Here is a 122,871-nt window from a genome sequence, read left to right as displayed (position 1 = left end):
CACACATAGCCAAATTTTAAATAATTTATTTACACCATCTTCACACAAAAAAAATACTAAAACATTTTAAAAATTTAATCTTTAAATAGTCTATTCTCTCCCATCACAGTTCAGACTGCAGAAGGGTGGAATTAAAAAGTCACATTCTATGTAGGTTACTGATAATTCCTGTAGAGAAAATGGTATGGTCGAGCCGTCGTGGGATTATATATGTTTGCTTTTCAAGTGATCTACTTGTGATTCAATGTGAGGTGTTTTTTTGTATGTATTATTCCTGATCACTTGAAATAAACCATTTCATTTGTCAGAAGGTTGCCCTCTGTCTCCCCCTCTGGCTCCCTCCGCACACAGTCTCCTGAGTATTAGCAACTTCCTGTTCTCTTCTCACTGCATTTCCCATCAGCCCCTGCAGCTCCTCCCAGAAGCTCCTCAGCTGCTTCTCATCTGTAATCAACCTCAACAGCTTAAAACCAGAGCACCAAGCCAAACTTACTGCGAAGTATTATCCTCCCTGCTATCTTGAATCTCTGAATCCTGCCTTTACTGTTGCCGACTTATTCTGAACTCCACTCTCTCCTGTCAGCCGCCTGCCTCGACTCCTGCCTGCCCTTGACCTCCGTCTGCCTCTCCTCTGACAAAGCCAAGCCGTGCCTGACCTTTGCCTGTCTCTGACCTCCGTCTGCCTCACCTCTGAAATCTCCACGCCGTGCCTGACCTCTGCCTGCCTGACCAGCTTCTGCCCCTCAACTCTTTAATAAAATGCTGCATATGGATCCAAATGCCTCTGACTCCTTGTTACATCATTCATTCATTCATTCATTCATTCATTCATGTAGATCTCAATCGGACAGATCGAGAAAAAAATGATTCGTCTCCGAAAGATTTTGAAGGGCCGGTACAAATGTGGAGTAGGGCTGGATACGGCCCACGGGTCGTAGTTTGGGCTGCAAACTGGTAAGGACCACTTGATACTGGGTCATAGACGCTAATCAGGAGTCCAAAACCCTCGGTACCCTAACCCCGTACCGGTTCTGTGTCCGGTAACAACCAGAATGTCAAAAAAACGACGATTTCGGGACACCCAAAACGTCAAAAAGGGGGATGGAGGGGGCCGGAATTGTACATCCATATATGTCAAGTTGGGACGAGTTCAGTGAGAATTAGTATTATAATCACCAATACTTAGCACAGAGTTGATCAGTGGTGCATGGTGGCGGTGCGGTTATGGTATGGGAAGAAGAACACAGGTGCATTTTATAGTGTCGATGTGTAACACCGGGACAAATGGGAGCAAAAACAAAGGCGTTGTGTTTATATTTTTTTGTTTAGTGTACACTGCAAATACTTCCTTTAGGACGCCCTCTTCATTAGCCACGCCCCCCCCATCAAATAACGTGTGACCTTGTCGTGTATTTTGTCAAACCGCATTGACATTTACTTCTCCAGAGTAATCTGAAGAACAAACTGAACTCTGTGTCTCCGGGGGACTTTTTACTCAAACTCCGACTCGAGAAGAACAACCTAGCACTTAAACACCACCTCTTCTGCTCTCTGGACAACAGCCGATCAGCAATCCCTCCGCCCCCCTCTCCTCTCCACACATTAGTATTATCTGAGGTGAGAAGACACCTGAGAACCAGAGGAGCCAGACTTCGGCCAGGGTGTGATTTAACCCGGGTTTTTCACACTAGGATCGCAATTGTTGAGTTGACCCCCCGGTCAAGCATCTGGATAAAACCCTCACCTGACTGAAAGAAGGCGCCGTAATCTGGCTCATAGCTTTTCTTTATGGGTCATTTGTCCCTCCGGAGGACATTCAAACACATGCACGCTCCCCGAGCATCACGACTCGTTGAGGACACATGCGCTGCTTCAGTTCCACACATTTTCAGATTAAATAAGATCATATAGCACACATAATGTGATACCCACAGAGTCAGCTGCTGCAGCCAGTGATACACAGCACATCTGCCAGAGTGTATGAGCAACACGCGTCGACGCCACGTGACGCAGCTGATGGCGATGTACAGTTCATTCGAGAAACACACGGAGCTGCGTGTGTTAAAAAAACACGTTTGGCGCTGTCACAGACACAAACCGTCACAGGCCGTGGGGGCATGATGCAGCGAGCGCAGTTGGTGCCAGCATGCCCACTTGGCTTCAAAACGCAGAAAGGGGCCGGACACGCCAGACGGCATCAGAGTCCACCGCTCAGCGCCACGCCAACACGGAAACCTCTGGAAACAGGAAGCTGACAGACCCCAACGTGGGCACTGTGGGGGGGACGCCAACAGATGTGGGGGTCAGTCACAGCTCACAGTTACCCAGCAGATTTAAAAATACTGAGTTATTTGAACAAAAATACACACATGAAACTTTTAGTGCAATAATCCAGAGCACTGATTTGATTATTTTATGATTAGCTTTGTTTGTTTGGTTTGCAACAGAAGCTTTTAGGCAGAAAGATGATTTTAAATTGACAAATAGTGAAAGACTGATCACAGAAGCAATTTTGATTGCTCCCTAATTATTGTTTTTTTTTAAGAACGACTTAAATACAAACAGCAATCATAAAAAAAACATTTTCATAAAGGCTAAAAAATGAGCTTCTGTGATTTCCATGGGATAAAGCGTCTACACCCGCTTTCACTTTTATTGCTTTTTTGGATTTTCCTGCTCATCATCGTAATCTAAAAACAAAATCTATAAATATAGCCGTACTATCAACACAGCATAATAGCCCACAGTTATGAAGAAAGAGAAGAAAGTTATAGTTCCGCTGGTTGTCACCCGCCGGATGGTGTGAAATTTGCTCTGCGTATCTGACCCGTCCCTGGAGGTGTGAGGTGCTGTCACAGCTGAGCTCCGTAACCTTTTAGTGATTTGACCCCAATCCAACCTTTAAGGTTAGAACGCATATAATTTAACTCTAAAACACTTTTAACTTTTGCCTTAAATATAGAAAACTTTGTCAAGTAATAGTCAGAATCTGTTTTTGGTAAAGTGAGGAAAGCGGTTTCAATCCTTGTTTTAAGAACAGAGACCGTTTAATCTATACTTGGTGAAGTTTTAAGAGCTACATTAAATTTTCTTTAAAATATTTAAAAGGAATTTTAAATGTAAAATGACTTTATTAACTAGTTTAAGCCATAAGAACCCAGATCCAATCTTTCCTTAAAAAAAGACAGAAAGAAAGTAAATTATGTAAATGAGAACACATTTTTTATAGTACACTGATGTCACCACGAGTTCTTCTGGGTAAAACATATTTAGCTATAAGCAACATTAATCACAAAGCTTAAAAAAATCATCCCACAATTAAACTGATTTGTTGCATTTAAAGCAACTTTTGATATTTTTTTTCAGTGTTAATGGTTTGTTTAAGTCCCTCTAAAATCATCTTTTGGTCTAATTTCAAAGTGTTTTTTTTTTTAATTAGGATTATGAGCTTTTAAGCCAAAATAAAAAAACTGTCATTTTCTAGGACATAGCTTCTGTAGAGCGGCACTAGGGCTGGGTATTGCCAATAATTTCCAGAATCGATTTAATTCTATTCACCAGAGCCTGGATCGATTCAATCATTTTTTATTCTTTTAATCGATTTATTTCAATTCTGAGTTTACTCGGTTTGGACATTTAAGCACATTTGTTTATAAATACATTAAAAATCTATACTATATAATTTGACGATTTCCATATTAATCTGATAAAGTTCACAAACTGTAAAATATATTAGTGGAATTATAATGAGATTGTTAAAATTATACAATGTTTCATGGATTCTCAAACGAAGCTCCAACACCGGTCCCACTCTTCTGGAGGGTGTTTCAGTTTGGCCACTAGGTGGCGATCAAGCTCTAGCATCACATCTTTTTCCAAAAGAAGAAGAAAGTATGAGCAAAAAATTGTGTTTTGGACCACAAATGCTTACTTTAAAAACTATCTCCTTGGAAAGAGTTTAGAAAATTCATGTCTGTGAGTTTATAAAGTTGTTTATTCGTTTAGGTCGACCGAGCGTTAGCATTAGCCGTCCTATGGGAAATCACATTATACGTTAGCATCAAGCTAGCGGAATTTAGCCCTAAATCGATCTCTACTTTTATGGATCAATTATTGATCTGCTAAGCTTAGATCAATCTTGATTGATTTTATTAACACAGCCCTAATCAACTGAAAATTATATTTTTATCAATGTTTTATCTCCTAACAAACAGAAATCCGTGAATTAATGATCTGAACTGCCAAAAAAATCCAATGATAACACAAAAAAGACTGAATTTTAGTATTTATATGAAACTTACTAAACAAGGATGTTTTTTAATTCTGAAAATAAGTACAGAAATTATTGATTAATAATGTTAATGTCTCAACTTTAACTTAAACTGATTAATTGCTCTAAAAAAAATGTCACATTTTTGGACAAAAAAAAAACAAATTTGAGGCTAAATTAAGTTAAAAGTTTCCTTTTTAAAAAACAAAAAAATATAAAAACTAGTTCTTTTGAGTAAATTAAATTAAATGAAGTCATATTTGTTCATTAAAACAGAATGAATTCTTTTGTCCTAAAATCCAAAACTTTGAATCCAACCAGGAAGTGCTTCCACTTTGCACGATTTTATGCCAAGCAGAAGCGCACACAGCATAGATAATTTACATGCGTCTTTTTTTACTTTGAACCCGAGACCTCTGGTTGAACTTCGTGCCCTTCTTGTTTCACAGCCTTAAACTGAACTCCACCGCTGCCGATTCTTACAGTGCTTTTGCTCAAAGGGGAATTCCTCCCTAACCTCTAGAACTTATGAACCCTTTACATAATCAACCTGATAATGTCAAAAATGTTCCCTGTCAAGCCAAATCCGAAGCTTTTTCCTTCTAAGATTTTTTTTTACCCCCAAGATGTGATCACCCTAATGCTAACTATATTTTTAGTTCTGTGCCTTTTTTATAAAGAGCAGGATTTTCAACTGCTGTTGTTTACATCAGAAGTTGCATGCTAAAGTCCTGATTCATCACAAGCCTGCATGAGTTTGTAGCCTGTGTGTCATGGTCACTGCGATCTGAAGCTGATCTTTTTTTTTACTCTGATCAAAACTTTCTTTATTGAAACTTATGGAAGGAAAAAACTGTGGTGCTTTTGAGCAAACCATTAATGTAAATGAGTGTAAGTGTGACGAGGCCGCCATTTTGTTTGATCTCTGGAACAATAAAAAGTAAGCAAAGTTAATAATATTTAAAAATACATTCAAAGTAGAATACACCAGTGGACAAATATGATATAAAATAGTCAGCTACATTAAAATAATAGATTTTAACTAAAGCATTTAGCCAAAACAAACTTATAAATAAAATCTTTTATTCAAAATTGCAAATCTAATTTACACTTTACAACTTATAAATATAACCATCTAAATTATAAAAGTGAAATAATATTTGAAAATGCAATAAAATTATGATTTTTATGAAAAACAAATATCTATGTTTTTAAATGAGCATTTAACTTAGTATAAGCTAAACTATAAATTAGGGCTGGAAATTGTTGAAAAAAATTAAAATAGAAAAAATTAGCAAACCTTGAAAAAAATTCATCACAATTAATTACGATAATTACTTTTTTTGCAACAGCATTTGCCGACCAATTATTATCTGCAAATAATCCCAATATGAAAACTGAATATTTATTTTTGATTAGTGCTGTCAATCAATTAAAAAAATCAATCAGATTAATCAGACTTTTATGTTGTGATTAATCACGATTAATCACAATGTTTTATTAGGTAAATATTATATGACAATAAGCAACTTTTGAACAAAAACAGGCCGGAAAGAAACTTTTGTTGAAATTTTTGTTGTCTGAATTTTAAAAATTATCAAGCGTTAACCCAGAAGTGTAAATTGTTTGTATAAAACACATCAACAAAAAGATACGTAGAAATCTAAAGACGTTCATGTTTGCAGTTTTACTCCAAGAAAACAAAGATGCTGACATACAGCCATTAGAAATGAACCTGTAGAACAAAAAAAAGTGTTAGGAGGTGTCATGGTTCTGCTCTGCTCCTTCACCCCTCCCTTCCTTCCTCCACCCTAATCTCACTCACCTGTGCTGATTAAGCTCTCATTGTGCTCCAGCTGGTGTTCACACTATTTAAGGTCCTCAGTTTCACATCCACCTTGCCAGTTCGTTGAATCAGTCACGTTCCAGCTAGTAACAATCCTTGCACTTCTAGTCTTTTCATGTTTTTGACCCTTTTCTGGCCTGGTAACGAGTTTAAGCCTGTCCCCTGTCTGGAGTTTTTCTGCCCTGGTTTTTCCTCCTCCGTTTCCATCCTGAAGAGGCGTGACGTTTCCAGTTCCCTCATCTCAACACGGAGTAAAGCTGCCCCAACACTGGTCTTCACCCTCCGGTGGATTCTCCTCCTGTACACCGCAGCAGTGGAGGAATCTTCCATCATTCCTGACGCCATCCGCCCTGCACTCGGACGCTTCAAAGGCTCCTCTCTCACGTCTACTTCTGGAGTTCTAAGTAAGAGATCACCATCACCCCAAGCGTGGAACCAGGATCTCCAAATAACTCTCTTTATCTGACTTTCAGGCTCACCTGTGCATCTGGCGGCCCACTCAAATATTCTACCTTCCTAATAAACACTTTAATTGTGACCTGTGTTTGCTCTGTTTTGGGTTGTCCTCCTCACTCCCTAACAGGAGGTTAAATTTCTCTCTGAACTGATGTTTTATTTAACTTATTGTGGCAATAACCATAAATATTGCTTTCTTTTGTTGCTGCAGTCGAGGCTCAGCGACGTGTTGTGTTAATGTGACAGTGCGCATGACTACGGATCAAATAGTCAGATTTTTATGAAAAAGTGATATCTAAACTGAAAAAATAACTAGATTAAATTACTAAAAATTGAACATTTATTTTTTTGGTAAGTGACCATGGTGTAAGTGGAATAATGCCGACAGAGTGCGTTAATAAATATTAACGTGTTAATTCTTTTTAATTAATTGCGTGCGTTAACGCATCAACATTCACAGCTCTACTTAAAGTCAAAGTGAATTTTTAAACATCCTCACAGTAACATGAAGTTCTCAGATCTGCAGGGAGGCTGGGATGAGGTCTTCCTGTGTGATTTTCTTCTGCAGACCTGCTCCTTCGGGATCTGTGGCCTTCTGGTGGTTTATATTTTAAAAGCAGTTCAGACACATGAAAAACTTTAATAAACCAGTGAATGAAATTCTACCGTGGATGACTGAAAAAATTGGTAAATGTGCTTTTTTTGGTGCTGGGTGTAAAAAAATAAAAATAAACACCCACATGTAGGATACAAGATAATAGGGCAGCAATGGATTTTAGTTGGCTCCAGAGAGTCCCCCATCTAAACGCCAAGCTCCACGACCATCACCACTGTCAGGTGGTCAGTCCCCCCCTAATCTATTCCACTGCTAAAAGCCTCTTTACTCATGTGCAGGTTGCTGATCTGCCTCCGATCATTCCTCTGCAGCTCAATTTTCTCTGCCTCCAGGCCAGATTTCATCCTCCTCCACGACTCCCACCATCACCCATGTGTCCCCTTAAAGCTCCCAGAATGTCCTCTCTGTCTCCGCTTCAGCTTGGTATCCGGCCATTCCATCAACATCTTCAATAAAATATCTTTCACCGTGCAGCTGGTTTACCAGTTCAGAAGCACCACTTAACAGCTGGGTAAAACGCTGAGCATACCCAGCATCAATAATACAGCAATCAACATGCTGTACTGAACACAGGGAACACGGCCCTCTAGTCTTGTCAGTCTAAATGGATTTCAATGTTTTTGCATGTGGTTGCGGTAACAATTATTTAAGGTGGTAATGAAGTAATCTCAAATCTGTCAATTTTTTAAAAAAGAAATGTCCATCTACATCAATGTTTGGCATTTTTGTCAACTCTGTGGCTTTAATAAAAATAAAGAAATAAAAACAAGCGCTTGTATTGTGCGGATAAAAAATGCACCGCAGGCTGTGAACATCACTTCTCAGCGTTGTGTCAACCTGAATCCACGTGCAGGTCTCACTCTCTGCTGTATCATGTTTGTTTAACTGGCATGTGTAAACAATGTTAAGTGGTTGACTGTCCCAGAGCAGTTGTGGCATTTTCTATCCCAGAAGCATTTGCATTATTTTCTCCATGTTAGCCCTGACAGCACCAGAGTTCATGAGTAGACTCAGCATGTGTGTCAGAGGAACAAAAGCGCTCTGGTGAGAGCTGCCCCGCTGATGAACTGGGATGAGACAATGCTCCGTGACCTGGATATCATATTCAAAGGGGTCACAGTGTCAGTACACATGCGTGTAAGCGGAGGCAATCGCACACACAATCGCAATCGCACACCCACGTGCAGAGTTGGCACATTCAGGTGTGCCACGGTCCTGGCTTGTCTCAAAGCTTTATGGTCATGCGCAGGTGAATAGTGCAGAGCGGCAGTCGCCGCCGCTGTTGGTGAAGTGCTGTCTCCTGACAGAAAACATTTGGATGGCACACATGTAAATTTGACCTTGTTAATGGGGTTGCCGAGTGTCTGATCTTTGCAGCTTCACACACAATCACAGTGCGAGATCACACTGTAGCAAAGCCAGTGAGGCTCCAGAGCTATTTTTAAAGAAGGTGAAAAGCTGTTTATGGTTTTTGCATTTAGATTTGACCTGGTAATTGATGGGCCTACTTGCCATTTACACTAAACTGTGCCAAACACGTGACAGAGGGTTGTTTTTTTCGCTATCCCACACTGTACTCAAACCTTTTCTTTACCATTTGTGCCCATCAACACTTGTTATATACACTGGAGCAGCTGTCAGCCTCACAATGCCAATACATCACAATTCGCCAATGTCACCAACATGCAAGTATCTATAGCAGGGATAGGCAACTCCAGGTCTAGAGGGCTGCAGTGTCTGCATGATATCCAAGCCCAACTCATGACTGGTTACCTGGTTCATCTGTGCTCTACCAATTAGCTCATGCCATAGTAGGGTATGTTGGAAAACATACCTGTGGAGTTGCCTATCCCTAATCTATAGCCTCGTTTCCACTGAGCAGTCCGATACAGTTTGGTCTGGTATTTTGAGTGCCTCCATTGTAAAATGGACCCATGAAACAGTGCCGAACCGCATCTCTTGGGGCCCCCATTGGTTGAAAGTCCATTGAAAAGTACCGTACCACACCCTACCGGACCGCTCAGTAGAAACAATTCTTATGTTTGTTGTCCATTTATAACACACAATACCAAAAAGTCACTATGACTCTCAATACATTGTTGCATAACTGACATTTTTTTGCACCCACAAGGTAATAATTTTGTTTTTGAGTCCAGGGAAGGTGTTTAACAACAGGCCATGATTTCTATGACACAAAATGTTCTATAGATAACTCAGACACTAGGCTCTATCAATACCCATCTCTAGCAATCTTGAAATGTGAGCTGTGTGATAACAAGATAACTGAAAACCTGCACTCACTTGTAGTTAATTGACAAAAATCAACAACTAAACATAAAAAAATCAATTAACAGAAACAAACTTAACATAATATAATTTTTTGTGTAAATGTAACTTTTTAACTTTGGAGTCAATAGCAAATTGCTCCCATTAACAACGTACTGGTCTTTTGAGGAACTGCAACGTTTGATGCTTGATCAAAGTCTGTAATGGAAGGTGGGGTGTTTGGTCAAGTGTGTTCTGACATGGAACAAATGCTTTTATGGAACCAGTTGTGGTAGAGTTTAGATAGATGTTTAGAGTCATCATCTGACTGCAAGGTATCCTCACTCTCAGCTTGCACACTTACCTTTTTGGCTTCCAGTGTCTCCATCACTCCTCTTTACCAATCAAACTCACACTCCTTACCTGCTAAATCCATTATATAGTGTCCTGTAGTTCTCCACTCCACCAATTCATCGTGTATTTCTGGCTCATTTGATCTGACTTGTATTAAGAATCTTGTGTTTGGACTCTCCATATGGAGTCTTTTGCCAGTCTGACAAGTACAGACTGGTTTCTACTGTCTCTGGAATAACTGACCTCTTGGCTTTTTTGGATGTCCTCTATAAATCCCCACATGATGAATATCTGACCATAATACACAACATTAGATGAAGAATCCAGAGAGTCTGTACCTAAAAATGTTTTGGTTCAGGATGTCTCTTCTTACTTTGTCTTGTATCTCTTACTAGGCACAAGTTAGATAAACTCAATAGAATAATACTAATTGATGTTGAACACATTTCTTGTTTCCTAAAAACAGATTTTTATGTGATAATAAAAAGTAAATTATTTCCATTTTTTTGATTCCTTATCATTAGACACTAAACGCCACAGTGTACCTGGTGTCTGGTCAGCATCAGTGTATGGGTGAATGGGGTTTGTGACTGTTTTAGAGAAGTGCTATACAAGTATTGGTCATTTAACATTTACCTTCTTCACCTCTCCTCCTTGTAACCACTCGGTTCCACTTGAGTTCCTCTCGTTTACACACACAGATACTCTCTTTTACTATGGCTGACCTTTATTCCTCTCCAACTCAATGCAAACCTCCACCCCTTAGATGTGCTTACCCCTGCACCCTACTCTTATTGCACATCACAATGTCATCTGCAAACATTATGGTCCACAGAGATTCCTTTCTGACCTCATCTGTCATTCTGTCCATCACCACAGCAAACAGGAAGAAGGTCAGAGCTGATCCTTGGTGCAGATCCACCTCTACCTTGAACTTCTCTATCTCACAGATCTCATACATGTCCTGAACAACTCCAATGTACCTTTCTGCCACATACAAACCACATATCCTCTCTCTGTACTCAGTCACAGATTCTCTCTAGATCTACAAAGAAGCAATGCAGTTCCTTCTGACATTTTTCGTTTTCCTCCAGAAGCATCCTCAAAGCAAATATAACATCTGTGGTTCTCTTCCTTGACATCTTTTACTCCCAAATGCTCCCTTTTGACTGAAGTCTAGCTGCTACTACTCTTTTCCTTAACCTCATTGAAGTACTCAACGGCTTTATTCCTCTGAGGTATCCACAACTCTTATCACCTCCCTTCTTATTTAAAATGGACATCAGAACACTTCTCCATTCCTGAACTTATTAAACAGTTAAGTCAGAATATATGCTGCCGTCTCTCCTAAACACTACCTCCTCAAGGATCTGGACCAGAGATAGGCAACTCCAGGCCTCAAGGGCTGCATGATTTCCAGATCTCCAAGTCCTACTCATTACTGATTACCTAGTTCAGGTGTGTCCAGCCAATTACTCCAGAGCAGGATATGTTGGAAAACATGCAAGACTGCAGTCCTTGGGGTTTGGAGTTGGCTTTCTCTAGTCTGGACCAACTCCCTTTCCACTCTTCATCCTCCTTGATGCCGTCCGGAAAACTTTGGTTTGTTTTTGTGTGGATTGCATGACTGAAGACCAATACATATTGACCATCTACCAATGTGTTACTTACACAACAACAAGCTGGTACCTTGCAGTCAGATACATATGAACTGATCACCTCAGGGAAAACAAAAACTTGAAGCAAAAGTCAACATCTGGAGTGATATGAGAGGTTTGACACAAAAAGTGAAACGGAAAAGTTTTCATTGACACAACTTGTTTATCCAAAATTTCATGTTCATTATAAGCATAGAACTATTTTATTGATTTAAAAAAAAAATCCACAAGATCAAAATCTATTTCCCAAAAATGAGCACTGAACAGTGAGAAAACAACTAACCCTCTGAACTGTATTGATAAGACAGGAGAAGACTTATTCATCTTAAGGCTGTGTCACACTTCTGTACATTTTCTCATTTTCCACCTTTGTAATTTTGGTCTTTTGTGATACATGTGTGATATGTGATATAACATGCGAAATGTGTGACATGTCATTCATCAATGTACACAGATGTCCGTCGAGAGTTTCAGCCAATGGGTCTTTACGTGAATCGGTTTTGAACTGTTCAAAATTTTACTACACAGTTAATGCATATTTTACATAGTATACGCATTTATTAAGTAGATCAAATGAAGTTGTGTGTGATTTTTGTGAGATACGTACTCAAATTTGTGTCTTTCCATGACCGTTCTATGTATGTCTTCTTATGTCCAATGGACTTTTCACGCATGTCCCATCGATGTATATCTTTTATATCGCGTATACGGTGCACACATCACGTTAAAATTACGTAATCACCAAGGAATAGCATAAAACTAACGCAATTATCATGCACAGTTCATTCATTTGGATATTGTGTGACAGGTAAATAAATTGGCCAATCTTTCACCATTCCAGCAGTGGAGGTCTCCCGCTCCCCCCTTCCGGCATGTCCAGCAGGTCATGGAAGGGGGATCTGGATCATGGATAGTCATAAACATACCTGTACAACCACATCTTAATAGGAGCGCGAGTGTTTTTGCAGTTCCCTTGAGGCTCATGCAGCCACCTCAAAGGAATTCATGAATAGGAAACATGCCATTTTTGTGCATGTTATAAGTCTATTGGGAGGTATTTGTAAAAATTGTGTAAATGATATAGACTTAAGATGTAAGGTCGATGCTGTTGCACAGTGTCCTTACGCCACACTCTAGTCATTAGTGAGATGCACATACTGGCTCCTTACTGGGCGTATGCAGATGCTGCACACACAGGTGAGTGTACAGAAACTATACTCTGTCCAATTTTTACATTTCTAACAGTCAGGGTGCACTCACGCAGGGCACCCTTACATGTTACGTGTTTGCTATGATCTGTCGCCTGCAGCATACCCATAGAAAAAAGTTTGCATTAACATTTTTTGTTAACAAATTCACCAAGTGGTCAACCATCTTTAAAATTTGGTGCAGGCTACCCTCAGACAGCCACATCCACTTTTAAGGGCAATTGTGAAGACATTTAAAACTTTTTGTGATTTTTTACATGCTTTCATATTACATGAATCATAATGTTTTTTTCTGCTAAATAGATTTATACTAAGCTGCTCCAGGGCTTCCTTGCAAGCAAACAAATATCCCCTGTTTTCAGGCAAACCAGAGTTGATTCACACCAGGGTGTAAATTAGCTCTCACACCTCCCAAAGTGAACAACCTGAGGAAAAAAACTCTACTGTGGACCAACAAGCTCAGTGTGAAAGCCTCCTAAGGCAGCACAGTTTGTAGTATGATTACCCATTAAGAATAACAAACTCACAATAAAAAACGCCACTGTTCATTCCTCCAGCTCTCCCTGTACTGCTTGCTTGTCCAACCAAACTTACAGTGACCTTTGACGCCTCTTTCACCCTTCTCAAAGTCTTTTTGATCTCTCTCTTCCTCCCTCTAGTTGTTTCTTCTAAGCTGTGAGGACTGAGGACAAGGTGTCCCCAGGATGTGGGAAAAAAGCTCCCGATCAAGGAAAGGTGTGATTGCAGGTTGTCTGTTGGAACCTCAGGGACAAAAGAGCAGGGCCTCCACCAAAGAGGGGTGAAGAGGTCAAATAAAACTCTTTTATCAGCCAAATCTTCTCTTTGCTGAAAAAAAACGTCTTCAAAAGTGAAGGAAAATCTTCATTCAGATGTTCGGAGGCTCTTTGAAAACAGGTTTTATTTTGGGTAACACATGACTAGGATCAAGCATGATCTTCCAAGGAAGTGCTGAAAGTGCAGCTGGACTCCAACAGGCCACAAAAATAAATTAGCCTTAAGCACACGGAGACGGGAGATCTCAGTGTGCTCTGTTGCTAATTATTTATTTTCCTGTCCTTTGATCTGATACCTGTGAGTGTGGCAGATCCCAGAATCCTCTCCTCTCCTCTCCGCCGCTTTCCATCCTTCTCCTAAACAGGCCGCAGTATACAGCAGAGCGCCAGTGTGCAGCGATGCTGAGGGAGGTCGCCGTTCGGTCACTGCGTAAAGCCTAGTCGCATTGTGACTCGAAGCTGCAGAATGTGCCATGGTGCATTAGCGCGCTGCCGCCTGGCCGAGCATGAGACGCAGAACGAGGAGGAGGAGGAGGTAGAGAGGGAAGGCGAGAGAAGGAGGAGTTAGAGGAAGAGGGAAGGATCGGGACAGGAAGAGGGAAGAGAGGGCTAAGAAGTGAGGACATCAGCGCACTTACAGAAGCTCGGTCCACAGGATTCATGGACACGAGGTTCTTGTAATGTGGCTCATGAAATATGAAGACACATCCAGGGCAGAGTTTTGATCTTTAGTGTTCAGTGTTGCCAATCTTCTCAATTTCTTTACATATCTCTCCAAATTTTAACTCATTCTGTTTCGATTGGTTTCATTAATGCAAGAACAAACAGAAGTATATGCCTTTAATTATCTTGAGAGCGATGCATGACGACAACTACACTTATGCTCGGTTGACGTTCCACCTCCATTGCACGACTCCTACATGCTTCCACTTTTTTGCCCGTTTCAAAGCACATCCCACCTCTCTCTGGGCCGTGGCTTCACATCCAATTGGTCAGGTGCCACTTGCAGAGCAGTAGATTATGTTTCAAAGCCAATAAAAGCAGATGGTGCGTGAGTGGATGATTTAATGGACCAATGAGAGAGCCTGCCGCGAGGCTGCTGGGATATGATCTTATTTTCATCCTCGCCCTAAGCAGGTTTAGACTCTGATTAGCCTGTTGTTAATCGGCATTGCTCCAACTGGGAGGCTGGTGGCTAACATTCCCGACACAAACATCCGCATTATGAATTAGCGTGGTAGAAATTTTTGCAGGAGACTGAATGTAGAGGCTTTTGAGACTCCAACATGCTCGTGTAGACTGTGTTCGGCAGTACACGGACTATAAACTGTGTTTGCCGTCTTCAGAAAGAGGTCAAGCAGAGGGTCTTAGTCCAGGGGGTTGTGCTGAAAGTCAAACACGAAAGAGCTCTACAGTACAGGGTCCCCACAGCCCTCAGGAGATGTGACCGAGGTCAGAAGAGGCTGCGCAGGTCAGGACGAGGCTGTGCTGCTCCATCACTGTATTATTAAGCAAGACGCACTCGTGTGCACGCCCGCAAACTCAACACACGCCCGCCCGCGCACAAGCACGCCGCTCACTTGTTCTCACCCTCTCTGCACGCTGGCGTCATCAGCAGCGGGGCTGTGTAGTTACAAAAGCAAAGGCCCTGCAGGGACCGCAGCTCATGGCAGGAAGCCATGGGTTTGTGACCCATCCTTGACCCCGCACTGGACTCAGAGAGTGAAAGCTGAGGTCACAAACCAAAGATCTAAATCAAATATGAGTTTCATGCCAATTAAGGGGAGCAAAGACATTGATTAAAGGCCTTAAGAGCAAAAAGTGAAAAAACTGAAGTGATGCATGACGACTGTGTCATGAAACATTAAGTTTACTAACACTTCAAATGTGCCTGAAAGCTTTGGAAAAGAAGAATTAGTTAGCAAGAGATGAGTTTGAAGTTCTGCATCAAACTTGGAAGAATCATCTGTGAAATTGTGACGACTTGGGACATGTTCTTTGAGGATAAATAAATGTTTTACTGCAGTTTTTTCAAGGTTTACAAAGGTTTTTAGCCTCAAATGAGAAGTTAGTTGCTTTAACAACAAACTTTAATGCAAAATGTCCCCCTAAAATTGATGATTTTGTTAAAAAATGTACTGATTTTAATCCTCAATCTCTTAGCTTTTTAGTTTTAGGAGAAAAATATTATTAATTGAAGGATTTGGTTCTGTAATCCAGAAGCCTTGCTGGAAAAAGTATCCATAAGTAGCGCGATAGTTTGGAAATTCAAGTTTTTAGTCGATTCACCTCATGTGACTCCTTGTGAACTTCTCATCGTATCTACTTCCTTAGGAAACTATTTCAGCATGAATGAAAAATGAGGGTACTGAAAAAATCATTAGGTAAAAACTTACTGTAATGTTTCCTTGCCTTAGGCTGTTTAAGAAACCATTAAAAAGTCAAATGTATTTGTTATTTGTTTCTACTTTAACATCATAACTGCAGGGCTGCACGTTAGAGAATGAGTATTTCTGTCCGGGTGCTCGTCAGAGAGAGCAGTCCATCACATCCAGTTCAGTCAGGGGTCAGATTGTCAGTACAGCTGTGATCAGGGAGTCCTGCCGCCTGGCGAGAACATCGACCTCTCAGAAGAACTGTTCCAACGCGCATCGGCTTCACGTGTGGCTACGGGTTTGGCGGGACAGACGGCCGATTGGAGGCCTCCGCTATATTGGCAACATCGATCTGCTTTGCAAAGTCCAAGTGCGGGCGGGCAGTCCTAATGTGCTGTCAATATGAGCACACCAGGAATCCGGCATGCAAAGAGACAGCCGTGGGAGGGGGAAGTATCCATTTCTGCCGCGCCTGCAGCAGCTCATCTGCATTTATCCGTTGCAAGCCAATACAAAGGCTAATGCATTCATTCATTCAAAGGGGCTGATGTATATATTTGAATAGATCATTTTCAAATGGATGAATAAGTATCACAGGCCTAAATTTAACCCCTGCAACCTGCAAGGGGGCTGCAACCTGAGGCTCCAGAGCCATATATCACTTTTCTACCTCTCCACTGTGGCTCCCTGGCAAAAGCGAAATAAAACGGTAGTCATTTTTAAAAAGTGTTACTTATTTTCCATTAATTTATAGTTAGAAAAATTAAAAAAAGATATATTATCTGACACAGCTAAATAATGTGAAGTTTCCAGAAGGGAATTGAAATATATTTTAAGCATAATTTATATACTTCTTCTATTGGAACATTAAAAATTTTAATTCAGTGTGGGTCCATACGCAAGGACCTCCATGCTACTGCTTAGCTATGTTATGTTGGCTGGTCTAAACATGGAGCCAAAATAAAATATCCAAAATCAAATGTCATTTTTATTAACTTCTACAAACAAACTGTCAACCAAAATACAAAAAAAAAATCTGAATGTCAATTCAAGTCCACCAAAACTGTCACAAGCAGAATTAATCCCGGACGAGCCCCCAACTCATGCTACACCCTTGTCTAGGGGTTTGTAAAGGGATTTAACATAAAGGCAGAAAAAATAATAATGTACCAACGACTGGAAAAACTCTCTCAAGCAAACCCAGAATGAAAATAAGATGGGAATTTATTTACAGAAAAACTTAAACCACACAGAAACAAACCAAAAATACAAGGACCAAAGTGTCTAACAATTGCAAACAAGGTAAAAGCTCTTAATCGCTCTTATAGTGTTGAAAGTTCCAGATTCCTGCCCTACATTGACCTTTCGGTTTACTTACAATTTATTTTTGTTTATCAGAGTAATAGATGAAGCATTCAAAGGTTTTCTCTTTGAAAACAAAAGAAAGTTCAAGTGCTAATTTGCTTTTGATTAAAAATAGTAATAAGCATCCAATACTAACAGAAAACAAAAGAGCTGAATTTGATATTAATACTTTACTTATATTTGCATTTTAAAAAAATTTAAAATGCCCAAAGCCCATGTCTTATTTGATTTTTTTAGAACACATTTTTGAAATAGAAAATAATAAATACAAGGATCAAAGAATATGTTAATAGATTTTTCCATTATCATTCCACTATTTGCTGTACATATACATTATATAGATTAAAAGTCTTAAAAGAGCCAAACTTGGATTTAAATTGCTAAAAATGTAAATTATTACCAACAAATTGATAGAGATAGAGTAAAAATCTGGTAAAAAAAAAAAAGTGTCACGTTTCTATTTTGATTTATTTAGATGATGCTAAAGTTTGTTTACTTTTTTTTTTTTTTTTACGACACTACGGAAACACGGCTCGTTTCTGTTACGTCGTTTCCATAGTAACAATGGAATCTGCCATCACAACTGGTTCAAGAAGACGTGGAGGATGTAAAAACAGGTAACATGTTTGATTAATTTGGGAAAATTTAGACTTTTACTGTAAGTATTAGTTGAATAGCATTTTCTGAACTCTGCTGTTGAATTTCCAGGCGTGTTTAGTTTGTAAATGGAAGGGCTCACTCCGTACTTCCGGGTTTGTCTGGCAGGAGACTGTCCCGCAGAGTTCAGGGGACGAAGAAGCGCGCTGTCGCTGCTGGGAGCTCAGAGGAGCCGGAGAAGAGTCAGGTGTGGTTACAGGCTTTTTATTACCGATTTTTAAAAATGTATTTAATTAAAAAAAACATATACGAAAAGTATTTAGTTAGTAAATAATAAACCCCAGTTTGGCGAAGTTTGTGGTGCTTTCTTTTGACTACCGACCATAACTTTCAGGGGCGGACAAAGCAATTTGGGGGGCCAGGGCTAATATTATTACCTAAACTTTCCCAAAAAAGCTGAAACTCGACTTTATCATACAAATGTAGTACATTTTTTAATGGAGAATTGAAAAGTTAATAATTTTCTTCTTGATTATTATGAGGGCAATTATAGTTGGGGGCCTTTTTCAAACCCACTCTGATGAAAAGTGTGTTTCTAACTTGTTCTTGTAGCATTTTTCTGGTGATTGAGGACATATGTGGAGAAAATTAGGCTTAAAATTGCATTTTTGAGTTTTTTTTTCCTTTCAAAATGTTGTAAATCACGAGCAGACGAAAAAATGTACAGTTTGAAAGAGGTCATATTTGTGATGGTAGATGGCGTATACTTGTTTAGCACTTTTCTACCTTCCTTGAAGGCCCAAAGTGCTTGACAGTCACAGACCTATTCACCCATTGGTGGTGGCTCCGCTGCCGAACACTGGCGCCAACCTTCCACCAGAGGCAATGTGAGGTTCAGTGTCTTCACCAAGGACACTTTGACACATGAGCGAACAAGGCGGGAATCGAACCCGTGATCTTCCGATCGGGAGTCGACCGCCCTACTGCCCTTCTCTGGGCACGTCTTAAGCTCCATGCTCCGCTCCATTCTAAAGAAACTCAGAGGCAAATTTCTAATGAACTCCTGCCGCTCTGCAGAAACTATGTCCAACAAAACAACACAGATTTTTTTTTTTTAAATGGCATAACTATAATCAAAAGACCACTGGAAATGCTTTAAAAATAGATCAAAACATGATTAAAGTGGGACTTTAAAAAAAAAATCCTTTCTATGAGCTAGTTTTTGACTGTTTGTTATAAGTAAAAAACAAAATAACTTCTACATGATCGCAGGTTTTGCCAGCTCTTCATGCAGCCTGCTTTCACGGAGACCTGGCTTCTGTTCGACTCTTAGTGGACTCCAAGGAATGGTGCATCAACAGCACTGATCTACAGGGTCACCAGCCGGTTCACATGGCTCTGTTCCTGCAGGGATTCCCCAACAACTCCGCCTGCCTCAGATACCTGCTGGAGCACGGTGCTAATGTCAATGCGTAAGGGGTTTTCTACATTTTCTTCCAATTTCTTTTGACTTTACCTAAACTTATTTTATTTTTTTTCTATTTTAGGTAATCAAGTTTTTCTCTCCTTTTGTTGTCTTTTTTAAACTAGCATCACTGACTCAGGGCAGACCCCGCTCCACCTGGCTGCGTCTAAAGGCCTCCTGGACTGCGTGGAGATCCTCGTGAACGCCGGAGCAGATGTTTCCGCAAAGGACAACAGAGGATGTACACCTCTGGATTTGGCCCGCGTCTGGAGTCATAGAAAAGTTGCCAGGTATTTCTCTGACGGGAACAACCCCCCAGAATACCGGCTCAGTCAAACAGCCTTGATAGATATTTTAACGTCTCTCGTGTGTGCAGGTATCTGAAAAATTGTTTGTGGGAGGCAAACAAGAGGACAGAAATGGAGGAGAGAAAGCTGGCTCAAGCTTTATATAGAGATCTTGTAACAAAGGCGAAAGGGGCTACATCCGATAAAAAGGTGAACTTTATTTATGTAGGGCAATATTATTGTGGAATTGCTCATTTCTAAGACTTGATTGACTTTTGCGCATCTAGGGGCTTGTCCGGGATAGGACGGCAGAAGGGGCAAACGAGAAAGGCCGGAAAAATGTCACTTCAAGGATGGATCCAAGCAAGTACCACACCAAGTGCCTCTTCTCAGAGCAGATTTGTCCTGAACCAAAATCTTTTAGGAGACTCCAGCAGCAAGGACACCCTCAGGAAGACGACAGTGCCCCCTCTAAGGCTCCGACAGCTCCCAGCCCTTGGAGCATTTACATGGGCCTGCAGCCAGAGAAACCACCCACAGAGCCAGATCTCAGACACAGTGTCACCTTGTTTCTTGACAGCAGCACCAGGCGGCTTTTCTATACTACTAAGTGGGACAGCGAGCCCCACCCCGTCCCTAAACTTCCTCTGGATGTTGTTGAGAGGGTGTTGTTCCCCAGGGCCTTCCGCTCAAGGATTTCTGGACCAGAATGCTTTGTGCCGCAGAAAATCGATGAGCTCCAGCATCGGCGGCGGCCGCAGCGGAGGAGCACCAGTCCGTGGACTGAAGTGATCATGCATCTGGTTGAAGTTCTGCTGCCGGGACACTTCTGAACTCACCTGTCAGGACGTAAGGCTTTCAAGAAGACGTGATGCCGGATTTTGGTTGGAAATAAAAGTAAACTAACTCATACATTTTTGGAAAAATTTTTTTAGAAAAGACAAGATTTTATAGAGAAACTTTTCTTTGTAGATTATAAAGACTGATTCATTTAATAAAACTGTACACATTTATTATTACATCATAATTTTTGTAAAATCGTATTCATTCATAACCATAAAAAAAATTAACATTTTCACCAAAACGCCATAGCTTATGAAGCTTACCTTAATTATATTTCTGTCTACCTTTGAGTAATTGAGACAAACTTTAACAGAGACCACTGTTATTGTTATTTTTAATTAAAAAATTTTTAATTTTCACCATTGTGTGTATCAATAACCACATTTTTAAACAAGTTTTAAATAAAGTATGAAATAGAGTTATATTTGTTGAATGCTTTACATATTTATTAGAAAAACATGTTTTACAAGATACATTTTTTTAAATGACTTATTAAAACATATCTACCTCCCAAAGATCATAGTGAGATCATTTAAAGGGTAACCAAACCATGAAGTTGGAGGCTGACTCCACCCACTGCCGAAATTTGAAAATCCAGTCAGAGGGGCGGAGCTTGAGGGCAGGACTGCTATTATTACTGGGACTTCTGAAACTTACATAGTTTGACCAATCACAAAATTCAGCTGTAACACCTCATTTCAACCTGTAGGGGGCAGCACACAGATAGTTTTTGATTATATTTTAAAGAATTAAACAGTTTTATTCCAAATTGTCAAACATTTGGCTATGACCAACAGACAGCATTTTTAAAGCCCAATTTGTAGAGATCAACAGCCAAAAAAAGTTAATTTAAGGGTTAGTTACCCTTTAAGTCATGATGGCCCATAAATGTAAAACAAAAAAAATTAACTCAAATATGAAATGTGGTGTCAAAGTGTTTTGTAGTAACAGAGTTTGCAAGTTTTTACTCCAAGGAAGTCAAATTTTTGTGTATTGGTGCAGAAAATATGTATTTGGTCAATAGTTAAAGTTCACAACATTAATTTGTAATGTAACCCTGGTTGTCAATGACAGGTTGAAGATACTGCTATTTTGGTCCATTCATCCATTCAGATCTTCTCGTGATGTTTTGGGGCTCTTGCTGGTCAACAGACTTTTAATTCCCTTCACAGATTCTCTATTGGACTGAGGTCCAAAGATTGACTAGAACACTCCAGAACCTTGAAATTCTCTTTTCGTAGTCACTTCTTTGTTGCCCAGATGATGTATTTTTATGATCATTGTCATATTGGAAGATCCAGACATGTTCCGTCCTTAAAGGTCTCACTTATGGAAGGAGGTTTTTGCCCAAAATCTTACCATATATGGCCCCGTTCATCTTTTTTCTTAATACGGATCCTGTCTCCTTTGGAGACATTTAGCACATGGTGTTCACACTGGACAAAATGTCAAAGCGGTGCAAATCTCGTGAATTGGACACAAAGTAGAAATAGAACGTGTCCTCGCACTGGCAAATCTGGATTACAATCACAACGTCCTCCATCTTCATAAAAATGAAACACGATATGTTGAAAACATAAAAAACTCAATTTTCATCAGAGTGGGTCTTTAAATAATTCGTGCCATTCCCCAGTCCAAGTGACAAGTAAAGAATCTCTGCACTCCAGATGCTGTGCCAACAAAACCGGGGCGAACACAGAGGTGAGTGAAAGGTGAGAAAACCTCGGTGAACTGGGTCACCTGTCACGGATGCGTCTCTGCACTTTCACTGATCTACCCCAGGGAAGGGAATCGGGATCCAGGTGAGGGCTTGTCAACAGCATGCAACTGCAAACTGCGAGCTGTGGGCTGTCAGCAGGAGGTGCGCATGTGTACGTGAGTGTGTGTGTGTGTGAGGCTTGGTTCTCCTTTACTTGGCAAAGCACTTCACACCTCAGTGGGGGTCAAAGTGCACACCAGTGCCGACCTGGTGCTTCCCATCTACGACCAAACCACATGGGACTAGAATAACAGAATAACTTCCAACACTGATGGTCTCACAGACAAAAACAGTCTTGACAGAGTAAAGGTCACCAAGTGAGTAACTTGGTAAATTACAACCAGAAAAAAGCTAAATATGAGTTATTTCTTAAATATGAATAAAAATATAAGCAATTTATTGAACAAAATCTTTTATTTCACAGTTGTGTGCATGCCAGCCTATGATAAATCGCATTTTTATGATTGGTAAAAGAATTTCTTTTTAGATCTTTAACGATGAACCCACGTCGAACAGCTTTAGTTTAGGAAGATTGAAAAGGGAAATTGGACGATTTGATCTACAGAAATGTCTGGCGTTTAGCTTACCGACTGATCCAAGATTTGTTTTAATAACAACAAATTCTAATAAATAGACTAAACACAAGACTCTGCATTGCTGGTGATTAATGTTGCATTTTAAAGCTGATCCAAACAAATCCCATGTAGTGAATTGGGAAATTAAAATGATCCTTGCACTTCACTTTAGGAGTTACAAAGATAAAAAAAATAATAAACAGAAATGTGATATGCAGGATTCATATTCTATAAAAAAAAAAAAAACATTAAAGATTCCTAACAATCCAACATGCTGCTCCTTCTTATTTGAGGCTAAAAATGTACAGGTGTCGATACACAAAGCTTTAATTTGAGTCAAAATCTGCCGTTTTTAAAAATATTTCGCATCCTATTTTTAACTCGGCAGAGTTTAGTTAAGATTTAACGGCTGAATATGTTTCCTCATCTGGCTTTGAGTGCGTATTCAAATAAAACTTAAGACATAAACATATAAACGACACATTTGCTGAACATTTGAGTCTGTTGGTAAATTTCAAATCCTGCTCAGACATAATTGAATACTAAAGCTTACAAAAAAATTTCAATGTGACGATACAAAAGCTTTGAGCTACTGACAGGATCCCCTCAAAGATGTCTGCAGTAGGTGTGGTTGGCAGTCAGTACATGGCCCGTGTAAACTCGACGGCTCGTGCAGCAGCTCCGCTCGTTGGTCCGTTCTTAGTTCTGCTTCTCCTTTTCTTTGTTTTAGTCCTGAACACATTTTCCACGGTCCTTTATGCTTCTCCCTTGATCTCTACCCCATACGAACTCGCTAAGACACCCCGTATGAACCCCGAGTCCACGCTCTTCAGAACATCTTCTGTCGGCTGGGTAGCACTGCCTCCTTGAGGAAGGAGAACACGAGAAGGATTCCAGACCTCTTGCCCCGTTTGCCCTTGGTAAAATAATTGGACACCACATCATCTAAAAGAAAAAAGAGACAAGAAAGGAACTATTATTGACCGTTAGGAACACTGAACAGAGTTTATTTCCATTCTGCTGCTATAACAACTTTCACTGATACTTAAAAAAGTATTAAAATGTGTTTAATCATTTATTTTGTGCATTTTATCTGAATGGGATAAACAACAGAATATACATAATATACACTTTATACGAATGAAAACGTGTACATTACGTTTGGATTTTATGCATAATCCTATATAGTAGTTGATAATAAATTAAATAAAGCAAAAAACAACCTAAAAGTATTTTGGTAGCTGAAAGAGCCTCTGCTTTCAGTGAGCCAATGCACAAGAACTGAATCTCTGAGAAGAGCCAGAATTCCCATTGAACACACTAAAACTACATGTTTAAAAATGCAAGTTTTTAACATTACTATGAATTAAAACAGGCAGGAATATTATTCCAGAATAAATCAACTTAAACCTAAAATAACTTTCAATACTCTCCATAAAAATATATTTAGTCAAAATTATGCAAGTTAGAAATAAGTGAAAGATAACATCGGACCATTAATAACGGTAAAATAAAAATGATCTGGAGGGACGGATAGAATTATCCCGAGACCGGGCCTTGACTCTACACCAACGGTCCCGCCCACAATTACGAGGTGAATTTCAAACAAACTTCTGCCGCTCTGTGAAAACTATGTAAATAAAATGACACAAGCTTTTAAAATTTAGCTAAAAACGGCATAACCATAATCAAAAGACCACGGGGAGCACTTTAAAATAGATCAAAAGATGATCGGAGTGAATCTCTAAAAGGTTTTTGTCATAACTTGTGCAAAATATTGGACAGATGTCTGATGAAAAAAAAAGGTACTTAATTTCTGTTTCTGAAATAGTTTATATTAAAAATTAAAATTAAGATATTTTGTTAGGGGGTAGGATTAAAAAAAAGTTTTTTAAACTTCTTTCTACTCCATTTCGAACTACATAATTGAGGTGTAATATCTTTTATTTATAATTTATATAAAACAAAATTTCTGTTGTTGTTTGTTGTTTTTTACCATGTATTTTGTATGTATTGTTCGAAATAAAGGACTGACTAATATTCACCCCAACTGATTGTGATAAGACCCAACAAGTAAAAAAAAAACCCTGACCTTTAGACTGTCCAAGTTATTCTTTTTGAAAGGAAAATAATTCTTATGGAACAAAAAAAAAAAAAAACAGGCGTCTTTGAATATTGAATTTAGCTAAACGAAAAGAATGGAGGTCCAGACTCAATTCAGTCCCACAATTATTTGTGGTCACAGCACTGAGTGCAAAGTCTAACTATCAACTTAGCTGGGTGGGTTGGATCAGACAGATATGGAAGTCTTTTGTGTTTTTTTTTTTTTAATTGCACCACTTTGTTATTTATGGAGACACAAAAACTGTATGTTTCTCACCTCCTTGCTGTACAGTGGATGGAAGTACATTTTCTCCTGCTGACAGTGACACAAAGAAGGCGAAGGGGATCACCCACAGGCAAATGGTGAAGTATGCCAGCACCTGGGGTCAATCAGGGACAAAGGGAAAAAAGATGACGCAAGAATCATGAGGAGTAATTTCCCTCAACTTTACTAAAAGGGGTACAAAAAAAAAAAAAACGATGATAAATTTACCTCAGAAAATGGATAATACTCCTGTGCAAAGTACTGGAAGGCCATATAATGATTCACCACCACCAACACTGCAGAGTAAAAACAGATGCAAAAAGAAGAGATAAACTAGCTTATCTAGAAATACGAGGAATATTTTTAAAGAAAATTTGCGTCATACCACATGAAAGGATAAAATTTGGGGAGCTCAGCATTATGTAGGGGAAGGTCTGCAGGAGCCCAAAATACACCAGATTTGTGAAGAGGCCAACTCCCACCATTATTATGGGGAAGCCTTCAAAAACATAGAGGCCTGCCAGCACTCCTGTGGAAAACTGGACACAATCACACAAAGTGAGACACAGTTTAGACATATTTTCAAATAGTTTGTGTGCTTAAAAGTTCCACTCACCAGAATCATGTACTTTATTATTCGGCTTGTGGCTACAGTATATTCTTCTATGAGTTCGGCCAAGTAGTACAGGCCAGCAGCTGTGGAAGAATAGAAGGTGTTGAGCCAGAATGCTGAGAAAACAATGAGGTAAACAAAACTGTGACCTACAAAACAGGCTCAATTTCCCTTAGCAAAAGGTAATCTGTTCAAGTGTACTTCAAGTATACTTAATCTATATATGAAGGGAGGCAGTATACTTGAAGTTTACTTTTTATATACTATTTATATATTGTAAAATGAAAATGTTTCAATTTAGTCTGAATAAGTATTCAGTTAGTATAGACCCTACACCACATGTGCATGATCTATAGTAGACTTACTTTACTTATACTTCAAGAGAACAACTTTTGGCTAAAGGTTAGCAGATTCTTTTAGATAACATATCACAAATAAACAGATAAAACTGTTAAAAAGAAAAAAAAGAATCTAATTTGTGCTTCTTTGTAAAGTAAATCTCGACACTTAAAAATTCAGACAATTAAAAAAAAAGTTTAATTTGTATTTTTAAGTATATTTATGACTACTATTAAAAGTAGATGTCTTCTTAGAAAGACGAGGATTGAGTCCTTTGTTTTGATAGTCCAAAGTGAAGACACAAAGGGGCGTGGCCTCTGACAGAGGCTGTGATGTGGCCAGGAACTAACGTGACGTGGACTAACGTGAGTTTGACTTAATGGGATTTGAACTTCATCAGAAGCACATTAAACATAAAGATTGTACTCTTAACAATCCTTTTTGACAAACATTGCATGTTTTCATGGGTACATTTATTTTAAATTATGTTTAGTTTAAACCATCACTTCATTTCGACCACAGTTTGCTGAATGTTAGCTTTGCTAATCACGGATAAAGGGCGTTTGCACGCTTGCTTGCTAGCTTACATTAAATAAAAATAAAACCGGTTACATTTATCCAATGAAATTATTTTTTCATATATTTTTTATCCTTAACTTTCAACGTGATATGCTTTACGTTAACAAGATAAGTGCTGGCCTTCACATTAAAATGCCGTCTTAATTCACAACAAATAGCTTACACATTAAACTATATTTTTTTAGTACTGTCATTTTTCATGAATAAAATATATTTCTTATCCTTCAATATAGAAGCAAATTTACTGAAAGGCAGATTTAATAAACAGAGCCTCTTAAGTTTTTCGTTGCTAACTTTGTTAGCATAAGCTAGCATATAGCAGTGATTCTGAAAACACCCACCCGGCTCCAATCCGGTACCTACCTATTGCAAGAGTGACGAAGGATATTTGAATCACCAACGAAAGCCAACTGAGTAAATAAATAAACCACATCTTTCTTCATATGCCCCAGCACCGAAAAACAAGAAAACAATTCACGGAAAACTGCTAGCCGGCTGCTAACAAGCGGTGGTCAAAGTTCCTTCTCTTCCGCTTCAAAAAAGGATGGTGTTGGTTTTAGACAGCGCCACCTCTGGTCGGAGGGGAAAGTATCCGGTTAGTTTTTTTCTCCTCCTTGACTCATGAATAATCTATGAGCAATGCATCTGAATGGATGTAGTGTACAAGAAAAATAATACAATAATTACGTTTTTTTTTCTAACGCATTTTAATATGTATATAATTTCCCCAAAGTGATAACAATTGCACAAAATACAGCATACATTTTGATAGAAACAATTTTTTTTTTGGACAAAACAATGACATAAAATGTTGCCCTTTTCCAAGAAATGTAGGTCTACTTTATCTCAATTAATAAAAAAAAAGTTTTTTTATTCACTCTTAGTAGTGGTTTTATTATTAGTTTTTGGGTATAACATAACAGATGATTTTTCACATTCAAATCTAGGCAACACACCAAAATATACTCAACCAAGTCCACAAATTCCCTTCCTTAAGCCCATGTCACACTGCCACTACATATATTTTGCTCATTATGCACATATAAAATTGCATTCTTTTGGTATACCTGGTGGATATGAGTAATTCACAAGTGTTTCTTTCAATCACAAGTGTTGTTTACATTTGTCGGGGGAGGTGTCCGTCGAGGGTTTCGGACAACAGGTCTTTATTTGAATTCAGTTTTGAGCCGCTCAGAATTTAGGGATGATTGAGAATTACGCAGTTTATGCATATTTTATGTAGTATACACTAAATTATTACGTAAATTGTATGCAATTGTGTGTGATGCATATCCAAATTTGTGGCTTTCCATGACTGTTTAATGGATGTCCACGTACCAGTGTGTCTAACGGACTTTTTGCATATATGCTACTGTAGTATAACTTTTATATCACATTAAAATTACATTATTGATGCATGAATCAGTAATTAATTGCATATAAACAGCACAATTATCAAGCATAGTTCATTCTAACAAACATTTTTCAGGGTTTTGATTGTAGGGGCTGATGTGTTGACTGTATATGAGAGCTGGAATGAATGACCCCTCCCTCCTCGCATCCCAAACAGGAAGTACCCGCTGGTTCCAAGGCAAAAGCAGCTACTAGTCACTGTATTTGTCATAATAACCATTCATGCCCCTTCTATTTCTAACTTTTACCCAGGATATTTTTTTTGTTTATTGCAAGCTATCCAAGGTATAAATTGACCAATCAGATGCCTCAGTAAAAACATATGTTGCCTTCTTGCCCTACGCCGAACGTTTGAAACGTTTGATTAACAGATAACAGACCATTTAATGATAATCAACGATGTTTGGATCCAACATGGCGCCTTCCATACTGACTGACTGTTGGAGTTTGAAGTACACTATTCTCTATGGGTGATGTAACACTTAGTCCAGTTCTCATATACAATAAATTGGTCTGGTGTCAGGAAGACATCATCTCCTAACTAACTTGTATCAACTTAAACTGTTTTGGACACTTACATTATGAAAAAGATAAGACAAAAATAAAATAAACTCATGTTCAAATAGTAAATGACCCTCAAGCTTCTGATTCAACATGACTAAACTGAACCCAGTCTGTTGATGTAGCATCTGTTCTTGTTTTTTCAGCAGATTACATACAAAACAAGAATTGCAAAGGTAAAACTGACTTTATTTGGTTTAGCAAGGAATACTCCTGCTGAACCATATTGTTGTGTGGTTTTCTTTAGGATAAACTTCCTAAAATGAGTTTGTTGGCTTTTACACATTGAGACATCTTTGACAGCACAGCAATGAACCGTCTCAGTGAGTCAGGTGAGTTCAGTGTTCGGTATTGATATCTGTCAGCTGCTGAAAGGTCAGCTTACAGTCAACCAAAACAGATTGGTAAGAGCTGAGTTTGACAGCCTCTAATAACCATCTTTAGTAACTTCAACTCACCTTAATCCCCCCCCAAAAAGCACAGGTTCACTTTGAACTTGATGTCAAACTCTTCTTTGTCTTTACCTTGTAGTTCATGCCAGCATGGCCTGGGAGAAATCTCAAATCAAGAAGCCGTTCACGGTCTAACAGTTCCCACAGCTCCTCTTGCTCCTCTTTCTCCTTGCGTGCCTCCACAGAGGAGCAACACTTGGACAGGAGCTCAATAAATCGCTGCCAAACTTTACTGCTGCTCAGACAGCAGGAGGAAGTCACCGTAAGGAGCATCAGTGGCCCCGTGAAGATTTGATCCAGGGCTATTTTTCAGGTGGAGAATAGATTCATGACCGAAAAGGTTCTGTTTTAAAAAATCTGGAATTACTGTTTCAGTGTAGTCTTATTTTAAAAAAGCATGAATGGTATAAAAATATGGAGATGTCAAAAAAATCTTTTCATGAGGTACACCTTACTAGTACCGCGTCAGACCTTCTTTTGTTTTCAGAACTTCCTTAATCCTTGGTGTCAACAAGGTGCTGGAAACATTTCTCAGAGAGTTTGGTCCATATTGACATGACGGCATCACACTGTTGCTGCAGATTTGTCGGCTAAACATCGTTGATGCCAATTTCCAGTTCCACCACATCCCAAAAGTGATCTACTGTTGATATCTGGTGACCTTGGATGCTGTTTAAGTTCAAGAAACCTAGAGATGGTTGTGGTTGAAAATCCCAATGCATCAGCAGTTTCTGAAATACTCCGAGCAGCCCATCTGGAACCAACATCCAAAGTCCCCTAAAACCATCTTTCTTCCCCATTCTGATGCTCAGTTTGAATGGTAACAGATTGTCTCGACCATGGTTGGGTTTTATTGGCAATTTGGACCTGAATATATGACGTCACCGATTTCACAAAGTTCAAATTAAATAAATACGAACATTTCACGATGATTATTTATGAATACACTGTATTCTGATAGTGAAAATGTGGACGGTTTATGTAAAAATTAAATTTAAACACGTTTTTCAAAATTGTTTGACTGCAATGCATTGTGGTCTATATTTGCTAATCTAGTGAGTATTGATGCACGCTAGTTTTTCACGAAGACTTCTGGGAAATTTCTAGTGCACTCAATTTTGGAATTCGTAGATTCAACAGTGCTAGAAAACGGCGAATGCAGTATATAGTGCACTATATACTAGTGATTAGTATACTAGTGCTTCATGCCTAAATTTGCTGCCATGTGATTGGCTGATTAGAAATTTGCACTAACGAGCAGTTGGACAGGTGTGCCCAATAAAGTGACCCTTGAGTATATTTCTGCTTTTTTTCAGTCTTAATCTTACATTTATATTTTTAATACTATTTTAATATTGCGTAAAATCAGTTTTAGGTTTTTGAAAATTAAGTTCTTCTTTGGTTTATATTTGCTTTGGAAATACACAATCAAACTTCTTGAATGTTTAGGTCTTTGTCTCTCTCTGATCCACAAATATTTCTCACAAAAACACACATATGTTGCAGTACTTTATATGAAAAGCTGGCACCTCTGAGAATGAGGAGCAAAACAATAAAAAATGTATGCTGGAAAGAGAGAAAAAAAGGGACGTCGCTTCAGGTAAAGCGCTAAATGAAGTAAATATATAATGTGAAACAGTGTGAAGACACTAAAATGGTGTCAGAGTGAAAGTTGAGAGTATATTCATCCACTTTTCAAATGCTTTTAACAAAGGTTGATAGGCAGATAGATGGACGGCGTGCTGTAAAGGTGTGCGCGCTCATTCATGCGCACACTCCAGTGTGTGGAGGTGAGAAAACAAAAGGCGACCTGCTGCATTTAAAAACTTTCAGGAGGGAGCTATCAGATCACCTCGAGCTCTTATCTCAGCAACACCTCTGGGCTCCGGGCGCGGCAGCTTTAATGTGCCCGAACACGAGGCGGCCTCCATTCTGCTGCAGAACTCGGCTATAACAGTAAAGCGCAAGGGGAAGAAGTGGGCGAAAGTATTCACAAATGTGGGGCATTTTTGTTTTTTTTGGTTATATTTCATCTATTTTCTATGGAATAAAAAAAGTGTAACAAGCACTTATCTCTCCTGAAAGCTAGAATCCCAGAAATGAGGCTGGACATTAAATACGGCTGAAAGAGCTCCATTTTCCCCCTTGCAAACTTGGTTCAAGCTAAAATTCTTTTTATTTGATTTTTAGATTTGTTTGGTTTAAATGATTGGATAAAGAACACACATGCAAAACAGCTTTTCATCAGAGGTCTGTTTGGGATTTTCCACATATTAGAGATTTCTTCCTTTGACTGCTTTCAGGTCTTTTGGCTGATGATCAGCGCTGATTCCCGGATGCGAGAGTCTCTCTTCTCCCTGTTCTGCTTCAGCCTCCGAAGCACCGGGGCATTGCTGAACTCGTATGCCCAGGGACCATCGCCCGCTGCTGGGATGCTCGTCTGTCCTGGACGGGGGTCTGGTTGGGAGATCGACACGTTTTCAGGCACAAATCCAATGATAAAACATATTAAAGAACTTCTACTATTACAAAGTATATTAAGCTGATAGTCAAAAGCTGTCATACTGGAATAACCATGTATATAAATGATCATATATTAACTTTAGAACACTAAAATACAAGTTATTTGTCAAATATGATTTATTTTTGTTAACTACTTTTATACCCAGAAGTAAAACGACTTGATCTCAGAGGGTTCCACCCACTTCATGATGTCCTCCAACAGCTGGCGTGTCACCCACAAAAAAATAAGGGGACATTTGCTATTATTATTATTTTCAATACTGATTTAGGCCTACATCTGGTGCAGCTCGGGCATTTATCCCCAAAATTGGCACAGACAGATTGGTGATGGCTAATGGGTTAATTTTGCAGTAAAATTGTATTCCTGTTTTTCTTTTTAACTGTATATTTATAGAATTTTTGATTAAAGATATGTGTGTGTAATCACTTAAAAAAATTATCTAATTAACCGCAAACTGGGAAAAAATTAATTGCGATTAATCGCAATTAACTCAATTTTTGTTGTAGTATTTGCTGACCACTTATTATCTGCAAATAATCACAAAATAAAAATTAGACAAAAAAACTGTACATTTAGAACATTTATTTTTATTTAAGCCTGTCAATAAATAAAAAAACATCTAATTTATCACACTTTTTGTTGCGAATGATCGCTATTAATCACAATGATTTACTAGGTAAATTTTATGACAATATGCAACTTTTGAACAAAAAGACGCAGAGAAAGCCTAAATCAGTGAGGCAAAAGAATGCTGCTTCTCGAGGTGCAATTAATTTGCGTTAATGAATATAGTATGAATACAGTTTTACAGTTTGATATGCCTTATATATTGATATAACAACAATACTTTAAGGTTTGGGCAATAAGCAGTGTTATGGAATGTCTTTTTGATGTAAAGTGTTGATTTATTTACGTTTGTAGCTAAAGCTAGTTAGCTGGTTAGCCACAAGTTTGGGACAATCTCATCAACCTTGCTTAAATTTGTACATTTAAATGCATACTTCTTCATCTTAGAGCACATTTTCAAAGTTTTGTAGGCAATCACAATGAACTGGATCACTGAAAGTTAGCCAAAAAAAATCCCTTCTGACAGCTAGCTGTAATCTCAGTATCTTTAACTAGGGCATGAAAAGTGCTTTAAAAATACATTTTGATTTGATAGTTGTAATCCCAAAATATTGCTGGAAATAATGATTGGATTGTTTGCTGTTTTCCTAATAGTCCTGTAATCTTCTTTGATTTGATCTGGTTACCTCACAAATTTATTTCAGGTTTAATTTTCACAATTAAAACAGAAAATGAACTCTAAGGGTTACACACACAAATGCAAGAGGTGCCTATAATTTCTAGCCGTCTGCAAGATGAGTTTTTTTCCTATCACCTGACTACTATGGAAATTCAAATAATACATTTGCAAGGGAAATGAAAACCTAGTTACGGCATTTTTTTAATTATTATTATCATTACATATTAAGTACCGAGTTTTAAAACGAAAAATTCAACTAAAGAAACTATTTCCAAACTAAAGTCACTATTTGCCTCTAATATGATGACTATCAATTTTAGTTTAACCAATTTGAATCAAATAGACAAGACAGAACAAAAGTCAGTGTACCCTGAGATGCAGATAATTGCTCGGGATTCCCCGCCATCACTCTTCTCCTCCTCTGGAGGACCAGCAGGAGTTCCGAGTCTTCTACTTTCCGGGTGGTTCCTCTTTTGGAAGAATCTCGACGCTTCATGTTGTCCTGGTCAGTAAGTCAAAAAATATGAAGTTACGGCTGTTAAAAATCTCCATTTCCATTTACAATTGAAAACAGGAGTATTACCAACATTCCTTTTAACTCCAGGATGGCAGATTTTCGGTTTTGAGCTTTCTGGTCCTAAGAGATAGAAAGAGATTGCTGTTTATTTTTGATTAAAAAAAGAAACACTTGAAGAATCAAAGAGTTAACAGACCTTCCAGCAGCTGTCTTCCTCCTGTAAATTGTTAAATATAATTAACAGGCTGTTTTCTATGCACTTGCATTCAAAGCGATAATAAAGGGTTCTGTCGTTCACCTGTATTTTCTTAATGGGCCTGAGGACGATGCCTTTCTTTATTCTCTCCATCATTTCATCCACGGCCTTCGCCTTCATGTTCAACAAGGGATTTGGATCTCGGGAAAAGAAACATAAAGACACTCAGCATCTCAAGCAGTACCAACAACTTACATTTTTTCCTCAGTAGAAAATTCAAGATTGAAGAGTTCAAAATCCATGAAATGTTAAAAGAAAGATACAACTCTAATGCAACTTTAAATTGGTATGAAATCATATGTGTCTTTCATCTATGCGCTTCTGGTTAAGTTAGGGTCAATTAAAAAAGCTGAAATAAAACTTACCGTTTTGTGCAGTTTTGCTAACTCCATCTTTCCTTCTGCTCCTCAGAAAATCATGGAAACTGCACAGAAAAGTATTATCACATCTTACTCATGAATGATTCTTCTCCAAACCCCCCAAATTGCACATTGATATGTTTGATTAGATGAAAAACTGGTGTTTCTTTGGACCTACCTAATGGCTGGGGTGGATGGAGGTGGAGGAGGAGGAGGAGGAGGAGGAGGAGGAGGAGGAGGTGGTGCTGCGAGTTCCTTCATTGTAGCCTCAATGTCTTGAGTCTCTTGAATCTGCCTCACTGTAAAACATGCAGCAACGAGAGACAAATGTGTTTCAGTTCAATGCATGTCATTAGTGAATAAACCATCTCCTCCCTCAGACTGAAGCACAACTTTGCTCAGTGGGATGATTAAAACGCAAAATACGATTCTAATTGAATTCAAATTCAAAGTCCAATTTAAACAAATTCAAAGTTAAATCCAAAATCAATTCCAAATTCAAAATATATATATCACTATCCCCTTCCTTAAACCAAAGCAGATCTTTGTAAAATTGAACCGTTCAAACTGAAAATCCAATTCAAATTAAATTAAAATTTCAAATTCAATTAAAATTCAAAGTATAGACAAATGTATAGACATGTAAATTCAACATTCAGTTCAAATGTACTATCCCCTTTCTTAAAGTAAAGCAGAACTTTGTAAAATGTGACAGTTCAAATTCATAATTAAATTCAAATTGAATTCAAATTCAAAGTATAACTTCAAATTCGAATCTATTTTCAAATGCATTATTCCCTTTCTCAAACTAAATCAGAACCTTGTAAAATGTTATTTATCAAGTCCAAAAACAAATTAAAATTGAATTCAAATTCTAAATGAAATTCAAATTAAAAGTATAAACTTAAATTAAATTCAAAATTAAAAAGTAAATTCAAATTCCCTATCCCCTATCTCAAGCTAAAGAAGAACTTTGTGAAATGTGACGCTTCAAATTTAAAATCAAATTTAAAATTGAATTCAAATTCCAAATTAGATTTAAATTCAAAGTACAAATTTGAATTCAAATTCAAAACTGAATACAAATTCACTATCACATTTCCTGAACTAAAGAACAACTTTGTATAATGGGGCCGTTCTAATTCAAAAATTAAATTTAAACTTAATTCAAGTTTTAAAATCAAAGTTGAATTCAGATTCAATTGGAATTTAAATTCAAAAGCTTCCAATGAGGTCCTTCACAGTCTTCCTGGTCCTGGTCTGGGATTGCTTCTAGACATCCTGCAGGTCAGGGAGCTTAGCGTGGATCTTTTGTCCAATGATTTAACCACTCTGAAGGTCAGGTCTGTCCTGCATGGTTCTGTTATCGAACTAGGAAGTAATGTTGTCCACGAGGAAGATCTCTGTAAAAGGAAAGTCTCTGAAGCCTGTCAAAGTACTGTGAGCACATGAAGGGATCCTACCTTTAGTTTTCAGCTGTGCTACACATCTATTGGCTTCAAACAGTTGAGCTTGCAGAGCTTTCTTCTCCCTCTCGCTCATCTCCAGCTGATTCCTCAGCTCAGAGAGGAACGTGCTCTCCTCCACTGGATCCATGTTCTCTTTACCCTGACAATTAAAGAAGATAGTGAGGCAGGACGGAGAGCAATGATAAATCAGAAATGATGCTTCTGTGTCTCACACACCTGGCTTTGATAGTAGCACTGTATATCGGACAGAGCTGTGTTGATGTGGGAAATCTGCTGCAGTGCTTCCTGCAGCTGAAGCTGCATGCCACCATCTTTACCATCCGTCTCCACCATGTCTTGCCCTTGACACACTGTCTTCTCCACCAGCATCTAAGGAGATGACACAAACAAGCACCTCTAGCATTTATCAACACATCTTTTCTCTAAAATGTAGTGCAAATTGTTCCCAGTGGTCTTTTAATTGTAATTATGCTGTTTTTAGCCAGATTTTTAAAACTTTTGTTGACATAGTTTCCACAGAGCGGCAGTAGTTCATAAGAAATTCACCTCTGAGTTGTGGTCATGTAGTCAGCCTGCTTTAATATCCCATAAATAGATCTGAGTGGGACTGTTTATGTCTGATTTTCAAAATTCCATATTAGGGCACATTTTAGAAAAAAAAATACTGATGAAGAGGTCAAGATTGGTATTCAAATCTACCTTTCTGGCTGTTCTTTTCTTAAAATGTGTTATGTTATCATTGTTTGCCTTTTTGTGTTGCTTTTGGTTTGCTTTTGGTTTGCAAAAACATTAAATTCACAGTCCTCAATGTCTCTCAAATGATAGTATTATTTAAAATATGAAAGGGATATTAAATGCAAAATTGATTAATTGTATACAAAAAAATTAACATTTTTATTTAATTTATGTCATAAACAAGATAGAAAATGGTTGTAATTGTCATAAAGCACATTTTACTGCCTATCTTATAAAAACAGGATGTATCTGTGTGTGATTTGTTGACTTCCCATACACCCTGCAGGAAACGTGACCTATTTGTCCAAAGTGGACGACTATGCAGTCTTATGGTCAGTTGTGTGAAAATCCTGTAGCAGCAAATCCGTGATGTGAAAACAGGAAGTGCGACAGAAAATGGTTTTCACTTCTGTGATTTTCACTAGCAAAGCTGCAGGTTTTCCTGGTCTGTGGATCAGCACCGTGCATCACCAGGGTTCATGCTGCAAATTACACCTCCGTGGTCTTTGCCCCCCCCCCTTCGCCGAAGAGTAATTTCACAAAGCAATTAGCACAGTTGATTCACACACAGCTACAAAAAACGGGACAAAAACACACAGAAAAGGCTCCAAATTGTTTCCTGTTGGAGGATCTGCATCATTATACCACGAGGCATCACAGAAAAGAGGTGTGAATGGTTGTTGTTTTCAAAACACACCAAAACAGACAAATAGCGGCGCACACAAGAGGCATTCAGCCCAGGGGGGTCTTTTACCATGAATTGAGAGTAAAGGGGGCTGAATTGTGTGCAGAGTTGGGGGTCCTTTTCACAGGTAAGGACCCCTGCGAGGCGGCTCATTGTGCGCCTGTCCGGTAAATGGAGAACACTGCACACAAAGGCGACAATTGCTATATGCTGAACAAAACATAAAGGTGTCAGGCGAAGACAGGTTGTGCTTAAAGACCACTATTCTCCCGCAGCAGAAATGATGAGCACTAATTATGGCGAGGGGAGGGGCTAAACGGGAGGGGAAGGGAACGGAGACGTTTTGAAAAGAAAAGCCCTTCATTAAAGGAGCAGCTGGGACGGCAGCGACTGTGCTGCTTCTGTGTGTGAGTGTGTTTGGGTAGGAGGACTCGGGAGTGAATTGGTGCTTTTCCTGTTTGTACACAAGTGTGTGTTTGTGCTTTTGTCCAAAAGTGTGAATGCTTGGCCTCATTGAGGGAGGCAAAGTCTGACCGCCGGTGTGAAAATAAGAAAGAGAATGGAAACCTGGACTGCTGTGCTCCTGCCTCTGCTGCTGGTGTGAGTCTTTGTGTGTTTACGTTGTGTTTTCGTTTTTTTCTCAACGAGACCTCCTGAAGGTCAGTACCAACACTCCTCAGTTGGTGCCTTCCCATTGCACAAAACTGTCACTCTCAGCTTCTATAGGTGTGAATATGTGACAAAATTACTTCTATGGTGCTGCTAAAAAAAAAAAAAGTCACACACACACCTGATGGGCAACGACTTCAGCCTGTTGCCGGAGGTCCTGCTCCAGCTCCAGTTTCTGAGACATTTCAGTGAACTCCTCGCTGACCAGCTGGGAAACTAGAAAAACATATTAAGAAAGAAAAACATTTATTTTTACCACAACAAATTAGGGAAAACTAACGTTTTTCTGCGATTTAGGGGAAAGGTGTAGTTCAAGTCCCACTCCCATCAACATTTCGTCTATTGTAAAAGCGTTCAAGTGGTCTTTTAACTTGTGATTATGACGTTTTTAGCCACAAATAAAAACCTGTGTCGATTTCTAGGACATAGTTTCTGCAGAGCAGCAGGACTTCATTTAAAATTCACCTCTGAACTGTTGCCACGGAGTAAGCCTCCCCTTACTTCCCATCAGCCATTTGTCAACACAGTCTCTTACTAGCTTACAAACCCTCACGAAGTAACAAATTACTGTAATTTAATTACTTTTATTGGTATTAAATTAAATTTCAATAAATAAATTACATATACTAGACCACAGAAACCCTCATTACTTCACTACTCACCTTGTAGGGCAGTTAAACCATCAGTGCCTATAGGGATAATGCCTGACAAAATGCGCATTATCAGAAATTACACTCCCCGAAGAAGCCTGAACCGTATGATGTCAAGTGTGTTTATTTTCTGATAATGCACACTTTGAAGTGCATTATCCCGCTCATACCATGGTCACTTACAGAAGAAATAAATATTCCATTGATTATTAGAACTTTATTCTTGTTCATTTTTAGGTTTAGATTTTTGTGTTTTTTAAACTGAATATTTGATACATGGTGCAACGTGTTGACATGGTAAAATAAACACGTCGCTGAGCCGACGTCGAACTTGACTGCAGCGGCAAAGGAAATATACCTTTAAATAAAGCATCAGAGAGAAAGTTCACCTCTTACTGCTTTTTTAGCTGTGCATTATCACTGTGAATTATCACTATTTAGTCCACACCCAGCAGCCAATCAGAATTGAGTATTTTCAAGGACTATGGTATAAAACAAATTGATTTGTGTAAGCAGTTGGCTTTGACATTGTCTTTTGGATTAAACCTCTGAAGGCCAAATTAAGTTTTGGTTACAGAAAAAATGTGAAAATCTTCAACACCAGCCTTGAGAGGGTTAAGGAATCAAAATGGGTACTAATAAAAAAAAGAAAAAAAGTTACAGAGGCATGTGTGCTAATGGAGAGTTGGAGATTGGTCAAAATAAAATGAAGAGAGCGTAAATATGGACTTGGAACAAACAACGGAAAAATATGTCATCAATTAAGTGCAAGTGATAACCTGGAGATGAACTGCTTTCCTCTGGTGTCAATGAACGACCTGTCTATATACTATATACTATACAATGCACATTTTCTCACGTTCATGTGGTCAAATGAATGAGTTAGAGTTAAAATACCCAATTACCCAAGAGTAGTCTCTACGTTTTTATCTTATGGATTTTACAACAGTATCTTGTTTCTTGAGAATTTGTATGTGAGAGGAAAAAAAAAGCAAAGTAACAAATAATTAATCACTTTTTAAATTAGGGAACGAGTAAAATAATTTACTTACAATTTCATAAAGTAATCAATTACTCTTTGAAAGTAATTCATTTAACACTGGAGGTGCAACGAAAACTGCCGAGCAATATTGGGGAAAACAAAGACGTTCACGGATCTATTTGTCTACAGGTGGATGCATCAGAATGGAGCGGAGTAGTGAGCTTGTGGTTTCTACATCACAACTAGAAGCTTTTTCAAAATACATTTTTTGTCTGCTCCTGATTCACAACGATTAGATTAAAAACTCCTTAAGCTTGTGTCCTCATCATAAAAAGAAATGCCACAAAAACATGTTTAAAAATGCAAGGTACATAAAAAGATACAATTTATTATTTTTTTTGTCATTTCCAGGGCTCCATATTTGTGACTTAATAAAACAAATGAAGACTCTGATGATTAGTTTCAAGAAAGTCCAATCTACAAAACAACATAACCTAACAGTCTATTCCTTAATAACCTAAATCTATTAATATCTGATATTAAGTCCTGAACCGGATACTGATAATTCATGTAGAGAAAATGGTATGGTCGAGTCGGGGTGGGATTATATAAGTTCGCTTCCTTAAACTCCCTTTCAAGCGATCTACTTGTGATTCATTAAGTGATATGTTATGTATTATGACCTGATTTATTGAAATAAACCATTTCATTCATTCATTCACATCACCTGAGAACCTTCATCAACACATCTCAAAAAAAGTCTCATTATAATGTTAAAACAAACCTTTTTACCTCGTTTGATTTTATTGATGTTCTTGTTTTGTTTGTTAATTTTCCTCAGAAGAGCCTCTTTCTCCTCAATCTCCAGAGCAAGCTGAAGGCAAAAGCAAACGTTAGTGATCTACGGTACAAGAACACATTTAGGACCACATCTTTTGGACCCTTTCACACATAAACACCTGACATGGTTAGATCACTTTACAATCCTACTTCAGTGTATTACTAAAGCAGCAATAGTTTTGTCATTTTGATTGAATTGATTGTATGCAATATGCAGCAGAACAATAGAGTAATGGTCATTTATCCAAACAGATTCAGCACACGTTTGGGGACCCTACCTGCTCTTTGAGGTGGTTCTGCTCGGTGGTCAGGTCCTCCACCTGCTGCTCCAGTTGCAGTTTCTCCGCCAGCAGACCGTCCACTGATGCCTGTAACGCTAACACACAGATCCAGAGGTTCACCATGTGTCACTAAAGTTTTCTGACCATTTTTTTTTTTTGTTTTCTAAACTCATCTATTATTATATTAAATTAGATTTTTTGCCTCCTTTTTAGCTTTACAAACCAGGACATTTCATTTTTTTCAAAGAGGGATTTTAAGCTGGGCGTCTGGATGTGAGTTTAGGTGAAGTCTAATTTTTTTTAAACCAAATTTTTACTTCCTTAGCAGGTTAAAGACTTTCACACAAGCAGAACCTCCCACTGCATTTAATTAATAAGTTTGTGACACGAGTACATCTTTGTTTTTCTCTTCTGGTGGAAAAATGTATGGCTGGATAGTTCTAATATTTCTCGCCATTTTAGCTGCATTGCTAATGTTAGCTTGGGATTGTGAGAGGCTGTAAGCTAGTGGGGAACAAAGGGATGATGGGAAATTAACACAGGCTTACTTCCATCCTTAAGTCAGAGGTGAATTTATTCAGTTCAATTTAAATCCCTTTTGATTTTTGCACAAAGCTTCACAAATTTAGATGTCATATTTATGGAAAAAATACTAAGGTATACTTTAAATTACATAGATACATTTTTAGTTGTAAAGCTTGCATACAACTTTCGTTTTGTCTAGTTTGTCAGTTTTTTTTATTCATTTTTGATTGGTTAAAATTCGAAATGTTGCCAAAAACTCCCACTTTCAACCTGTCATGTTTGTTTCCGACTCAACACTTCAAATCCTGGAGATTCTCGCAAGAGATTTTTTTTTCTGGATTGATTATTAGTATTAATTGATGAATCAATTATTTAAATCCAGCCCTAATTTTTTGTGAACTCCTACTGCTCTGCAGAAACTATGTCCTGGAATATGACAGTTTAAGAAAAAATTGGCTAAAAACTGCAAGATTATGATTAAAATCCACCAGAAACACTTTTAAAATAGATTAAAAGTTCAATGGAGTGGGTTATTAAAACAACTGAATTACTTTTTGACAAATCAGGACCTTAAAGACGATAAAAATGTTTCAATTTTAAGGGAAACTCTCGTCATTAGAGGCTAACCTGAGATTTTGGCTTGACTCTCCAGCAGCAGATTCTCTTCATTGTTGTCCTCGTGTCCAAAATCAACCACATCATCGCAAATAACGTGATTCTCTGCATCAGACAGGATTTCTGGCAGCTCACCGATCAAGGGCATCATGCTCCGCCTTTTCAAGACTTTGTTCTCCTTGCTTATCTGTAGGCATATAGAAGACGAAGCTTAAAATGGACAGAGGAGGAAAAAGAAAGAAAGAAAGAAAGAGACGTACTTTGACAGCGAGAGCCTCGGCATTCTCCCTGCAGCAGCGCTCCGTCTGGAACTGGATCTCCAGGACATTGATCTCCTTCAGTAGTTGGTTGGAAACTGATCATTCAAAAAATATTTATATAGTGTTGCATTATTTGAACATCAATGTGGGGCAATGTTTTCTTTAAGCAAAAATATTTTACTAGTTGTGGTAAAGAGACAAACAATTAAAAATGTTTTCTAACATATATGACTTGATAATTTATCATTTTATTTTGAAGTTTCACAAAGGTTGCTAATATTCTGGGTGATATTTAGTCCCAAACTATGACTTGAGTTTGTGTTTAAATATATGTACACAGAAATGTAAACATTATTATTACGTTCACACCGAGCATTAGACACAAGTTCAAGAACGCGCTATGCGCGTTCTTGAACTTGTGTCTAATGCTCGGTGTTCACACTGGATCAGCAGGGAGGGGCTTCTTCTTCTCCTTGTTTTTTTTTTACTGTTTACTAGCAAATGTCTGCCACCTACGGTTGTAGGAGGCTTAGTGCACTATGTTTCACAAATCTTACACAATTCCATTCCGTTTCGCAACTATTAATTTCTCCTCTGTGGTCGGTGAATTACACTTAAAAAGGTGAAACATTGGATCAATTAACAAAAACAGATGAATAGTTTTCATTAAATTAAAAAATGAGTTGATGGTTAACTTAAAAATGCAATCTGATAAAAAAAAAATTAAATGTAACAAATTACAGGGCTTTTTTTCAATTCAATATTTCACTTTTTACAGTGTAAACTGGGACGCTATTAATATGTACTACCAAATCTGAGTCCTGATTGGTCAAAGTTTGACATGGTTTAACTTACAATACACGTTTAATGACAACATCTTTTGTTGGCAACATTGTTTGCACCTGGTACTGTGTCTGGTACCGCCTCTGGGTCTGGTACCACGCCCGGGCCTGGGTTAAGGTACCAGTACTAGATTGGATACCAGTACTGGACGTGTCCCAAGGACCAGTTTGCATCCGTTAACCCATCTAGTACAACATTCTAAAGGGTTACAGACCCTTGATTTTACAAACAATGAGTTGGGGACACCCAAAACGTCATAAAGTGAGGTGGAGGGGTCCTAAACCAAAAGTCAATACGTGACGACTTGGGAATAAGAATGTGCTGGAGCATAAAATTACAGGTTTGACCATTTTTCCCCTGCAGACCGCTCTAGTTTGTGAAGGTTTGACGTTCAATGTCGTAGAAACTTACACTGTAAAAAGTGAAACGTTGAATTAGTTTGCAAAAGTATTCGTTTTTATCAAATTAAATGTTTCATTTGTGTAGACCATCAACTTATAAATTGAATTTGATGACATCTTATAATAAAAACGTAACAACTGACAGAACTTTTTTTAATTGACCCAATGGTACAGATTTTACAGTGTACGTACCTACACATAAATACGCATTTATGCACATTTACATGGACTTTTCATTGAAAATGCTTTGAAAATCTCTGTCTGTGACTGTGAATACTAAAAGTACAACTCTCACAGAATCCAAAACAGCCTGGATGTATAAATCACAACTTTTGTTTACAGATTATTTTTAAAAATTTGAACTATTCAGAAAGAATTATGACATTGAGGATATTCAACGAATTTGGAATTCAATATTGCTTCTTTTTTTTCTTCCTAATGTCTAAAATCTGTCAAAATATTCAAGCAATGCACTTTTTTGCTTGCTCTGGCTTTTATTGTTTGACCTTTTTGCCTCTGAAAGTGATGTTTCCTCATTTTTAACACAATGATATAAAGCTTTTCTCTTGTCTGCTGGCTTTTCTGTTAGTTTTTACTATGTTTTATACCAGAAGCACAATCCATCAGTACAAACAAAAGGGTAAAATCATGGTTAAGTTAAATTAATTCTCACCTTCTTCTAGCTCAGAGAGCTTCTGATAGGCTTCATTCCTCTGCTTTTCCAAGATCTCACACTAACAATCAAAGCAGCGAAAGAAAAAGAAATAAATGTGTGATAATAAACAGATATATGGTGTATTTCTAAGGGCATTCCGATTCAGCAGTTCAGAAACTGTTTTTTGGGGGTAAAACAAAGAGTTTGATCACAGATGTTTGCTGCTAACCTCAATATCTCCTCCATCATCAGAGGACAAGTCGGCCTCTCCATCCGAACTTGTGGGGGAAAGCAAATCATTTCCATCTGCAAGGCAAACAATTCGGACAGCCGCATGAGAAGAGGAAGTCCATGCTGGGATTTGCAGCAAAAGAAATGAAGGAAGTGAGATTCTGTTTTCGGTTTCTTTAGCAACTGACTCACAGGAGTGTCTGACCACAGAATAAAGATCTGTGAAAACTCCTGCTAATCCTGAAACTACCATTATCTGTCCAATGTCTTCTGACAGAAATAGCGAAAGAAAATTAAACCAGGATGATTAAATGAACATGATTTTTGGGAAAGTCCCTTTAGGATTCCTTAAAATGACTCTTCTGGCTAGAAGATTTGCAGTAGAGGACATTTTAATGAAAGGGTTTATACTTTCATGGCAGTCTCTTTCAAAACTTAAGATGAAACTTAAGCAGAAACGGCTAAAAATAGAGCAAATCATACTAAAAAAGGTATTTTTATTTGACTTTTATTTAACTAGGAAGTCCCAATGACATAAGATCTCTTTTTTAAGGCGACTTACATCATCATAAGAAAATAAACAATAAAGTAGAACTAAAATACAATTAAAGTGAACAGTGTAACTCTAATAATATATTAAAAAATGGGACAAAAAAAGTTATTTGAGGCTAAAAAAAAAAACCTAGTCTTAAATAGTCTCAATAGTCTTAAAAAGTAGTTTATTGACTATTTTAGTACCTAAATTGTGCAAAAAATGCTTTTTTGTTTCGTTCACAAACTACGCAAAACTATAAATAATTTTTGGATGAACCTAAAATTAATATTTTTATAAAAAAGAGTAAAAAACAGAAAGAAACATGCAAAAAAATAATTTTCTTTTACCGAATCTTTCACCTAAAGTGATAACCAAAGCCTTACCAGCATCAGTGTTATCCTCATCCTGCACCCACATCATCCTGCTCGGAAAATCTTCAAATATTTATCAAAAATGTTCACATTCCAGCTCAAATAACTCTTTCTCTCTAAGCAGCTGACGGCTTCTAATGAAAAGGGAAAGTGGGAGTTTCAGCTTGAACCTTCCACGTTCTATTAAAGAAACAAAATCAGGAACTTGCTCCCTGCATTAAGCAAAAACAGATGACTCATTCATCACAAGAAGGTTTGAAAACTTTCCTTGGAAAATCTCTTTAAAGACATGTTTAAGGACATGTTTAAAGAAAATTAAGCTTAAATTTCTTTATTCAAATCAATCTGAATCAGACGATAAAATGCAGTTGGAAAAAGTTTGAGGTAGAAACTAAAACTGGAGCTCCGTGATCAGCTCCATTCCGATGAGACGACTAGATCCATGATTTTCCTCGTTTTTTTGATTGTGTCTGAAATCAACATAATCATAATTAAAAGGGAATTCTTTTAAAGTCAAAAGATGATCAGAGTAGGACATTTTTCCTTTTTTCTCCCTCTGTTTTTTACCACCCTCCATGATGCGGTCTCTCAGGGAAGGCGCTGTCTCTCTGCTGTAAGGTCAGCGTCACTCAAGCAGCCGCGGAGCAGCAAAAGACTGCTTACGCTCCTCTATTAGCATCTGCACTAAAGTTCACGACCTATCAAACATCCGCCACTTGCCACGGGAACCGTATTTTTCAGGGTGGCAATTCAGCAGATGACGAAGACGGGCGGCGGCGATGATGTTGATGACACACACACTTCTCTGGTGTAAATATTTCAGGAGCTTCAAATTCCTGATCCTTCATGGCTGCTTCATTTATTTATCTGCCTTCCAGAGGCAGATTTCGAGTAGTGGAGGGTTAAGTAGGACCCACATGTTATTCGTTTTCTTTGATTTCCCTTTAGCAGCGTTCCAGATGGATGGGTTGAATGATTTATTGACAAAAATGCCTAAAAATTCCTAAAAACCCTTAAATTATAGCAGCATCATTAAATCTTAAAAAATTTGATGCATTTTGTCTAAATGGAAATGAAAGCATGTTAATAATTTGGGTAAAAAGAATACTAAACCTTTGCAAAAGCGTATTGAGAATTTGACTGGCATACTTTTAGATTGTTTAGTTATAAAATATTTAAAAAACACTTATTGTTAACAAGGAAACTTTTTAAAGAGACTTTTCCTCCATAAAGAATTCTGCACCTTTTGTAGGTTTTATTGGAAAAAATTGACCAAATTAATATTTTGACTCCTACAATGGCAAGCACAGAGGCAGTAGAGTCATGGTTTGTGATTATCTGTGTTTCCTCAGTGAAATAGAGCATTTAAGGCTCAAAATATTAAAACAGATACTTTGAGACGTACCGTGAATGTAGGGACTTTAGGAACTGATTTGCAGGAGACCAGGCGTGATTTTTAGAAACTAAAATGTATCATAAATAAACTTTGACATGACCAAACCTTGGTGGCAACAAATGGGCGACAAACATGACGACTGAAAACCAGATAATAAAATCCACTAAATGAAGACAGATGAGGAAGATGAACCAGAACTAGTGAGACTGACAGGAAAAACAGAAAAATCACAAAAATCAGAATCCTTGCGGTGAATTCCTTATTTTGGTGGCAGTATTGCCTTAAATTAAAGCAGTGACAGTAAAACCACAAAAAATAAAATAAATAAAGAAGAAAATTAGGCTATTTGTAGCTGTGTTTCCATTACATATGTATAAAAACATCATGAAATCTGAGATATGTCTAAAAAACACAATCTCACCGTTACACAAACCAACCCATGTGATGAGTCATTCAAAAACATGAACAGTACTTTGATTTACAGCAGATACATTCACATTTCTGTCACGGCACTAGCACTCACCATCTATCAAAGGAGACGTTTGCGTCTACTTCACTCCGTGGAGCGAAGAGCTATGTAGGAGCGGTTAAAGAGATTTTGGGAAATTGTTACAGAGGAACTGGGGATCCCACAACTCTGCATTTTATGCCCGCTTTAGTTCAATATAAGTTTTTCCATTCCATTTTTCAAGTTTTTTCAAAATTGCTCCGTTTCTTTACTATCCCAAATCCAATTTGCGCAATTATATGATCAATGGAAATGCAGCTTGTGAGGACTGGTTTGGTTTGTCAGTTTTATTTCAAATCAAAAATCCGATGTAACTTTGACTGTATATTAGAACTGGACTGAGTGAGTGTAGCAGCACCCGTTCCAAAGTTGATTCATTTTTTTCACAATATGATCGCCGACATGTTGAAACTAGTCGACTTCAGTACCCAGCAATTGGTCCGAGTCGATTAAGTCAACGTTTCTATGGCAACCACTCTCGCCAATCAGGAGACGGCTAATCGGAAGGCCACACCCCTACCGCTTAAAAGAGGGCTCGGGAGAATCTGTCAATCAGATGTTTCAAATGTTCAATGCATGGCCATCTACTTTCATTGAGGCGTCTGATTGGTCGGTTTATAACTTGAATAACTTGCAGAAAAAAAATATCATAAAGAAAAAATTGGATTAGCAAGAATATGATAAAAAAAAGGGTTAGCAGAGCAAGAATGGTTATTCTGACAAAAAAATAACAGCTATTTATTTCTCAATAGGTGTCTATGGCTTCTTGGAGCCAGCAGGTACTTCCTGTTTGCAACACCAGGGGGAGGAGTCACTTAGTGCAGTTCTCATATACTGTCAATGGGTGAGACTGATAGACAATAAAACTATGAAATCAAACAAAAGTGTACAATCCTATACAAGTAAATTACATTTGGTGAAGACCAAACAAGAAAAAGCAAACCTATGATTGAATATTTATAAATGAAGAGAGTTGAGATTTTTAAAATCCCTCTTTTGAATAGAAGAACTGGGGAACTAACCATGGTGAACCCCACTTTTGGATGGAATAGTCTCCAGCAATCCCAAGAGGTTGAAGCGGGTTTAGAAAATGGATGAAATGATGTGGAGGGATCCAAAATCTCTGTAACTATTGTTTAATAAGCAACATTAAAAATGATTCACTGAATCACTTTTTGTTTGTTTTTTCAAAACAAGATAGAAGCCAAAAATAAGGATTTTTTAAGTCAGTAAAAGAAGCTCCACCACAACAAATCATGTGAGCAGTCTTCACATTTTACTTCATTAGTTTAACATTTGTGTCACAGATAATGCAATTATCGTTGAGGGAACAAGGTCAAATGATTGCCTCGGGAGAGCAGTATTATCCACAGATAAAGGCGATCTAAAATAATCACCAGGCCACATTCAGATTTCAATCATCTCCATTGTACATGTGGACTTCCTGCACAGCTTAAGAATAATAAAGAGCAGCTGAGATTCAGGACAGCTGGGAGTTACAAAGTCTGTCCTCCTCATGAGAGCTGCTCTCTTTGCTGAATTGGCCTGAGTGCCACAGCCTCCCACCGCCCACCGATTTGTCTCCTCCTAATTATTCTTCATCATCATCAAGACTGAGAAAATGTAAATGCAGACTTAGACAGGTTTTTTTAAATATAATTTTTATTTAATAGTCAGAAACACTAAATAATATATCATCAATCGTCAGTAAATCAGTTGGACTGTTTGATTTAATGAATCAAATTTCATTTTTTTCTATATTTTATTAAATATATATATAAGTCCTGGACAACTTTTTCCTCTGGTTATGGTATTGATTACACTGAGAGTTAAAATTTAAGTAAAAAGGCTAAATTGTGATCAAATAATTGTAAAAACAGATGAATACCAATCAGACAATATTTGTATTTTAAAATGATACATTAAATCAAGGATTTAAACATGTATTTTGTTCAATTTCCTTTTGATATCTTCTTGATCAAAAACTTGTGTTAAAATGCAATAAAGTTCCAGACATGTCCAAAAAACCTATAAAAGTTTGCATTGAGATTTTTATTGAAATTTTAATCAGAAGTAGTTTTTATTTAGAACTGGGTTGAATGTCGTGAGAAAAAAACAAAAGTGCACAGAATAAAGGGAAAGAAATTATGATTACATGAAGTAAAATAAAGATTTAGGTAGAAGATTTATATGTCATGTTGTGATGTAGTACTTAATACCCAAAGGCCCCAAAACTTGCTTTTCTGTTTAATAAAAAATAAGTATTTTGAAGTAGCTACAGCTCCAACATTAGGTCACTAAAGTTATTCTCTAAATTACTACCACCAAAGTTTTTTTTACTAACATATGACTAACAGTAAATGGAGGGATTGGTGAGGGTTGGCTTTCAATGATGCAAATATAAATGAAAAAAATACAAAACAAAGCCTGCAAACTTGAAAGATGAAATGAAAGATGAAAATGGAATGCTAATGTTTTTACCAACGTGTTATTTGGGGATACATTTTGTTTTCTCAAGATAATATAACAAAAAGTGTAGCCTGTAAACAACATTTTTTTAAGTTGAATCAAAAAAAAAAGAAAGAAAAAAAAGGGGAAAAAAATCCGTTACATATTGTTTTTTTTTGTTTTTTGTTTTTTTGCCATTTTGGATCACTTTTCTAATAAAAAATAATGTTTTTCCACTGATCTACAAATTCTGTTTTCTCAAAAAACAAAATTCATTATCTCGAGAAAGCAAGCAGTAAAAATATTTAGAGTCATGGCTGTTCTTACCTTCTATTGGAAACATTCAGCACAACTTATATTAATGTTTTAACCATATAAAGAAGTCATTGTTAAATTCATAGTATACTGTATGTGCTGCTATGCCGCTATCAGCTTAGAGGCTTTTGAACCAAACATGAAGTCAATTTATTTGGAAGTGTTGTTGTATAACTCGACGCACAAAATATTCAAAGTACAAATTTACATGTATTTAATGACTAGAATATATTATACAATTTGTTGTCGCAAAAATATTTTGTCAGAAGTGGGATTCGAACCCACGCCTCCAGGGGAGACTGCGACCTGAACGCAGCGCCTTAGACCGCTCGGCCATCCTGACTGTGTGTGACACCGGGGCAAATGCTTTAATTTTACCGTAAGCCTGACTCGTTGTGGCACGTTCTCTATGTTCGTTTATGTTTGTACAATTTGGCTTAATTTGTCAAATTCTTACATTCTCATATTTCGATTAAATTCAAATAACGAATAAGGGTCGGGAGGAAAGCTAGAATGAACAACATCAAATGAATGGTTGGGTTTTGTTCCACGTGAACTGACGCACGTGGAAGAAAATCACCCCGCCCACCTTTCATACTGAATTTAACAAGAGAAGAAGAAAAAAATGTTACAGTTCCTAAAGACTACTGAAGACCTGTTTCATTTTTTTTCTAAAAAAGTGGGTTAAAACTGTTTCAAGGGTTATTGTTTTATTTTCTATTTGGGACAAATGTGTGTGCTTTCTTTCTTTCTTTTTTTATGGGGGAGGGGGAGGCACCTTGATTTTGTTGAAGCACAATTTTTTTATTTTGTCATGTGACCATCCCACTTTCAGTGATCATAAGAGTTAGTTATAAATCATCCGGACAGAGTATGTTTATTGAAACTATTCTTTAATGGGAACCAGTAAGACTACAGTCACACATACCAAAATATCACCACACAGCAACATAAATACACGTTTTTCAGCAAATTTGGCCAGTGTCCGCAAGGCGGCTTCATTGTAATCGGGAGGCAGCTGCACACAACTTACAGTGGCCACAGAGGTTTTTAGAAAAAGTTACACACATTTCAAAGTCGCGTGTTGGCAGTGCAGTGACAGGTGGGGATAACGCCATTACAAAATCGGGCAACAGTTCGGCGGATGACCGTCTGGCAGTAGCTCTGATTGGACGATATATAAATGTGTGCAGATGGCGGTCGTCCATATTTTGGCCGGATCTGAATTCTTCCTTTACTCCTTCTTTACACCTTCTTCCTACCCCTCCGATCTTAGGGGCATTTGAAGCTGTAGTAGTAGGGTAGTCCTATGACTGTGTATCCCTCCGCCGGGAGAGCTAAGGAAAGAAATGCGTTTCTGCATGTGGGTGTGCTTTAAAGCCATAATTTAAAGACTTTTTATCATTATAGACCTGATACTGTTTTGCATTTTCTCAGTTCTAGTAGCTACACGCTAACAACTATTGATGACATCATTGATGGTTAGTAATGTCCAAATTTGAAGAAGCTATTTTCCACTTCGATGGCTAACGTAGGGGTAGGGGAAGAATTCGGATTCGGCCCAAGAGTCACAGTCACCGAGTAGCCTGGGGTTATATGGGGTCTTGCATGCCTTGCTGCCAGCATCTACAATCATAACCAATTTTCAAAAAAATCATTCGGTGGCCGGAGTTATGTCCGAATTCCCCCCCCCTAATCACTATATAGTGCATTCGCCATTTTTAGTGCAGTCCGAATCTACCAATTCCAAAACTGAGTGCTCTAGAAATTTCCCAGAAGTCTTTGCGAAAAACTAGCTTACATCGATGGTCACTAGATTAGCAGATATAGACCACAATGCATTGCGGTCGAACAAATAAACGTGTTTAAATGTAATATTTGAATAAACCATCCATATTTTTGCCATCAGAACACAGTAGAGTCATAAATTAATGTCGTGAAATTTTCGTTTTTTTTCCTTTGTGAAATCAATGACGTCATATCCGGTCTTTAGAAAAACTAAATAAAAGTAGTGAGTATCATGTCCGAATTACCTTTAAAATCCAGTGCACTATAAAGTCCCACACTATGTCGTTTTTTAGTAGTTAGGGGTTAGGGATGGAATTCGGTTAAAGCCAGGAAGTCTTGCGATTCTGCCGATGCTACCCCATTGCGTGGTGGCAGTTGTATTTGTGACTGTCATAATAACACAAGCGCACAGAAAAAAACATAAGAGAGTAAAATATAAATTACTAGCACATCTAAAAAAAAGTACAAGCTGGAAATCAATATGTTTTAATAAATGAGACGTTTTAGTGCCGTTTATAAAGCCGTCATTTAAGAAATAAAGGCTGATTTGGAAGGAGGAAGTCCTAACACCCAATGTAGTTTATTTATTTGACTTTTTTAAACATAGATTTTATGATATCTATGTTCCAGTAAAGCCATTTTACTGAGAAAGGTTGTTCTCACACTTGAATACAGTAAAGCATTTGACACACATTTAAAAGTTAAACACTAAAAAATAACTCTTTCAAGTTTCATTAGGTAGACTAATTCCACTCAGATAGAAAGGAAGGACCTACGACAACACAGCCTATTAAAAGAGACTACCAGAGCATCTTTATTGCATGTTTAATTAAAACTGCTTTTCGTGACAGATCCTCTCCCTTCTTATTAATTCACTGGGATTGGTTTTGCATCAAACATGCCCGTCCCCCTGAAATCTCCGTCCTAGCAACCTCATCTGCATCCTTCAAGGTGTGAAAATGATACGAGGATGGACTCCCCTGCACCTTCGCTTAATGCTTGGATTTGGATTTTATCACCACTGATCTAATGTTATTGTATGCAAAGGGGGAGATCTGTTTATGTGCATTTACAGTGGGGGGAAATTAGCAAAATCCGGGCAAGAGAGAATGATTACTAGACAGGGAGCGCACATAAACACTCACAAAAGCGCACTCACCTGTTCCAGCTCTGGCCTACTCAGCACTAATGACTGTGTGATTGGATTATCCTGGCTTTTAGCAGCACCACAGTTGCAGCAGACAGAGAAGCTACCCTGCTTAGGTCAAGCTGGGGTCAACAAGAGGCCAGCGAGGCCGTGACCTTTCCAAAAGACAAGCCCTTCGGCAGAACAGCACAGGAAAAATGGAAGAGATTTTAAAGAAACAACTCAGGAGGGGAGGGAGCGTTGTGTGTGTGTGTTTTCTTTTTTTTTTTAGCTCAATGGTGACAGGTTCGGTTTCTGGAAATACAGTGAGGACGATGCTTGAATTAAGGGGAAGCAGGAAAGATGGAGTGTGTTTGGGGAGCGAGATGGAATGTGTTGTGACAGAAGAGCCTTGCAGACACTGCTGGCCTCCTGTTGACTCCACTGTACGCTGGAAACAAACAAAGCTGCTGCTGCTGCTGCTTCATACACTTTAATGTGAAACTCTCCACCTTTTTTATTTTCACTTGCTTACAAATCCACATTTTTCTCCTCTGGAGCAACTTTTTTCACAAGAATCCCAGCTTTTTTGTCATTTTTTGTCATTAATTAAATCTGATTACTAGTTTGTAATAAATCCTATAGATACAGCTTTAAATCCCACTTTTATAAAATATTTAAGAGGTTCAAGTGAATGAAAAAAATCCAGCAATTTGATCATTTATTCGGCTGCAGGGTGATTTGTCTCTGTGCTGGTTTAGATCAGAAGATGATGACCAAGTCTGATGGAATATGTGAGCGACATTTACGCCTGTGATTGGTCGGACACCAGCAGATCTACACTCACACGAATGGAAACTCGGAGATAAAAGGAGGATCTAACAGATTTCGATCACGCACGTGGAAGTCTGTTCTCTCTTAGCGTCAAATCTCAAGTTGGAGAATGTAAATTAAAGGAGAGAAATAAAAAAAAAAGAATTATCTTGTGCTTTTTGTCATTTTTCTGTCACCACTGAGTATGCAGAAAATAGTTCAAAGTGGGGCTGTGTTTGCAAAGTATTAGCAAAATTACATGTTTTTGTACAAGTTTATTGCAGACAATGTACATGATATAATACAGCATAAGATTAAAAAAAAATATTCTTGAATCTTTTCTTTCTTTCATTAGCCGAACATTTTTCTAATTATAATTAATCCCTGAAAATAAAATAGATTTTATTTTAATACATAATCATTTTTCTATTATATCTAAATATACACATTTTTAACTTTTACATGCTAGCATACTTTATATTTTTAAAATTTGCACGTGTAATTTTATGTTATTTTCCACTGTATCATCTTTGTGTTCACATAAAATTACTGTGTAAATTTGAAAAAAGAAATACTTGTAAATTTTTTGATGCATTAAAATGTTTAAATTAAAAATAATACTCATTGGTAAAATAAATAGATTTATTAATATTTTAGTTTTATTGTTACGTTTTATTTATTTGCTTAAATACAAGAATTTTTATTTAAAGGGCAGCACTTTTGTTTAGATTTACTTGTTTAATCTCAAAAGTTACATTTTTATCAAAATGTTAGAACACAATAATTAACATTAAACCATAATGTTGCTCTTTTTGAAAACAGTTTTTTTCGTCATGCTTTTCCACCTTTAGAATTGTGCCTTTATTTGTCAACTTGTGCACATTTTTTTTTATTTTCTCACAAAGCCCAGCACATAAACCCACTTAAAGTGATCCATCCCCCTTGCTTTGACACTCTCAGCTCTGTAGGTGTCGCTCTAACTCTGTCATCAGCCACTTGTTGCTCTGCTTCCCTTCTTCAACAGGTTCTTCATGTCCAAACCCACAAATAAAAGCCAGCTTTGTGTCGCCTGCTGAGCATCTCTACGTCTTCACTGGAAGCTGTGAAGGAGCTCCAGTGGAAAAACACTGAGGCTGCTGTGTGTTTCAGACGTGGCGTCACCCCGTCATTTGTCTTTGACCCCTTCGTCTCTCAGCTGCATCACCGTCTCGTAGTGATGATGTCAGGAGGAAAGCTGTCTGGTGGACCTGGCACAAAATGGCACAGACGGCCGGTCAGCGCCTCTGGATCATGACCGAGGAGGAAGCTGGACGTCTGCTCACAAAGGGCCGCAGTGACTGTCTGCTGCTGAACACTGGACACAGCCAGCAGCTGCATGTCTGAAGGGGAGTTATGTGCAAGCAGCAGTCATTTGCATGTTTGAATTCAACTTTATTATTCAACCATAACACACAACTTCCTGTATGTGAGCTAGCCCTTTAACACTGGAGCTCCACTTTTTATTTTCTTTGATTTATTGTCATTTTTTAATTGTAAACACGATTAACGTCATTCCAGTAGATTCTGAAGGAGAAAAGCGGCTTTTCTCCTTCAGAATCTACTGCAATGACGTTGATCGTGCTAACGGTTGAAAAGTTACAGATTTTGGATCATTTGAATCAGGAAAAAAAAGAAATTGGCACAAATAGAAGAAATATTCTCAGATTTTTCAACACATATGCCCATTTTTTATTTAAAAAAAAAAAATAAGCCAAAATTAGCTTTTTATCCTGCCCAAAAAATAGTTTGATTCCACAGCTAAGTAAATTATAGCTTTCAGTTTACTAAACTCATTTAGATGGAAGCTACAGAGAGCATGACACCAACATAGGGAGCAAAAATGGCAGAAATTAGCTAACGTAATTTCGCTTTAGGTTTGATACTTTTGACTTTATATGCAAAAAGATTGAATGATTTGAATAAGGAGTTCAGAGGGCAAAGAAAAAAAAATAAAAACACTTTAAGACGGAGCTTTTAACAACAAAACAACCCTGAAAAGCAATTGCTTTTTGAGCGAAGAGGCCGAAAATATTAGGAGCCTGTGCCTTTTTTCTGGTTTGTTTGTAACAATGTGAGAGTTTTAGTACCGTTTTATTTATCTATTTTCTTTTTAAATTACACAGAGAGAAAGAAAAATATTTAAAAAATTTATTAAAAATAATGGAACAGTAAATACTTTACTTTCATTCTCCTCTATACATTCTTCTACACTGTAAAAAGTGAAACAGTAAATCAATTAATAAAATATCTGTAATTTGTTACATTTGAAATTATTAGTTTTATCAAATTAAATGTTTATTGTTTAAATATTTAAATTTTAATGAGATTTGTATTAATTGACTAAATGTTTCACTTTTTACAGTGTAATTCTGGATTTTTGGACCAATTTGTTTTTATTTATGTCTTTTTTAGGAAAGTATTGAAAACAAATTTAAATTATTAAGGCAACCTTCATTTTCTTTTGACAATGTTAATTTTTTACGTTAAAATTTACATTTTTTTAATTCAAATATTGATTTAATAGCTGATTAATGTGGATTCTAACAGTATATACTTAGAAGTAGACCATAACTATAAATATGTTTTATTTTCCAGACAATTTTTATTACAAAACCAATACATAAGCTCATGATTTCAGTTGCCCATTAAAGCCCACTAAAGACTTTGTAAATTCACTTAAAATAAAATAAAAAACACAACTTTATTATTTGATTTACTGCTTAAAAATCAGATTCTACACATTTCTAGGATCACACCTACTTCCCGCCCTCTTTTTCTCTCCATCCCTTCCTCCTTCCATCACTCCTCCCTCCTCTTAGTTTTCCCAAACATCTCTCTGTTTAATACTTATTCTTACCGTATAATTTCCTCTTGTTTTGTTTTCAAAAGCTCCATTTTTTGGTGTCGTTTTCCTTTTTTTTTTGGCTAACTTTGTTTCTACTTTCCTCCTAAAATATTCCCGTGCGTTTCCAGCTCCTTTAAGTTCTCAATGTTCATCCTTTCTCCTCCCACCATCTCTCCCAAAACTTCCCGTTCAAATTTTTTATTGGGTTTTCGTGGGTTTACTTACCTTTCCCACTCCTTCCCCCTCCTCTCTGTGCAGCTGGTGGGGCCCTTCCATTAGTCCTGACATGCAGAGGCACTGATTCTGTAAAGGTCCTGACCCTTCGCAGTGGGCTTTGCCAGGATTTAGCTCAGCACACTCACATATCTGCGTACCCCGGGATGCCCTCTGCATGCACAGCTCACCCTCCTACAAAACAGAGCTGCAAACAGCCACACCGACGTGGAAGTACACACTTTGACACATGCTCGGATCCACACACACACAAACTCTGGCCCGCTTTCATCATGCGGACAAGACTTAACCCCTCCCTTGGTAGCACCAACCGCCTGCACAGCTGCCGAGGCTGTTTGTGTGAGCGAGCGTGGATGTGCAGTAGGAGAAATCCTGCTTAATTGGACTGCTGCAGGCTTGGGAAAGACCCACAGCCACTTTCTATTTCACACTCTCCCACGCCTTCTGTTTCTGCGCTCGGATTTATTTCCCTTTTTTTGTTCTTTAATCAAAAACAGATTTAAAGGAACATCATGACTTTTTAGTTGTGCCCTCCAGTAGGGTAAAAATACCTTTTTATAGCTCATTTGTAATTAAAAAAGCAACAGTCTCATATAAAAAATGAATTGTTTCTGTAATTAAGTTTCAGTGTTCAACATAAACTAAATTAGGAATATCTTGCTATAAAATACGGTAAAACTAAATTTTTTTCTGTTTTAATTAGTAAAATCTTACATGTATTTGAAACTTCTTATATAACAACCAGGTTTTGGCTAATTCGGCCTTTTTTAAAACTATGTTTAATCATCTTTTCTTTTAATTTGCACTTTCCTCTTTCAAATAAACAATGAAACTACTAACAAATTTGAATTAGTTCAGAAGTCTGTAAACAAAAATGTAAACATCAAAATCAGAGTTTACATTTATTCTTAAGTTTTACCAAATAATTAATCCTGAATAAATTAATAAATCATATGTCAAACCCCGTAACTCAAAAAAGCAAAAAATAATAATGTATAATTTTTAAAATGTTTAATTTTTACGATTTTTTCTTAAATTTAAACATTAAAATGAGTGAAAAAGTGCTGCACCACATTTCTTCACTACTCTTAAATTTTGTATTTGATGTCCTCTATGTTTTCTTTGTCTGTAAATGTGTCAGTTTTTTCAAGTAAAGCTTCCATTTCTTTCCCCTTTAGGCTAAGATATATTAAAAATAGATCAGCAGAACAACTCAAACCATATACAGTAGTTGCAGCTTCTATAGAAATGTGTGAGAAAAAAGTTTCATTGGCATAAAAGATCATGACTAGATCAGATGACAGAAGAATTTAGGACAATGAATGATGGATTCATTCCTGATCCAGCTCTGCCTCTTGTCTCTTTCTCCGAGTCTCTAAAACCAACACCATGGCTGCTCTAGTGATAATTATAATAACATAGTAAAACTGTTGCTGTTAGTGCAAGAACAACAAGTTTGTTGTTAAAAGTATTCTTAGTGGACAAAAAAAACCCAAAATGATTGTTTGAAACTGACAAATTAATTAAAAAAAATCACAATGAAGCCATGAAAACCAGACACAGCTTTTAAATTTTGCTTGAACAATAATTTAAAAAGTATGGAATAAAAAACATGATTAAAAAGTCTGTTAATCTGAGGCATGTCCTCTTATCAGCATCACAGATGTCTTTTAAACTTGTGATCAGTTAATATAAAGGTAACAATGTGTAGAACATTAAATAATTATTTTGAAAAGAAAATCATAACCAAGCGAGTTAAAAGTAAAGGTTGTATGAGATAATATCATGTACTAAATTGAACCAGATTTTTGTATAATCTCAGGGCTGTAGCCACCCCTCTGAACATGCCTGCAGGAGGGCAAAATGGTTTGTACCCAAAAAGTTTAGCAGAACCACAAAACTCCAAGTTCAGTCAGTCAGTGTCAGGTTACAACATAAATTGCATTTTGACCCAAATCTTCGAGGGAATCAACCAAGAAAGATCTACTCTTCCTTCAAAATAAAAGCTTTTCGTAAAGCTACATCAGCTCTATATTCAAGAAGACTGTTATATGGAGGAAACTTCATTATATCTGGGACTGATTTGCTGCTCTAGACAAAAGATGTTCTGAATCTGTTCAGCTACATCCAAACTCAAGACTATCCAGGTATTCTGGACTGGAAAATGTTTGGCAGTAGATAATTGGATAGTGTGAGAAACATGTCACCTCAGTTCAAGGTCCTTCAACGGGGTAATGACACAAAACATAAACAGCTGAAAACACCCAAGAAAGCATGAATCAAATGTAAGGTGCCATTAAAGTTGAGACCATTGCAGTTTGCTCGGCAGAAAATGACCAAACAGACAGATGCAGGAGACTCATGCACAAAAATCACTTGATTGCAATAATTTCCTTGAAAAATTGTACAATAAACCAGAAAGAAAAGGCGGTTACTGTTTTAGCCCCGGCCTGTTACAGTGTTTTGGTTCTGGTAGCGTTTCCTCTGATGTTGGAGGACACATAAAAAATATATATATATAGCTAAAAATGGGAATTTCTGAGTATTTATTCATTCAAATAGTTGTAAATCAGGAGCAGATGAAAAAAATGCAGTTTGAAAAAGATATAAAAATATATTAGGAGGCCATGAACTCCTTACTTTGAGCTCTCAGTAAGGGGGGGGGGATTAATGTGTACCAGTGGTCCCGCTCACAACTCGGAGGTGAATTTCAAACAAACTACTGTCGCTCTGCAGAAATTGTGTTCTGGAAAACTGCACAACCTTAAAAGATGATCGGAGTGGGATTTTAAAGGGTAATCAAACAGGGAAGTTGGAGGCTACCCAAATTCTACCCACAGGTAGAATTTGAAAATCCAGTCAGAGGGGTGGGGCTTGGAGGCAGGGCTGTTATTACTGGAGCTGCAGATCATGACGTGGGACTTCTGAAATGATGTGGCACTTTTAAAGTCCCTCTACAACAATTTTTTTTTATTTTCTTTAAATGTTCCCAGTAGGGTTTTAATTATGACTGTGAAGTTTTTAACAAAAATCCCACATCCTAAATGTCTTAAAAATCAATTTTTCCTGTTGATCTGAAGCCTTCTTTTAAAAAAAAAAATCCCTCTGTGTGGGCGTGGCTTATGGTGCTGAGCAGTGTAATCCCACTCCTCAAAATAATTAAAACTGACATCAGTATGGCCTTTCACTGAATTACAATCCTTTACAGCACAGAAGTGGGACGTTATGTTATCTTCTCCAGCCTCTACAGCTATATCCGCGCTAGCTAGCTACTGTGATGTAAGCAAGTTTCAGGAATTCAAACAGAGTTTTTCACGGGCACTTTGATTGACAGCAATTTAAAAGGAGAAATACTCGGAAATGTAAAAACAAAATGATTTATTTTGATATTTTTTCTCTTTCCGAAGAAAAATGCCACATATACATTTAAAAATCTCAAAAAACACGATTTTCATTGGAGGGGGACTTTAAGACTTTTACGAACTGCTGTTCGTAAACTGTTTGTTTGGTGCAGTGCAATTCATGTGTTGTTCCTTTTTCGAGAGAGTTCAGATTCCTGCTGGATCACCTGTGCTCCTATTCTTGGCTGTGGACCTCGCCTCTGGCTCGTCATCTTACATCTCAGAGTGGGAGAGATTTCAGGTGGATCGTCTGTGCGCCTGTTCTTGGCCGTGGACCGCTCCTCTGGCTCGTCTTGGCTGTGGATCTCGCCCCTAATTCTATCTGAAAGAACACTTTTCAAACCTGTAGTTGTAGAGTTAGGTAAGCCAATTCTTCTTTAACAGTCCTGGTAAATCACCTGTTCTTCCTGTGAGAGGATCCTCCTTCATGAGGGCATCCTTAAGGTTTCTTCTTTTTTTCCAGTTTTTTTTAAGGAGTTTTTCCTACAGAGAAAGGGGGTCTAAGAGCAGGGATAACCAGTTTTATTTATTCTGTTTAGTTTAGTTTAGCAATCAGCTATTGTTTATTTTTATGACCAACTTTCTGCTTCTGCTACTGGTATTAGGCCCAGTGAGACAATAGTTTTGTGATATTGGGGTATATAAACAAAATTGAATTGAATTGAATCTAAATTATCCTAACCGAAATTAAGTTAAATCCCCCCTTCCTCTAACCCATTCCATATTTGCTATGAATGTCTTATTATTTGTAATGATCTGAAAGAGTTTCAGCTTCATTTGCTTTACTGCAGCTCCCACATTTTTTTACTCTTTACTTCCTTCTTCTCTCCCTCCTTTCTCCTTCTTCGCCTCCCCTCCCTACCTCCCTCCTGCTGTTCTGAGCCTGTTGCTGTTCACTGTACCAGGCAACTTTGCTTCTCTCTTCTTTTGTTGGGGTGACAAAGGGGGCCGGTGCCCTCTCGCAGGCTATGTTACAGGCTGTCACATGAGGCGGACACTCTGGGACGGCCCTGCGTTATCTGCTGTGACAACTCTGATTACCTCCGCAGCCCCCAATCTGATCGGCACATCCAGTTCAATTAGTAGCAATTAGTCTTGCCCCCACCCCTCCTGCAACTCAAACCCAACCCTTTCCTTTACCTCCTCCTTTCCCCTCCCTCAGCTTGCACCCCCCGCCTCCTGCTGCGATTCTCCAAAAAAGCTGCCAAGCTTTCAGCAACTCACTCAATCTGGCAAACTAGCTGGTGAGCAACTTTGGGTCGACTTGTAGCCTCTGTTCCCCCCTCCCCACCCGTCACCACACCACCCCCAGCTCACCCTCCAATTATCTTCTCACACACATTCACACAATGACTGATTCACACATTCATACTCAAATGCACCAGGAGGGCACATATTCAAAGTGACACTTCGCACAGAACCTGCCTGTGTCCGCACAGACTTCAGCGCAGAAACTCCCACAGCTTCAGCAACACATGCTCACATGCACGGGAATCCAGCGCGCACACACTGAAACAGGAAGGAAAACCCAGATTATAAGAAATTAGGTTTGAAATATTAGCAATAACCCACTCCAATGAAAATTGTGTTTTTGGTGTTTTTAATATAGTCTTGTAGCATTTCTCTGATAAAAGACGATGTATATAAAGAAAATTAAGCTTGAAATTGCTTTTCTGAGTATTTCTTTATTGAAATTGTCGTGAAACAGGTACTGACAAAAAAATGTCAATGGAAAAAGCTTGTAGCTGTGACGTAGAACTTACAATAATAAGCCACAAGCTCCCTTTTTCGCTCCATTCTGTTGCATCCAGTTGTAGACTGAGCTGGCCCCTAGTTCAACAATGTACAGCTGGATAACTCCAGTATGGTTTAGCACTCTTGTTTCACAAGTAATATTAGGTTTGGTTGTGAGGGGCTGTAAGCTAGCAGGATAAAGTGTAAGCAAATTGATGGGAAGTGGAGGCGGGCTTACTCAGATTATTGTTTTAGCAGTTTGTATGTTATTTGGTTTCAGTCATTCATACAGCATTTGTGTCCAATGTTTTGACTAAATCTGATCTAATTTCAAGCCCAATGGTTCACATTATTATTTTTCTCTGCTCAGCTGAACTTTAACTTTTTCTACAAAAAAATACTAGTTGCCCATGCACAATAGAGAGTTTCTAAAATATCTGTTCTGTGCTGTAAAAAAACTGTGTGTCTGTTTACATGCTACAAGCTAGCTTGATTTTAAATGAAACAAGGGTGGATTCACTACACCCCAAAACTGGCTTTCATAAAGAGTTTCATTTTCAAGAGCCAGTGCTGTAGTTCAAAAATAAACAATGGAATAAATACTTTTAAACATTAACAAACTTTAAGAAGATGAAGGTATCTGAGGGTAATTTACAAACTTAAATCTGGTGTGACTGAGACAGACAATAAAACTTTCCAACATATTATGAACCAAGAAAATATATCCAACCGGTAAAGGATTTAAAGAACAACATAATCCTCACAGTACTCGTTTATAAAAACAGCAAATTCCAGATAATGGGACACCACAACACAGGGGCCTGAAGGAGGGCCAAACCCAAAAGAAGACCTGAAAAGAGGCCAGGTTAAGCACCCAAACAGGAGTGATGGATACAATGGTGAACCTCTCCTAAGGAATGGATGAAGAAGAATAGGAGCAGTCCCAAAGACCCTTCACAGTGACAGGAAACATGAAGGGTGCAGTCTCATCAACCTTCAAACGGATTGGAAACATGAAGGAGAGAAATCCCAGCGACTCTCCCAAAGGATAGTATGTTTGAAGACCTAGTGATCCTTCCCAAGGATGAGAATCATAAAGGGAGCAATCCCAATAAACCTCTTAAAGGAAAGGAAACATGAAAAGGAGCATTTCTAGTAACAGGAAACATGAAGGAGAGCAATCTGAGCCATCGTTCCAACATGAGGGGAGACATCCCAGCGACCCTCCCAAAAACTACGAAATATGAAGCGCAGAAAATCCAGCAATCCTCCATAAGGATAGGAATAGAGGGAAGCAATCCTGGCAACCCTCACAAAAGATAGGAGACATGAAGGGGAGCATTCCTGGTGAATCTACGGGGAAAAGATACATGAAGTGGAGAAATCCCCGTGACACTCCCAAAGAAAAAAAAACTTGAAAGGGAGCAATCCTGGTAACCCTACACAAGGGTAAGGTCGCCCTTCATGTTTCCTGTCCTTTGAGATGGTCGACCGGATTTCTCAGCTTCATGTCTCCAATCATGTCGCCAGGATTGCTTCCCTTCATGTTTCCTATCTTTGGTAGGGTTGCCAGGATTGCTCCGCTTCATGTTTCCTATCTTGGGAGAGTTGCCAGGATTGCTCTGCTTCATGTTTCCTATCTTGGGAGAGTTGGCAGAATTGCTCCGCTTCATGTTTCCTATCTTGGGAGAGTTGTCAGGATTGCTCCGCTTCATGTATCATATCTTGGGAGAGTTGTCGGGATTGCTCAGCTTCATGTTTCCTATCTTGGGAGAGTTGTCGGGATTGCTCCCCTTCATGTTTCATATCAAAGGATAGGAAACGTGAAGAGGAGCAATCCCGGTGACCCTCAAAGGAAAGGGAACATGACGGGAACAGTCGTGGCAACCCTCACCACAGACTGGAAACATGAATAGAAAGCAGGATCAGTGATCTTTGTTAGAGACGGAGAACATGACGAGGTTTGGCCCTGGTAATACCCCTAAGCAGGAGCATGGCTTGACATGACATGACTTAAACAGGGCTGCAGGACAACCTTCTTCTGGCAATGACATTGACTGCAGTGACTAGAGACCTGCTGTTGTAGGTTGGTCAGGTCATTCTGTAAAACCATTGTGAGGTCATTCTGAAAGACCCAAAAATGTAAGAGACTCGTGGTGTCAAATTAAAAACTTTGATAAATAACCTTAAATATGAAGAAGTGTGAACATGGAAGAAACAAAAAGAGTGAAAAGGAAAGTGAGGATGATTAATTTAACTGCAGACAGCTTAGGATAATGAACCCTTGAATATGGGGTGATTTGGACAGGAGGAACAAAGGCTAAAAGTGGAACAGGTTATTACTGTTGACTCTTGAAACAAAAAAGCAAAAGTTGCTTTTTTCACATTTTCTTCTTTCTGGATTGAAATTAGTTGCGCTCATTTCCATCTTTCACAACAGTTAAGCAGTGTAACAATTTTGTTTTTGTGGGTGAAGACACGCTGACAAGGCCGGCAATAGGATTACGCTCCTTGTGGAGCGAAAGACGCTGCCTCAGACATCGAGGCGTCTCGAGGCTTGAGGAGCTCAAACAAATAACTTGTATTTTATGAAAAAAATTGTGTGACAAACACCATCCTGTAGCCGCTTGGAGACACGGAGCAGCCGATCATTCCAACATATTATCACTCCCAACTTGTCACATATTGACGTTCGGTTAAGGACCTCTCTGCGTAAAAAAAATATATTTTGGGTGTCTCCTCGCTTTTTGACGTGCTGTCTGCTTCCATTAAATCTCAACCTCCGGAACCGTTCCAGTACCAGGATACAGAGCACACCAGTACCCTTACCCAGTACCAATCTGCGTACAGTATGGCGCCTGGTACCGCGTCCTGTATCGCATCCAGTGCCAAGTTGGGGTAAGGGGTTAGGGTACCAGTACCCGCCTCGTCCTAAAGACCAGGACGCTTCCTGAGGACCAGTCCGCATGTGGTACCACATCCGGTACTGTGTCCTGAGGGTTGCGGACCCTTGAGTCTACGAACAGCTAGCATGTGAAAAAATGTAGAGTTGGGGACACCCGAAACGTCAAAAAGTGACGCAAAAGGGTCCAAATCAAACATCAATATGTGACGACTTGGGGATGATAAAGAAATGATCATGCTCCATGATCGTACCAACACTTTTCATAACCCAACCATCTCAATCAAAGGGAAATTATGACCCGAATGGTCCGATTATGTTTACGTGATGCCTTTATCCTGATTACTTGTGTCCATGTCAATTCACACACACACTTAATCATTACAATATTGTGTTCATGAGCAGCGTTAACTTCTAACCTTAAAACCACAAAAAAAGCACACATGGTGTGTTACTCTGAGTTTTGGAATCACTCCTTTAGTGCAGGAATTCATTACAATCACACTAAATTGCGTATCTGTTTGCACGAATGCCCCTTTATTTGCAGATCCCCTTTGTGTGACACCCACACAGCTCCCCCCTGCTCTCTCACCCCCATGCGCACACCTGGTCTTCACAAATTAGGGCCCTGGAAAACCAGTGAGGGGAGAGAAGAGTGGGATGCACGGACAGGGGGGAGTTGAGGGAGAGGGGTGTATGCTTGCTCTTTCAGCATTCCAGTGGAGCAAAAAGTTAATGACGGTCTTTTGTGCTGTGTGAAACCTGGCCAAGGGAGAAGTGTTCCATAAAATCCCAGTTTTTATTATTTATATTTTGAATTTGTTATTTTTAGCTAAAAAAAGGCTTTTTCGTTAGCTTGTAGCTACAATAAAAACACAATTGGCTAAATATGACAGTTTGATAGTGTGTAGTTAAAACTCACGTGCAGGATTTCAACGTATTCTGACTTATTTTGATCGATTTTGCTTTGGAATCTGATTTTAATTAGATTCAGTGAACTTGGCTTTCCCCTTTCTTGCCTCTTTCCTCGAAAAAAAAAGCCGCCCAACACGCCCGCCTTCCCTGCAGGCCTTAATGCATGCTGACAGTTTTGCTCCGTAATTGGTGATCACACCCAGATGGATGGTTCCCTAATATGCTGTTCCCAATAAAGCCAAGCGGGCAGCTCAAGAGAAGAAAAAAAAAGGGGCAGCGGGGGGAGCGGAGCTGTGGTTGGTGGCAGTGGTGGAGAGGGGGCCATCCTTGATTTGTTGGTGATAGATACAAGAGCGGTAAACACCCTGGGCTGTGAGCCCGACAGTTTGGCCGAGCTTTTGTTCGCACGTCCGTTGAAAAAGCAGAGACCCCCCCGTCACCCACCGCCGCCCTCCACCCTTACCCCCACTTCCTCCTCCTCCTCCTCCTTCCATGCAGTCTGTTTCCTCTCCCTCTGTTTGCAGTCGGCGTGGAAAAGAGCACCGGATGAGAACGTCGGCGGGTTTCCGTGTGTTTTTGCGTGTGGGTGTTCTGAGTTTGCGCTGAGGGCTGGACTAGGAAGCGATCTCTTGTGTCTGTATGTGTCTCCTCCCTTTTGACCGGCTAACTGGATTTCTGCGGCTCAGGTCAATGAGGTGTGAATAGAGTCAAAGAACGAAGTGAAGTTCCTGAAGGTTATAGGTTACAATCTGCGTAGCAAATTGGTCCATGTGTGGTCGCGTTGGCTTTAATGGGTAAACCGCGAATGGTGATGGACTGGGTCGAGACCCCCTGTTACTAATGAGGGCGACCCACTGTGACCCCAAGAATGCACAGGGTCAAGCCATGCATGTGTGAATGATCCAAGCGAAGTTTTAACATTAATGTAAGATCAACTGAGGATAATTAATAAGGGTGTAACGATTCATTTTAACAACTTCAAATCTCTATTTGTAGTTGTTGATCCGATTAATAGCCGATATTGGTTCATTTTGAATGATTGATTGACCCAAAATCGATCCAGGACATCTTTAACTGAAAATTCAACCAGTGTGACTCAGAAACGTACGATATCTCAATCAAAATGGTGTTTTCCAAGATCAATATAAGTGATTTATTTCATTTTGAAACAATTTTATAGGGATATAGGTTGAATTGATTACCTCAAATTGATTGATTTGGTTGGATCGCAGGAATATAAACGGATTCATCCGTTAATTTACCAAAAAAATAAAAATATGTAATACTTATTAACTGTTGATTGTAGGTATCAATAATAATTTTCAGAATTGATTCGATTCGGTTCACCACAGCCTGGATCGATTCGATTCTGATTTTTTTCTATTCTTTTGATCCACTCACTTTAATCCAAATCAATTTTGAGTTTGCACGGTTTACACATTCAGACACATGTGAAAGAGAGCTACCCCCCTTTTCTTTTTTTTGAGCCAGTGTTAGTATTTTTATTCACAAAGATTAAGAAACTATGAATTCAAGTTTATTTAAGCATTGAAAAAACAACAATAATATAGTTAAATGAAATTTTGAGCCCCTAAATTATGTATTTTACATATTTAAATATATATATATATAATGTATTTCTTTAACATTTGAATGTGATATCACTTTTTAAATTCACATAAAAAAATTGAATTCTTGACATTGACAAATGTCTAAAAGTTGACCAGTGAAGAAGTTATATACGATGGGCTTTTTAAGAAATAATCCATACAACCACTGCAGAAGGACTCATGTTTTTGTTCACCTGGCACAATCGGTTTGACCACTTCATCCTCTCTCCTTCTCTTCCTCTGACGTATTTCGTCATGTGATCAACTCTAGATCTAGTCAGACATTGCTTAGTTCAAATCTGCTGTTACCAAAATAAAAGTCTGCTCAGGAAACCCCTTATACATCAAATGCAATAGATTACAAGGAGCGTAAACTTTGTTGAGACGCTAGGTTTTAAATAATAATAAATAATAAATAATAAATAATATTACTTAAGAGTTTAAGGTGGACTTATCAAGATGCTGGAGTGGGATTTTGCCTGTCAGAGATTTAAAAACTTTTAGTCAGCAGTGGATGCAGTTTATTCTCAAAGAGAGATAAAAGTGTTAATATTTTGCCTGTTGTTGTACATCTCTATGATACAAATGTCCAGTGTGAATCTAAATGCTTTTCACAGAGCGCACCTGGCCAGTAGTCTGCTGAAAAACTATTAATTTTGAATATGTTGCACATGTTTGTAACACACAAAGTAAGCATGGGTCTGCTTTTAATGACAGAACAGGGTGGTGGATGAGCGTCCTTTGTTTTGAAATGTTAAATTCTAACTTTAATGTATTGAAGGTGAGTCCACCACTCAAGACAAAATATAACATCAGCAGTAATTCACTGATTTGAACGTTCTCGCTTAATAATGCTAATGTTGGATTTCTAAACAATCATTTTTTATTTGAATATGCTTTGTAGTTCATACCTTCAGTAATTGTGTCACATCTTATAACAATTTTGTTTTTGGTGATTTTAACATGTTCTTATGAGACTTTTCTGATGATGGAGGACCAGAAATGAAGCTTAAAATTGATTTTCTGTGTATTTATTTATCTTAATTGTTGTAAATCAGGAAAAAAAGAATCCCATAGCTTGTAGCTGTGACGTAGGTGCCACAATCACTCCGATGCATGCTTGCAGATCTACTGTATATACATCTCCGTTTTCTCCATTTTAGCTGACATCTGACATAAAACTATATGGCAGGATATCTGGAATATTGTCCAACATTTTGGTTGCACCGGTAATGTTAGATTGGGGGTGTGAGGGTCTGTAAGCTAGTGGGAGAGCGTGTAAAAAGAAGGATGATGGGAAGTGGGGGAGGAATTACTTCACGCCAACACTCCTACCCAAAAATAAGAGGCAGATTCCTGATGAACTACTGCCACCCTGGAGGAGCTATGTCCTAGAAAACAACATAGCTTTTGATTTTGGATAAAAACAGCATAATCTGGGAACGCTTTTAAATTAGATCAAAAAATTATCAGTGGAACTCTAAAGAGCTAAATACCAGTCTTCACCATCACCTGAGGAGGAAAACAGATAAGAATTTCCCTCCTTTAAGTGCTCCCAACATTATAGTTTATGATCAGCTGTTAAAGGATTAAAGCTACGACAGGTGAAGTAGGTAAACGAAGTTGGAAACTGCTGAAGCAAAAACTTCACCTTCTGCTTTTCAATTTGTCTTGCTGGAAATGATAAATGAGAATAACTAGTGTCGGTTATTTATTGTGCTCCAGCGATGAACTGTAGGAATAACCTTTACAGTAATAGCAACAGCACTTGGCAAAGGTTATCTTTCTGGAAAGCATCTGGGAAACCCAATTACACACATTTATGTAGCTTGGATACTGAACTTTTTTTTTCAATATTTTTTCTCTTATTCAACACAGCACTACAAAAAAAATAATACATTTTCCATCACACTAAGAATACTGTTGAAGCCCTAAAAAGATAAGAAAATATATTTTCATAAATCATCATTTGATATAATAGGAAAAAAGGTTTAAAAATCCCCCAGTTTTTCTTTACTTTCTTTTTTTTCTATGACAACACTGCCTGGGGACAGTCTGGTGGTCTGTTCAGGCCAGAGGAGTGTCAGTCCTCGAGGTCCTCGAGGTCCAGCTTCCAGAAATCCTTCCTCATCTGCCGCTGATTACCTGGACCAGGTGTGTTTAGCCAATCAGGAGCTTTGATAGCAGGTTGGTTGGAAAGCATGTTTGACATTGATCTTTGAGGCCTGGTTTCTGAAATCCACCTTCACCCAATAAGTAACTCCGTAGCTGGGATAGGCTCCAGCAACCCCAAAAAGGATGTACTGGGTTAAGAATATGGATAGATGGATGGACTTTATCACATTGCATCACTATTGAAATATCTTTAAAAAAAATCTGCACAAGTTTTCAACCTAATCTACACATTCTCACTCCCAACTTGTCACATATTGACGTATAGTTCAGGCCCCCTATGTGACATTTTTTGATGTTTTGGGTGTCCCCAACTCGTCGTTTTTCATTTTGGACGTCCCGGTTGTTTGTTTTTTGACGTGCTGGCTGTTGCATTAAATCACGGGTACCCAACCCTCAGGATATGGATCTGGTACAGGGTTAGGATAGTGGTTATAGTTGGGGTTCCAGTCCGGTTCATATCCCAGTAGCTGGTTAGGGCTCGGGTAGTGGTACGAGTTAGGGTTGGGGTTCCAGTCCGGTCCGAATCCAGGTACCAGGTTAGGGTTAGGGTAGCAGTACCAGGTTAAAGTTGGGGATCTGATCCACATCCCAGTACCAGGTTAGGGTTAGGGTTAGGGTAGCGGTATCAGGTTAGAGCTGGGGTTCCGATCTGCATCCCGGAACTGGGTTAGGGTTGGGGTGGCGGTACCGGGTTAAAGTTGGGTTTCAGGTTCAGTCCATATCCCAGTAACAGGTTAGGGTTAGGGTAGCGGTATCAGGCTAAAGTTGGGGTTCCGATGTGCATCCCAGTACCGGGTTAGGGTTTTGGTGTAGCAGTACTGGGTTAGGGTTGGGGTTCCAGTCTTGTCTGGATCCCGGTACCGAGTTAGAGTTGGGGTTCTGATCCGGTTTGCATCCCGGTATCTGTCCCGCACCATGTCCCGTGCCGGGTCCCGAGGGTTGGGGGCCCCTAATTAGCATATGTATTTTTTCCCCTGTTTGTGGCCCGGTACCAAGCGGCCCTCGGATCAGTACCGGTTCGCAGCCCGGAGGTTGGGGGACATCTGTTTTAATGGGAACAGACAACACGTCAAAAAAACGACGATCTGGGTTCACCCAAATTGTCAAAAGTGACTCTGAGGGTGCGTGAACCATACGTCCGTATATGACGATCTGAGAGTGAGATTAGGTTGAGCTAATCTACTGTGGATCTCACAATTTCACTTGTTTTAAACAGCTCTTTCGCCGCACATGAAACTCCATAAAGGCGTAGAAATTGGTTCTTTTGTGACTTACAGTCTGTTGTTGCAGCATATTTCAGATATAACAGCAGAAGGACAAACCCATAATCTTCTTTTTTAAGTAAAACACAGTTTTTCCCCTCAGTATGAAACTCTGCATATCACCACCTGTTATTTTCAAAGAAGCTCTCCCACCTTTGAATTCTAAATGACGCCTTCACTTCCTGTGTTGCTGGCTCTCTATCAGCACAATTGTCAGTTCCCCTTCAATTTACTGAGGATTGAAGTTCAAAGATGACAATAAAAGTCCACAAGCTTTCTGCATAAAACCTTGAATTTATTAGACAAGAAAGCACTTCTGCCGTGCATTAGCCTCCGTACATTATTCTTGTTAGACTCCACGATTGTAAAAATGAAAGAGGAGGACGTGATTGTTGGTTTTTTAGAGCAGAATCTTTCAGGGTTGGAGCGAGGTTTGTTAACAGACAGGATGCTACTTCACCGGCCGACTGTGTTAAACTCTAACAAACAAATGGAGGTGCTGTATTGTGTCCTTGAACTCTAATCTATTTGTGAAAATAAACTAATCAAACAAGAAAAGCAAATGAATTGCTACTTTTAGAAAAAGGTTTCTTCTTTATTTTTTACTCCAATTACTTGTGGCTTGATGGAACACCTTCGGTTTCTTCCGCATGCTGTGATAGTCACCAAACACTTGAAAAAAAGTTACATTTCAAAGCAAAAGGAAGGAGGGTGGATGCTCAACGTGTGGCTTATTCACACCAGTGGATGCACAGACGACAGAAGAATTCAGGAACCTTGACTTTTACATGAGTAGCAATAAATGGAGGGATTTGGATCTTTGAAACAAGATTTAAGAGAGGTTTTTGTGACAAAAAAAAGCATCAACCCCTTTTTAATTAACTGATGCAAAGAGGAAAAATGTGCGGAGTAAATGCCAGTCTTCTCTCTATGATTGGATTTAATGTGGAGAAAGGAAAAACACAAAGCTGAATGTCTGAACGTTTTGGTCTGTGGCACACCTCTGTTGCAGAGGTGACATTCATTTAGTTCTGTGAAAGGTTTGCAAATTGAAAAGAGGAAAGACAAACTGTGAATGTGCGTCTGCAAACATGAACATGAGATACTTTGCTGGAAATTTGCACATTTTTAGGTCTCAAAATGGAAATTGGGTTTATTTGCTTTTGCACAAAAGTTTATCGAGGATTGAGCTCAGAGAAAAATGTTGTAACAGGAAGTGAAAAATTGTCTTTATCTTTTATTTTAGCCATTTTTAAAAATATTTGATTTTTTTTTTATGTGATTCAATTTGCATATTCATTGAGTTATTTCTTGTCTGTTTTTGGTCATGTTGCATGCTAGTATTTTATTGCAGATTTGAACAGTTTTTGATCTTTTTTGTTTTAATATAATATAAAAATTGCTTTTGGTGAAATAGGACCTTATTCCAATTGTTGTGGTTAAAGTAACGTTTTCATAGTTTCATTCAAACAAATTTGAGATTCAAAATTCCATGACTGAAAGGCCAGACATCATAAATCATAGTGTTAAACTTGATTTTACATATCAAATTAGGGCTAAAATCGATCTGAGTCAAAAAAATCTTAATAGATCAATAATCGATCCATAAAAGTGTAAATCAATCTAATACATAAAGCTAAAGTCCGCTAGCTTGATGCTAACGTTTAATGGAATTTCCCACAGGACGGCTAATGCTAACGTTCAGTCGACATAAACATACATGCAGACTAAATGAATATTTTTATAAACTCGCAGGCATTTTTCCAAACAGTTTTAAGAAAATATATGTTTTAAAGTAACAATTTGTGGTCTGAAATACAGTTTTTTCCTCATACTTTCTTCTTCTTCTGGAATAAGGTGTAATGCTATGGCACAATCGCCACCTAGTGGCCAAACTGAAACACCCTCCCGGAGAAGCAGAACAATCGTTGGAGCTTCTCTGTTTGAGAATCCATGTCATTATTTCATTAATACATTTTAGAGTACTTGAACTGTATCAGATTAATGTGAAAATCTTAGATACACATATAGATTATTGATGTATTTCTAAGCAAATGTGTCTAAATCTGTAAACCGCGTAAATTGAAAATAGAAGTGAATCCTTAAAATTGAGTAGATCGAAAGAATTGAAAAAAAAAAATCTGAATTTTCTCTGGTGAATTGAATTGATTCTTGATATTATTAGCAATACGCAGCCCTTAATGAAATATTAGCTACACTACAAATACTAAATACGTAGTTATGTGTCCATAAAGTTGAAAAGAGCTAAACATGTTTTTTCCTCCTTATTTGGCATGAAGTTTGTTATTGTTTCTTTATTTTTACATTAAGTTTTTAACCCATAAAAGTTTTTTGATATTTATGTTCACTTATATTGCATTTTTACACTTTAAAAAAATAGTTTTAACAATTTTATTTTCAGTCAATACATTAATAATTTATTTTTTAAATGAGTTTGATTTATCTTTGTACATTTTTCGTTGTTGTTGTTGTTTTGTAACATAAACCAATAAATGAAATGTTGTATTTTTGCTGTTAATTTAATATTGTTTGTAGGGAGGCAGATTTGCCACACATTGAAAAATACTATTTTGTCCAACTGTGAGCATTTGCAGAGATGCTCTTTCATGTGTAATGAGCCAATCAAATAAACTAATAAATAAATAAGGGTTATAAGACGAATATTTGTATCTCTTTATCGACTTTTGACAAGAATATCAGTCAAAACTTACACAACTAACTGCATCCTGATCTTCCCTGATCAAGAGAGAACATTATTTTTGATTTGTTTAGTTATATTGAGCTCATTTTCACATCTTGTTTGAAGCTTTTAGCAATCAAAGATTCATATTAAGTGAGCGGTGAGGACAAAGAACAGAAGAAATAATCCTATTGTTTTAAGAAACATAAAAGTTAAACCGTTTTCTCTGACTTGATGTTGTCATGATGGCGTTGTTGACTGCCTCGGCCTTCAAACCTGCGCCCACAAACATTGCATCACATTTGGTATTGTTACACATTTGGCATTTTCGACATAAAAACATTGATCTTTTCTTTGTGTACAATGGGAGTCAAACAAACAACTGAAACAGTCACTTTGCCTGTTAATTCATAGAGTTGTTGGTTATAATTTCCCCTTTAGAGCTATAAAATATTTACACTCTTCAGCTTTACCTAACCTCTTTTTTTAGCCGTCATTAGAATAGTTTTTGGCAGAATCCAGTTTATGTGGAATTTCAAAAAGGTCAAACTTTGAAATTGGATACCAAAAAAATAGTTTGAAAAATGACCAAAGAAATAACTCAATGAGTGAATAACTTAATTTAAATAGAAGAAATAATAAAATTCTTTTTTAAATAATCAAAAATGTCAGTAAATAACTCTATAAGTGTGTACATTAAACTCATAATTAAAATATTTTGACCAAAAACTTTGTTTGAAATTTTACGATTAATAGATTTTGATAAAACATATGAACCATCTATTTAATCTTTTACGACGCAACAGCTCATCAAATTGCTTATACAGCAATTAAGTAAAAAAAAATGATTATTTAAGGTGAAAATTTTTATCACATTCTATATGGAATTCAAAACCAAATCTACTTTTCTGTCACTATTTTTTAAATTTTCTTTTAGTTTGGCTTTGGCGGGGTTTTTTTGGGGAGAGTTGTACTGGTTTATCCTCTAGATGACTTTAATTGCATTTTATTTTTTTTTAACTGCATAAATAAAAAAAAAGACTAGACCCCCAATGGTGCAAAATATTGACATCAACAAATCCTTCAAAGAGCAAATAAAATATTTGAGAAAATATATTTTTGAAAGCAAAGCAGAAACTAAAACATAAAAAAATGTCAGAAAACAAAAGTTATTGTTCACCTTTCAGAGCATCACTTTAGGAGTCGCTATACAGTGAATTTACACAGATCTTTTATGTCGGACGTCCAAAAGTAATTTCCAAAAATCAAGATAAAATGTTAAACACTGAAACAGATGAAGAAACCAGAAAAAGAACACAACCACTGATGGGAAGGTGACGTTTGAGTTTTGAAGAAGACTGAAAGCAGGAGGAGGTTTGAACTGTAGTAAAGAGTTGATTGATCGATTACCAAACTTAAAGCTTAAAGAAATATCTATTGTCATGACTAATAACTTAGAGTTGAAAAGGTGAATAAAGTCATCAACCAACTAGCAGTGATCTATGATGGCTACCTTTTCTGGTTTCTTGTTAAGCTTTAATTTTTTGAAATTTCCTTCTGGAAATTACTTTATTTGTAATTTTATTTTTTAAATGACATTTTAGTTTGATTTTTAAAATGTAATGTTGTTTTTTTATTTTTTGAATTCCCATTGTGATCTTTAACATGTTTTTACATTAAAGTGATTTGTACTTCAGGGCCACCGTAGATCCTGTCTTTCCATCTGTTGTTTCCTTTTGTTCATTTTATCCACCTAAATTCTGAGGGCAGAAAGTCCTCCAGGTGAATATGTGCAGATTGGGCAGAGATGCTGGAATTTTCATGTGTCCTCTAGAAAAGGTAGAAAACCCCACAAAATTAGTCACAATCAATAGTTAGATTATTGGTCATTTCATGTTTGGAAAGCAAAATGACACACAAAACCACACATAGATAACAAACTAGCTCAAAAGACAACATAGAAATGTAAAGTGGCTCAAGCTACTAACAGGTGGCTGGAATTCATCAAAATCAGGACTGAAACTGTCCTTTTCTCCAACACACCTCTCACTTTCTCGTTCATCCATCCATCGAGTCAGGGCAGAAAGCGCTCGTCTCGCTTCCCCGTCAGGCTTTGGGGTTGGTTGGGTTCTCAGGAATGCAGCTGTGAACTTCTTGTGTGAATCGTGTCACAACAAGGAGACATCACTTAGTGCACAAGAGCTGAGAACGGCCGGCAGGTTCGGGGCCTCCTCTGAGCCCTCTGCTCTCGAGGTCACCTGGCAATTAACCTCCGAGCCGGCCCTGTGTTTTTTGTTTCTGAGGAGGCAAATAGTGGTAAAAAATAATCTCTTATTCATACATTTAAAGCTTTTATTTGGGTTTTAAAGAAGCAGGAACTGGTGGAACATCATCACCCAACACCATGACGTTTACTGATGGAGAACGCAGTGGATCCTTCTTCCAGATAAACTACAACGATGTTAAAAGTCGGTGAAGTTAACCCTTAAAACACACATAAATGGTTTTTAAATGACATCAACCTCTCCATTAGTGAAGTTTTCACTCAAAATTTAGCATAAATGGGTTAAAAAAAAACGTTTTTGCCTCTGAAATGTTTTCATTAAAGCAAAAATGACAAGAGTTATGACGTAAATCTTGAAATATTGAGACATTGTTTATAGTTTTATCATTTTTTACCTTGTCTATGTGTGTTTTGGATATTTTTTCACTTTGTCTCCATATGTTTCATCTTGCTTCGTAACATAAAACAATTTGATTTATATTTTTGTAATTTTTTGCTAAATGAAATTACAAAGTTTACCACCTTAAATTGAGTTTCAGATGCAAAGTGGATTTGCACTAAAAATATTGATAGTATGTCCACAAAAAATGTAATAAAGATATATTAACCTTTTAGAACCGACCGTTTCTAATTTTTCATTTCAAAATTTTAAGAAATTAAAGCACAAAAAAGATAATTTGTTTGTTCCATTGCCACTAGTTTGCTTTTCTTGAATTATTTTTATATATTTATACATTTTTTATTGGTTGGAAGGATGACGCCTGACGTCGTTGACCAGAAGCAGAAATTGTACAACTTACCTTAACCCAAAAAGTGTTTAAAAATGAAAAAAAAACTTCCAATGAAGCTTAAAATAGTAAAAAAACTGTTGGATGGGCTGTTAAATTAAGTTTTAAAAGTGAGATTCTGATTAAGCACTTCCTGTTTTGGTTCTCTTGCCTAATTATGAATCTCTGTAAATTGAAAAATGTGCAATAAAGTTTTTTGTAATTTTTTATATTTCTGAATTCCTTGCCTACTCACTATATAGTGTGTTCACCATTTTATAGTGATGTATGAATCACAATTCCACAATCCAAACCCTACAAATTTCCCAGAAGTCTTTGCCGAAAACTAGCATTCATCAATGCTCACTACATCAGCAAATATGGACCACAATGCATTGTAGTGGAACAATTTTGGCAAAAAAAATGTGTTTAAATGTAACTTTTTAATAAACTATCCACATTTTTGTGATCAGAACACTGTGGATTGGAAATGTTAATATTTTCATTTTGTAAAATTGGTGACGATTAGCAAAAATGAAAGAAAAATAGTGATCATGGTGTCCAAATTACACCAGAAAGTCCCAGACTGTATAGACTTTTTATTTAGTAGTTAGGGATTTGGGTGGGAATTCAGACATTTCAGCTTCACCTGATAATGTCACACCTGGTTTAAATTGCCAATCAGCACACCTGCTATTGTTTATTAATTGGTTAATTTTTTGCATTTTGTTGTATTTTTGATTCACAGTTTTCAGCTGTCACTTTGCACATTTATTCTCCTGATTAAGGATTAAGTCTATGTTGTATTCAGGTAAAACATTTATAACCTGTTTTTTAGTTTATTACATTTTTTGTGGATGTCCTCCTTGGCTCCGCCTCTAAAACAACAGTGCTGTAAATGCATGTCTGTCCTGCATCTCCTCTGTGATTGGTTCAAACCATGTCCTAAAACTTAAACTAGAAATTCTTTTTTTGACTCATTCATTTTTAACTGCATCTGTTTTTTTAGTGAGTGAGACGTTTTTGCTTCTTTCCAAACCTCTGCAGTTCTAATTCATGCTTTTTTTTTAATTTGATGTTTTTGTTGCTTCTTTTTTGGCTGTTCAGACAAACAATCCCAAATAACACGCTCACTGCGCCCCCTCCCTTCGACCTTTAACCCCGCGCACCTCTTTAAAAGTCACATGACCTTGCAGGTGTGGAGGGGTCTTCGCCCCGGCTGACCTCCAATTAGTGACCCTAATTAGTGGAAAGGCCCCCCTGATGGGCCGTTGAGCTGCTTTACAGAGGGAGGAGGGGGGTGTCAGGATGGGGGGGGGGCAGGACAGTGCGACATTCCTGAAAGTCTGTGGACCCTCCAGAAACGCAGATGCACCAACAGGAACAGCCCATAGTTCATTTGCGGAGGGACAACAAACAGGTTTGGAGAGGCGCGCTGGAACTGATCTGATGCTGAAACGCCGCAGTCGGGCAAACACGCCTCTTTTCTTCCTCTCACTTCCTCCACAAAGACAAAAACTTCACAACATTTAGTCCCAAAACGCATGCTTTTAACCAAAGAGCTCATTTCCTAAACTTAAAAACACTCATTTACTCTAAAATTGGATCCTTCACAAAAATCATTTAAAAAGACGCTGTAAAAGGGAATTGCTCACTTTACTTCAGGTTTGTCACATTCCTGATAGTCAAAATGATCAAATAAATGCAGAAAAATTAAATAACTAATAATAAATATAGACAATTTTAAATATGTAGAAATAAATATCAAGTGGCAGGCCCATTTCTTTCCATGTCAAAATCATTTTACTCATTTTTATGACTTGAAATGAAAAAAAAAAATCATTTTTTAAAAATGTTACATTTTGTTTCGTTCATGCAATTTTATAGGATTAGTATAAATTATTTAAGACAAATTATTTTGTTCCTTTGCTATTCCTTTGCACTTTATTTTTTTTTCATTTTTTAAGCATTTTATTTTCTACGGAGCCCCTAAAAGGACAAAAAAATACAGGTTTTGATGTCCCTTTAGGGGCTCCGTAGGTCTTCAATATGGACAACAATGTATTTATTTATTTCAAAATACATAGAAAAAAATCTATTTAATTTTGAATTATAAATTTCCTTTTTCATTTCTGATGTCAATATGTATTTGTAATATATATAAATATTTGTGACACAGTTTTTAAAGCAACTTTGACAACAATTTCATGTTTAACATGTTTTTTTTCTTTTATTCTAATCCATGTAATGTTTAATCACTATTAAATGAGCTTTTAAATTTATTATAAGATGTTTAAATAAGGAAAAACTAAAAAGTTAAGTGAAATAAATTGAATTGGGCCGATGGAAGAGAACAATTTGTTAAGTCTGACAGATTAATAAATTGGATTTTACTAATTTAATTTAAAAACACATCCAATTAATATATGTTAAATAAATATGAACACTAAATAAATATTAGCAGCCATAAACCAAGACTTTACCGGGACTAGTTTGTTAAGGTTTAAGAAAAAGTTTCAAAAGTTACTAATTTAATAAATATAAATACTTAATTGTCATTTTGTTGTATTTTGTACCTCAAATGTTTATTATTATTATCATTGTTGTTTTATTATTTTTATATACTGGATTTCTTCTTCTTCTTTCTTTTTAGTTTTTAACTATGAGAAAAATGAAATGTATTTTTTTTAGATTGATTTAATTTGAAGGAATAAAAACCATTTGTATAACTTTATTCCTTTCATTCTTTGTTTTTAAGAAAAATAACCCCTTTTTATTATACAAAAAACTAAATTTTACAAAAGAATTAGTCTTGTACAACCATTAAATCACATTCTTTTTTTCTTTTTTTTAATTAATTCCTGTTCTTTTCAGGGTCACTGGGTTGCTGGAGCCTATCCAGCTGCAGCACACTGACAGTCTGCTAGTCCATCACGAGCTAAAAAAACATATTTCCTTATAGAGCTGTCCATACAATTTGTTTTTAGTGATTAAAATTACTTTAAAGATATGTTTCCTCCTTAAACTGAAAAAGTAAACGGATATAAAAAAAATATTTTGCTTTCTAAGGTAATTTTATTTTAAAAAGTTTTGATCAACTGAGATCTGAACAAACAGTGAGGAAACTATTAAATTAAAATATATTTGTTATTTCAAAAAAATCCCATAATTATGAAAATACACCACACACGTTATTTTCCTTTGATCATTAAAGCCTTATTTATTATTAGATTTTGGTCATATTTGTGTCTTTTACCCTCAGATTCAAAGAGCTCCTCTCTGCTGCAGCTTCCTGCTTGGCTGCTGGGCGGTTGATCCGTCCGGCCGGCCGGCCCCGCCCAGTTCTGCCTCTCCGCCTCTAAAGCGGGCCACCCATCTGGTCGTCTTTCTTCTGGCCCTCTCGCCTCTTCCTCACTCATATAAAGGTGCCAATCACTATAATTGGCACCCCACGGATCAATTGTCCCGTCCTAAAGAGGTGCCCCTCACAGAAGTCTGGGCCAGAAAAGTGCGGCGTTACCTTCACCGCTTCCACAACTACACCTTCTTCTTTATTTTCATACAGTTTTCACATCTGTTTATGGCAGCAATGAGATTTAAATAAAGATGTGATTAAAAGCTAAATTAAATTGTATTATTTTCCATTTTTATGCATAACTCCAATTAAAAATCTATAAATAATTTTGTAGTTTTGCTTCACTTTTATGCCAGCAGAACCTTTAACGGGTCGACCTCTACCCCACAGGCCCAGTTGGTTCCAGGTGATCTGATCTGATTACAACCAGATTTGCTGAAATCTTGAGTATGGCTTGAGAAAGGATTCTTAAAGCAGATTATTTTGGTTTAGATGGGGGATCAAACTGTCTGTGTGTGTTTTTCAAAACTTTGCAGCAGGATTGGGACTCCTGGGGTCTAAAGAAAGACAATAAATCTGGATTATCCTGAACCCGGTCAGAGATACAGGGGATGTTACGGTACTCCAGGTTAATGTACTTGAACCGTTAACCAGCTCAGGATCCTGGAACGTCCAAACGACCATGATGGAGAGGATGTCCTGGGTTTGTCTGAAGGAAAATCTGACATTTTTTTAATTGAGTGCTTTGATTAATCTCAAAATATTGTATTTTAATGCTTATTTTGTGTATTTTTTTGTTAGAATTTTTTTTTAATTGATTAGACTTAACTTTTTCTTAGTTTATTGCTTTAAACTTTTGCATGTTTTTGATTTACTAGAAACATTTTTCCAAGATGCGACCCATTAATGCCTGTTTAGCAAAAATGCGACAAACCACTTCAGCTCCAAAATTACATAAATCTACTTAAAAAGCAAAAAAAAATAAGAGATTTTATTGTTTTGTTTTTTTTTAATAGCTGGAAATAAATTCAGGCGTTAAATTTTGTCCTAATTTTCCAAATAAAAGCAAGTTTTCTGTGTGTTTTTGAAGTAAAAAACACAAGTTATGCTGGTTTTCAGTGCAAAAATACATAATAATGTGGATTAGTTGAACATTTTTTAAGGTTTAAAAGCCTAAAAGTGGCTCCTTATTGTTTATTTTAGCACTTTAGTGTAATTCTACCTTAAATTTAAAAGCCTTTTGGTTTAAGAAGACGTAAGACCTCAGAGTTCACATCAAACTACAAAACGTTTCTATCTTTTCAGACTATAATAAAACCCAAATTGTCACCAGCAGCTTTATGAAACTCAATTAAAAGCTAAAAATCATGTTCATTCAGTGTCCCGCCGGCATGAGAAGGAAGACTTTTATGTCACCCGACCCAACAAAAACGTCATTAATATTTTAGGAATACAAATTCCGAGCTTTTCAGCAGAAAGACCTGAAAGGTGAAAAGGTTTTTACCTTGGTTGGTGACATGAATAAAAGCAGAGCGAAGGTATTTCGTAGATATGCAGATGAGGTTTGAAGGCTGATTCTAAAAAAAAAAAGCTTTTCATTCCAAAACGATTTGTCCTTGAAGGTGATAAAATAAACAACACAAGAGGCAAATTACATAGACATATATTTATATGCATATGATTAAAAATACATATACATATTGTACATTATCATAGCAGAGCGTGAAACAGCTCTGACAGCCCAGAAACCAAAGTAAGCCTCTTTTAAATAAGTGCAAAATGTTAATGAGACAAAGAATTGTAAAGCATATATAAAGTTGTTTTTTTTTTCTTTTTTTCTGAACTTTCTTTCACATTTTTGTTTTTTTTCCTGTTAAAATCACACGGAGCAGACACGGAGATAACTTGTGCAAAGACCCATTCATATATATTTATATATAAAGTCATATCTACTGTATGTACAGCTTGTTTATTATAAGTAGTAGCTGGTGCTGTTTCCGTTTTACTGCTTAAAAGAAGCAAAGTTGCAGGACCTCGACTGTGCACGAACCAATAAATAATGAAACCTTAAGAAAAAGTCGGTGGCCGAAGGAGGCGGTGGTGATTGCATCCGGCGAGGGTTAAGCCGCCACAACGGAAACTGCAGATTGTTTGTGATTCTGTGACGGAATCTCCAAATTTATCAAGCAGTTACTGCAGATTCATTCTGGAAAAACAAAAAAAAAACTACTCTATTTTTGAGATAAAATGCAATCAGTGATGAAACCTTTAAAAAAAATCCCATGCTAACTGAAAAGTGAGCAGTTTTCACTCTTTGTCTTTAGAAAGGAAACAAAAAATAATAAAAACCAAGAAGCGGGCCTCCTGACCTCTCAGCTCCATTTCTCTCCTCAATATTTGATGGTGGAGCGTCTAAATTATGGATGTCCTTATAGAAAATAATAGTGTTGAACAGGAGCGCAGGTGTGTCGCTGCAAAGAGCAGCGAGGATGTTCTCTGCAGCACGGCTGAAGAAAACAACAAGAAATTATTCGATGCAACATGGGTGCAAAAAGGCCCGGCCTGCAAGCAAATCTAAGGTCAGATCCCCTCCACCCCAGCGTCTCTGCAGCTGCAAGCATGCAGGGCGCTTTCAAAAACCAGACCACTATTTACTGTAAATGCATTCCTAAATTGATGTCATGGCAGTGCACTTTTTTCTTTTTTCTTTTTTTTTTATGCTATGCATCAAGCCACCTTTAGACAGCCCGAGAGAGAAAAAAACTCACATTCAGGAGGAATGAAAAGAAAAAAAACACACACAAGAGACGGGAGCGAAGAGGTGAAAACTCAGCTGACACGCACAAATTGAGGCCAAACTCTGGCAAATGACAGGTTTGCACAGGTGATTTTTGGTTTTTTTCTCTCTGGACAATAAAGGAGCGCGAACAAATGTCATCATGTGGAAGAGAAACAAATGGAAACACCTGATGCTTGTCATGAATTGGACTTTTTGTTCAAGTGCAGAGAGGTCGACTCAGCTTCAAATCTGCAAATGAGACAAACCTAAAGAAAAAAAATGTAGAAATTAACTGCATGGATTCTCTAGAATTTAAGGAGTGAAAAGGAAAAAGTGCTTTCAAAGATGAAATCAGAGGAAACCCTTTCAATAATGTAGTGTTGATAATCATAATTAACGGAAAGCAGGAACTCAAAAAATGCTAACCTCTGGAAATTCCACATTTACAAACTAATATCAAAGATTTGGGGAGAAAAAAGCAAATGCTATGAAATAGTTATGCAAAACTTGAACAGCAAAGTCTCTATTTTTGTGATTTCCTGACAAGAAATCATCAAAAACACCCACTGTAAGTCAAAGTTGGAGTGAAAAATTAAGGTAAAAACTTACAGATTGATTCTCAGTTTTTATCAACAAGCGCTGCAGCTCCGACACATTAAACTCCAGACTGAGATGTGGATTTCATCACCGAACTCTCTCTAGCTGTGTCCGAATTCCCTCCCTACTCCTTATGAACTACTAAAAAACTTTTATCATAGATTTTACGAAATTAAAAAAAATGAATAAATATGATAATTTTATATGAATCCGTTGTGTTCTGCTGATGAAAACATGGATGGTTTATATGAAAAAATAATAAATGAAAGTACTTCTTCTTCACTGGTTTTTATTATGCGCCAATCTAGTAAGCATTGATACACACTGGTATTTCGCAAAGGCTTCTGGGAAATTTTGTAATTGTAGATTTGGACAACTTTATAAAATGGTGAACGCAGCATATAGTGCATTTAGGATACAGTCACATTTCCAAAAATGACATCCGAATTGCAAGTTTTTAGCCAAATTCAGCAGGTGTCGTTTGCATTCGAAAAGCTACAATTTAGTGGCGATTGGACAATTTTTCTCCAAAAGTTAACACCGGTCAGAGGCCACATGTGGCCACATTTTGACGTAGAGCAGTGACAGGTGGGGATCAGGGACGGACTTACAATGTAGGCAAAGGTAGGCGATTGCCTAGGGCCCCAAATACTCTGGGACCCCCAACACTCTGTAGCCCGTAACACTATTGAGCCCTGAGTTGAGCACTTAATAAAAGTGTCTAAAATGAAGAATTATTTAACTCTGTCATGAAAAAGATGCTTTTAGGCTGATCATGTGAAAGTGAGCCCCGACCCTTTGCAGTAATGAAAAGCTAGAAAGCATTTTCTAGCCCAATTTTAATTCTAGTGCATCCAATAAAAATGTATGGTTTTTTTTCAAGTAAAAGAAATGATATAAAATAAATTTATTTAACATTTAAATGTGATTTCAGCTTTAAAGGATATCAAAACATTTGGATTTTTAAATTGAATTTCTCTAAAAGTGGACTTATAAGGACGTTACTCAACATTTTACTCGGTAAGGATTTATATAAAATAATAATTCATAAAACCGCTCTGATTGGACGATGAGTATATCTCTTGACGCCTAACTACATCCATCTACAACCTGGCGACAGAACACTGGTATTGAGTGAATTCGGACACAACCTCTGAGTCTGATTTTGCCTTTTTTTCCATGAACCAAAAAATCGGTGCCAAGAGTTTAGCTACCTTAACTGACCGGAGAAACACCTCCAAAGCTCCATCTGCAAACCGCGTTGGCAAACTTTCCAGTTTCCTTTTTTTTTTTTTTCGACACTGAACCATCAACGGTAGATATGTGAATTTGCCCTGCTTGCCCAGATCCTATCACATCATACACAAACACAACCAAAGAAAGAGATTACAAAGACTACAGCTGGACACCAAACAGACTGATATCAAAATGCTACGTTTTTGTTTTTTTTTTCTCTTAAGTATTTGTTTCTATTGTGATAGCACACCAACTAAAACCCAACATGGCCACTTGAACAGGTATAGAAATGTGGACGTACTGCTGTGGTTGAAGGACCTCCCCCCCTCATTCAGACACCTTTTTTTCTGAAATATTCTCGTCAAGTATTTTTTTTTTCTTCCTGAACAGTAAATGAAGGCCTGTAGAGAGAAATCAGACAAACAAACTCACTGGACACAAAGTGAAGAGTCACTTAAAGCCACTGTGCTGACAGTGGTGATAAAAACATTTGTCTGCAACAAACACACACAGCAAATCTTCAAAAAAATGTTTTTTTAGTAGTGTGGAAGAGTGGAACTGTCCCTTTCCATCAAGTCTTTTTCACCATTTTGTGACAGTGTACTAAACAGTGCTGTGGCACAAAATGGTGCTGTGAGAAAGCAACCGTCAGGCTCCGAGGTGCCATCTTGACAGGGTGACAAGGAGGAAGTTGAGACTACGACTTCCTGTTTAGGAGACTGTCTTCTTCCCGCCTAAATCTGCTTCCTTCCTGTCCAGCCGCATGTACGGCTCAAAGGCAGAGGAACCGCAGCCGTACGAGGAGGTCAGTTCGTGATGGGCCCCCCCCAGGAGTGGCATGGAAAAGCAGAGGGAGTGCGGGGGTGGGACCCCCAGCCTGGGTGAGGGCGGGGTGCCGCCCAGAGAGGGCAAGGAGAGCCCAAATGTCCCGCCCGGCAGGGAGCTGGGAGGGGTGCTGCTGCTGATGCCAGGGGAGGTGGAGGAGCCCCCGCCCGGGCTGCTGAGCAGGGAGCCGTTGGCCGGGTGGGCGGGAGGCCCCAGCAGAGAGTTCGGAGGCGGGGCGGGCCCCGACAGGAGGCGGCCCTGCTCCAGGAGGCGGAGAATGTTGCACGTGGCCAACGACTCGGACGTGGAGGAGGAGCGCTTGTCTGAATCCTTGGTGGTGTCCTTTTTCTGTTTGGTCCGGCGGTTTTGAAACCAGACCTTAACCTGCAGCAACAGAAACAGCACTTTGTTCAAGAATCCGGAAACTTCAAAATAAAAGACCTAGAGAGGTTTTCTAACAGCCAAAAATTATAAAACAAACAAGCTGATTTAATTTTTTAAGGTTATTTTCATACATGTTTGTAATTGTTATATTTGTCTTGTGATTTTATTTATTTATTTGATTATTTATTTACTTATTTGTTTGTTTTTTCTGTTTAAAATAAAGGGGAGCAATGATGGAAGGCTATTAAAATGATGGACTGCAGCCCTTTGATTGACATTTTTGGAGATTGATGGACCTACAAATTCAATTAGCTAAAGATTATGAAATATTTTTTAATAGAAGTGATTACTGTTTAAGTTTTTTTTCATTTGTGTAGTATCTTTGTTTGTTTTTAAGAAATTCGGAATGCTAAAAAAAAACAACAAATTTTAAGGTGGAGATCAGAGGAATAATAAATAAATAAGAAATAGTATGTTTTTGTAAATCTAGCCTTTTTGGCTTTTTTTTATTTAAATAAGAAATCTCAATAATTGAAAGACTTGATCATTCTTTTACGGTAAAGACATAAAAGTTCATAATTATTGTGAACATTTCCTAAAAGCAACATTACTTTTGCGTAAATTTGCAAAAATTTTTTTACGTCTTTTATCCTGCATCCCATAAAATATACAAAAATTATCAAGTTGGTGCAAAAAATAATCGACTTATTATTGACATTATAAAAAATATATAAATAAAAAAGGAACATGTAAAGTTTTTATGCTGGTTTTTCAGAATAAGAGCCTAAAAATACAGAATTGATTGGTTTTATGTAACAATAACAAACAAAAACAATTAGTTTCTCTTGAGGTCAATGTGGCTAATCATTAAAAATATCCTTCTTTTACTTTGAGACGTATATAAAGAATAGTAAAAAAAATCTTGAAAAATGTGCATTATCTTGATTTTTTTCAATCACTAAAGAAAATTATCATTAATATTTTTTTTTATTTTAAATGTTTTGTAATTTTTGCAAGAAAAAAAAAATTTTACTGGCAGTTTGGATTTCAAAAATTATTATTTTAAAAGATTTTTAGCTATAAAAGTTTCCGAAACATCTATTTTTAAATTACAGTTTCTCTATTTTTCTGCATTTTGCAAAAAAAGTTGTCTCAAATATGAGCAGCAAAAAAACTATTTTACTTACATTTTTCAGGAATCCACTTTCTTTTCCCTTTTATTTATTTTTGTGGGCAGTGGAGTTTGAGATGTTTACTAAAATGTAAATATTTATTTTGTCAAAGTTTTACAAAGGTAAAAAAGTTAACCAGAACAGTTGATGTGACGACTCTTTACCAGTTTTCGTTCATGTTGGTCATGAAAGGGCACCAGGGTTAAAAGGTCATGAACCGTCGTTCCAGCAGGAGCACAGTGACAGCGGCTCGCTGAACTCCACCTGCCCTTGTCCTCCATGTTTAATTGATAGTATGCAACGTGGCTTCATAGCAGCTGGACAACTCTCAGGGTGTTGTGTGTTGATTTCAGGGAACAGAGGAGTCATGGGAGATTACTGTATGGCGGGCCACCGCGGAGAGAAATCCCAAGAATGAAATATGCAAACGGTGCTGACCGAGACACAGCAAGGTCTGTGTCAGCACACATTCAGAGGATTTCAGAGGCTTGCAGTTTGACAGGTGCACATTATCAGCAAGCTGTCGGATTTGCCCTCAGTGCAGGCCAAATTTGGTGCTTAGAAAACCCCACATGTGACTTGTTTGCTGTGAACCTCCTTTATTGTGCAAGTTTAGTGGATAAAAAGATATTTTTTTGTGATTTTTTTTCAAAGAAATATCCTAAATAAATCATAAAATCCTATTAAAAGGGTTTATTTTTAAAAGGTTTCAAGTGGTCTTTTAATTGTCATTAGGCCGTCGTTAGCCAAAATCAATGTAATTTTGACTATAAGTGGCAGAAATTCATCTGAGGTTTTGGGCGGACATGTTGTACTGAAATAAGTCCGCCCCCACTTCCCGACACCCATGTGTTCAAACACTCTTCTGCCTAGTGTGAATTTGTACATTTATTCATTAAATGTCCTTCCTGGTTGTATTCATTTTCAAATCAAAGTACAAATGTAATTTGTAATACTCCACAGCTGCTTGTCCAAAACAATATCGATGATATTAAACAGGATTATTTCTCTCTTACAACCAGGTTAAAGTAGGGCTGCACGGTGGCGCAAGTGGTTAGCGCTCTCGCCTCACAGCGAGAAGGCCCCGGTTCGAATCCTGGCTGGGACCTTTCTGTGTGGAGTTTGCATGTTCTCCCCGTGCATGCGTGGGTTTTCACCGGGGACTCCGGCTTCCTCCCACCGTCCAAAAACATGCTTCATAGGTTAATTGGTGACTCTAAATTGCCCCTAGGTGTGGATGTGAGAGTGAATGTGTGTGTGATTGAGGCCCTGAGACAGACTGGAGACCTGTCCAGGGTGTACCCCGCCTTCGCCCATCAGTGGCCGGGATAGGCTCCGGCACCCCCGCGACCCCGAAAGGGAAGAAGCGGTCAAGAAAATGGATGGATGGAACCAGGTTAAAGTTAGACAAAGGTTACAAGTTCTTTATTGAATGCTGCTTGTTTGATTATGACGGTAATTAAGATTTTTTTTTTTTTTTCTAATTGATGCTAATGCTAACGCTAGCATGACGGAGATGAGATGTAGAGCTGAGGAAGATCTTTTCTGCCCTGTAAGTTGCTTACATTTCCATGCTCACAAAATCACTAAAACAGAACTTAAGTAAGACATTTTAAACGTGTCTTACAATAAAGAAAAACTAATAACTGTTGCATTATTTTCTGATGTAGCTCCCCTTTATTGTTGCTCATAACCGTGTCTGATCCATGCGGGATAATATAGGTAAACAAGGATAAAAATTATTTGTAACCAGCAAAAAAATATTCCTGTTAAAAGCATTCCTATTTTTACAATTTTTTACAAAAAGACGCGCAGCTAACATGCAGCAGTGCGCTTTTTACATGTTGCCAACATAAATTTCCATCAGTTTTTTGTGCTCAATCTTACTCAAAACTTGTGCGAATAACATCAAGAAGCACAAATAACCCATTAAAATATTATGTGCTCAAATAATTATTTACAGACTTTGAAAAAAACATAAATAAACATTTTTTTAGTTAGCCAAGTTTTAGGCTAATTCATTTCTAGACTTTATTTTATTTAACTTTTGCAGATTTATTATTTTTCATTTAAGTACACGTAACTTTTTATTCCAGTTTGCACTCTTCACCTGAGGCGGAGCTTGTAATCAGGTGTTTGTGATGGTATCACTTTCCGGCAGCAGCAGGCTCAAGAAGCAGTCAGCACAGGTGAGATCATAGTTTCAGCTTCTGACCGTGACGCAAATAATGGGATCAGGGAAGATCCCACAGCTCAGTGAGGAGGACAGCAGCTGTAACTGCTCCAAAAAGAACAGAGGTGCTCATGGGAAGAGGACAGAAGATGCTGAGATCAGCATCAGGACCGATGGCTGCAGCTTCCTCCTCCTCCTCCTCCTCATCTGAGTGTGGGTTTCCTGCCCGTTAGCTCACATGCCGCCTTCCTGAGATCGCCATGTGCATTTCACTTATGCGCCAACGCCTGCCAGCAACAACCACATCCCATAAAAGGCTTTCACAGCAGATGAAACTCAGAGCCAATCCCTTTTCTTTATCCCTGCTGTGGGCGTGTCTTTGTCTGCTCACATCGCAGTCCTTCTATCCACTCCTCGGGGGGAAAAAGGGGCAAAAAGCTTTCTGGCGTTAAACAGGGATTTTTTTTTTTTTAGACGGGTGGAAATGATGAGTAGAGAAGAAAGCAATACTGCATTTGGTACATCTACACTATTGGATGTAAATCCTTTTTAATGGGATCCAGGGTTCAGAGCTGGGGCAGAGATTACCAAGGGAGATCTGGATGTTGCGTGACCTGCATTTGCCCCAGGCTTCACCCTCTGGTCTGCAAGGGAATAGTCAGCAGCCAGGTGAAAATGTTTGGACCAAAGATGTTGACGCTGCTGCCAGATCAGGAAATGCGATTTAACTGTTTTGTACCCCCTCGGTTCACTCTATTTGTTTCAGGTTTTAGGTCAGATCTCTTTTAGTATTTTTTTTTAAATTACCTCTTCAAATACCTTAATAACAGAGTAGCAGCTGCAGTTTGAGGATATTGTTGTTTTAAATATATTCTGTTTTGCTGTTCTTAAAGAGGTTAACTGCAGGTTAAACTAGAGTGAATAAGTCTGCTCATTTGTGTGGGTATTGCAAGAATATTTCTTTACTGTATGTATCAGTCCGACCCAAAAACGCACAAAGTAAGTGCTGAAAAAGGGAAAACGATGGAGGTAAATATGGTTGGTGGGAGAGTTTTTGAGGTCATGCCGCACAGCCAATCACTGTGAATGCAGAGCAGGCAGGCGGGGGGGAACTGGGGAAGAGGTAAAAAGGTTAAGCCAGATCGAGGCCCAGTGTACCGATCAAGTAAGTATGCATGTGTGGGTTCAAGAACTCACGTATAAGCCTCGCTCTGTGCCAGGCCACAAACCGGGCTGCAGCGGCAGCATTAAGGGAAGCAAACCCTCCGCTCCATAATACAAAGTGATCTGCAGGATTGCATCGCTAAAATCTCTCGTACGGACACTTTGCGGCTCTTTGGCACATTACGTGACCTCGCTGCTTTCACGGCGACCCCGTTCAGAACCCCTGATCCCAGGCATGTGACGGACGCACAATGAAAACACGTTGTACCAGGCGCTCCTGTGGGCTTTTGAACGTAAGCGACCAGCGGACACGTGAAGGAGAAGATGATGCTTTTAGAGGGAACATAAACCAAAAGATTTACAAGAAAACTGATACAAGACAAACATGATACAAACAGCGTGAAGTAGGGGTGTGTTTTGATAAGAGTATGGCGATACGAAACATATCGTGATACCGCCTCACAATGAGATATGTATCATATGTCCCAAGACTGTACCTAAAAGAGTGGGATTTGTAAAAAAAGAAAAAAAACTCTATCCAATGTAAAAATAATAATTTTATTAATGATCAAAACTGTATGTCATATACAAGTTGCTTTTACCCACAAGTTAAAAATGCTTTTATTTTGGCAAATTAGGAAAAAAATGTTCTTAAAGGGAACAGTCAACACTATCTGATTTCCATGATGAAATATTTTTGAGTATAAGAAAAAAAATGGTGGAAAACAAAAGATGTTCATAAATAATTAATTAAATATTGCCATGTCAGTATTTTAATACATGCACGTTTCCCCAAATAACAAAATATTTTGCCAAATCGATTTTTGTCCCTACACCCTTTGCATAAAGGATTGAAAACTTCATTTTTCCTTCATCTCCGACTTATTTCTCTACAATTTTTTCCTACAATCGAGTTAATATTTTATAGTCAGTACGGATTCTGCACAAGAATTATAAACATAATACATGCAGACATTGTGTCAGATCAACACAGTGAAGCTCCCGTCTCCTGACAAACCCATGAAAACTTTCTCTTTTCCTTCCCTGACCTCACATTACCCTCCGGCCCGATGCCATCTTCCTCTAAAGCGGTGCAGCATCATCATTATCATCACATTTCAGCTGACCTCTAAACCTGGAACCATGTCCGGTCATGGTTCAGCTGGGGGTTAACCCCGTCTTACAGAATGGCTGGTAGATATGGCTGACTAATCCTCCTTAGTGCAAAAGCACTTGGGACTGTTATGAAGCCCATCTCTTTCTCTCCCCTTCATCCCTCCTTCTTTCCTTTCGTCCCTTTGTCGTCTGTCCATCAGCTGTCCTCCTCTCCCCGGAGTGAACCCTGCAGGACGCCGCGCACGTTTTGGCAAAGAAAATTGAGACTTTTCCCGCATGTCACCCTGCAGTCACTTTTATTACACTAAAGGCCCCAGATATATATATATATGTACATATATATACATATATATATATATGTACATACATGTATATATATATATATATATATCTTGCTCCTGCGTTAGGGCTGGTGTCCCGCCCTGGTGCGTTGAGCTGATAAGAGCTGATATATATATATATATGTATGTATATACATGTATATATATGTGTATATATATGTACATATATATGTGCATATATACACATATATATATATATATATATATATATATATATGTATATGTATATATATAAGAAATTTGACATAAATATCAAGCTGAATCAATTTAATCACATTCTGACAATTTAAAAAAAATTATACATTTGTTGTATTTTATTTCATTATAACCCTAAAGTGCTAAAATTTTAAACAACCTCTAAAAAAGTCTTGTGGTAATGTATTTTTCATGGCTTCTTACATATCTGCAGTTTTCGCCACGTAAAAGCTGCTGCATTTATGATGTGTACTTTCTTTGACTTTAATTTCTACTATGGAGATCCTGCATTCTAGTTTTAAGACAAATCTTTTTTTAAATGCTAATAAAGCGAGAAATCATCTTGTGAGTTTTGTGTAAGTGACGTTTGAGGGATTCTGAGTACAAATTTTCACCAAATTTAGCAAAAAGATTCTAATCGCTGAAGCTTTTTTGGAACTGCAAACATGTTTGAAATTTCAGAAATGTCCATATTTAAAGTATTTTATGCATTTTTAATTTTGACTGTATGTTCACAAATGTACCCCAAGAATTGCACGAATAACCTCAAACATTTACCCTTCAGGCAAAGAGTGCAAGTCAATGTAAAACGAAAACTTTCTGATTCCAGTTTATCTACTTTCCCATTTCCTGATCAGCTGTAAGATTATATGCTGGTTTCATGTAAGGAAAATGAGAGCTTCCTTCAATAGTAATCATTAAAGATGAACCTGAATAATTACTGTTATGTTCTGATTCCATTTTTGAGTCATTTTTTCCAAGAGCACAGATGCAGCGTCTGAAAGTCTTCCTTCCTCCTATTCTTAAGGTTTGCACAAGTCGTGCTCTGTACGCCTCTCTGCTGCATCTGCAAACCCTATCGGGTCCTCTATGTTCCAGACAAGTGTCCAGACATGGTGCGTCTGGACCACCCTGGGCACAACGAGGACATTCAATGAGGACGCATGGAAATGCAACATAATAATTTACCAGAGGAGGACACAGGAACTGTAAATGTTATTACTCTACGTTGATCGTAAGCTCTTACGTTTATGAACTGTATCAAAAACAATATTTGGGCTCCAAGAACAGGGATAGCATTAGGGTTCACTCCTGCCAGGGTGTGTTTCCATGGGAACCGATGCCTCACAGATGACCCAGAGCGGGTTATTTTGAACATAAGAGGTCTTCATATGTAAGAGCATCACCTACTGACTAATCAGTTCTCCTGGAAATGGCGTCAGCGTTCTTAGAGGATCTGGAGCAGCTGATGTGCAGATCCTGACGAGCTCTGAGAGGACGCAAAATGAGCCACAAACGCTAAAGGCTTTCCCTCTCAGGAACCACAAAGGGTTGCTCCTGTACCAAACTTTATTAGAGTTTCAAAAAGCCAATATTGATACCAAAACAAGGACAAAAATACTTTTTTTGATAGTTTTTAGCTTTGCTAAGAGTTCAAAAATGGCGAGCAATATCGGAGCTGTCCAGCCAGATTCCAGGAAAACCAAGACGTTCATGGATCTATTTCTCTGCAAGTGGATGCATCAGAATAGTAGGGAGCTTGTGGCCCGTCCAGCCTATTTTCCACATCACAACTACACTATTTTTTAGATGACATTTTTTTATCTGCTCCTGATTCACAACGGTTTGATTAAATAATACTCCAAATTACAATTTTAGCTATAATTTTCTTTATAAATGTCCTGTATATTTAGCAAAATGCCACAAGAACACCTTTTTGAGTTAATTTCTTATGTAGGTGCAATACATTTGAACTTTGTTTTAGCAACAGAAAATCCCTTAAACATCTGACCTGCTTCACGAGAAAAAAATAAATTCAAAGAGGCGGAATTTTAAAGCAATCTATGATATTTTAGTTTAAAAAAAGACAGTTTATTTTTATTTTTTGCTCTGAAATGAAGAAAAACAGAGCAATAAAATGATTTGCTGTTTCATCACGAAGGGAAGAAGCTGTTATTCCTTCAGCTTCACTTTGCTTGACTGGTTATAGATCAAACCAGGTTAACTTACTGGGGCAAAAAGGGTTAATGCAGGTGGAAAATGTGTGTAAAAGTAGCGTCAAATGTGACATCAGTGGCAAAGAAAAAGAAAAAAAAAACATTGCTAATAGGTTTTTTTTTACCAGGCTTCATTGAACTCAGATATGTTGAGAAAAGTGACCCAGCCACCAAAAGAAAGGTTATTTTCCAGCAACATATAGTTATGTCAAGGTCAGTTTTGAGCATTTTGACATTTTTTAACTTTGGTTAAAATCACCAGAAGACATAAAAACATAAATGCCATTCTATGTTCTTTATTTGCTTGGAAATTCAGGAAAACATCCATCTAAGAAAATGGTTTATGTCACATTGTTTTGGACAAACTAAATTCAGCTCATTTTCAAATCCATCATAAACCAGGTTGGATGAAGTCACTGGAATTTAGACTTTGGCCGCTTTAGTTTGACGCTCAGCCTGTTCTCTGCATGGTTCACTCCTGAACTTAGTCAAAGAAAAGCTTTTGGTTCATCCTGACATGAAGCTCTTCCTCAAACCGTCAACGGGAGATGAGCGAAATCTTCCTGAAGTGAAAACCCTGAACCCGTCTGAATGTATAGTTTCCAGAAAGGTAAAATGGCAACATTTCATAAGCATGACTGCACTGGAGAAATGTCTGCAGGCGGCCAAACACATGTGAAACCGATCTGAGATGCATCATCCACTTGACCTAAACAAGCTGCCTCCCTGCAGGAAAAGGTGCTTATGCTGACTCTGCAGTTTTGATTCATGTTTTTGTTTCACTTGATATTCAAGCATTTTTTTTCTTTTTTTTTTCTTTTTTTGTGATGTTTTCTTTTTAAAAAGTGAAAAGAAAAACACTTTCAAAGTCAATCAAACACCCCAGATCCACATCCAATTAAAATATTGAAAATAAATGTAAGAAATGCTACTCTTTATGTCATAATTTGGATGTTTTTCAAGAAATAACTTTCTCATTAGCACCTTTTTAATATTTAACTGTGGAAAATCCTTGAGTAACACATCTATTAGGATTTGTGTCAGAATTTAAACATCTTTGACAGCAATTTTAGAGTGCAGTGATTTTCATAAGCAGAAATGCATCAGATCAACTTTCCTCTTCACACAAGAAAACAGTCAGTATAACTAAAGTCATCTGCAATTAGTTCTCCACATCTGTGTTCAGACAGATTTACACTGCAGATTAAGTACAATTCCATGAGCAAGCTCGCTTCATTTTAAGATGCCAGATTAAACTGGTTCACCACAGCAACCATTAAATCCATAGCTTCTTCATGGACTGGGTGCAAACAACAGAAAGCTGACCCAGTGACATCCTATCAACTCAGCTGGAAAAACTCTGAGGGATTTGAAGTAACTTGAGATGTCTTCACGTCTGTTCAAGCACCCTGTGTGTTTGACGCCAAATCAGAGCATGCAGAAGTGTATTTATAGCAGCAAATGATGCTAAAGCTTTACAGTAAAGCTGATAAAAGGTGGAGCTTCATGACAGAAAAAGTACAAATACTCTAAAAATGCAGCATCAAACGTCCAGAGACATGAGCATACCTTCACAATAAGAGCAGGTGGCTGCTGCTCTGCAATCATCTCTGAAGGAACTGCCCATCAGGGCTGCAGGAATGAGTCTGCATGCACACAGCCCCCTCCCTTCCCCTGTAGCGGGGAGCCACCTGCCGGGACGGAGGCTGAGGTCCGAAATGGCATGAGATTACTCAAGTAACTTGTAACTACAGGGACCTGTTTCTGCATAGAGTGTTTTCTACCTGAATAAACGGGGTAGCTTCTGGAGGTGACTATATATATATATATATATATAAACCTACATACATGAACGCTCATGTCTGAGAAGGAGTGCATCATCCACAAAAAAGCAGATTTGTGTGAGTCTACAACAGCAGAATTAAGGTTTCTCTATCAAAACAAATACTAACAAAGATAGTATCACTTTATTTGTTGTTTGTTTATGAGTTGTGCAGATCAGACTGACATTAAACTAGCATTAAATATATAATAATCAACTGCTAAAACAGTGAAAGAGCCCCTTGATTAATATTTTTTACAAAATGTTAACAACTTTGAATTTTACAAAAAACCTTCTCTGCTGAAAACTACTAAATTATCTGACAAAAATAAATAAGTAAATAAAAGCAAACACAAAAAATAAACTGCCACAGATGCTAGGCAGGCTAAATAAACATTTTTCTGTGACGTCATGTAGGCCACGCATGCCCCGGAGACAGTGGGAAAAAGTCGCTTTTTTTGGACTTTATAAAATAAAAATAACTTTTGAATGCTGAAAATTGTATTTAAGCTAATATGTTTGAATATATTTCAGTAACACGAACAATAGCCTAAGAATTTGATGTAAATGTTATAATATTCTTCGCCGGTTTTTTTGTTTTCTAGAACAGGTCTACGCATGCGCCACTTTTTACAGGTTTTGAATGTAATAACTTTATTGTTTTTACAGTTTCGTACAGCGTCTCAAAAACAATAGAAGGCGGTTTGTTTCAAATCAGTGTATAAACGCTAAACGGCGAACTTCTTGGCTTAAAATTGAAATAAACTCTTCCTTCAAAATGAGACCAAAATTATTTGACACTAATAAAAATATAATAATGCGACGGTGTTGAAAACAGGCCTATAGCTAAAGTCTCCAAACATTACCTTGAATATCCACTTGTTTAAGCTGCGGTGAAGCTAAAACTCGGACTGATTTTATATTTCAATGATCGACTTATTTTAGCCTAGTTTTATTATTACAAACAAACAAAAATACCGTTTTATATAATTTAGATCAAAGAATCTGTGAGTTTTACCCAAAAACGAAATGAATAACTCCGAAAATATTTTAACACACTTAAAATAAACCAACATTTTTCATTTATAATTATGTAAAATTTATCATAAACTAAATTGTACTAAACAATAGGTTTCTTAATGCAGCATTTCGTTTTACTGTTTATTTTGGCCCAGGAAGAAAAATAATAAAAATAAATCCTAATAATACATACAAATAAAAAAACTAAGTTAGAGATTGTGTTTGTGGTTTAGTAAATAAAAATAAAAGTTTAAAGTTGAAGGGATGTGAAGGAGCTTTAACTATGTACCTTTAAATTTGACAAATGTTGTGTGCGCATACTGCGGCTGCGCGGGATCAGGTTAAACACGCATTTGCTTGAAATCCCGCATCAAAACGACTGAAACCGCCGTCCCTGAAGTCCACTAAAAGCCCCGCAGTTCTTCATGAAGCTGCTAACAGAAATGGTGATTTTGTTTGCACTTGAAGGCCGTTCGAGGCACTTTTCCAGCAACAGGAAGCTGAGGCCCTCTCATGGTCACTGACTCACAAATCCAGCCGTGCACGCGCTACAAGGCACGCGCTCACCCAAGCATCCACCTGTAGTTACAATTCTATGATGTATGAGTCACAGCTAGATTTCTGTGTGCAACAAGTTTTGAGCAAACTTTTTTTCACACAAATTCCTGCAAATAATATATTTTTTGAGTGTCACTGTACACATTTTTTTTTAATTTTGCGCAAATTATAAGAGATTTTAATGCAGTAAGCTTTCCAAATAAAGAAAAAAAGACACCTTTAAGGGTAAAGGTGACACTTAAAGTGGCATTTTGTGGACCATAGTTCCATTTATTTATATATTTTAAGCATTTATTTAAAAAAATGAACATGCTTTTGACAGAAAAACACATTCATAGTTGTTTTTCTCTCTTTTCTGTTGGAAATGAAAAACAGATATTCAGCCACAAATATTGTGAGACCCGCTCTCGAGCACAGAGAGTGTTGCGAATTCCCCGCTGAGGTTCTTTTATTGCTGTGGGGAAACAAATCAAGCTTTAGAGCCACTCTGCATGTTAATGCCGCTTTTATTTTGAAATCCGTGTTGGGTGAAGCAGACTGAACTGTATTCATGTGCGTTTTGGGCCTTAATGGAGGGGAAATCATTTAAATACAACTGGGACGCAACATTTGAGCTCAAACTTATTTTTTTATTTTATTCACATATATGTCAAGAAAACATTTAAAAACAACTTTCTGCTTCTCGATTTTTGATTGGCTGATGAGTCCCCCCCATACACATGCCTGTTACACTTTTGTTCATGTTGGATCAATTTATGTTAAGATATCCAACTATTTGTGACAAAGTGAGACAAATTTCCACAAAAAATAAGATATTTCCATGTTTTTAGAGCAAATTTGATAAATTTGCATCATAATAAATGTAAAGTTTGTTTTTAGCACCAAAAAAAAGATTTTTAAAACATTATTTTTTGAAAAATTTCAAACACAAAATACGTTACTATTAAATTTAACGAACTTGCATTTGATTTTTCTGATTTAAATATCTTATATGTGTTTTCTATTTTTAAATTTGTAAATGTTACATGGATTTAAATGGCGTGGCGTGAACCTGTTGCGCGCTTTTGTCTCACCTGTGTTTCTGACAGGTTCAGCTGCCGGGCCAGCTCCGTTCGCTCGCGTCCTACCACATACTGGCACCGCTGGAACTCCAGCTCCAGCCGGTACAGCTGCTCGGCCGTGAAGGAAGTGCGCGTCCGCTTGGGCCGGTCCAGGTCCAGGCCTTTGGGTAGGACGATCTCCCGGATGGTGCCTTTGGCGTCTATTTAAAAAAAAAAAAAGGAAAAGAAACGCGCATTGCGCACGAATCTTTAGTCACATTTTCACCAAATTTCACACAGAAGTGATACCAGATCTATAAGAGGAGAAACTAATATTCAGCTGAGAAATGTGATTATGGCTTCAGGCGTAAAGCAAAAAAATAAAAAATAAAATAAAAAAATATATATTTTTAGACTAAAACTTTAAGAAGAAATCACAAAAATGAACATTTACATTTATTAATAACCTTGGCTATTCCAATATCTAGCTCAACGAATGCGTCATGATGTCACTCCATGTGCGCAACAAGCCAGATCACGTTTGAATGCCTGCGAGCAAACACAGCAAAAACACAATCTCTCTCATCGCATTCCATATTTCTAATCCCGGTTGACTGCGAGTGACCGAAACTCCCCACTGACTGTGAGAGTGGCGCGTTGCGTGCGCCACAGAGCGCAGGAGGACGTGCGCAAAAACCAGGAGAACTGCGCTTCACCCCCGCGAGCATCGTCTCCATTCCAAGAACTGGAGCTGCACGTATGGAGCTTCCTGGAACAAGAACGTTCTTTATTTCTGTCGTTCAGGGATTCTAAAAGTTTATTTTAGTGAACATTAAATCACATTTTTTTAAATAATAAAATTCAATAAAAATATGATTTACTTGAATATTCGTCATTTTTGGAGAGAAAAAATATTAGTAAACCTGATGCTTATGTTTACCAGTGTAACAGAAAAAATAACGTAAAAAAATATTTGTATTAATTTCACTGAAAAAAGGGACGAACAGACTGAAGAGGAGCTCCTCCTTTATTTAAGCTTTTTAATTCATGAAATATGCAGTCCAAAATAAAATATGAAAGATCCTGAATTAAAGATGAAACAAAACTGATTGAACAGAGTTTTTTTTAACAGTGTACGAATTTATTTATTTATTTATTTATTTATTTATTTATTTATTTATTTATTTATTTCGTTGGTTTTGCCGCGTATTTGCGCCTTAAAGTGATCCAATTTGGCGCATTGCGCACACACAAAAAAGGCAATAAACGGAATATTTTTCAACATGGAAATTTACAACACATATTAAAATGATGCACGCGCTAAATTACAGTTGCTTCAACACACACACACACGCACCCTCCCCCCCCAGGCAGAATGCAGCCCTTCATCCATCTTTACGCACGTCTACCTGGAAAACTCCTCTACAAAATCCTTCCAAATAATATAAATTGTGTATTTCTTCTATGTTTTAGCGCCAGTTTTATTTTGTTTCTTAATCACAAAAGTTGCAGTTCCTGTCAGCACAAAACACGGCAAACCTGCGGCTGCAGACAGTCCCGCTGACCTCCGGGTGACCCCGGTCTCCCTGCAAAAACCCGATCACCGAGACCCGGATTCAAGCTCAAATCCTCACAATGCCGATTTGCTCTACAAGCGGGATTATATCGGGAGCAAAGCCTCTCCCGTTGCTTTTATACCGACATCTTCCTGCACTCCTGCAGCACTCTGCACAGCCTGCAGCGGCGGTGGTTGAACGCGAGGCAGGAGGCGATTCTCACACATTGCATGCATCTATTTTCCCTTTTTCTTCACGCGTGCATTGTAAAACAGTAAACAGCAACAAACATGCAATAAAAGCTTACAAAAAAGTAAATAAATAAGATAAATTGACCAAATTTTCTCACAATTTCTGCATGTCAGATGGAGATGGCCCAATCTCACGGTTTGAAATGTCTCTTTTGCAGCAAAATTTTTAAAAATTTCCTGAGCTCGCGCCTCCCCTCTGTGCGTCATTTTGATGCTATTAAAAAATCCCAAATATTCACAGTATTTTATGTGCAATAAAAACACTATTATTTACTACAAATGCACAAAACAGCAGTCACTCATCAATAAAATATTACAAATACATAAATAATGGTGCAAACAAATCACTTCTGAGATGGTATATTTTTAAAATAAATAGTTAAACTTTGGAAGAATGTTTCATTTTTCCTTTTATCTTTTATTTTATACACATTAAAGTTGCAATAATTCTGTGTTTTTTAATCCAGACATTTTTTTACTTATCTGAATTAAACTCCAACTTTAATGTTCTTAAAAATACATAAAACATTTCTGAAATGTATTAATTTTACATTAAGTTTTGTGATACTTTGCAATGAATTGATTTTTGAGTCAAACAAATGTGAAAATATTTCACATTTAGGACAAAAATGTTATTGTTTTGCTTTATGTTGAATTTTAAAGCATTAATTAAAAAATGTAAAAAGGGTTTTTGCATGTAAGGAAAGATAAATAAGTGTTTATATTTGTTTGGTTTTTAGTGCAAATTTTTAAACACTTAAAATTTATTTTAAAACCTTTTTTTAATGTTACATACATTTAAAATCAAGCACATTATTTAACTTTAATATGCTGAAAAATAGTTACTTATTTGTTTATATTTTAAAAATCAGCAGATAGTTGAAAAAAGGCAGAGGAGGGCCTTTAAAATTTACAAATTAAAGGAAATTTAAACTATTTTATTTTATAAATGTTTGTTATTAATAGAGATATAATGTTTGTTTATTTATTGTTTTTGAAACTGAATGCCCAAACTGTCTTTTGTTTTTTTTTGTTTTGTTTTTTTATTTCTTCCTATTTTTTAATATTCTTTTTTCAAAATAAAGGCCTCAAGATTTGTTTCACTTTTTTCCTGATTTAATTTAACATTTTTTCCTCTTTTTTTAAACACTTCTTTTAAAACTATGAAACACTTAAACATATATTTTTGTATATTTATTCCCATATGGGGGTGTTAAGGCCGCCTATTGTTCCTTCTCCCTGCAGATTTGCTCTTTTGTCGCCTCTTTGGATATGAAATACTTAAATAAATATATTTTATACCATTTATTTTCCATCCTGACATTTTTAAAGTAAAGTCTTCGAGGTGAATGATGCTGAAAGGAAGAAATAGAAACAAATGATGAAGGGAAAACTCGCTCTTTGTTTCTGCACCCACCTCTCACTAAAATCCTCCGACAGTAGTCAGGGTCCACTCCTAAAAGTTTGTCGTGCCCATCCTCGCTGGAGGACGTCGGCGTGGACGCGGACGTCCCAGGCGTGTCCGTGGAGCTCTGCACCGGGGACCTGCCCCCGATCTCCGCGCGGCACTTGCTCTCTATCCTGTCCGGGCACAGGGGGTTGGGTCCACAGCGGTGGCTCCCATCGCCCATAGTCGTGGCCTGATCGAACATCCAAGTGAACCAGTCTCTGAGGTAACCGCTGTCTCCTTCTTGTTTTCCCTCCTTCACTCTTCTTTCTCTACTTTCTTCTCTTTACAAATGTTCTCCAGAAGCGAGGAGAGCATGCCCCCACCTCTCCTTAAAAAACAAGGAAAAATAATAGATCCACTCACAATGAGGCGACACGGTCCTGCAGTGGAACCGCTTTCAGGTGTCGCGCCATGACGCGCGGTCCGGAGTCCCAACCGAAGGAAGGAGGAGTGTTGTGCTGCCGGAGAAAGCTGCGGGTCCTTCTTTAACTACAGCATGAAAACCAAATGCATGGCGACGCCTGTAAGGAGCGCTGAGAAGGAGCAGGGAGGTGCCAACAACTCGCGCGTAAAAACAGAGTCAGAGGAGTAAAAATGAAAAAAATAAAAATATGAAAAAATAAGAACGGAAAAATCTCAGCAGCGTGATCGCAGGGAGAAAAGAAAGTTTCTCCTGGTGTGTTTGGTTCGCCTCAGCTCCTGGTCAGGCGGGATGCATCCGCAGATCCTTGATTTGCATTTTTTTGGTGCTGGTGAGGTGCGTAAAGGGGGTCTCCTGCTTTTGGGGAGCTCACAAGAAACGATTTGAGAGCTTTCACAGAGAGAGGGGGACGGCGGGGGAAGTGGTCACAAGTCAAGACTCGAACACATTTGCTTCACAGCTGAGAGAAGCCGGCTTCAAAATGAAAAAAATAAATAAATAAAAAACACAACACCCCCGCCTTCATAGTCTGAGGATGCTGATGGGAGATGTGTGGATAGTGTTTGTTGGGGAGACGGTATTTCTTACAGAGGCAGGGACTTCCCACGTCATTTCCTGCCAGCGCGAGGCGGCAGCTGATTGGTCCGCCGGCAGGGCACGTTTTGACAAGAGGATGAGCAGCGTTGCAGCGAGGGGCTTAGTCACGGAGACATGAGACAATGATGGTGAGCTCAGGAGCGCGCCAGCAGGACGCAGCGATGTGCGGGTTTCCCCCACCCGGAAAGTTTCTCCCTTCAAATAGTGGAACTTTGAATAAAATTAATCCAAACATGAAAATAAAATAATTTCCAAGCCAAAAAATATTTTTGTCTAATTGTTTGATTCATAAAAGGGCAAAAATACATCTTATTTTCAAAGAATGCGCCTAAAAAGTTGTGAAAATAAATAATTTAAATCAAATGTATTTATTTATAGATTTTTAATCCTCTCAATATTCAAATTGCTTTGTAAGAAATGTGAATATACTCACGAGAGAGCGCAGAGACATGAGAAGAAAAAATCGAGTTTGTTTTACAACAGCGTGATCTTAATTGCGCAGCCCGCAGTTTGTTGTGATTGTGAGATAATTTCAGTCGGAGGGATGGAATTCTGCTCTTTACAGGTAAAGACGTCGGAAAACACAAGGCGAAGGAGGCTTTTTGGAGATGTGTGGGGAGGAGGTGGATTATATAATTATAGTTTTGCTCTCTGTGGATGTGTGTGTGTGTATTTTCTTATTTTTCCTTATCCAAGGCCGTAATTACTGCACACAGCCACGGCTCGTTACTCCTTTCAGCTGGCCTAATCTCACAGAGGATGAATAGAAACTGTCAATCAGACGCTGCACTCAGCAGCGAGACAAGAGGGGACTGATTGCTGCTGCTGCTGCTCGAGCGCACACACATGCGCGCGCACGCTGCTCTCCATTTCTTATCTTGATTGCCTGCTAAAACCATATTCTACCCCAATTCCATGTTTCATATGTTTTTTTTTATTGTGAAAAAATAATTTCCATTAAACGCGTCAGTTTTACGCGCGTTTTGGCACACTTTACGCACGGACGGCGTCTTCCCTTATGCTGCGAAAAAAGGGTCAAACAGAAATGGTTGTCAGTCTGCATGCTGCTGGTGACAGATTGACACTTTGTGTTCCGCTCTGAACATCACGGATGAACTTTTTCTGCTCTTTTGCCACTGCGCACCCCCAACCAATGACAAGCATCCACGGAGTTTATTCAGATCAGCCTGATCTGAGCTGACCTCAACTAAATCAGAGCTAAGCTGGACTCCCAAGATATATATTTTTCTTGTTATGATTATTAAGAGTTTTTTTTTCTCCCAAATCTGATTTCATAGAAGAAGAAAACACTTTGTTCCACTCGATTCCACTGATGGGGGCCCACATGGTGTCACATGACACGGCCGCCTACAGCCGTTCGCTGCCTGTAGGTGTTCACGGGCCGCAAAAGGAAAACTGCTTAATCTTCAACCGGCTGTCCCACCCCTCCCCCACCCAGACTGTCCCTGGTGCATCGGCTGGATTGCAGCCTAGTGGAGATGAATCTGATCAATTAGATCAATCAGCAGAGATAACTGTAATCCCGGAGGTCAGAGGGAGGGCAGCGGGCCACGCGGAGTTCACGCATCCCACACAAGCTCCAGACAAATCTGTACAGGAATGGCAAACATTCGGCCTCGTGCGCAGGAGCTGCAGAGTTCATCTTTTTTTTTTTTGAGTTTATCATGCGGTAAACGCAGGTTACGCACAGGTCTGTCTGTGCGTTCCTAACAGTTCTAAACAATAAGACTGCAGGTTCATCAAATTTACAGCATGTGATCACACCCAGAAGGATTTCAGGGATTAATGATGCTTATAACCTAGTTAGTTGCCCCAATTATGGACAAGGATGTGTTTATATAGACTCATGGAGGAAAGATGGTAGGAAAAGTGCGCAATTTGATCCACTTTCCTCTTGTTTTTCCACACAGATTACAGCAAAAATCCCTTTTTATATATTTTTCCACAGTGAAAACGATTCGTTTCTTCCACTCAATCCCAAGAGACGTGTAGACCGTTCTGGTCTGTCAGAGGTAAGAAGTAAGATTTGAATATTTCACAGTCAACGCATATGGCTCGTGAAAAATGCAAAGCAAAGGCTGAAAGCGAAAAGGAGACAAGTACTAAAGGATAAAAAAAACATAGTGAGATCACCAACAATTGGGAATACATGTTGGACCTTGATTTTTTTAAAACGTAAAATTCCTCAAATGTTTGTTTTAAAAAAAAGAATAAAGCAAAAACCGACAAAATAACAAGAACACATTGTTGGAGGTTTAAATAATTCTGATTTGCGCGTGCCTCATGTTTGTATTGATCTCGAATCCCATTAAAGTCGACTAAAAATATCACAAATAAATAAAATCTGACATAAAAATGCACAATTTAGGCTAAATTTTCACTTGGATATGATAAAAAAAGATGTTCATTTCTGAGATATATGACCATCTCGGAGTTCTTCTGTACTTTAGTCGCATTGTTTCCAGCGGTGTTGCGGGTTTCTCTTTGCGCAAACAACCACTACGCAAACAGAACTACTGCTACTCCTTTTGTTTTTGTTTTACAAATACACCCTGATCCATACGGCTTATAATTATAATGATAATTCCCGTTAATACTGGTGGAGAAAGTTCGTTTCTGGTGCGTCCGGCCTGTTTCTCAGTTTGACGTGGAAAAAGCACAACAACTTTTGCCAAACTCACGGAATCCCAAACAACAGAATTTCATTTTGACAATAAAAGCGTAAAAAAACAACTATTGAATATTTTTCTTTTAAGAATCTACGTGCGTAATTTTCTTTAGTTTTGCGTAAAATAATTCCAGACTGTAAATTTACTTTTACGCGCGAGTTGGAGCGGGTTTTGACGCGCGGGGGGGTTCCGTTCAGAGCCCGGACCGTCCCCGCAGAGCACCGATGACCGCTCCGCTCTGCTCACCGGACTTTATTCCGGTTCTGCGGGACGCACGGAGGACAAATGGAGTCATGAGAGGCAGTTTCTGCCTCAGATGTTGCGGTGGAGTTTGTTTCAAATGGTTGGCTGGCTGCAAAAGATTAAAAAAACAAAAAAGAGGAACAGTTCATTATAAACTTAGCTGTCCAACACCTGCAGGTGGGCCCCTTTTCTTAAGTTCTTGCTGCCTGAAAACAAAATGAAGAAGATCCAGTCTCATAAAAACGGCAGAAATAAATCATTTAAAGTTATTCCTACATTTTTTATTTGCAAATATTAGTACAATCAACAAATTTAAAGGAAAAACTGATGAAAAACTGAAAAACTTGTTTTTTGACTTCTACTAAAAATAAAGACAATAACAGCTTCATTTGGGCGGAGCATGCGCTGTGCAGACATAAAAAACGTCAAAGTAAACTGTTATAAGGTTAAAAACTCAACATAAAACGCACACAAAAGACAAACTAAACTGTATTATTGAGATCTTTTTTTATTTAACAGTTTTTGTTACACTTTTAAGCTAATCATAAACCTACTTATATTTTTTACACAATAAGCAAACAAATTCAGGCATTTAATACACAGAGCAAAAGTAATTTGATGTGATTAATACACAATCTGGGTAAATTTGCCAACTAATAAAAAACAACTACATTTTAAAGTACATTAAGTTGATATTTATGTAAAATATTTTTGGTTTAATGATATTTTTCTCTTTTAAATAAATACTTGACATATGTGTTTGAACATATTGGAGGATGAAATGGTTTAAATGACTTCATGGACTAAAGTTTCTGTAAAAACTTACATTGTTTTTAATATTTTGTGCAAAAAAAGAAAGTAAATAATTTATAGAAACTACAAAATAAGACATAAATAATTCTAAGTTTTATTTTTCCTATTTTCCCAAACTGGAATCCATAATTTAACCCAAATTCTCTTTTGTAGAGTAGACTGCCCCCTGCTGTTTCCACAATGAAATGACAAGACATTCAGATTCATGTGTTTTATTTCGTTGACATTTAAAAAATGAAGATCACACACAAACACACACAGGGAGCAGGTATCACACAGTAAACTCCTTCATCCATGAAACACCGACCTACCAGATTCTACAGCAGTTTAACTCTAAGACATTAGCTTGACCTATTTTGCAGAAAGCATCTGTGTTTCACCAACAGCTTTTGGTCTCACACGAAGAAGCAAAAAATAAAAATACAGGTTGATTTAAGGCTTAATCTTTTATCAGTGACAAATAATAAAACAATCAAGCATTTAAGCTGAAACACAACGGAAATCAATGATGTGAGGCGGATCACGAGGTAAACACGAGGCTACAAACAGGCAGGTAGGTGTGGATCTAATGGTGAAATATAAGTTTGTAAGTTTGGGAAGAGCGTGAGAGGCACTTGTTCAACATGAAAGGCTTTAAAAAAAAAAAAAAACAATTTCACAAAAAAAGCTGACGGTGTCTGAAAGAAAATTACATCATAATCAAAATATGAAACACTTTTTATTGATAAATGGGAGAACATGTTAGTCTTTACAAGGTTGAAAAGTGCACCTCGTTTGCTTAACAGAAGAATACAACTTTAAAACAAATGTCTGTTAAAATTAAAACCACAAAACCCGCAACATTGCTTCTTTTCTGATAAATTTCTAGAGTAATTTTCCATTTGCTGGTGGAAGAAATGTCTGTCAGAAACATAAAACAACATAAAACTAAAGCAGAGTTTATGTCTAAGTTGAGAAAATGTCACTAAAGATAATTGAATTATTGTTTCATTTTCTTCCATCCTTCAAAAAAAAAAATCAGACTTTTCTTGACTAATAAACTTTTCTTTAACAGAGATAACCAGCTTTTGAAAGATAAGAGGTTGTTCTGATTAATAGAGTGCTTCTGCCCTCTAGTGGCGGAACACGGAAAATGCAGATAAACAGGACTAATGGAGAGGAGCGCTTCGTACATGACTGCCATTGGTTGATTATTGATCAGATCCGATGCTTTCATTAATTTTTCTACATGAAAGCATGACCGGTACATGGATCCATGATAGAAAAGTGTGTGGTAATGAAGGAGAGAAGCTCGAGGCTCAGTCAAAGCCCTGCCAGTCGCTGTGCTCGGAGTCGTACTCCAGCTCCACACCGATGCAGCGCACTCCTTCCAGCAGCATCGGTGTGCCGTGCTGACGATCTGGAGGTGAAGACAGAAAAAAATGATTCAAAAAAGTGATTCACTACTTTACAGGAAGAGTCACAAAATACACAGATTCCTTCATTTAGCACCAGACACTTGTGATCAGATTCCCTTCAAACTACAACTGTCAGGACACTGTTTCCCACAATGCATCGTTTTGTAGTCATTAAGCCAGCTTGTAGTCAGCATAGTGCCAGATTTCCAGTTGCACTCGCCTCTTTCTTGCTATATTTTCATGATGATTCATATGTGATGTCTGGGTCATCTCAAATAAATATGTCAAATTGTTTTTTTCTGAGACTTTTGATAACACTGATTGATAAGATAGCATTTCAAGCCATATTAGCATAACTAGCATTGTTAACATAGCATCTTTAGTAATATGTTTTTCTGAGAGAGTGGATCATGCTGATTGTAATGGAAGCACTTGTAATAACATTAGCATAACTAGCATTGTTAACATAGGATCTTTAGTAAAATGTTTTTCTGAGACAGTGGGTCATGCTGATTGTAATGGAAGCACTTGTAATAACATTAGCATAACTAGCATAGTTAGCATTATTAGCATCCTGAGCAATAGGTGTGTTTGAGATGGCTTCCACCTGGGTGATCTCAAACACACCTTTTATGTTTTTCTAAGACAGTTCATGATGCAGACTAGCATGCTAGCAGATTTAGCCACATTGGCCTTACTAACATTGTTAGCATAGTTAGCATCTTTAGTAATGTGTTTATTGGACAGTAGATCATGCTAATCACAATGCTAGCACTTGTAGCACCATTACCATTACTAACACATTTATAATGTTAAGCAATGAGGTTTTTCTTAGACAGATGATGTTGCTGATTGGTATGGTAGCAGATTTAGCCACATTAGCATAGTTAGCATTGTTAGCATCTTTAGTAAAATATTGTTCTGAGAGAGTGGGTCATGCTAATTGTAATGGAAGCACTTGTAATAACATTAGCATAACTAGCATAGTTAGCATTATTAGCATCTTGAGCAATAGGTGTGTTTGAGATGGCTTCCACCTTGGTGATCTCAAACACACCTTTTATGTTTTTCTAAGACAGTTCATGATGCAGATTAGCATGCTAGCAGATTTAGCCACATTAGCATAGTTAGCATTGCTAGGATCTTCAGTAAAATGTTGTTCTGAGAGAGTGGGTCATGCTAATTGTAATGGAAACACTTGTAATAACATTAGCATAACTAGCATAGTTAGCATTATTAGCATCTTGAGCAATACGTGTGTTTGAGATGACTGGGTGATCTCAAACACACCTTTTATGTTTTTCTAAGACAGTTCATGATGCAGATTAGCATGCTAGCAGATTTAGCCACATTAGCATAACTAGCACTGTTAGTATAGTTAGCTTCTTTAGTTGAGTGGATCATGCTGAACGCAATACTAGCATTTGTACCAACATTAGCATTACTAACATAGTATCTTTCGCAATGAGTTTTTCTGAGACAGTTGATGAGGCCGATTGCAATGCTAGCACAATGTCGTTTTTGGCTTCAGCTTTGAATTAGAATTAATATTTCTTAACTTTATCCATCTGACTAAATTATTCTTATGTTTGTTTATTTTACTTTGGTAAAATTACTCTACAGCAGTTTCGTTCTCCCCAATTTACAATTTAAGATAATTTTCATTTTTTTGTGTATTTTTATACTGTGCAACAACACTTTATATTAATATTATACTATATTAAATTAAACAAAGTTAGTGTTTAACATTTTTAGACATTTTCCAATAGAACTTATGTGATTTAGACTTTACTACTATTTCGCCACTATTCTATACTTTTGAGCTAAACTTAATTTTGCAACTTTATTCAAGTTATTTGTCGTGGAGCTTCTCTTTTCATTGCAGGTTTTTGGATGAGAGGAGTAATGTGTTGTCTGCTGCTGTGAGCGAGTGAACAAAACTACAAAGATCACATGAAGAGGGTTTAAAACGCTGTCTAGACGGTTTATGCGCGGCGCTCTTGATATATTCCTACACAGGTCAAAGACAGAGAACAGCATCTGTGTTGCTGAAATGCATATTGAGCTGAACAGAGCTGGGGGGAAGGAGAGGAATTCCTCCCCTCCCCCACACATGTGACGCTGAGTGACTGCAGGGAGATTATGGACATGGAAACACCCCAAGAGTGTCTGCATTGGTGGTTCAGTGGTAGAATTCTCGCCTGCCACGCGGGAGGCCCGGGTTCGATTCCCGGCCAATGCAACTTGCCCTTTTTTTTTTTTTTTCACACCTACAAAACACTATTTTACTACCTCACCCACAATCATATCGCTAGTTAGATAAGTCTCTTTAAATACAGACACTTTATTGCCACTGATTACTGTGCCAAAAAACATCCATCTGGGTGGCTGTGGTGTAGGGGTTGACCAGTTACTGGCTAGACAATTATCAGGTACAATATTTGTTATTTTGAAGTATTTGGATTTGGCCTATTCTCAGTTTATTTTGAAATGTCCTGTTTTTTTCAAAATTTTCCATGTTACAAAATTGACCAGAATCCTTAAAAAATAAAAGGATAAAAAAATTAAACATTTTGCAATTCATGTGTATGCAATATAATAGACAAAGCAGATTTTTTCATAGTGGTATAAATTTACTCTGCAGTAAAATTGTTGTTTTTCCTCATTCAGGCTCTTATCTAACAGCAGATGTACAACTAGGTGTAGGAACAGCTTAATCCACTGATTTGTTTTTTTTCATCCGTCTCAATTACAAATATGCACAGATGTTCAGGTCATGAGACTAAAAATACTGACAGATTCCCCCTCAAACACACAAATGCATGAACACACAAAATAAACAGGCACACAAACACACAACCTTTACCTAATTCTCCATCTGCTCACACAAATACCAGAAATCTAACCTAAACATGATGTGAAAAACCAGAAAAATAAAAGACACAACAAGCTAGATTTGGATAATAAACTAACAATACTAGCATGAAACTATATTCTTTTGACTTTTTGTTAAAAGTTATTTTATAGAAAAAAATAAAGCAAAAAAAAAATATTTGTTTGGAATTTAAAAATGCAGTGACAGGTCATTGACCAGTAGGAGGCAGTAGTACAACAGTTCTGTGGAATTCAGCTTTGATTTCTCAGTAAGATCACATAAAGAGGGTCTATAGTACCAGGTGAAAATGTGTAATTGCTCATATCTGTTGTGTAACAACAACTAAATGGACACATTAAGTTGTAAAATTATTTAAAATATTTTAGCTAAGATTTTATGGTTAGTGCTCATCATCAAAGTCTAACTTTCTTTTTGAAAATTCCATTAAAAAGTCTTTTTGAATGAACTAACTAAAAACTTTTAAAGCTGCATCAAAATAAAGATTTATAACGTTTCTTTGTGTTGAGAACCTGGCAGGCCGAAACCTCTCCCTATCAGCACAGGACGACGAGATCTTTATCAGCGCATCCTGATAAAACAGCCTCACCCATGACTCTGGCGTGAACTTTGACCCTGACACAGACGTCATCATTGGTCTCGCTCAGCAGCAGCACCTCCTCACACAGGACTCCCTCCTGCAGGGCCATGTACTCGCACGCTACCCTCAGGCCTCCTAGAAACAACAGAAAACCCAAAGCAGAAGGACTGTTTGTTCCATTCATTCAAAAGCTGCAGGTCTGCACCTCTTCATCGGCTGTCATTCTATCAGAGTGACAACAATGTAAAATGTCAACGCAGGTGACTCATAAATAAACCGTTGATTAAAGCGGTGGGAAGGCCCGGTAGAAAGGCTGTGGGAAAGAGCTGAACATAAAGGTCAATAACCTCCTTCAGTTACAGGCATGTAGTGGGCATCCTCCCCTTACAGATCACAGGATCACCTTTAGCCCATTTCAGCACTTTTATTGGCTGAAGTTTGGAGAAGCGATTCAATGGAAGCAGCTGCTCCGGCCCTCACGTGTGTCCAATGTTTGATTTTTGAAGTTGCACTATGTGACCCGTCTGCTGCTGTAATCACAGCTTACATGAAGCTACAATTGCTGGTTAAGAGCACTACTACCGACTATTTCAGCTCCCTTACAGAGTTATTCTATTACTAACCCTTAGTGCTGCCACAAACGATTATTTTATAGGTCGACGAATCACCGATTATTTTTTCTGATTAGTCGACTAATTGGGTCATGCGCAAACTGGATGTAAAGCACACATCTTAACCATCTTTAGCAGTATACTAACTGAAAATTAGATATATAGCATTACCTGTGATAATGCTAGTGTGAATGCTTTAAACTGAATTTGGCTACTGAAGATGCTAGTGCTGATAGCTGAAGATGGTGAAATTGATAGCGGAAATTGCTAAAGCTAATAGCGGAAATCGCTGAAGCTGATAGCCAGCTACAATAATAGTTAAATGTGAAATTAGCCAAAAAAATGAAAAAAGCCTAAGTTAGCCAAAACAACAAGCATGCATCTGAAATATTACCTAAACTCAAAAACAGCCAAAAAAAAACTGAAAAAAAACACAATGGCTTGCATGCAGCTGAAATATTAGCTAAACTCCAAATTAGCCTAAAAAAATTGAAAATTTCCTAAATTAGCCAAAATAGCTAGCATGTAGCTAAAATATTAGCCAAACTCCAAATTAGCCTAAAAACCTTAATAAATGCCAAAACAGCCCAAAAAGCTGGCATAATGCCATTATAACTTTTAACTTTACTACACGCTGACTCCATATAAATAAAGTAACAAACAATCGACTATTAAATTAGTCGTCGATTAGTCGACTAATCGCGGCAGCCCTACTAACCCTCAGGAGCAGGCAGGATGTTGGTGATCCGCAGGTGAGGACTTGGCACCGGTGCTGGACACACATTTTTACCCAGACCTGGCACCTCTGGCAGGGTGAACACAATCTCGTAGCGATGCTGAGTCTTCAGGAAGCCAACCTGAGAGGGGTTGAAACAGGAAGTTTTTTTAAGAGTCTTCCAATCAAAAAGAAAACATCAAAGATGTGAGAACATTAAATGCTGTATGCAAATATGGAAATCCAGGATATCAGAACACAAATTATTGTTGACAGATTATGGGAGGAAAAAAGAAATACAGCTAAAAATGTGTCATCAAATACTGTAGGTGCAAATTCCAATAAATTTAGTTTAAAAAGCAAAATCAACAAAAAACAGAGATGCTCATAAATTCCTAATTTCGAGTCCAAGTCAATCAAACTACTTGAAAATCAATAGACAATTTATTTTCCAACAAAATGCATGAATGTGATTAATATTTAGCCAAAGAGATAATTATTGTAGCTTCTTTATGACCATCTCCCCATTGCACCAGTTAAGCAATTGAGTCAACTTACATAAACCAGCATCATTTCAATAAGCTTGATTGGGAAAAGTGCTGCCACAAACTATTATTTTAATCGTCGACCAATATCTGATTATTTTTTCCGATTAGTCAACTTATCAGGTTATGTGCAAACTGGATGTGAAGCACACATCTTAACCATCATTAGCTTTAAAGTTCCTAAAAGCTAGATATATAGCATTACCTGTGATAATGATAATGTGAATGCTGTAAGCTGAATTTGGCCACTGAAGATGCTGAAATTGATAGCTGAAATTGCTGAAGCTAATAGCTGAAAGCGCTAAAGCTAAAAACTGAAAACACTGAGGCTGATGGCCAGCTAAAATATTAAATAATGCCAAATTAGCCTAAAAAAAACTGAAAAAAGCCTAAATTAGCCAAAATAGCTAGCACGTAGCTGAAATTAAGTCAACTCCAAAATAGCCTCAAAAACCTTAATAAATGCCAAAATAGTCCATTAGAGGTAGCAGAATAGCAGTATAACTTTCAACTTCACTACACTCCGACTCCATGGTATATAAAGTAGCAGCTAATTGACTATTAAATTATTTGTCGACTATTTTAATGGTCGATTAGTCGTCGATTAGCTGACTAATCATGGCAGTCCTAATTGGGAAGATATAACACATGTTGTTTCTATCCATCTTCTTCTGCTCATCCAGTACCGGGTCGCGGGGCAGCAGTCTAAGCAAAGATGCCCAGACTTCCCTCTCCCCGGTCACTTCCTCCAATGTTCCCAGGCCGTCTGACAGACGTAGTCTTTCCAGTGTATCCTGGGTCTTCCCTAGGGTCCTGCCAAGTGGGACATGCCCGGAACACCTCTCCAGGGAGGCGTCCAAGTAGCATCTAGACCAAATGTTTGAGCCACCTCAAGTGGCTCCTCTCAATGTGGTGGAGAAGTGGCTCTACTCGGAGCTCTCTCCAGGTGACAGATCTTCTCACCCTATCTCTAAGGGAGCGCCCAGCCACCCTCCGGAGAAAACTCATTTCAGCCGCTTGTAGTTGGGATCTCGTTCTCTCAGTCATGACCCAGAGCTCATGACCATAGGTGAGTACTGGAATGAAGACTGACAGGTAAATTGAGAGCTTTGCTTTTCGGCTCAGCTCTGTCTTCACCACAACGGACCAGTATAGCACCTGTTAATCTCCCCTCACTTGTGAACAAGATACTTAAACTCCTCAACCTGAGCCAGGAGAACTCCACCCACCCTCTCAGGTGAATAAATATTCCTCTTTCTGGATTTTAAGTATGTGTCAGGGGGCATGTTTCCTTAAGCCTGCAGTAAAGAATAAGGAATTCCAAAAACAATATAGACCTTACAGTCCTGGACTGCTGGGGAACATAATAATAAATAAATAATAAAGAGCAGACAAAAACAGGACGACAGATGGTAAAAACAGCAGAAACGAGTGGTTCGTAGGTTATAGCGTGACTGGTGACGGTTTTCTACTTGGCAAATAGAAAAACTCATAAAAGAGGAATATTTCCACTAAGGAGTGAGGAAATCCTCATGCAGGAGACAGGATCAAAAGAGTGGATAAGGAGGCGGCAGATAACGTGTAAAGCCCCTCCGGGTAGAGAGGCACAAGACAGCTCTAACCCCGCGTGACCCCTGTTTACATCAATAGGCGAAGCGGAGGCTCTGCTGAAAAGCCTGACAGTCAGCATTGAAAGGGAGCCCTCCAGAGAAAACCAATAATCACTCTGCCAAAGTAATCTCAAGGAGTCAAAAACGTCTCAGCAAAGAAGCTATAATCTGCATTTATTTTCTTTTGAAAAACACATCATGACATCGAGCACTTTAAGAAATGCTGGGTCCATAGCTGTGGTAAACACATGATCCGAGCTAAACAAAAAATGGCTGACGTATAGCTTTATAATGATGGTGGGCTCGTGGGAGCCAAGGCTATTCCTTTAGTAATTCAGCGTTATGACTCATACTGCACTGTGGAGCTCCGTTGTTTTCACTGCACTTTATATGCCACCACTATTATTCGGTTTGGTTCTTTATCGCACACAAGTGAAAGCAAATGCTCTTCAAACTGCTCACCTACAGCTCTAAACATTACCACGAGTGAGTCAAAACAAACAAATGACACAAGAACCTGATGCCAGCATGAAAAAAAATGACATCATCACTTCCCAACTCCCTGTATGGTTTACTCTAAATATACATGTGTGACAACACATGTACACTTTTACTTTTACAAATAAGAACTTCTTTAGTTTCTTCTGATTTTTATTAACTGGTTTGTTGAAGAAATATTATACATGTTTTGCTTTATTCAAAATGAAAGAAATAAAAAGAATTGCAGACTATGTCCGAATTCTCACCCTAATCCCTAACTATTAAAAAAACTATAGAGTGTAGGAATAATTGGATTTTAAAAGCAAGTCAGACACGATGCTCACCACTTTTCTTTCGTTTTTCTAAACACCGAATATCATGTCACTGATTTCACGAATCAATACGAACATTTCATAACGGGAATTTTGTAGCTCCACTGTGTTCTGATGATGAAAATGTGGATGGTTTATTAAAAAAAGTACATATAAACACGTTTTTTTCACAAAAAATGTCCATTGTGGTCTATATTTGCTAATGTAGTGAGCATCGATGCACGCTAATTTTTCGCAAAGACTTCTGGGAATTTTCTAGTGCACTTGATTTTGGAATTGTAGATTCTGACAGAACTAGAAAACTTTATTAAATGACAATAAGTAGGAATGTTGAAAGTATTCTAAACTAATTGTCTTTTTTGTCCTTCTAGACTGGAGATTTCTGGAATATAAAGAGGTTTCTTCTCAGGCTAAGGCAGTTTTTACCCAATCAACCTGAAACAGACAGATTAGGAGATATAATTAACAGGGAGAAGACTTATGATGCCTTGATACATAAAAAAAGTATTTATTTAGATCAAAATGGCAAATAAACTTGCTGTTTTATGTCAATATTTCCCAAAATAACAAAACTTTTCCTTCTTTATTCATTCATAATTCAGTTAAATCTGTGCTTTCTGCTCAGTAGCCACTGGTAAAAAACCCACAAAGACCCCCACAAATCATAACTTTTAGAAAAGTTTGGCTTCTTCGCCAAACCACGCACATATAAAAATAGAATGATCTCTTCTTGTTTTGGTCAGACGACACATGACCGTCTATAACGTCCTGCAAATATTTGCAATTCAAATCATGTTCCCAGCGGTTGCATGAATACCATTTTTCAGCCCACATACTCCCACTGCATCTTTGCTCCATTTGAAGATGAGCAAACCAAGCCTGCTGTTTCCATAGCAACAACCCCCGCCCCCTTCAACCACCACCACAGCTACTGACATAATCTATGTGGAGACACCAGAACTGGCTGCCCTGACTGCATGTCGACGCTCAAAGATGACACCACAAATGCATACTCTCAATAATCATAAAAAGAAACAGTTTAATTCGTCGAATCAATTAGGATAAGAAAAAAAGGGGAAAAGATCTGCAGAGAGATAATTGAAGAACAAAAACATTATTAGTACAAGTTATTTTAGGCCATAATTTACCTGCAGGCTTTGCTAAAGCCTCAATGAAAGAAGCTTTTGAGAGGTTCTTTTGTTTTCAGTGCCAGCCACTTTAAAAAGATCAAATTCACAGCCTGTTAAGTCAAGAGGTTTATGTGTGTACCTTTCAGAAAACACTTAGCCGTGTGCCTTTGAACTGACTGTGCAACAGCTGCTTCTCTGGGGTTTGTTTCCCCGTGACAAACAGTGGGAAACCAAGCTGGAAGCACTGTGAGGCACAATGGAGGCTCCAACGAGTCCAAAGAAGTTTATTTTTTAACATCTACAAGCGTCATTGTGCAAGCAGCAACAAAAACTCACATGGAGAAAATCTGACCAGCCAAAAGAAAATATGAAAACTTTATATTCACACAATATACTTCTCCAAACAAAAAGACTATATTTCTATAATTTAGATAATGTTGTAAATATTTGTCTATAAGGACGGAGGTGTTGGTGCCTTACCTAGTTTGAACCTCAAGAAGTGGAAGACAACTCGCATGAAATGGTGCTAAAAAAAACCCATTAATGCTTCAAATGTTTACTGTTTTTATTTAATAATAATAATAATAATCTCCATTACATAATTTTTCCTAGAAATTTGATTTGGCTTAGATGCTTTTGGGAGATTGTATATTCTTGGGGGGTTTTAGAACTGAGTGTAGAGGAAAAAGTCTAACATTGCTGTTCTAAGCATTGAGACAACAGATTAGAAGAGCTAATCCCACTGCATCTCGTCCTAAATGAAGACCCATTCATCAAACCAATGAAAACGGATTAAAGAGATTAAAACTACAAACTAATGTCATATCCATCTCTAGAAAATCTACATCGTCATACATCCAGAACCATACATAGAGTACATTAGACATTGTGTTGATATGAAGCTTTGGTGAAGAAAACAATAAAAACACTGTAGAAAATGTGAAGAACAAAGAGGATTAATGAGAAAAACAGGTAGGATCTACAATATCTGTAAAAATAAAGCTTTTTTCCAAGGAATCTTTACAGAAGTGTTTAGATTGCATCGAGCATGTGAATGCAAGGAAGAAGCATAAACCCTCAGCGTTGCCATCTTTTAACACCAGAGATGTCACACCCACATGCTCTTTGATGTACTGTAACTCTTAGACCAATCGACGTGAATCACCTGATTCTGACAGAGAAAAGCGGCTTTGCACTGAGCTCTCTCTTTACATTGATGGGGTAAACATTTCAGTGTTGAACATCAATGCATTGCTGCTTTTCTACACGTCAGAATCCGCTGGAGTTATGTAAACTGTAGTCAGAATGTCGACACTGGAGCTCCGGTGTTAAAGAGTTACCAGTTTTTACCAATCAAGGTCAAACAGGTGGGAACAAATCACAGAGTTATGGTGTTCAGTCATTACATGTTATTGTACTTCAGTAGAACTTGCTTAACAAAAGGTTGAAAATAACATTAGAACAACTCACAAACTACTGTTTGGATCAGAACGTTTATGGATGCACCTGAGATCATTATGACTTTTAATGGCTAGGGTTGGGTATCGCCAAGTATTTCCAGAATTGATTAAATTCAAGAGCCTGAATCGATTTGAGTTCACACAGTTTACACATTTAGACACATTTGTTTAGAAATACATTAATAATCTATTGAAGAGTTTCCTATTAATCTGAAACAGTTCACACACTGTAAAATGTATTAGTGAAATCATAATGAGATTGTTAACAGCATACAGTGTTAAATGGATTCTCAAACGATTGTTCTGCCTCTCCTGGAGGGCGTTTCAGTTTGGCCACTAGGTGGTGATCGCGCTTCTTATTCCAGAAGAAGAAGAAAATATGAGCAGAAAACTGAGTTTTAGACCAAAAATAGTTACTTTAAAAATGTTTCCTTAAATGAGTTTGGAAAATGCATGCCTGTGAGTTTATAAAGATGTTCATTAAGTCAGCAATGAATGTTTGTGTCAACCGTGTGTTAGCATTAGCCGTCCTATGGGAAATCCCATTATGAGTTAGCATCAAGCTAGCTGACTTTAGCTTAATGTGCTAGATCGATCTATATTTTTTTGGATCGATTATTGATCTATTAAGCTTAGATCGATTTAATCAATTGGTTTATTGATCACGTCTATTTTTTTAGGATCTATTTTAGTTTCAGATTTTTGGTGAATCAGTTTTTGTTTTCAGTCCACTCTTTGAATTAAGTTTCATGAATTACCTCTAAAATTTTAAGGTGGTGTCCAAATTCACTCATTACTCCTAACCCATCCATTGAACTGGATTTCAATACAACTTTAAAGAATGTTTGAAATGACAAATCATTCAACTGCAATGCATTGTGGTCTACATTTACCTATCTAGTGAGAATCAATGCACACGGGTGTTTCACAGAATTTCCAGGGTACTGAGTTTTGGAATTGTACACAAAATGACAAACACCCTAAATAATACACCAACCGAGGAGTCATGGGGGAATTCCGACAGAGTCTAACTGTACAAAAGTAAAGGAGACATCCCATTGCTTTTTCTTCTTCTATGGTTCTTCATTCTTTTGCTGTACATAAATCTGAAGCATCCAGTAGTTCACTTTCCAGCTACTTTCTAATGTTGGTGCCAATGGAGTTTGAGTTTAAGTCAAATCATATTTCATTATTACATATTTTTTAACGATGATAATTATCTTTAGCTGTTAGGCTGCATACAAGAACTTTGTGATCCCCAAGTGGAATCGGAGAATTACCCTCAATCGGTTTTGGCTAAATTAAAACAACATCGAGTGTGTGAGAAACGTCGAGATGAACACACCTTCACCATGAAGTTGCCATCATCCTCCTGAGTCACCATGACCACCGAGTCATGCAGCTTCTCGTCAAAATGAACATGAGAGGGGACTCCGGTGGAAGGAGGTTCCTCAGAGAAGTGGACACCTCCTGCCTTTGAACACACTGCAAAAGAGCACATGAACACCAACAAAGATCGATCACACTTCCATCTGAAGTGATGCACATGAGAAGTTGTACATTGATGACCCCAAAGGTAAGTCCAAACCCATAAAGAACTATTTTCAGCAACAGGACCATCAGTCATTATCGTTTTACAGACAGCTTTATTTAAGGCTTGGTGGGACCTTTGGGTCAAGAAAAGGGTTAAGAGCTCGATGTGCTTCTACTGCTGTCAGATGACACTGAGAATTTGACATTCATTGTTCCAGCCCAGGCATTTACCCGCTGAGAGAGAATGGAAACTTGTTCTGCAAATAAACAGCCTCTCCCCAGAGAGACTGATTCAAAGACAACAAACAATTGGTCCTTTAAAAGCATTGAGCCAAATACTCTGATCATCGATCCCAATCACTTTGAACCAAGGAGTTCATCTACAAAAAAGACCCACTCAATAAAAACTATATTGTTAGTAAAATATCTTTAAAAAGGTGCTGAAATGTAAACTTAAACAAATTAAGCTCTTAATAAAAACTTCCAATCTTCCTCTTCTTCTTGTTCAAAAGTTACTCAAACTGACGGCTAAATACTCAATGATGACAGACTTAAAATCCCTAATAATTAGCATAGAAAAATACTTTTTTGCACTGTAACACTGCCAAAATATCCTGTGATAATAACCATTCTTGTTTTGGTACCTTACTCTTAACATCTTCTTTCTAATTCTTTTTGTTTTTTTCTTCTTTATCGCAAGTTATTCAAGTTATAAACTGACCAATCAGATGACTCAGTAAGAACATGTGGTGCCCGCTGACCCCACCTCCACTGTTTGATTGACAGCTTCTCCCAAGCCCGCTTTCAGTGGAAGGGGTGTGGTCTTCCAACAAGCTCACTCATGATTCTCGACTGTAGTTCCCCTATAAACATGACTCAGGCCGACTTGGACCAATCACTGTCGACAGGTTTCAAAATGGCGGCGCACATATCCAGAAGCAATGGTGAGGGATTTGGCTGGAGGTAAAGTATTTTCTTTTGGGGACATGACACCTCACTTTGTCCTGTGATAGTATATATCTATGGTTGGAGCTCGACGACATCAGTAAGCTGTGATTGGTCTGACTGTCTGAGTCTCACCAATCAGGAGTGAGTTTGTAGGAAGTCTACACCCCTACCACTTGTAGGGAGCCTTGGGAGAATCTGTCAATCAAATGTTTGGAACATTAGACCACATACTTTAATTGAGGCCTCTGATTGGTCAGTTTATGGACTTGAATAACTTACATTAACAAAAAAATTGTTACTCTGACAAATATAATAACTGAGGAATAGCCGTTTATTTCTCAGTAGAATGGTTCTTAGAACCAGCAGGTACTTCCTGTTTGGAACGCAAGGGGGAGGGGTCTCTCAGTTCAGTCCTCATATACAGTCGAGGCTCACTAGTCATTTGTTGGAAGTATGTAAAACAGTAAAAATTCTCCAAAAATTGTAACAAACATTCCAATCGTTTGCACCTCGCAACTAAATGCAGCTTTAAAAACATCATGATACAATAAACATGAACCCAGCTGTGCTAGCTTGTAATGTCCCACCACTGTAAATAATGCAGACAATATAGAAATGAAAACAGTGTGTGACATAAGAAGTGTTTGTGTGGAGGAAGGAGTATTAAAACCCTAACTCAGCCCTTTTTCATGACAGGACAGGAAAGCATGTTATGGCTACAGAATATGAGAAGCTGTAAAACAGCAAAGTACTGAGAGAAAACTAATTCTGTGTTTACAGAGAGATCTCAGAACACAATGAAGTGTGTACTGGAGCTGACTATGATAGTTTTGCTTAGAGAGGAACCGGATGCAATTCAATACCTTATACATTATCAACTATAAGTCCTCCAAACAGGTCATAAATGATGATGACTTGAGCTTTTATCAGATTGTGGTCCAACTTTTAACTTTCCATCTTTTTAAACTTGCATTACAGATGGATGAATCTAAACTGAACCCATGAACTCTGTGCACCTTCTGCCTCTGATTACAACAAATAAGCATTTTCGTGGAGCTTATTTAATATTACAAGAGATACTTCTTTCTAGTATTAGTAATTTGTTTTCCTCTTGAATAAAACCTGCATATAGCTTTGAAACAAAGTGTTTTACTTGGTGTTATTCAAGAATTGGACACAAATATTTCTACTTTTGCTGTGATTTTGGCCACAAATATCAGTTACCGACCACCAATATTAATTAAAATTGGCCACAAAAAAGTATATCAGTTGATGGTTAATCCGACTGATATACAGACATAGAAGATTTTAACTGAGAGCCTTTGTGCAATCCCAGGACAGAACTCTGCTGTCAGAACTGCTACGTATGATGTCTAAAAGACAAATAAAACAAACAAGAAAGAAAACAAACAAAATCATCGACACACGCAGTGACCTGTGAAACTGTATTATGTAAACCTGTGACGTTCCTGTCCCACATGAGACCTGTTCCATTAAACTTATATTCAGACTCATATCAGATTAGAAACCCTTGCTCTCTGCAATGTGGGTCACAATAATGAGTTTGCCAGTTACATCATGTTCCATATGTGCAGAATCTGGCCAGAAGTAGAACGTGAAAATGAGAAGTGCAGAAAAACGCTAGTATTATTGACAATATCCCTTACAGGAAGCTTTGGGTCAAGATTATCAAAAAGCCAAATCTATTTTAATCGCAATTCTTAAAGCTTCAGACAGAGCAATATCCTTAGCTTCTCCCAAATCCAGATGAACGTACGACGGGAGTCAGTTCAGGTCAATATTTTTAAATTAGTTTTCTTATCTGACGCTTTCATTTATTAAAATTCAACCAATATCTCAGAAGTATTAAAGGGTAAATCCTGAGCTTGGGCGTCCCCCATTTATATGAAATGATGTATAAAATATGAAGCATAACTCTTACTAGAATTATTTAGGAACATTTGTATGATGTGTAAGAATTTTTAAAAAGTAGACAAAAAAAAGACAATTTGGGGGTTCTTGATTTAAATTTTAGTCATTAAAAACAAGCATACAACTCACAAGAAATGCGAAACATTTCCTCTGAAAACAAGAAAAGAAACACTATAAAAGCTGGTGCATTAAAACAAAAACACACTTCCGAAGTCGTGGGCTTTCATATTATCATGAATTAACTCCTACTCAGAACACATCAATGCACATATTGCTACATACGGCTGTGGTTTACTTGTATAATAAGCTAGAGAAACAGATGAGGCACCAACATTTGCATTTACTGAAGAAAATGGCTCCATTAGAAGACCTGAATCCTTAATCCATCATGTAGTTCACATAATAACCCCTTCCCACTGTGTGGTGCTGTTACTGTCACGACTCTGTCAGCATGGAGAGATGAGATGATCCTTCAAAGCTTTTGAGTGTCTTTATGTCTTTAACAATAAAATACATTTAGGAAATTATCAGTGTAAGAAAATTATCTATATTTGTGTTGAATTTATGTTAATATGAAGGAAAATGTCAAACTTTGAAAGATACAAAACACAGAATTAAACAACCAAATTCAACCACTCTGAACTGTACGAGTACTTTAAACTGACCAAAAATCGACCGATTATAAGGCGTTTGTATGCAGCGCAGCACCTCCCACATATGCACTTACAACTAAAACTGCCGAAGTTCAATGAGGTGAGACTTGTCCACCTTAAGAAAAACACAAAAAAAGCAGTAAAACAGGCTTGCTTCTTTCCTAGAAAGCCCCTTTCTTCCACTTATCCCCCACCTATTTAAAAGACTTGAGGGTTTTCCTGTTGCAACTTCTGTTGACAAATGCAGACTTGCCTGGTATGAGCTTCAGGGAACAAAAAGCATTAGA

The 122,871-nt window shown here is 37.8% G+C and overlaps 5 protein-coding genes, 2 long non-coding RNA genes and 2 other non-coding genes across 9 annotated transcripts in view; 4 read left to right on the top strand and 5 right to left on the bottom strand.

Moving 5' to 3' along the window:
- Positions 1 to 2,067: 2,067 nt before the first annotated feature.
- On the top strand, positions 2,068 to 13,508 carry LOC112156123. The gene is made up of 2 exons (XR_002920916.2): positions 2,068 to 2,302; positions 13,333 to 13,508. It is a non-coding gene; the product is annotated as an uncharacterized LOC112156123 (long non-coding RNA).
- LOC118600126 lies at positions 6,019 to 6,654 on the top strand. The gene is made up of 2 exons (XR_004949697.1): positions 6,019 to 6,520; positions 6,590 to 6,654. It is a non-coding gene; the product is annotated as an uncharacterized LOC118600126 (long non-coding RNA).
- Positions 13,509 to 17,722: 4,214 nt separating the features above from the next.
- Positions 17,723 to 20,468, top strand: si:ch211-1o7.2 (ankyrin repeat domain-containing protein 53). Its single transcript, XM_024287459.2, has 6 exons — positions 17,723 to 17,824; positions 17,973 to 18,051; positions 19,077 to 19,276; positions 19,395 to 19,559; positions 19,646 to 19,766; positions 19,844 to 20,468. Exons 1-6 carry the CDS (start codon positions 17,772 to 17,774, stop codon positions 20,387 to 20,389), a joined length of 1,164 nt encoding a protein of 387 aa, XP_024143227.1. The 5' UTR covers positions 17,723 to 17,771; the 3' UTR covers positions 20,390 to 20,468.
- Positions 20,469 to 22,553: 2,085 nt separating this feature from the next.
- Positions 22,554 to 27,186, bottom strand: tex261 (testis expressed 261). The gene is made up of 6 exons (XM_024288731.2): positions 26,996 to 27,186; positions 25,718 to 25,797; positions 25,487 to 25,640; positions 25,330 to 25,397; positions 25,114 to 25,216; positions 22,554 to 23,678 (listed from the first exon to the last, which is right to left on the bottom strand). The coding sequence occupies exons 1-6, from the start codon at positions 27,063 to 27,065 to the stop codon at positions 23,563 to 23,565; spliced, it is 591 nt and encodes a 196-aa protein (XP_024144499.1). The 5' UTR covers positions 27,066 to 27,186; the 3' UTR covers positions 22,554 to 23,562.
- A 3,884-nt stretch (positions 27,187 to 31,070) lies between these two features.
- shtn2 (shootin 2) lies at positions 31,071 to 44,931 on the bottom strand. Its single transcript, XM_024288730.2, has 17 exons — positions 44,720 to 44,931; positions 43,800 to 43,876; positions 43,589 to 43,649; positions 41,672 to 41,766; positions 41,424 to 41,598; positions 40,269 to 40,366; positions 39,943 to 40,024; positions 37,640 to 37,734; positions 35,646 to 35,798; positions 35,424 to 35,568; positions 34,139 to 34,259; positions 33,967 to 34,025; positions 33,644 to 33,741; positions 33,542 to 33,562; positions 33,412 to 33,465; positions 33,198 to 33,330; positions 31,071 to 31,515 (listed from the first exon to the last, which is right to left on the bottom strand). Exons 1-17 carry the CDS (start codon positions 44,754 to 44,756, stop codon positions 31,358 to 31,360), a joined length of 1,662 nt encoding a protein of 553 aa, XP_024144498.1. The 5' UTR covers positions 44,757 to 44,931; the 3' UTR covers positions 31,071 to 31,357.
- A 4,703-nt stretch (positions 44,932 to 49,634) lies between these two features.
- Positions 49,635 to 49,717, bottom strand: trnal-cag. Its single transcript has one exon. It is a non-coding gene; the product is annotated as a tRNA-Leu (tRNA).
- A 31,255-nt stretch (positions 49,718 to 80,972) lies between these two features.
- On the bottom strand, positions 80,973 to 102,271 carry vax2 (ventral anterior homeobox 2). The gene is made up of 3 exons (XM_024287346.2): positions 100,969 to 102,271; positions 97,778 to 97,965; positions 80,973 to 85,146 (listed from the first exon to the last, which is right to left on the bottom strand). Exons 1-3 carry the CDS (start codon positions 101,201 to 101,203, stop codon positions 84,649 to 84,651), a joined length of 921 nt encoding a protein of 306 aa, XP_024143114.1. The 5' UTR covers positions 101,204 to 102,271; the 3' UTR covers positions 80,973 to 84,648.
- Positions 102,272 to 105,961: 3,690 nt separating this feature from the next.
- The window catches only part of lg18h20orf27 (linkage group 18 C20orf27 homolog), a 22,346-nt gene continuing 5,436 nt past the window's right edge, over positions 105,962 to 122,871 (bottom strand). Inside the window, exons 3-6 of the mRNA XM_024288741.2 lie at positions 118,864 to 119,003; positions 111,965 to 112,103; positions 110,645 to 110,770; positions 105,962 to 107,164 (exon numbers count right to left, since the gene is read on the bottom strand). Coding sequence (XP_024144509.1) covers positions 107,064 to 107,164; positions 110,645 to 110,770; positions 111,965 to 112,103; positions 118,864 to 119,003 — 506 coding nt within the window. The 3' untranslated portion in view covers positions 105,962 to 107,063. The remainder of the gene's footprint in view (positions 107,165 to 110,644; positions 110,771 to 111,964; positions 112,104 to 118,863; positions 119,004 to 122,871) is intronic.
- Positions 109,334 to 109,404, top strand: trnag-gcc. Its single transcript has one exon. It is a non-coding gene; the product is annotated as a tRNA-Gly (tRNA).

Source organism: Oryzias melastigma, linkage group LG18, assembly GCF_002922805.2.
Source record: "Oryzias melastigma strain HK-1 linkage group LG18, ASM292280v2, whole genome shotgun sequence".
Taxonomy (NCBI): domain Eukaryota; kingdom Metazoa; phylum Chordata; class Actinopteri; order Beloniformes; family Adrianichthyidae; genus Oryzias; species Oryzias melastigma.
This window is presented reverse-complemented; position numbering and strand designations above follow the sequence as displayed.

Excerpts from the sequence above, each read along its gene's own strand:
- vax2 (XM_024287346.2), bottom strand. The coding sequence starts at position 101,203 with ATGTTCGATCAGGCCACGACTATGGGCGATGGGAGCCACCGCTGTGGA. Across the intron at positions 97,966-100,968 it reads TCGGAGGATTTTAGTGAGAG|ACGCCAAAGGCACCATCCGG; the intron begins GTGGGTGCAGAA and ends TTTTTTAAATAG. Across the intron at positions 85,147-97,777 it reads TGAACCTGTCAGAAACACAG|GTTAAGGTCTGGTTTCAAAA; the intron begins GTGAGACAAAAG and ends CTGTTGCTGCAG.
- tex261 (XM_024288731.2), bottom strand. The coding sequence starts at position 27,065 with ATGTGGTTTATTTATTTACTCAGTTGGCTTTCGTTGGTGATTCAAATA. Across the intron at positions 25,798-26,995 it reads CTTCGTCACTCTTGCAATAG|CTGCTGGCCTGTACTACTTG; the intron begins GTAGGTACCGGA and ends ATTCTTCCACAG. Across the intron at positions 25,217-25,329 it reads AGTATTATCCATTTTCTGAG|GTGCTGGCATACTTCACCAT; the intron begins GTAAATTTATCA and ends GATTGACCCCAG.
- si:ch211-1o7.2 (XM_024287459.2), top strand. The coding sequence starts at position 17,772 with ATGGAATCTGCCATCACAACTGGTTCAAGAAGACGTGGAGGATGTAAA. Across the intron at positions 17,825-17,972 it reads CGTGGAGGATGTAAAAACAG|GAGACTGTCCCGCAGAGTTC; the intron begins GTAACATGTTTG and ends TTTGTCTGGCAG. Across the intron at positions 19,560-19,645 it reads AGTCATAGAAAAGTTGCCAG|GTATCTGAAAAATTGTTTGT; the intron begins GTATTTCTCTGA and ends TCGTGTGTGCAG.
- shtn2 (XM_024288730.2), bottom strand. The coding sequence starts at position 44,756 with ATGATGTGGGTGCAGGATGAGGATAACACTGATGCTG. Across the intron at positions 35,799-37,639 it reads CTGAAGTCGTTGCCCATCAG|ATGCTGGTGGAGAAGACAGT; the intron begins GTGTGTGTGTGA and ends TCATCTCCTTAG. Across the intron at positions 34,260-35,423 it reads AGCACAGCTGAAAACTAAAG|TGAGGCAGATTCAAGAGACT; the intron begins GTAGGATCCCTT and ends CATGTTTTACAG.